General features: G+C 47.2%; 1 long non-coding RNA gene and 1 pseudogene across 1 annotated transcript; one reads left to right on the top strand and one right to left on the bottom strand.

Annotated features, from left to right (window-relative positions):
• The first annotated feature begins 57,396 nt into the window (after window positions 1–57,396).
• On the top strand, window positions 57,397–124,473 carry LOC142845052 (uncharacterized). The gene is made up of 3 exons (XR_012909797.1): window positions 57,397–57,471; window positions 58,812–59,031; window positions 124,316–124,473. It is a non-coding gene; the product is annotated as an uncharacterized LOC142845052 (long non-coding RNA).
• LOC142845051 (non-selective voltage-gated ion channel VDAC2-like) lies at window positions 68,845–69,895 on the bottom strand (annotated as a pseudogene).
• Window positions 124,474–144,179: the final 19,706 nt, after the last annotated feature.

Here is a 144,179-nt window from a genome sequence, read left to right as displayed (position 1 = left end):
GGGGGCGGTGTTAACAGTGAGTATTAAAGATCCACAAGAATAGCGAGGCCACCAAAGCAGAGAGTAATATGGCCCCATGTGTGACCAGGTACCCATTCAGGCTCACCCCAGTTCTGAAGGGTCATGGGTAGTTTCTGCCCACTCTCAGTGCCCACTAGATTATGGAAGCCTTTCTTGAGATGCACTTAGCATTAGGAACAGACCTCTTATAGTACCTAGATGGACTAGCCTCCATTGATAACTAGTCATCCAGCATGGGACCCACAGGAACTGGCTTTGCCCATGCAAAAGCTCCCCAGGCCAGCTAATTCAGGCCCCGTAGTGGGGAGCTGGAATTCAAGAAACTTCACAGCTTTGGCCACTAGCCCAATGGAACTAAGTGGGAAAGACTCAAGTCCCAGTCTAGCTGTGCCCCTTCCAGTGTGACCTTGGGAAGGGTGTCCACTTCCTCCTTCTGTATGCTTGGCCTACTTCATCTGTAAGGCCTGGCCACCCCAAGTAATTTCTGTACCCACTTGACTGGGTACGCCATATTGTAGCTGCCTGGACTGTTAGGTTTAGGTCCTGCATCCCACTGAGAAGAGGCAGGCTGGTGGGGATAGGGTAGTCAGCTGCCTCTGCTTTGTTGGTAGAACTAAAGGAAGCCAGTTTCTCCTTCCACCCATGTCAGCCACTGGTGCGTCACTCAGTTCCTGTTTCTCTTTGCCCACCCAGGAAGGCGCTGCAGATGAAATCCTGGGCCAGATGGCGGATACTGTGAGCCTGGTCAGAAAATGCTGGCTCACAGGACACAAAACGGGAAGCTGGTTTTCCCAAGAGATTCACTGGGGGCCTGGGGGGGTTGGTGCTGTTCCTCCTAACTGTGTAGGTGTCACACAGGCAGGTTCTTTAGCTTCCAGAAACTTCCCCACTGCCACTGCCAGTAGGGGCCTTTGCAGGAAAGTAAAGGCCCTAGGGCATCACAGTTGCCTGTATCAAGAGCCTTGAGCCTCAGAGCTCTGCTGCTAGTGACCTGCAGCCCAGAGAGCATCCTTAGAATTCCAGTCAGACCTCAATGGACGGGCAATCTGTCCTTCGCAGGACTTCCTAACTTCATTCAGCAGCAGCAGACATGTTGGGAAACACACAATACCCCAGTCCGAGCAACTTTCCGCATTTCCTACTTCTCACGTCCTTTGGGCACTATGCATTGTGAAGGAATCTCTTGGGGAAGGATGGAGCCATTCCAAAAATTATACACTCCCTCCACTGATACTGCAGAAAATAAAAATACAAGTCATTAACAAAAGGTCCCAGGGAAGTGCAGGATCTACTGGAGCTCAGGGTGAACTAGGGTGGTGTCTTAAACAGGCTGCCTGCTGGAGGAGACAGGGGGATGTCCCAGGAAGCTCAGTGGTACTGCCTTCTCAGCTATCAGCCTTGTTCAGAATCACAGCTGGAAACAGTGGTCAGCTTAGATTTGACCTTCCTCCCATGGGAGTATTGTTTCCAACCATCTCTTGGAAAAAATCGCTCCATTCTGTTGGTGTGTGTGTGTGTGTGTGTGTGTGTGTGTGTGTGTGTGTGTGTAGCAGATCTGAGTGCAGAGCTGGCTTTGTGGGCCTTCAGCATGTCCTTTGGGGGTGTGGCACCATCTGCATCTCTGTATCTACTCTGCCTTTGGAAATACCCTTTCACTTGTTTGGGAGCGCTGAGAATGTGATCTGCAGGCAGGGTGCATCTTGGGAGGCTGACCACAGGGGCCTCAAGCAACAATGCAGTTATTAATAGAACCATGGTCTTTCTGGAACTTTTGTCAGCTTTGGACTGTCCTTGCAACCTCTGCTTGGTTGCGTGTGTGTGTGTGTGTGTGTGTGTGTGTGGCGGGGGCTTGTCTCATTTTTTCCTTCTCTTCTATGGAGACTACTTGGCACAAGTTCAAGTGAGCCCATAGCTGCGATCTTCAGAGTCTCAGAGAATTGACTGGGGGCTCTGCACCTCCACGAACTGTAATTCCCAGTGACCTTGCTTGGGGTTGCTCTGGGTCCTAGGGGGTGGGAGCTTAAGGCATCATCTAGGGTATCTTCTAAGTCCTTTGTGAGTCTCCAAAACAATCAACAAGAGCACACAGAAGTAGAGCCTCAAAGCTCACTGGGCATCCAATCCCATGGGGAAGTCACAACAGGGTGGCCCCAAACAAGACAGTGAGATTCTGGGAACATTTGTCGCTCTGATCTCCCCCGAATGGCTTTAAAAGGTTGTCACACCTCACCGCTACCCTTAGATTTCAGGTCTCACTACGTGAATAGACGTGTTATTGATTTGACCCCCCTGCTCACAGCGGCGTTTATGATCTGGCTCCCTTTTCGGTTTCCATGTACTAGAGTGACTGTCTCAGTGCGGTTGGCAGTGACCTATGTTTTTCTTACATATTTTTGTTTCAGAATAACTGGGAGCTGAAACAGGAAGCCCCATGACACAGTTGATCGAAAATGACACAGACACAGAAAAATCAGGACGTGCCCCCAGCACCTCTACCTGCTGCCTGCTGATTGCAGCGAGAAGGCAGGTGAAGGGTTTTCCCTGGGAATGGACTCTGGCTACGGAGGACTCTGGTGAGCCTCCCTGCTCTCTGGTGATGAGCCTGCAGTATTTTGGTGATAGTCTTCTTCGGTTGGTTTCTCACTTACCGGGCCCTCTCTCATGTCTTGATTTTTTTTCTTCATTAAAAGCAAAACCAAAGAAAATGGAATAGTCTTTTGATTAGCTATACGGAAACACTAATTAAGGACACTAAGCTTGAACTTAAGGTAACTTTCTTCAAGGCTACATGTCAAGGTTGTCATAACCACATAGATCACCATGGCATTTTGAAAAGTGTGTTAAGCTTGAATCTCAGTACTCGGTCATGATGGCCCTACTTTTTATTCCATTCTAGAAGATCTCTCTTGGAGCCACTGTCGGCAGGCTGACAGTTGAGAGCTTTGGGCTCTGTCCCTGTCTGTCCATGTTCATTTTGGTCACAACTGAGAACTGGCCTAGAGTGTCACAATGGGAAATTCCCACTTTCTCTGCTCCCCCCACTTCCACGTAAAACATTGATTTGCAGAGTCAGCCCATAATAATTTTCTTATGGGGCCTACTGTGTGCCATGTTCTGGAGTCAAGATGGGATAGCCTCCCTGGCATGTATAGCCTACTTACAAGTAGGCTTGGCTCAAGAAGTGAAGCACTGTAAATCATGGATGTTTCATCCGGATGTCCTGATTTTCCAAATCTGTCCCTCAAATCCTGTGACTGGCACTTAAATGTCCTCTGAAATGGTTAAATGGCCAGCCATTCCTGCTCCAGAGTCCTCTTCTCATTTCCAACTGTGAACTGAACATATTCACCACCCTGGGAATGTAGCCAAAGAGGCCATTTGTAGTCACCTCCAAGGGTCTATTAGTTTTCACTTGTAAGCTTAGCAGAAATCCAAGAATAACTCAGTGGCTGTGCTCACTGCTTTATACTCTCAATATCAGCTTGCTAATTGGTCATGGGCTCATCATAGAGGCCCAGGGGTCCCATCCAGTTCTCACCCAAATGCTGAAACTCTGGGAAGTCTTCCTAAACACCAAGTCCTGAGAGACACCTTGACCCCTTCCATTTCATCTCTCTTATTTTCTGCATAGGGTTTACCTACTATTAGAAGTGACCATCGCTGTTTATTGTCTGTGCATCTTACTGTCCTTCCTAGTTTTTTCTTGATAGAGGCAGATGTGCTGTCTTACCCCCAAATCTGTCCACAGCATCTGGCACTCACTACAGCAGACGTGTGTTGCTTCTCAGCAATAGGCAGATCTACATTCTAACGACATGGTGAGGCTTAAGCCTCCGTCTCTGCAGCTGGTTGCTGGAGCAGTAGGATGTGGATCCAGCCCACCCTCCAGCTCCCTGCTTAGCAGGAGAGGTGGGACACAAGCCTTCCCCTATCTTCATACCCAGATGCTCATTAGAACCAATCGTCTTGCTTACCTATCCTCAAGAACAAGTTTGTTTGATTATATTCCTGGAAAGTCAAAAACCATTGAGTTGTGGAAGAGACAAGTCTTCAGTGGGGTGTCTCCAGCAGCAGCTTTCCTCGGCCGAATGTCCTGAGACTCTGTCTCCTGTGCTAGGTTCATTGGTCTGGGCTCTACCAGAGAAGGAAGCAATGTGGAGGGGTCACCCATGGAGTGGAGACAAAGCCCCCAGGAGATGACAAGGGGCTTAGACCCAAACATAGGCGTGTGCATGTGCTCTGCAGAGGTTCACAGTCCTCTCTGGCATACCCCTACCCAGGCACGGGGGCTTCCACTAGCAGGCATGTCTCCCCCAGATAGCCTTTCTTTTCCTATGTTCTCAAACAGAACACAGGCCACCCTCTGTTCACTACCCACCTCTACTCAGTAGGGTATTTATGACCTCAACAACAACAGCAGCAGCAAAGTGGAAGTCACAGGCTTTGGAAAGACCAGAAATAATCCAAACAGTATTCATGGGTTAATTCACTCATAAGGGTAATAAGAAAAAAAAAAGCAAAAGAGAATTAACCATATAATTTTAGATGCTTTTAGGACAAAATTCTGACCCTGACCACAGAGTGAAATTAATCACAAATTATATATAAAAACAATAAAAACAACCCTCAATTTCCAGGACTCACCTGGATTCAAAGCACCAGAATTTGGAAGTAGGATACATGAGGAACAAACACTGATATTCTAAAATTCTCCACAGGCATTTTTAAATTTTTATTTTATTTTCTTTATGTAAGTTTTTTGCCACATGGGTGCCTGACATCCAGTGAAGTCAGAAAAAGATGTTGGATCCCCTGGGACTGGAGTTACAGACCATTGAGACTCACCATGTGGGTGCTGGGAATTGAACCTGGGTCCTCTAGAAGAGCAACAAGTGCTCTTTTTTTCTTGTTTTTTTTGTTTTTGTTTTTGTTTTTTAAGACAGGGTTTCTCTGTGTAACAGTCCTAGAACTCACTCTGTAAACCAGGCTGGCCTTGAACTCACTGAGATCCACCTGCCTCTGTCTCCCACGTGCTGGGATTAAAGGCGTGCACCACCACTGCCCAGCACAACAAGTGCTCTTAACCACTGAGCCAACACAAGCATGTTTAATACTAAGCCAAGACTGAGCAACTTTGCTCTACCTTGTTGGTTACTGTATCCTTCAGCCGATATGGCCATTGACATTTAATATAACTGAAGATATGTATATGTATGTATTTTATGTTATAAATTATAATGTAAACATTATAATATTTCTATTTAAGTTATATACATTTAATGTAATTGCTAACACAAGACTAAGCAACACTGATCTAGGACCACCTTCTCTGTTACTCTATCTTTCAGCCGATATGGCCCTGGACATTTAATTTAACTGAGGATCAGAGCCTTTAACTCCTTTCGACTTTAATTTGTCTAAGCAGAGCGTCTCCCACGGCTGCAGCTGTCATATCGAACAATTCAGAAGAGAATATATACATTCATACACATCATGGGAAGGCAATGTTCTGAGAAGCTTAGGCGCTAGCCTGGCACACAGGAGCAGCGAGCCCTTAACTATAAGGGAAACTCTGGCTGACGCGGAAAGAATTTGGGCTAGCTCTGTCTACTGGTTAATTTTGCAAAGCCCACCCTCCTACCTCAAGCATATTCTGAGGCAGGGCCTGAGCAGCAGCAAAGGAAACATTCCCTGCACTAGATGATTGAAAAGAACTTAAAATACCCTGCAAATGCCCAAGGCCTGTCTTTGTAAGATTTCATTCAAGACAGTGCCTTCACCTGCCTCTTTGGAGACTCAGCCACAGAGAGTGAGCCCTCTGAACCTACCTGTGTAATTAATGAATTCAAGACTTTTCAAAGTTTGGGAGACGAGAGGTACACTTTCGTCTGCCACCTCAGAATTCACAGCCATTGAAGTGGGCTTAGGTGGGGTTGCAGACACCACCCAGGTTCGATCCCTAGGCCCCTCATCGTGACACACAACCGTTATTGACTCAATGGATCCAACGCCCTCTTCTGGCCTCTGCCAGCACTACACCCACCTTATGCATGTGTACACATGCAGACAAAACAGCTATACATAGAAAATTTACTTAATTTTTAAAGAAAGTAATGGGCAGAGGGAGCTGGCTGAGCCAGCCCTGCCAGCGAGGGGTTAGAGACGAAGAGAGAAGCCATGCTGAATCATTTTCCTCTTATCACTCAGCCGCTGTCAGATTTCTTTCTATTTTTTTTTTAAAGTTGGAGGGAAAGCACCTTAGACAGAGAATAATACTATTTAGAATTTCAGAGCTTTCCCTTTTAAGCACTTTATCATCTTGGGTTTAGCTTGCTCTCACACTGAGGCTCTCAGATCTGCCGGGGAGGGATTCAGGCTGTCACCCAAGCGTCCCTAAAAGAAGTTCCTTCTTTAAGGAAAGAATTCAAAGGTGGAGGTTGGTTTTTCACATCCTTGGACACACTCGAATGCTTAGTGTCACAGCTGGGAGAAAATGTTGAGAGAATTTTTCTTTTTAAACCCCTACATAGGTTGTGTTTTTACCCAGCCTGCCCGCAGCGTGTTGAGTTCCACGTGGTCTTTTCTCTCTCAGTCCTTGTATCAGTACGTGTGTCTTCCTCAGAGATTCATGTGACTGGCAGGCTTGGTAAGTATGCCTTCTGTGTCTCCTTACGAGCTATTTTAGAAAGCAATGGGTGTTATAAAACACCGGCAAGAGCCACGCTGGGCTCTGGGAAGGTCACACCTCTCAAGGGCCTCATCCCTAGTGCCCGACCACAGGTCAATGCTGCCACCGCTCAACCTCCTGGTGGGTGGAATGACAGTCATTCCAGGCCACTTGACTGTGGAAGGAAACACCTATGAATCTAGGATCTTCTGAGTGGCCTGGTCAATAGGTCAGCAGGGTTGGTTTTCTCTGGGGAAGTCTAGTCTGGCCAATCATGAATGCTAGTCTCAAGGTCATCTAGCCCATCTTAAACCAGGTACAGATAGAATAGAAGGAGAGGCTTTCAAATGCTTTACTGAAAGTAAGACACACTTTCTGGGGCATTCCCCTAATCGCCTGTTCTGGTGAAGCACGTCAAAACAGGAAATGAGGTTAGCATGGAATGACTTTCTCTCAGAGAACTTCTGTTGCCTCCTCAAGACCACCAGATTCTTCCCAAAAGCTTGTGGTCCAGTTTCACTCCTTCCCCGGGCTTTCCTAGAAGTGGGAGAGGGTCTGGTTTTCTGCAGGCTTTTCGAAAGGTGTCTTTGGGAAACACCTGTTCCCAGTCTTTCGACTCCTGCCTCTCCCTCCCAGATCAGCCCCTCTGAAACATTTGCAGGTTGGCGCGAAGCTAGATCTGCATATATGCCAACCACAGCAAGACTGTGGTTAAGCCGAGGGCCCTGCGCACATCTGAGGAGAAAGGGTTCGCATGTGGCATGGGCTCTAGGCAACTCCTGCCAAAGCGGGGCTCTTTGATCCCATGTTTTCACAAAGATGCCAGGAAGAGAGCAAACCCAGGGCTGGGGGTGGGCTGAAAACTTCCATGGGAACAATTTCTTCTCCTCCCCTGGCCCATAGGGGACTTTCAAGGCAGAAGGAACTCGCTTGGCTGGCTCCTTTCAGAGGAAGCCCACTGAGTTCTTTGATGAAGTTGTTGAGATGTGATGAAGGTCTCACAGTCTTGGCAGGGTCTCTTGGTTATCTTTGCTGAGGCCTCTGACAAAGGGCTCTGGTTGAACTTTCTAGAACCACACATCTTTTCCTAATACTAAAGTACTTTTGAGGTCAGTTTGCCTTTATGCAGTTGAGGGAAAGTATGGCCTTGACTCACAATGACTAAGACAGACTGTAGTCTCCAAATCCTAGACTTGATTTACCTCTTGGCATCCACCCGCCCACCTTCTGGGTTCTCACTTCTGTAATCATGGGCGGGTTTCATTTTATACTTGACTTAGCAGGATCTGAGAAGCTAGCCTGATCTGAAGGCTGGGAAGGATCTCGATGGCCATTCTTCTTGAGGCCCCGTGTGTCAGTGCTGAGTGTCTGTATAAACAGGTTTGTAAATGGTCGCCTCTCTAAGAACCATCCTGGCTACCCAGGCTGGGGCTCTGGTTTGCTCTCTTCTGGGGGCTTCCAACATTAGTCCAGAGTCTCTTTACAGGCCCTGGAGGCAGGGTTATCTTCATTTAGGTTAAGGAAAACGAATTTTCCCAAGAACAGGTCCACCTCCTGTCACACAGCTGACTCATGGTGGTGTGCCCTGGCTTGAAATTCAAAGTGCCTGCCATGCAGCCTTTCCCAAGGCCTCTGCATGGTCAAGGACATCAAGGCAAAACTGCAAGTTCAGTGACCTGTGCAGTTCTGGGTTCGGCTTGCTGTAGCCCTCTGAGTCAAAATGGTAGAGGCCCCAGCTCTGACCACTGGCACCAGAATCAACCACTTCCACCGGCTCCCAGGGGACTTCAAAAGGGCAAAGGCCACATCTGCTCTTGGCTGTCAGTGCTGAGTCAGTCAGTGATTCCACAGGGTTCTAGACTGAATGGTGGCGTGGCCAGACAGACAGAGAGGCTCCTGGGCCCCAGACGAGCCTCTCCCTCGCAGCTGGTTAGGGTGGGAAAAAAACATTGAGAATCGGTGACAACACAGAGACAGGCATGGATGATAAACTATGAAAAGACTCCCACGCAAGTCACTGCTGGCCTTTGAGGAGGGCAAACAAGAGAAAGGAAAAACAAACTGTCCAAAATGGCTACTGGTCGGCAACCATCCCTCTATACCAACCACATTCCTGCCATTTTGGACTTCTAGGCCTTTCTAGATATCCTCAGTCCCCAACTTGCTCAGGATAGTTTGTTCATGCCTATTAAAAATTAAAATTCCTAGCTGGGCGGTGGTGGCACATGCTTTTAATCCCAGCACTTGGGAGGCAGGGGCAGGCAGATCTCTGTGGGTTCAAAGCCAGCCTGGTCTACAAGAGCTAGTTCCAGGACAGGTTCCAAAGCTACAGAGAAACCCTGTCTCAAAAAACCAACCAAGCAAAAAATAATATTCCTCAGTTAGTCACTGTCTAGTCATTCATGCTCAGAGAGGCCCTGTCTGAGCAGGACTGACCTGCGGTGGAAACCTTTCCTTAGGCTCAGGCTCCCTCAACTCCGGTTACTTTGCAAACGGTAGCCACTTAATACCACAGTGTCCTTTTAAAGGGGAGCAGGCTACCGGGAAGCTTGCCTGGGCCTGTAGGGTTGCCTCAGCAGAAGCAGAGCCGACCTTGAGGTGTAAGGATGGGGAATGAGTGTGGGTGCCTAAGTGTGTGTGTGTGTGTGTGTGTGTGTGTGTGTGTGTTAGGGGGGAGATATGGTCATATGAGTATTGTGCTTGTGTACATGTGACACAGGCTGTGATGCATATGATGATGCCGACTGCATGTTTGATGCTGAGTGTCTATGGAATAGATGTCTATGGTGCATATGTGGGTATGTCTGTCTAATAAATGTCTGCAGCATGTGTGTACTTGGGTATGTTTGTACACCCATGCCTGTGTGGGTAGGTCAGAGGGTAGATGTAAGTGATACATGTATAATGCGGGTATAGGTATGTAAGGTTCATGTGTGTGGTATTCTGCACTGGGTGTAAATGGGTATGACTTTTGTGGTACATGGTGTCTGTAGATGTATGCAGTAGCATGTGCATGTGTGATGTGTGTGTGCAGTAGTTGTGTGCGTGTGTGATAGCTGTGTATAGTAGTTGTGTGCATGTGTGTGTGATAGCTGTGTATAGTAGTTGTGTGCATGTGTGTGTGATAGCTGTGTATGGGAACCGTGTGCATGTGTGTGTGATAGCTGTTTATAGTAGTTGTGTGCATGTGTGTGATAGCTGTGTATAGTAGTTGTGTGCACGTGTGTGTGATAGCTGTGTATAGTAGCCGTGTGCACGTGTGTGTGATAGCTGTGTATAGTAGCCGTGTGCACGTGTGTGTGATAGCTGTGTATAGTAGCTGTGTGCATGTGTGTGTGATAGCTGTGTATAGTAGTTGTGTGCATGTGTGTGTGATAGCTGTGTATAGTAGCCGTGTGCATGTGTGTGTGATAGCTGTGTATAGTAGTTGTGTGCATGTGTGTGTGATAGCTGTGTATAGTAGCCGTGTGCATGTGTGTGTGATAGCTGTGTATAGTAGTTGTGTGCATGTGTGTGTGATAGCTGTGTATAGTAGTTGTGTGCATGTGTGTGATAGCTGTGTATAGTAGTTGTGTGCATGTGTGTGATAGCTGTGTATAGTAGTTGTGTGCATGTGTGTGTGATAGCTGTGTATAGTAGCCGTGTGCATGTGTGTGTGATAGCTGTGTATAGTAGCCGTGTGCATGTGTGTGTGATAGCTGTGTATAGTAGTTGTGTGCATGTGTGTGTGATAGCTGTGTATAGTAGCCGTGTGCATGTGTGTGTGATAGCTGTGTATAGTAGTTGTGTGCATGTGTGTGTGATAGCTGTGTATAGTAGTTGTGTGCATGTGTGTGTGATAGCTGTGTATAGTAGCCGTGTGCACGTGTGTGTGATAGCTGTGTATAGTAGCCGTGTGCACGTGTGTGTGATAGCTGTGTATAGTAGCTGTGTGCATGTGTGTGTGATAGCTGTGTATAGTAGTTGTGTGCATGTGTGTGTGATAGCTGTGTATAGTAGCCGTGTGCATGTGTGTGTGATAGCTGTGTATAGTAGTTGTGTGCATGTGTGTGTGATAGCTGTGTATAGTAGCCGTGTGCATGTGTGTGTGATAGCTGTGTATAGTAGTTGTGTGCATGTGTGTGTGATAGCTGTGTATAGTAGTTGTGTGCATGTGTGTGATAGCTGTGTATAGTAGTTGTGTGCATGTGTGTGATAGCTGTGTATAGTAGTTGTGTGCATGTGTGTGTGATAGCTGTGTATAGTAGCCGTGTGCATGTGTGTGTGATAGCTGTGTATAGTAGCCGTGTGCATGTGTGTGTGATAGCTGTGTATAGTAGTTGTGTGCATGTGTGTGTGATAGCTGTGTATAGTAGCCGTGTGCATGTGTGTGTGATAGCTGTGTATAGTAGTTGTGTGCATGTGTGTGTGATAGCTGTGTATAGTAGTTGTGTGCATGTGTGTGTGATAGCTGTGTATGGGAACCGTGTGCATGTGTGTGTGATAGCTGTGTATAGTAGCTGTGTGCATGTGTGTGTGATAGCTGTGTATAGTAGTTGTGTGCATGTGTGTGTGATAGCTGTGTATAGTAGTTGTGTGCATGTGTGTGATAGCTGTGTATAGTAGCTGTGTGCCTGTGTGATGGACATGGTAGTGCAGCTGGATCCTTGCTTTGCAAACCCACAAACTAGAGAAGATATTGCCTAACAACCACATCAGCACAGGAAACTCTCTGTCCTAATGTGTTAGCTCTGAGCAAAATACCTGGCATAAAGGCAAAGGCTCACCATGCTGACCCCCACACACATTATTTACTTTCACTCACCAAATTGTTTGTTTGGAAAAATGAATACAGTAGAAAATATAGACATGTTCATCAGAAAGATATTCTCCTGGAGTCATAAGGACTTTAGCTATGATGTATGGACATTACAAGAAAGAAGAAAAGAGGATCACGTTCTCAGAAGAAAAAGAGAAATAGTGGGGGAACAAGAGGCTGGGCTGACTTGTGACCATCCTGTTTCCCCAGCCTATGTCAGACAAGGCCAGCTCCTGCTCTCATAACCATTTGCCTTAATGTAAATATTTTGAAGTCTTTCTTTTCCTGAACCTTTAACCTTGCTGGTAAATAGAGCACATACAGTAAATGAATTGTTTTCTGAGAACTAACTTTTGAGGAAATAGGAAGGGTGAAAAAGATTTTTTTAAGAATGAGCTAAGTGTCAGTCTCTTGCATGATTGACAACCTTTGCATTATTTTTCAACTCTGCTTCAGAAAGCTCTGGGTCACCAAAACCAAAAAAGCTTAATTTTAACTTATGGAAATCATAATGATTAAAATGTGTAAATATACCCATTCAAAGAGAGCAAAGTCTGTAGGCAAAAGGTGAGGACATATTACCTGGAGACAGTCTCTGATGAAACAGCACAGAACTATACAAACAAAATTTAAAAAGAATCTAAGCTTTTGTTTTGTTCTTTTTTCAAAAAGTGAGTAGGAAGAAATGAGCAATGTTGGGGCTGTTGCACACAACAGTAGCTCAAAGCTTCACTCCCCATTGGTTCTGGTTCCGGTCACTGTCTGGCTTCAATCCTATCACAAATTCTGAGATTACGACAGAAGGAAAGAGCAGACTGTAAGGCCTATTTTCAGTCTCAAAGGCATCAGCCTTCTCTCTCCAGGCAGGAGGCTGAAGGAGATTGCTGTGTCAAGCCATCCTGAAAGACTGTTTTGTGAGAACAGCAGGGTCCACCCCAAAACTAGATTACCCCACTAGCTTCCCCAGGAAGGCTTTCTTTATGTCTTCTACACAATTTAACTGTCCCTTGAGTATACAGTTTCTTGACTTTCAAGATACAGGGAGGTGCTATCAAAACACAAGATCCCTAATGTGCTTTGGAACTGGTGGGGAAAGGGGCGCTTTGTAACTTCCAGTCATGGTGAAGTTGCAGATGAGGGTGAGTCCAAAGCCCCCCCCCCCCCAGACCAACTGGAGGCTCTGGGCCTCACTCTCTCCTCATCCCACAATGCACATGCCCATTCGGCTAATTCTGGCAAGGTCAGTTTCTCAGACTGTTCCTGTTGGAAGGTAAACTGAGGGCATTGTAACTACATCCTTCAAGTCTTTGATGGAGGCAGAAGAGAAAAAGGAAGCAGAAAAGACGAAATGAGTCACTCCACCTTGTTTAAAGATGGATTGAACTAAACCACAATGTGTTAAAAACAGGCAGGTTGCCAGAAGTCTGAGCTACGCTCATCTTCATCCTTCTCCGTTTTTCCTTTCAGAACAGGCGGAAGACTCAGCTCCTTTCCAAGTCTGTGTGTGGCATTTTTATCTGATTGACCTCCTCCTCTAAATCCTATCTTATCTCTGCTTGTAAATTCTCGGCCTCCTAGGTCCTGCTCTCCAGGTCCAGGAGCACAAAAGCGGGCAAGTCTGCCCTGCAGGAAAACTAGCTACTGTGAGGTCTCTGGGCCTCTGCAGGTCACTTAGAGAACAGGTCTGGGAGGACTCTGGCTTTGCCAGCAAACTATCTGTGCCCCCCAACAACCAGCCTCCCCACATAGAGCAGGTGAGAACTTCTGTAAGTGATGGAATCTTCTTTGGTTTTCTTACTCGTGGCCTTTCTTGTTGACATAGAATATCAGTCAGTGCAAAGTTTCTGGACACTGCTAAGCTTGAGAAAGCCTTTGTAAGCCTGTGTTCATAAAATGCTTTTGTAATGGCTTGCAGGGGATGGGTTTGTTTAACAAGAAGGCTCAAAATGTTAGGTTAATTTGAAACAGCTGGATGATTATCTCCACTACCCCAGGCCCAAGGCAACCAAAAGGCAAGGTAGGAGTGGGAGATTCCCCCCTCCTGCCTGCCTGTAGGGACGGATGTCTGTAGGGAGAGAAGATCTGTACGTACTATAGGCTCCCACACTTACAAGCCTCATGTCCAAGCATAGTTGCAGGAAAGCTCCTTGTGGGGTGTCTTAAAGGAATCTTTTCCAGAAAGGACGTCAGTCTGAAACCTGTGTACTCAGGAGATGTTTACGTGGCCTGACAGGTGAGGCTGTTGTGGGAAAAGCTTGAAAAATGGGACCCCTTGTTTTTCTGAAGTCACAGCAATCACTGCTCAGAACTGAAACCACAACGGACCGGAAAGCAAAACAAGGGGAACCGGAGGCTTTTCTGAAGAATTCCCTGTGCCCCTCGTGGCGTGTGGCAAGGTGACCCATGTTCCTGGTTCACCTTTAGGCTGTGTGCAGGTGGCCCATTTTAGAGCTTCCCAGGCCAAGCAAGGGTTGCAGCCAGAGCTGGCTCTGATAAGGAAACCCCTCCCAGGCAACTCCCACCAGTGCTAGCTGCCCACTTTCCCCTCTTCAGCTGGGCTCAGAACAGAGAAGATCAAATCCAGTGTGCGCTCCGCACACTGAAAATCGGGAACTTGATCACTCTGGGCTGACGATGTGTTTTGAAAAAAGAGAGGAGAGGTGTTCTTTCCCTGAAAGTTCCCATCCACTGTTGAGTAAACACCATAAATCTACGGTGGGAGACAGGCTCCCTGCGCTCAGGTTACCTCCGGCTACAAATTTAGCTTCAAGTTTTAATTCCCTGAACATGAGCAACGTTGTATTCCAGCACAGGTCTGATTGATTAATGAGGCAAGTTCGCCAACTTTGGGGTCAAAGAGCAGCTTCCCACCCCTTTCCCTTCTTTTCCTCCTGTGGCCCAGGAACCATTTTGGCAAATCCCCTCCATCTCTGCCCCCCATTAAATATGGGCAACCGGCTGCAGTAAAAGGCAGATAAACCCCTTTGTTTCTGGGCAGAGATGACCGCTGACAGAAAGAGGACTGATCCAGTCTACCCTGGGAAATCCAAAATGTCTCCTTATTAGCTCCAGTGGGAGTCATGTACACCTTGGCATTTGTCTGGGGGTCACAGAGGGTCTGTGGGAGACATCCAGGACCCCACTGACATTGCTTTATGCACAGAGCACTGGCGGGGTCCTGTTTGCAGGTAAAGTGACCAATGTTGCACCTTTGACACTGGCAGAAGGTCACATTCTTGAGATGACCCAAATTGGTACCTGAGAAAAAGGGAGATTATCTTATTCAAATGATATCTGTATTCCAAATATGATGGCAGGTGCCTAGGATAATTCTGGTGTGGGGGTGGGTGAGTTGGCTGAGCATTTAACACATGCTAGGCACCCTCACTAGAACCGTCACGGTGATCCTGGGAATGGTTTTGGGGGCTCTGGAAGGGCCCCAAATGCTGAGTTCCTCATATGTGACGTCATTTGCTGGCAAAAGCGGCCCTGTGAGGTGGGTGGCGTTTTCTCCACGCTCTCCTGTGAGTGAGCTGAGGTGTATGGGATGACGGAAGGAGCTCTATCGGCGAACCTCTGTCATCAACATCAGCTGAAACCCAAGTCCTGGGGCACCCCTGTGAGGATTTTCTTACCAGATTATTTGAGGCAGGAGGACCCACCTCAAATCTGGGCCTCTGGTGGCGGGCCATATAAAAGGACATGGAAAAAGAAAACTTTGATCTTTGCCTCTCTGGCCTCACATCCTCTGGCAAGACCATCTATCCTGTTTCTACGACATTTCTTCACCAACATTAGAACTGATTTCTTTGGGATTCCAGTACAGACTGGAGCCAGTGTCTCTCCAGGACTCCACATTGAGTCCGTGCGCTATCCAGTCTCATGGACTGAACAGATACATGATTCTGAGCCTTTCCAGTGTGAAAAGGCCATTGCTGGACTACCTGGGCGGCATCTTGTAAGCAAGCTAACAAATCCCATACAGACTCTTGGCTTTGGAGAACCCTGACTTCGAGTTCAACATTAGTAATAAATAAGTGCACGTTCACTGCCTGCTACTAGTTCTTGTGCACACACACACACACACACACACACACACACACACACACGCCCCACCCCTTGTCCGCACTTGTATTAACACTGGATGCACCTTCAGTAGAACCTGAATTGGTCCAAACTGTAGAGATTCAGAATATAAATTCCCCATGTTGTCAAGGCATTTCAGAACCAAACTTTCAAGTGAGCTTTGATTTTTCACAGTGGCCAGCTGGTAATGTCCTTAGACGTGTAGGCCCTTTTGTCTGTCACAGCCGCTCTACCGTGCCATGTAGCATAACAGCAGCCAGTGGTGATGCACAGAGGAGAACCACTGTGCTCTGATAAGACGTTATTAAATAATAAACGGGTAACCTAGTCATTTGGGGCAATGGGCAATAGTTTGAGACCCCCATCGTTTTCATCTTAAGACATCATTCAAAGTAATACCACAGCCCTAGCGTTTTAGACATAGGGTCTGTCCAACCTACCAGAAGTGAAACTGGGATGGGGGTAGGGAACGAGTGTCCTTGCAGGCAGGAAGAAGTATGGGGACACTTACCACTTACCTTCCAGGTAGCCCAGGCCCAGCAGTCTAGGACCATGATGTGAGAGCCTGGTTCCAGTGCCTTATGTACCTAGCCTGCTTCCTAAACCTGCCTCTCCGGGGCCCATGTAACAAAGACATCCAGCCACCTCTCACGACAGTGAGCAGACCTGATAACAGGCAGGCAAGGGTCAGAAGGGTCAGTTCACAGTGCCACCCTGACTCACTTTACCATCCAACCTCTCTGATCCTCAGTTTCCCCTTTGGTATATGGGGGGAGAAGATCGTTCCTTGCCCCATGGAGATATAGGGGAAAAGAGAAGAAGGGCCTGGATAAGGCTAGCCCCCAGGGAAGGGGCCTCCATGCTGAGGTGCCAGGAAAGGCTTTTGCCATCTGTCCATGCCTGGGAACCAATGTCAGATCATAGGGGAGCTTGGCAAGCTATGTAAAAAGGACCTTGACTCACTTCGTGGTAAGCAGCCTAGCGCGCTGGTTCAGATTCTGGTGCCTGAGGACCGCGTTCAGATTCAATCACATCCCACATGCCAGGTGCGGCCCTCGGCTCTCCTCTGTTATTCACACACACACAGCTTTCTAGAAAGGTCCAAACTCCTCACTATTTAGGGATGGGGAAACTGAGGCACTGAACTGAAGCCTTGCCACAATAAGTGGAGGAAAGTAAGACCTGGTGGTAGGATTAGAACCTGGCAGGTGAATGCCTGAGTTTTCCCGCCTAACCACTGGTAGCCAGGACACAGCACATGCTAGGTCTTGGCGGGTCTGCTACTTGGCTCGACAGGGAGGCGCTCTGAGTGTGTAGGAAACTGAGGCAAGGCTAAGCCTTCCTCTTTCTCTGGGATATGCCTGTGCCTCCCGTACCAGCTGCTCTGAGAATGACAGAGTCGAGCCATTGGTCCCCCTTAGACTCCTAATTCCTTGGATGTTTAAAGGCGGATGGAAGGAGAACCTGGGGTTGCACTGTGCACAGGTCAGCAGAGGAGGAAGCTCCATCACTGACTAGAGATGGACACTGTGTCCTTGTTATCATCGTCATGCCCTTGAAATGAGAAGGCGAGTTGCTAGAAAAGCAAATGGGCCCCCAGCCCCTGGAACAGTGCTTCTGGGTCCTGATGGAAGCTCCGACTGCCTGCTTCCCAGGCCTGGGAACTGGGACTCTGTAAGTAGAGCTGTGCCCCCCACTGGGAAGTGAGAGCCTATCTCAGTTCCTCATTTGAGGCACACCCAAATTCCCAAGGCAGTTAAAAGCCTCAAGTTGCTCAACTGTGTCAGGGAAAGTCTGGGCCGTCGCTTCTGGCACAGTGGCTGGACCCAGGCTTTGGGGAGCAGAGTCTGGGCTGTCTGGCCTCGAAGGTGTTAGGCACACACTGCCTGTGTCCCACAGTGCACACAGGGGAAGGCGCTGTGATTCTGATGGCCAAGGGACAGCGCTCTCCGTTTGTCATTGGAGCCTTCGGGAACTAAATCTGAAGGCCGGTTTTGACTGTTGTAACCAAGCAAGCTGAAGGAAGCCAAGGACACCCCCCCCTTTATTCCGGGACTTTTTTTTTTCTCGGTTAAGAGAAGCCATTTCAGTAAACAAGGGCTGTATGACCAAATGTACCTCACCTCCCCCTCCCCCACACCACACCCTGTCATTCAGGCTGGGATGAAATGAGCCAGCAAGAAACGTTTCAAGTCCACCTAGGTTTATTTCAGCATCTTTTGAGCGACATCTGCTTGGGACACCTGTGGCCCAAGACCTGTCTACCAGTTCTACCCGCTCCCCCCCCACACACACACATACACATCCTGTGACTTAAGTGCTTCAGTGGCCTGTGGCCCTCCAGCCACTCAAGAGCCTTTAGCAATTCCTACTCAGGATCTGAAAGTTGCTGAGACTCAGTGCTTCTTCACAGGAGCTCACTCTAGATAGGTGCCCGGCAGCCCAGATTGTTCCGATAATTGGCCTGGTTCTGTTCCCAGCATGCACTGCAGCTGGCATGGCAGGTACTCCTTCCCTTTGGCCTTATAGGCTAGTAACCCCGCAGATTCCCAAGTGGTACAGGCTGAGAGTCAGCACATCGGAACAGATGAGGATGAACCCAGGGGTCGGGGTGGGGCTGGGGTCTGGCCCAGGGGATTTTAGGGTTCCAGGCTGGGGGATTTGGAGGCTGTTTCCCAGCAGGAGGCTGTCCGAACTCCTCCTGGGATTTCCCCATGGCCTAACCCACTTGGTTCCTCTAGCGTTAGTTCTTTTTCCTGCTGAGTACCCTTCTTTCCCATGCTGCCCGCACATCTTGGAAGATTCCAGTGGCGCAAGTATTTGCTGTTAGAGTTCAGGAGGCTGAAACAACTTTACTAGCAAAAGTCAAGGTGCCTGAGGGTAATTTTTATTCCCTCCTCTTTGGTTTTTCCAGGCTGCCAGCAGTCCTTGGGGACCCTTCCTCCGTCTTAGAGAACGGCTGTGATATTCACCTCCGCCTTGCCTCCTCTGGCCTCTTGTCTCCATTTTATGAGGACCTGGATGATAACGAAATTGTGTTTCGGGACCAGAGATGGCAAGGTGATCTCTTCAGCTCCAAGGCCTTTGCTACATAGAGTAATAACTCTGGGTTCTGGGAAAACCTCGTATAGTGAATTCCAGGCCAGCCTGGGCTAAGAGTGAAAACCTACCTCAAGTAAAATAATACAACAAAACAAAATTTAGTAAATTCACAGATAACTCAAGTATTTCAAAGACTTTTAAACTGTGGACCCCTTTGGGAAGTGTCCTGACATCGTTGGATAAAGAAAACAAAAAAAGCCAAGATACATGGTGTGGTTAAAATTAATTTTTGTGTTTTGATTTTTGCTTTGTTTGAAAGAGGGTCTCCTGCCCTTCCATCCGTGTGCTGAGATTACAGGTGTGCACATACCATCCAGTCCAGCTGAGAAAGTGTGTTTTAGTTATGTTAATATTGCTGTGTTTACATGTTAATTTGTACAACATATATCATATGTTATATGCTATATTATAATATACAATATATTATGTGTATTAGAATATATAATAATAAGATGTTAATATAACAATATGACCAAGGCAACTTATTAAAATGAAAGGTTCTTTGGGGATCACAGTTCCAGAGGGACAGGAGTCGGTCCCTGCCATGGTGAGGAAGCGTGGCAGCAGGCAGGGCAGGCATGACATTAGCACAGCTTCAAGCTCACATCTTAAACCACAAGCAGGAAGCAGAGAGCAAACTGGGAATGGTGCACCGCTCTGAAATCTCGAAACCTACCCCCCAGTGGCATATGTCTGCCTGCAAGGTCACACCCTCCTGAGCCTCCCATTAACAGGGACCAAGTATTCAAATACCAGATACTATGGAGGAGAGCATTTAGCATTCAAACCACCACAGTATGGTTGACACCTAGTAAGATACAGAGTTTGGGCAGCTGACTGTGTATAATCTATGTGTTTTTCTGTATGCGGTGTGTATGTCTGTGTGTGCCTTTACATGTGTGTCTGTGTATGTTTCTGTGTAGGTGTGCTTGTATGTGTGTATTTCTGTATATGTGTGTATGTCTGGGAGGGGGGCTGATAGCAAAGATAACACAATCCAGGAGAAGTGGTTGGAGCAGAAGGAGTATGAACCATCATATCCAAGGTCCTCCAGAAGCCGCTTGAGAGTTGAGGGTTGACAAAGACACGAGGCCTCCAACCAGCAGCTCTTGATCTTCTACTAGGTGGACAACCATCCTGGTGTACTCCAGGCTTAGGATCTCCTGGGATGAAGGACTTTTGGCACTAAAGTCAGATCAACCCTGGGGAAACCTTGATGTCTGTATCCCAGGCCTTCCCTCTAGAACTCTGTGGCTCTGAAGGGACACCACTCCCTCTTATCTGGAGCCTGGATCACTGGGGTAGGTGCCCCCTTTTGGTTATTTTTGGTGTATCTGTGGTGGTGGCGATGGTGTGTGTGTGTGTGTTTTGCGGGGTGTGTGTGTGTGTGTGTGTGTGTGTGTGTGTGTTTCTCTCTCTCTTAGAATAGAGGCCAGAAGTTTTCCTGGATTTTGGACTGGGAGGTGGAAAGCAAACACTTAAAAACCTTTAGGGTTTAATGAGAACAGGATTTTATTTTAACAGTAAATTATAATATTTGACAAAATGCAGACACATTGCTGCTCAGAGCTGGAACTGAGTCAGTGTGGAAAGTATTCTTTCTCTAGGGGACCCAACACTGGAATAAGTGTGAATTACTGAGAGAATTCCCTTGATCTGGAGATGGCTCAGTGAAGACTGTGGTGGCATTGTCTCATCACCAGGGATACCTAGGTGAAGAGGTGAGCATCTGGAGGGAGAGTTCTTGGAGTCTCAACCTCTGGAGCCTCCATTATGATTGTTCATCTTCTTAGTTGAGCAGGGTTTAGAATCACCGTGGAACCACATCTCTGTGTGTACCCATGAGGGTATTCACAGACAGAATGAACCAAGAAAGGAGGACTCACCCTGGATGTGGGTGACATCATCTCATGGGTCCCAGAGTTATTTAACAGGATGATGAAGAAGATGATAGCCTTTATTAAGAATTTGTAGGAGATCTTTATATATGCTTAGTATAAATCTTTTATTGACTAAACAGATTTTGAATATTTTCACACCATCTATTATTTTGTTGATATGATCAGTTTATCATTTAAATTTTGTGATCAGTAAGCTGGGTGGTGGTGGTGCACACCCTTTAATCCCAACACTCGGGAGGCAGAGGCAGGTGAATCTCTGTGAGTTCGAGTCCAGCCCTAGATCCAGGACAGGCTCCAAAAGCTACAGAGAAACCCTGTCTCAAAAAACCAAACCAACCAAACAAACAAATTGTGATTAGTGTTTTTTCATGTTCTAAGAGGTCTTTGCCTACCCTGAGACTTCCAAGACTTCCCAGGTCTTCTTCTGTTTGTTTTATAGCTTGGGACTTTTACTTCTAAGTTTGTGTTATTTAATTCTCTCTTGAAGATTTAAAAGTTTTACTATTATTTTAGGTTTTATTGTCTCATCAGCTCCAGAACTTCCTTTGATTCTTTAAAAATACATTGCTAAGAAAGTGGGGAATAGAGAGGATAATGGAACACATGTGATAAGGAAGTAGATGGGAGACTGTGGGGGAAGGAGAGGAACCAGCTGGAGGAGGGGAGGCACTGGAGCAAACAGTGGGGGAGGGGGACAAGTGAGAACAAAGTATAATGCATATGATCATATAAATGAAAATGCCACAATGAAACAATGAACACACACACACACTCCTATACAGCCATTGCTGTCTGGCAATTCTCCATCTGTTCACTCATTATGGCTATGTCTTCTCTTATGTCCTCTGAACATATAATTGCTACTTAAAGGTTTTTACAGGGCTGGACAATTAGTTCAGCACTAGAGCAGCCGTCTACCATGTGCAAAGCCCTGGATTTAAACCTAAGCATCAAGGGAAAGCAGGAGCTCTTTTCCATCTAACACATGATATACTTAGGCTTTTGTGGCACTGTTTTCCCTTTCAATACAAATCACTTTAAAATTTTTTCTTGCACCAGGCCGTGGTTGCACACGCCTTTAATCCCAGCACTCCAGAGGCAGAGGCGGGTGGATCTTTGTGAGTTCAAGGCCAGCCTGGTCTACAAGAGCTAGTTCCAGGACAGGCTCCAAAGCTACAGAGAAACCCTGTCTTGAAAAAAAAAATTCTTGCCTGTCTAAAACTTCCTTTGATATTGTTTCTCATAATGGTTTCAGAGATTCTGGATTCTGTCTTTCTTTGACAACATCAGGTGGTTATTGATGGACCATCCCTTCAAAGTTGTAGAAGTTTGGCTTTGTATTCTTTAATGTAGCCTTGTTGAACATTTTCCCTTAGACGGGAAGAAAAAATTTAATCCTTGGGACATGGTCTTTGCTCCTTAGTATAATGTGCCCTAGGATTTTGTGACTTCCCTGGGGCATTTCAAAGGCTCTTTTGGAAAAGTTGGCAAGATTCAAACTCTTAAGTATTCTTAAGTAGGCAGGAGAGAAAATTTCTACTCACCTTTAAAACCTATGGGATGTAGTTACTCACATTGGCGTCAATTTGTTGGCAGAGGCTGCTCATTCGTTCCCTGCCACCCAGACTCAAAATAACCACACAGAAACTGTATTAATTAATCTTGCTTGACCAATCACAGCTGGGCGGTGGTGGCGCACGCCTTTAATCCCAGCACTTGGGAGGCAGAGGCAGGCAGATCTCTGTGAGTTCGAGACCAGCCTGGTCTACAAGAGCTAGTTCCATGACAGGCTCCAAAATCACAGAGAAACCCTGTCTTGAAAAAAACCAAAAAAAAAAAAAAGATAGCTTGACCAATCACTTAGGCATATTGTTAGCTAGTTCTTATATCTTAATTAACCCATCTCTATTAATCTGTGCATTACCATAAGGTTGTAGCCTACCGGCAAGGTTCCTACTACCAGCTTTCTTTCTCCTCTGGCAGCTACAGGGCATCTCCCTGACTCCACCTACTCTCTCTCTCTACATCTCTGTTTGAATTTTCTGCCTGACTTTACTCTGTTAAGCCATTGGCCAAAAGCAGCTTCTTTATTAACCAATGGCAATAAAACATAGTCACAACATACAGAGGAGAATCCCACATCATAGAGTTCTTCAAACCTTCCTTGTTAGTGGTTAGTATTTCTCAGGACAACAATTTCAGGAAGCCAGAAACTTAGAGAACACCAGGCCTGCTACTTTCTACCTGTTTAAAGGTGCCTGTGCACCCAAAGGCTGTATAAAGGTAATTTGGGTAAAGAATGGTCTTCAGACATTTTTACACTTTGCGTGAATATACAATACAGTTCCTCATAATTCAAGCCTTAAGTACCATTACTTTGGCGTTGGACTTGTATCCTTTTTTTCTTTTTCTCATGGAGACACTGGTGTCCTCCTGCCCTTTGGGAACATTTCTTGAAAGTGAAATTCATTTTTGATAGACCCAGACTTGCAAATATCATTCTTACTGATAAGTGGTACTGGTGATAAGATGCTGGAGTCTCCCAGGGAGAGTTGATCTGATGAGTTCTTGGTTGTCCTGGGCACTGTGGACAGTGAATGAGAAAATCTCTAAACAGCACGACTTCTTCCTTGCCTCTGTCCTGTCCATAAACACTGATAGAAGCCCAAAGACATAAAAGAGGTGCCCAGAGTCGCACAGACTGACCCCCACTGTGAGTGCAGAGACCAAAACCAACATCAGACTGTGCTCTGAGTTCAGCTGCTCCTTCTGTCTGGGAAGGAGTGATTCTGAGATCCACCATGTTCCAGAAAGGAAAGAGAAGGAGTGGTGGGGGCCGGAGAGGTGGTTCAGCAATTAGGAGCACATGCTGCCCTTCTAGGGGATTGGAGTTTGGTTCCCAACATCCACATCAGTGGGCCCATGACCACCTGCAATTCCTGCTGCAAGAAGTCAAATGCCTTTTGGCCTCCTTGGGCATTGGCATGCATATGTCATTTACACATACACAAATAAGTAAATAAAGACTTTTTAAGAAGAAAAAGAACTGGTTGGTGTTATCCTATACCTTCAATCCTAGCACTCAGGAGGCAGAGACAGGCAGATCTCTGTATGTTCAAGGTCAGTCTGGTCTATAGAACAAATTCCAGGGCAGCCAGGGCTACACAAAGAAACCCTGTCTTGAAAAACTGAAAGGAAGGAAGGAAGGAAGGAAGAAAGGAAGGAAGGAAGGAAGGAAGGAAGGAAGGAAGGAAGGAAGGAAGGAAGGAAGGAAGGAAGGAAACACATTTGGGGAGAGGATATGAAGCTGAATGGACTGTCAAGGTCTTTCACAATATTCTTTCATTCACTAAGCTGTTCTAGTTTCATGTCTCTTGCTGTGATAAAATATTTTGGCCAAAAGCAGTTTAGGAAAGGAAAGGGTTTCTTTGACTTCCAATTCCATGTCAAGGTGGAAGAAATTAAAACAGCTAGTCACATCTCATCCGAGAACAAAGAGAAATGAAGGCACACATTGCTTCTGTTGGCTTGCTGGTCTGTCCAGTGCCCTTCCTTCACTCTTAGCTGGCTCAGGGCCCAGCAGGTAAAACCGTGCTGCCCACATTCAATCAGGGAGGGTCCTCTCACCTCAAGACAGGTCATGTGCACAAGCCAACCTGATCTAACAATCCATTATGGAGACTCTTCCAAGGTGTGCCCTAGATTGTGTCCCGTTGACGCCTGAAACAAATCATCAAAACATCATCATACTTGTCTGTTCATATTTGAAGTCATGAATTGTATTTTTTTTTCATTTCAGATCTTCAAATAAAATGATGTGAAGATCCGAATGCTTTGGACCTATAGTTTAGAGGTAGAAAATCTGCAGACTCTGAAGCCAGCCCATCTGAATGTCATTTTCAGATCTGTCTGTGAGAATCACTATAGCTTCCACTTCCTCACTGAATGAGTCTGCTTCAGTCCCAGCTCCAACACACATGAGCTCTACAACCTTGTCTAGTCTTCCTGGGGCCCACGTTCCTCATCTGTTAAATACAGCTGTTAGTATTTTAGCTATTGCATATTGTTGACAGAAGTTTCTGTTCCATCTGCGAGCTCCCAAATAACCACACAGAGACTTATTATTAATTATAGATGCTCAGCCGATAGCATAGGCTGGTTACTAACTAGCTCTTATGACTTAAATTAGCTCATATTTCTTGTCTACGCTCTACCACGTGGCAGTTCATTTTTCAGCACAGCAAGTTCATCTTGCCTCTCTCCCTGTCCCCTGGTGACTCTGTCCTTCTTCACCCCCAGGCTTCCTTTTTTCCTGTCCACAAGTCCTGCCTAACCTCTTCCTGCTCTCTATTAAATCAATAAGAGCACACATCTTCACAGTGTACAAAAGGATTATTCCACCACAGTACATAAAATTCTTAAGTAATTCTTTCATGCAGAAAACAGGATATACATGTGCATTGTTGCTTTTATATAATTATAATTTTGCTTGATTCCCTTTGTTCATTGTACAATCCTATTTCCAAAGAAAATAAACTCCAGTTTACTAATAGGAGGAGAGGCCTACCTAGATCCACCTCTGACCCATCCAGCCCTGGCCAGCACATACCTTCACTTCTCTTGCCTGTGCTACACAGGCTGTCTAGGTGGGGATATTGGAGCACACTTCTTTACCAGATTGGTTTGGGCCACTGCATTGTCTTTCATTGACAAGATGTCTATGTAATTCCTTTTCATTGGTATTAACAATGGCTCTTTTTTGTTTGTGTTATTGTTTCTCCAAGATAGGGTCTTATACTATAGCTCAGGTTGGCCTAGAACTTACTATGCAGTCCCTGCAGACCTCAGATCCATGGAAATCTTCCTGTATCACCTTCCCAAGTGCTTGAGTTAAGTCATGAGCCAGCCATCGTCCCCAGCTTCTGTTCTTCTGTTGTAGTTACAATTTTGGAAAATAAATATGTTCACATTCTAAAGTTCAAGTACAGCCCTGAACGCTTATCTTGAAGGCTTGTTTTTTTTTAATATTTATTTATTTATTATGTATACAATATTCTGTCTGTGTGTACGTCTGCAGGCCAGAAGAGGGCACCAGACCTCATTACAGATGGTTGTGAGCCATCATGTGGTTGCCGGGAATTGAACTCAGAACCTTTGGAAGAGCAGGCAATGCTCTTAACCACTGAGCCATCTCTCCAGCCCTTGTTTTTTTTTTCTGTTTTTTTTTCTTTCTTTTTTTCCCTATGAGCTTTACTCTCACGCTCGCTTCCTGCCAGCCTCACACTTTGAATCAGGAGAAATGCTTGGAATCTGGAATGCTCCATGAGGGCCAATCAGAGCAGACCTGATTCCCCTGAAGTTTCCTTTCCTAAATCCAGTGAGTTTTTCCCTCTTTCCTGAAGTTCTAGGATTTCTATGGAAAGAAAAATAAATCTTCTTCATTCTGCATAGGCCCCTTTGGGTTCAAACCATGAGGCAGCTTGAGCCTCTGTAGGTAGTGGCACTAAGGCCGAGAACCTCCCACCTACTTTGACCTTGGCGTTCTCATTTGGGAAGTGCCCAGTCTGTGGCTCCAACAGGGTGCTTTCTATAGCCAGGAGCCTGACTAGCTACACTTGCCACAGATGCTCATGGTGGGAGTGAAAGTGTGTGGTAGAAGTGAGGAACCATGTCAGCCCCATGGAACTGTGTCTTGTCTGTGTCCTACCCAGGGGCGGATCCCTGGTGCCTGTGACAAGTGTCACAGGCTGAGCCTGATCTAGAAGATACTGAAGGCCTCCTGAGGCTCTTTCTCAGCAGTCAGTCAACAACTCTATTTTAAAAGTTATGCCAGATTCCCCATGGTATTTCTTCATCTCCTCCTAAGACCCCCAAGACCCTCCCTGAGGACACAGTGTTGCGAGATATTTGATCACTGAGATTGAGTAATTAAATAAAATCAACAAACCTTAAGTCAAGAGGTCGAACCAGCAACTACTTGATGTGAATTCTAGTTGGTCTTAATAATAAAAACCCAGAGTCAGATATTCGGGGTGAAAGCTAAAAGATCAGAGAAGCAGAGCAGCCAGCTACTATTTCTTACCTCTACAAAATCCTCAGACCCATGGGGGCAAGATCCTGTCTCTATGAATCCTCAGATTGAATGCCTTGAGCTCCTGTCTTCTCCCACCTTGTATTCCTTTCTCCGCCCAGCCATATCCCTTCCTGTCTCCACCTCCCTAGTGCTGAGATTAAAGATGTGTGATTCCCAAGTACTGGGACTGAAGGTGTGAACCACCACTGCCTAACTCGGTTTCTCTTTTAGACGGGATCAGTCCCCTGTAACCCAGAATGGCCTTAAACTCACAGAGATCTATCTCTGCACCCACCTTCTGAGCCTCAGTTTCTCCTCAGAGGGAATGAGGATTCTGGCGGCACAGTCACTTTCAATCTCTTCATTGTGTTCCCAGGCTGTGTGGATGGTGGGTCACCCCTTCCCCTGCCCTGACTTCCCAATATCCAAGCTCTTTCTCGCCTTCTCTTCTTTACAGTCTGTATTTTTCCAAAGGCTGGGAAATAAAAATGTCTGATTGATAAATGAGTCCAGTTAGCTGGAAGGATGACGCTGGTCCATTTTAATTTCTTGTTTGCTTTTCTCTCTTTCCAAAATCCATGCAATAAATGTCCATCAGGTTTGCAATCAGAAGAAGAATGCCCAATAAAAAGCCAACCGGAACCCCAAGGTTGCATATTCCAATTGGCTAAGGACCTAACCTCCAAGCTTCTGTCCTATGGTTGCTGGACACTACACCCCAGATGATGACATTACAGAGGGTCACCTCTACCAGGAGCTACAGGCCTGTAGGGACACACAGAGTAGACTTGGCTCTTGTACTTTGGGAGCCCAGTGCCAGCCTCTAAATCTTTAAGCCGCAGTTATTCTCTAGGTTGGAGCTCCTACCAGCTGGCACCCACGCATACAAGACCCACGCAGCTGCCCAACTGCCTGTTTTTATCTTCACACGGGAGCGCTCGGTCCCTCCCTCCCTCCTCCCTCACAGCAGCAGGGTCATCTCCCTGGGGTATACTTTGTGTGTCATGTTGCCTGCTTCTTGGTAGCTCATCAAGTCTCTCTGATCTGAGTCTCTTGGTCTCTAAGTACAGCCTTTGACGAATGGTTTTATTTCTTTTTAACTACACATTTAAAAAAAACCATAAAAATGGATGTCTCCTATCAGATTACTATGGCAATATAGAGATGCGGATCAATTCCAACAAAAATCAAATCTTTAATGGAATAGTTATTTCTCTCCTGGGCCTATTGACAGAAGCACGTCTGTGGGTGTATGGATGTTGGGGGGAGGGTGGTGCCCCTCCAGTCTTGGCAGAGACTCAGGACTTGAGTGACAGACACTGGAGGGGTAGCATGAATTTGAGCTGGGGGAACAGAGAGTGGTGGTGGGGTGGGAGGAGAGGGCATGTGAGCTAACAAACCCTGCCCCGGTGCGAGCTGATTTAGCATCCACCCCTCATCCTGAGCAATCTAGCAACCGGCTCTGCTTGTGTGGGGGAGACAGGCGGGCCTGGGGCGCCTGCTGGCCAGCCTGGCCCTGGTGTGGCTTACTCTAATCATTGCTGTGAAAAGAAGCAAAAGCAGGGAAGAGGGGTTTATTTTGGTGCCCGATTTAAGAAAGCTTCCGCGTACATCATGGTGGGGCAAGGGTGTGGGCAGCTGGCCACAGGAGGTCAGGCCCTCAGGCAGCAGGAAGATTTGTACTGATACTCAGTTCACGTTCCCTTCTTCAGTCCAGCACCCCAGTCCAGAGCCTGGTGCCACAGTTAGAAGGGTTTTTTTTTTTTCACCTCAACTAACTCAATGTAAATTATTTTTAGAGTTATTACACTTTTATGTGTTTGAATATTTTGCTTGCATGTTTGTCTGTGCACTCTAGACATGCACTGAAGTCAGAAGTGAGCATTAGAACCCTTGAAGCAGGAGTTAAGGATAGCTGTGAACCACCAGGAGGATACTGGGAATTGAACCCAGGTCCTCTGTAAGAACAAGCAGCGCTCTTAACCACTGAGCCTTCTCTCCAACCCACAACTAGCTCAATCTAAAAAATCCCTCCACAGATGTGCCAAGAGGATTGTTTCTATGGTGATTCTTTTTTGTTTGTTTGTTTGTTTTGTTTTTCAAGGCAGGGTTTCTCTGTGTAACAACCTTGGCTGTCCTGGAACTTGCTCTTATAAACTAGGCTGGCCTTGAACTCACAGAGATTCACGTACGTCTGCCTCCTGAGTGCTGGGATTAAAAGCACGCACCACTACTGCCTGGCCTCTATGGTAATTCTTAACCTCATCGAGTTTTCAGTGAAGATTAGCCATTGTATATGGAGAAAGTATTGTCTTAGGTGTACCGCCATCCTGGCTGCATAGGGTTTCGAGACAATGGCATGCTCCCTGCTGCTAGTTGCTTATAATATGGGCCATTTATCATGGCTTGTAGTAAGGGGTCAATGTCAAGTGACCGTCACTGGCCTTACTGACAGAATCCCAAGCTGGCACAGAAGAACACATAGTGAAAGGGAGTGCATGTGTGTGTGTGTGTGGGGGGGTGTGCGCACACGTATGTGTGTGTGTGCATGTGTGTGTGTGTGTTATGACTACTCTGATGACTTCTTCATCCTAATTTTCTCTTAGCCATTCTACCTGCAGACACTGTATTTCCACGAAGCTTCTGCCGTCCTCATACTTCGCGATGATGATCAAACTCCAGCGAGATTTTCAGAGGTGTCCATCACTCATACACATGCAATTTTAAAAATGAAATTTAAAAGAATTGTTTTCCTCACAAGTGTACATTCTGAGGCTGGGAGTTAAGTGTTCTAACAGTGAAGAGTCCGGACAGTGGAGAATGAATCAGGCCTCTAGGGAAGTGTCTGCCAGTGGAGGGCAAGAATCAGGCTTCTCACGGTTAGAGTGGGATTGACAGACAAGGAGGAGGCCGGGATTGTTCACGCAGCGGCGGCTCAGGGTTAGAGAAATCAGTATGGAGTCAACTTTAGCTTCCCACAGATACTGATGGGTACACAAAGTATTCAGATAGTTTGTGTAGACACAGATATTTCCTTATTCTGTCAGCTGGGGGGGGAGGGGAGACTGAAAACAGTCTTACTACAATAACAAAGAACACACATTTCCAGACCGTGTGTTCTCATTTTTACTGTATGTGTGTGGGTGTTTTGCCTGCTTGTACTTCCGTGCACCACACGCATGCAGTGCCCTCAGAGTCCAGAAGGGGGTGTCAGACCCCTGGAGTTACAGATGGCTGTGAGTTGCAGTGTGTGCTAAGAATTGAACCTGAGTCCTCTGCAAAAGTCACCAGGGTTCTTAACAACTGAGCCGTCCCTCCAGCCCCTCATGTCTAGACTTTAGTTTACAATACCAGCCTTAACACCACTTCATATACTATAGCTGACCCGAGGACAAGCATAAACAGTTGGAGTGTGGTACACTTGAAGGCCCCAGGAAGAGAGCAGAAAAACAAGCAGCAACACACGTCAGGGGGCGCAACAGCCACTGGAGTTTTCAGCGGTGGGACAGAGTAATTTGAGCAGTTATGTGGTGCATAGGCGAAGTAACTCAAGTACAAATTAGCATGCACGACTTCACACTGAGCTGGATAGCTAACTACAGATAGATCTGATTCAAGGGATGGAGGAATATAGAAGAATCTCTAGTTTGCAACAGAATTTCAAATAATTTACAAACATTCCACCCTTCTAGGTGAAAAGTAGTTCCCCACTCTGTAAGTGTAGCTGGCATGAGGACTTCCTGCCCGATAGTGGGAGGAGTCTCATAGCGGAGAGGGACCACAAACACCATCACAGTCAGGGGTCAAGAGATGTAGCTGGCATGAGGACTTCCTGCCCGATAGTGGGAGGAGTCTCATAGAAGAGAGGGACCACAAACACCATCACAGTCAGGGGTCAAGAGAGGTGATCTTGATAACAGGTATTCATACAGTGTGCTCTTCACTTCTGTGCTTTTCTCTCCTAATTGTAGAAAAATAAACATACAAAATAACAGCAACAAAACCTCCACCCCTGACAGTGGCTCTCAAAAGGGCCACAGGCTTCAAAAATAAAGGTCTGAGCAAGCAATTGTGATGACGAAGAGGCATCAGTGAGATGTGACGCTAAACATGGGATGCTGTGCCAAGAGCGAGACACCTACAAAACGATAGGAATCTGGGTAAACTACAGACTTCGGTTACTCTACATTGGGATTAATGCTGACAAATACACCAGCCGGGGAAGTTGGGGGTGAGGTCTAGGGAGAGCCTCCAGACTATTTTATCAACTTTTCTGGAAAATTAAAATAAGCAGGTAAATAAAGGTAACCTCTCCACTCTTCCTCCCATTCCTCTGACTCTTCTCCCTCCTCTTCTCCCCCTCCCCCTCTACTCCTTTCTTTCAGAAACACCATCATACAAATGGCTAGCCCTTGCCCTGTCTAGCTGCCTCCCTGTGCCTTATTCGGAAGCCTGCTAATGGCATCTGTGCTACACTCCAATTCACAGACAGGCGGCTATCCCCATCCCCTGTTGACCTTGACACTTGCAAAAGTCCCTAGTAGAAGTTGCCTGCTCCAGCAATCTTGAGCCCATTCGCACCCGCACCCGTCAGCCCTGTCTGACGTTGTGTTGTGGACAGTCAGGACCTCCTGCGCCACGCCTTAGGCTACGCCTTCGGAAACTCCAAAGGGAACCGTCCATCCTGCAGGGAAGGCGTGTGCATGGAGGGTGCCGTCTGTGTCTGCTACCTGCTCTCTGGCCCACAGACTAGTCCCTTGTGTGCATGCACCACAGCACCCAAGTGTGGGCAGAAGCACTCCTGTCGAGTGGGACGAAGCTTTGAAGAGGCTGAGACCTATGAGAACTGAGGAACCTTTGAATCTCCCTTCAGCTCCCCTACCCCGACCACAGCCCTCCTCTTGATGTAAAACATGTGTGCGACTCGAAAACAATGAGGCTGGCTTCTGAGCCAGGAAGACTGTTTTGCTTTAAGCTTCTGCAGGGGTTGAAAACAGATCCATCTCTGACAGTTGCACAGCAGTCTCCATGGAAGTCCCTGTGGCTGAAGTGGATCTGTGAGACCGAGTGGGAAGCAGGGTCCCCACCTTGCGACCTGCTGTGTCGGGGCAGATCACTCATACAGCTCAGTACCTGGGATATCTGTGGGGCAGACTGGATGGCTGGGCTCTCTTGAAGGCATGTGAATGTAAAATTGAAATAGGAGGAATCTTCCGGAATCTAACACAACCCACCGAGAGCTGAGTCCTCCCATATCAATCATCAATCAAGAAAATGCCCCACAGGTTTGGGACAGGTTGGTATTCTGGAGGCATTTTCTCAGCTGAGAGTCCCTCCCCTCAGATGACCCTAGCTTCTGTAAACTTGATGAAAGCGTAGCCAGCACCCCGCCCCCATTCCTTTCTTATCATCTATTACTACCATCTCTTGGCCTCCTAGACTTTTAGATCACCCACGCTCATACCTGTTTACATATATACAAATATACATTATAGACTAGGATCCACATTTTTTTTAGTCTTTTTGATTTTGGGTTGCCTTACTTAGTGTTATACATTCAAGATACATCCATTTTCCTGTAGATTATATTTTTTCCTTACTGCTGAATAATGTTTCACTGATGGATGCCTGTAGACAGAGATTCCTCATTCATTTCTCAGCTGCCCAAACCTGAAATAATCACATAGAAACTATATTAATTAAAACACTGCTCAGCCTATTAACTCGGGCTTCTTATTAACTAACACTTACATCTTAAATGAACCCATTTCTGTTATTCTGTATTTTACCACAAAGCTCCTGATTTGGTAAGGTTCTGAGCATCTGTCTCCTTGGGTAGCTACATGGCATCTTGTCTCCTTGACTCCGCCTTCTTTTCTCCTCTATCTCTGCTTGGAATTCCCGCCTTACTCTATTCTGCACTGCCATAGGCCCAAAGCGGCTTTTTTATTAACGCAATGGTAATAAAATGTTGTAGTAGGAGCAGCGGGGCTGTGTCCCTGGCACCTTGGCCGCCTGGCTAGCTTATGCCCCGAAATAACAACACACAAATTGTATTCATTTAAACACTGCTTGGCCCATTATATCTATCCTCTTCTCAGCTAACTCTTGCACCTGGACTAGCCCATTTCTAATAATTTGTGTAGCATCAGTCTTACCGGGAAAGATTCTAGCCTACGTCCATCCTGGGTCAGAGCTTCATCGCGTGTGCCTCCAAGAGCAGAGCTATCACGTCTGCCCGGGAGAGGGGAGCATGGTGTCTCTGAGCTCACTTCCTCTTCCTCCCAGCATTCTATTCTCCTCCCACCTATGTTTTAACCTGTGAGGCCAAGCAGTTTCTTTATTACTTAACCAATGACCTTCCTCCATCAATAAAATATATTCACAGCATATAGAGAGGAATCCCACATCAGATGTCTAGGCTGGGTCCCTTGCATCTCCCTGCTGTTATGAATATAGCCTCAATAAACATGGACAAGCGAGGGTCTCCATTGAGGGAAAAAATATTTCCCAAATTGATACATTAAGTAATGCTTGGTGAGGGAAAAAAAAACCTCTGGACTTGTGTAATCAATGAAGACTTTGGGGTGAAGGCAAGGAAGAAAGAGAGGGTGTTCAGAAGAGCGCTATAGAGGTGCAGGAAATAGAGAAAGAGTGGCATTCCACATCAGGTGTGCTGAAGTCCCCGGACCTCCTGTGTCTCCTAAGAATGCGGCTTGTTATGTAAGGTTTCCGCAGAACAGAAATGGAATCTTACGCTGCCCTGGGAAAGTTGAGGTCTGACCAGCACGGCACAGGGTGCTGATGTGGGTGGGTGGGTGGGGAGGCACTTCTACCACGTGGGAGAAGTTTCACGTTATGAGTGTGTGTGTTGTCAGGGTCTGGGGCCCCCACACGAGCCTGCCTATGGATGCATTCTGTAGCCTCATTCCCACCTAAGGAAGCTTCTGCTTCAAGCTCCTGACTGTGGTTTGTCCTGCAGTCATGTGAATGCGTTTTTCAGATTTCTCTAGAAAAGCCATTGGGATAAAGGGGAAGTTACCAAGCGGGCAAGGTCTTAAGTTGCTGAGGACAAAGGTATTCCTCTGCCCCACAATTCACCCGGGAGCCCGTCTATGTCCTAAAGAGGAAGTGTGGGCTGCTCTCACTTCTGAGACACTTCAGAAAGATTCTGCTGAGAACAAACAGGGATGAGATGTAAAAGAGAAAGACCAGACTGGCTCTCCTTCACTCCCAAAGGAGCAGAGACCCTTCGTGCGACAGAATAAATGTCTTCGGAGCTTGGCGGGGGACTGGATGCTGACTTGGAATGCACAATCACTGCAGACTGAAACCCCTTCCTGCCTAGTCTCTTAGCATCTTGGTGTACAAGGACTCGACATGAAGAGAGACACAAACCAGGGTTCACAGTATAGAAATATCCAAGGCTTTCCAGAAGGTTCCAGCTACTCTTGCCGGCACCTGTTAGCATTCTTGGCTCACCGCAACACCCTCGATCTCTATCTTTATTCTTATATAGTGTTCACCTTGGTGTCCAAGTTTTCCCTTGAATAAGGTCTGTAGTGATTTTGGATTCCACCCTACTCTGGTGACTTCATCTTAACTAATTATATCCAATTTTCACGTAAGGGTGTATTCTGAAGTGCTGGAGATTGGGTTTGAATAGGTTTGGTAGATGTCCTAGCTCGTGTCAAGTTGACACAAACCTGGACGCATCTGGGAGAAGGGACATCAGTCAAGGACTGCCTGCCTCCTTCAGACTTGCCTGTAGGGCGTGTCTGTGGGGAATTGTCTTGATTGATGGTTGACATGGGAGGGCCTGTGCAAGCGGGAAAGCAGCATTCCTCCCCTGAAGCCTGTTTCAGTTTCTCTCTCCTGGTTCCTGCCTTGACTCCCCTTGATGATGGACTATAATCTCCAAGCCAAACAAAGCCTTTGCTCTCCCAGCTGATTTTCCTCAGCATTTCACCACAGCAACAGAAAGCAAAGGAGTTCCCATGTTGATCTTTGGTCTACGTAGGTTTCAGGATCCACAGCGTCACAGGCAGAAGCAAGGACGAAAGGCTTGGGATCTCTCACTGAATCAGCCTCAGATATGCTCTGAGCCCTGTCCCCACACGGCAGACGCAGGCTGAGCTCACACCACGGCAGAGCCCAGTGAGAACTAAGGACACTAGGTGCCCACTTCACTACTGAGGTCCAGGTTAGGGGAAGATTCTTCATTGTATTTTTTTTATTTTAAATTTTTCTTTTTATGTGTGCAGGTCTTTTGCCTGCATGTATGCCTGCAGAGACCAGAAGATGCCATTGAATACCCTGGAACTGGAGCTACAGTTGGTTGTGAGGAGCCATGGGGGTGCTGGGAATTGAATCTGAGTCCTCTGGAAGAGCAGCCAGTGTTTTTAACTGCTAAGTCATTCCTCCAGCCCCTAAGGCAGCATTCTTTTCTTCTTTTTTTCTCCCCAAGACAGGGATTCTCTGTGTCCTGGAACTCACTCTGTAGACCAGGCTGACCTCAAACTCAGAAACCCAACTGCCTCTGCCTCCTGAGTGCTGGGATTAAAGGCATGTGACACCACCACCAGACTAAGGGTAATGTTCTTTTTTTAAAAAAAATTATTTTATTTTTATTTATTGGTGTTTTGCCTGTATGCATGTCCATGCGAGGGTGTTGAATCCTGGAGTTACAGACAGTTGTGAGCTGCTATGTCAGTCAGTGAGTGCTCTTACCCACTGAGCCATCTCTCCAGCCCCTAAGGGCAACATTCTTAGGGGAGTAGGTGGCACCAGCTGATGAAGGCTGGTGACTGTGATGTACATCCAGGTATGAGGACTTTGTGCCACCCAGCGTGACCTGGCACGTGTCTGTTCAGAGGCTAGGCAATGTCCTTAGGTGTCTTCCTCTTCCGCTCCACAGTGAGAAGAATGCTCTCCCTGTCAGGCCCACCTAGGGTCAGGAGGGACTTAAATAGGAAAAGATAGAATGGCTTTGAAAAGAGTCACACGCCACAGCAATCCGGGGTGCTATTCCTAGACCACCCTGTGTGTCACCTCCCTGGGAAGCACTGGCGGGCCTCTCTCCTCTCCGTGTTGCATCCCCAGTGTCTGCTGGAGGGACAGGGTCTGATCTCTACTGCGTCAAACATACCCGACCATCTCATGGCTGGCTTGACATGCAGGGGTCACTTGGCCAGTTTGATTTTCCCAGCCAGCCTGCCCAGCTGCTCGAAAGAGAAGCCAAAATCTACCTGGAGTTTTTTGGGGTTTTTTTTGTTCCAGTAGCCCTGCTTGGCCCCGGTTAGTGAACTTGTAGAATCCGGCTTCTAGGACTGGGTTCTAGCCAGGTGAAGCAGCCGGAGGCAGCTGGGGAGGATTCCAGGCACGCACCTGTGACTCAGGTTTCCCCCTTGCAGCGGTTCTTTCCTGGCGGCTGCTTTCCCAGTACCTCCATCCTGCGAGATTGACAGCTCCCTTTTGGTTGAAATCAGGGTGTAGGAAGCGGTCTTTTCAAACTTCCTGTGCAACCCAGCCTGCCAAAAGCCCTGCCACCGGTTGCCTTGTTTACCCTGGCCACCGGGCCTTTCTCTGCACCCTAAGAAAACAGATTGCTGTCCGGAGAAAAATCCATGCATGTTTCCTTTCTGGAGGCTGATCAAGTTCTGAAAGAAAGGCTTCCTGCAGTCCGTGACCACCGTTTGGGTTTATTTTATCTGTCTCCACCTGCAGAGCAGGGAATTAGCCTGCAGCCTAGGGCCAGGCCAGCTGATGACCACAGGGAAAGCGGAGCTAGTGGGTGTGCGCTCTCCAGGCACACCGGCACACTGTGGCCTTCTTCTCTTTAGTCAAGCATTGTGCGCTGAGGCCCAAGCCCAAATCTGAATAGGATTCTGTGTAACTTGATCTGTTTTCTTTCTTCCCTGTATTCCTGTGAGCCAAATTTAACTTCGCTCCGATCTGTGGCCTGTACATATAATGCTCTGTGTGAGGGCGGGGGTGGACGGGAGGGGGGGGTGGGGAGAGGGTGTATATCCTTGCGGTTTTCTTTATCCTATCTTCCCCTTTTTTACGGTTTTTTCTTTTGCTTGCCTGCGTTGCTCACCCACTGATCACCCTTTGCCATGTATAACTTAATATGACTGTCTTGTCCACAGCCATTAACCCTTTAGAGAAAGCTAGTGTCTCTCATGAGTAAATCGCTAAGTCCCCCCCCACCACCACCACCACTCCCGGTGCCCTGTTGGCGCTGTTAAGAGTTAGCAGTTGGCTTCTGGGAAACGCGAACTTCCCTAGAAGTGCTTGTACAGCCATTAGTAGGTTCCCACTCAGATGCATAAAAATAGCCCGTTTGCTTGCAAACAACCAGTCAAGGAACTGGGATCCCAAGAGTCACCTGACCAGTTGCGAGTGCCTCCTCCTCAAAAGGATTGTATCCTGAACTTCTGGGAAATACCACCAAAATCGATGTAGGGAGGTTCTCAGGGCAGACAGAAATCCTGTGTCCTGTTCAAACCCCTCCATGTGTGGCTAGTTCAGGCCTAGGCAGAGACCGAACCCCTCTGCTGCTAGCCTGTGTGTATGGGGGGCAGGGGTGGCGGCGGGGTGGCGGCGGGGTCTTTCTAGTTAACCAGCACCCGTGTTTCCTTTGATGGTGGGAGAAGGCAGGCTGACTACAGGGGACTGTCAAAGGGAGCTTCCCTCATCTCACAGGGCAAGTTGTTCTTTCAACGAAGGGTTGAATATCGGTCCTCAGGTGGTTGTGTCTGGGGGGATCGTCCGAGGGGCATTGACAGCATAGTGCCTTCATTGTTCACTGCCTTCAGAAATCACAAAAATTCCGGGAAAACAACAACACAGAGCCATGGGACTCCTCAGGAGGGGAAGATGGCTTGGGTCATCGCGGGCTATTTTTAGAATGGAAAATGTGCTGCCTCAGAGAAAAGTGATCATGTGCCCCAGCCCAAATAGGGCACAGTGAACCCTGCCCCATGAGGCCCGCTGTCCAATTTCACCCAGCCTTGGCATCTCTTCTTCTTAGGACCCCTCCCCCAGCCGGTGGGAAGAGCACACAGGCCAGGCGAGACCCAGCTTCCCTAAACCTCACCGGCATCTCCCCACCTGGAAAATTGTGAGAACTGAGGTGGCCCTGTGTCCAGGAGCCACACTGTCTCAAAGGGGCACACTTGACCTCTTCTGGGGCCCCTGCGACCTGCCGTCGCCATGTCGGGAGAGGGGCCTTGTGTGAGAGCAGTCCAGTGTGGCTCTCCTGCTTCACTCCAGGGCTACGGTGGCTCTCCGTATGCTGGTCCTCTCAGTTTCTTTGCAGAATCACATGGCATTTTCAAGATGCTAGATGCTCCTCAATGAAGCTCCACGTATTTTCCCAGAAAGAGTAACACAAACCTATCCAGCCTGGGTACCTGTTGTGAGCCAGGGGCCTACAGGGTGTAGTCACTGACCTTGACACAGTGAGGAAGAGAGGGGTGGGGTCACAAGGGAGCGGTTGGCCCACTGGTGTCCAGAAGCACATCCCAGGAACAACTGAGCTAGGACCTGACAATGATTTCTTGTCTTTTTTTTTTGGTATGGTGGTGTGTGTGTGTGTGTGTGTGTGTGTGTGTGTGTGTGTGTGTGTAAACTAGAGGATAACCTCAGGCATCATTCCTTAGGTACTAATCATCTTGTGGTTTTTGTTTGTTTGTTTGTTTTGGTTTATGGTTTTTTGTTTACATTGACCTGATCCAGCCTCTGCTGTAGCTCACCGCTTTACACTGACCTGGTCTAGCCTCAGCTGTGGCTCACCGCCTTACACTGACCTGGTCCAGCCTTGGCTGTGGCTCACTGCCTTACACTGACCTGGTCTAGCCTCAGCTGTGGCTCACTGCCTTACACTGACCTGGTCTAGCCTCGGCTGTGGCTCACCGCCTTACACTAACCTGGTCTAGCCTCGGCTGTGGCTCACTACCTTACACTGGCCCAGTCCAGCCTCAGCGACTGTACTGTGGCGGTCTGGAGCCTCAGCTCCAACTACATTCCGCTCTCTTCTTTGGAGGAAAGAGGCATCTTGCTAGTCCATGCCTAACTCGGCAGCCTGCCCCCATGCCATCCCAACCCCGCTCAGGACAGAAGGAGTTGCCTCAGTGCCCATGCTGGGGCTGACACCGCACATCCCCATCCCAAGACCCAAATCCTTTAGAACATGTGGCAGGCCTCACTTAGCACCCTTTATATACTCTCTGGCCCAGGCGTGAAGCTGGTTGTTGTGGGCTCCCAAGACCCAGGCAGCTACTTCCTCCTTGGACACGAGCCAGTGTCTTCCCCCAGAGGTCCTGGCCACAGCTCAGTGCTCTGTGGCTGGGGCAAAGCGTCTCCTCTTTCACAGAATTTTGGGCCTTCTCTGACACAGCGTGACTTAGAGGCTTGTCCAGAGAGGGTGGGGACATTCACCTGCTGTAGAAGGCCTTTCCTGAAGCCAGTGTGTCAACATGCGTATTCCTAGTCTGTTAATGTTTCGGGAGCCAGTGATCTTAGAATTGGTTAGGGTGGCTTGGACATCCTTGCCTGTCATTATATTGTTAATTTACTGCTTTCAGAAGAGCCGTTCCGGTACCACTTATCAGTCCCACTGCAGAGGTTTTCCTATGTTAATGGCCTGGACATAGCACCAAGTTTCTTATTCAGAAAACAAACAAATAAACAAACCCAGAGCTTCCTTTCAAGGGCTTGTCTCAACTTGGGGCAGTAGCCCCCTGGGAGGGGTGGGATTTTAGTGGTGGATCCTCTTCAAGGATCTGCTGTGGCAGTACACGAGGGGACAGAAGCTCCCTCCCTGAATCCCACCACCCTCTCTCCTGTGGAAGTGCAGGGTCCTGCTTTACCCCAGCTAAAGTGGTGCTGAGGGGCTGCGCACCTGTAATCCCAGCCCCAGAAGGTGCACCTTAATCCCAGCCCCCGGAAGGTGGAGGCTGGCTGGTTGCTGACAGTTTGGGGCCATCCAGGGCCTCACAGTAAAGACTTGTCTAAAAAAAAAAAACCAGACAGAACCTAAAGCCTCAGACGAAAGGCCACAGGTGACAAATATTGCACACTGCAGAGTTCATTGAGACAATCTGGCAGCCATATTCTGCCTTCCTGGTTTCTAAAACCTGGGAGCAGTAGCCCCCTTCTGCCATCATCTTAACATATTAATGTCTTTTAACTAAAATTCGGTATCATCTAACAGGCCAGAGTTGCGGGCCATGCGTCCTTTGTTCTAGAATTTCGCGGATAATGAAACTGACATCAATAATTGTTTTCCTGCAGGCTGCTTATTAAAAGAAGTGATTTTTGATGAAGTCTACTAGGTGAGCGCTCAAAGCACGAGGCCCATCAGGAATGCAACCTTTACCAGTCACAGACACACACACACACACACACACACCTGGGGTGCCTGCGTGAGTGCAAGGGAAGGAATGTTTCCAGATATCACACACACACACACACACACCCAGGGTGCATACAAGAGTGCAGGGGGAGGTATGTTTCCAGATCTCTCTCTCTCTCTCTCTCTCTCTCTCATCTGCCAGCCATGAGGTGTCAGTCATATGCTCCCATTACCATGACGTTCTTGCTACAGACTCAGAACCACCAGAACAAGTTGGCTGTGAGCTGTACCCAAAGGAAATTCTTGAGTTGTTCTTAAGGCATTGTGTGTTCTCTCCATGTGAGTAGCTAGCACACTGCCTTTCTCCTGGGTCACAGCTCCTCAAATCCAAGTGACTTCCTAGCTGCAGTCTCCTTTCGGGCTCTCATGGGAGGCTATAGGCTGTGCTGCAGGCTGCGTTGCGAGGCTCTGAGAACATCTTGAGTTCGTCTGTAACTAATCTTGAGCCATTCCGGCTTTTCAAATTCATAGCAAATCCGACCCAGTCAACACATCTTTGGTAAAGTGTGAGGAGCAAATACACAGACTGAGTACGGGTCTGGGTTTTTCCTGCCCCCCTGCCCCACTCCTAACTCCGTTGTTACCCTCCAAGTGGTAATCTTATCGTGTTTAGCTGGTTCCACATACACAGCTCTAGGTCTGTTTCCAGCTGCAACCTGTTAACAGCAGATGTGCGCATGGCTACCCCGTGCTGCCCCATGGAAGTGTGTTTTTCCATCAACAGCTTCAGCTCTCTCCCCTTCCTTGAAGGGGGAAAGAATCTTTTTTAAAAAATGTAACTCCCATTGAAATGGGTGTCATACACTTGCTTCTGGGTTCTGTGCAGCTTGGGGTTGCCAATGGTTTCCAAGCAACAATCTGGCACACGAGGCCATGAGAGCGGAGGGTATGTTTGGTGGACAGTGTTGGCTGGGGGTGGGGTGGAGTGGAGTGGGTGGGGGTGGTGAGTCAAACACTCTAGTGGTCCTGGGCACCTGTCCCAGCCTTCCACCCTAAACTACAGATCCCCCAACCCGAGGCTTGGGAAAGAAAGTTCACCACTGCAGGAGTGCCCGGCAGCTTGGGCTTTAGTTGAGTCCAGATGCAGTTAGTGAAAATCATCCAGATGTGAAAGAACATACCGTCTGATTCTACTTATATGGAGTACTTAGAGCAGTTCAGTTCACACAGAGATGAAGAGTGGCGGCTGTCGGGGGCTGCTCTTTGGCCAGAGCGTCTCCAGTTTGAAAGGGAATAGAGGCCTGGGCAGTGTGGGAAGGAACTTGATGCTACAGAGAAGGAGTTAAAGAAAGGAACTCATCAATGTAGCCACCAGCATCAGTGACCTTTCTTGTTGCTATGACAACAAGAAACACGATGACAAGAAGCAAGTTAAGGGAGAGTGGGCTTTTTTTTTTTTTTGGCTTACAGTTTGAGGGTGCAGTCTGTCTTGGTGGAGAAGGGCTGCCTGAAGGAACTTGAAGTGACTAGTCACATCGCACACTCAGCCAGATGAATGCTGATGCTCAACTTGTCTTCTTGTGGGTCAGTTCAAGCCCCCAGCCCATGGCAGGGTGACCTACAGTTACGGGACGTCTTCCCACCTCAACGAACTTATGTAGAGAATCCCTCACAGGCATCGTGCAGAAGCTTGTCTCTCAGGTGGCTCTGGAGCCCATCCAGCTCTTTATATCAACCATCACATCACTTAGGGATGGGTGAGTAAGATGTGACCTGGTGCTCACACTGGTTGTCGCTCAAGTGGGGGGAGGGAAGGTGGGTTATGCTTGTGCCAAGTTTTTCCAACCCAATAAGCCTCTCTGCCGATGCAGTAATTCAAATCAGAACAAATCAGACCAAATTAGAAAAAGCTCAGGTTTAATGGGTGGCCCTCCAGGAAAACATGGAGAGCAGGGGACGAGAACCAAAAAGACCATGTGTTTGTTCTCTGGGGAGCAGTTTAAATAGCCTGTGGGGGTGGTCTTGACCCTCTCTGGGGAGGAGTCACCTGTTTGGCAGGCTTCCTCGGATGTGGAGTCTGACCTGTGGCAACTCCCAGGGGAGGGGGCTTGAAATGGGTCTTTTCACCCAAATGAAAAATCCAAATTCCAAAATGGATGCCAGGGGCTGGGGTGAATCCCCACCTAAACATTCCAGACTCTTTGGATAAGGATGTTAGGGGCTGAGGTGATGCTTCCAACCAGTTTGCTCAGCTTGAATCCCCAAGAACAGTCCTCAGGTGGCCCTCACTCTCCTCTGACAGTTTAGCAACCACCTAGGCCTTTCACACACATAGGCCAGCTGTGCTGTATCCTTGCTGGTTGCTGTGACTTTGGAGCACAGAGCTGCTGTGGGATAATGCTCTTGTTCCCTGTAAACACTTGTCGCTTGTATTGGCTTAATAAAACACTGATTGGCCAGTAGCCAGGCAGGAAGTATAGACAGGGTGACCAGACTAGGAGAATTCTGGGAAGAGGAATGGCTCAGGCATGTAGTCAATAGCCAGAGTCATAGGAAGCAAGATGAGAATGCCTCATGAATAAAAGGTACCAAGCCATGTGGCCAAACATAGAGAAGAATTATGGGTTAATTTAAGTTGTAAGAGCTAGTTAATAATACACCTGAGCTAACAGGCCAAACAGTTTATAATTAGTATAATCCTGTGTGTGTTTCTTTGGGACTGAACCGCTGTGGGACTGGGCGAGACAGAAACTTCTGTCTACACAGAGCTGTGTCCCAGAGGCCTGCCATTCCCTTACAGCTGCATGAAGGCCCTTTGTTCTACCACCAGTGGTCTCTGGGTAAGTTCACATTGTCCTCCAGTCAGCATGATCTGGTAGCTTTGCATTGGCATTGGGAAGGAGGGAAGGAGGTCTTAGGTGGGGATAGTGTGGACAACAGGCCAGCAGAGTGAAGAGACACTGCTCCCAGCTTTAGGCCACTACCCTGACAATGTAGATCCATACACCACTTTGCTTCATTTTAGACTGTTAAAAGTAGGGCAAAGGGCTAGGGATATAAAGTGCTCGCCCCACAAGCACCCACACAGATAAAGGCTAGGTTCTGGGAGGCAGAGACAGTAAGCTCCACGTAGCTCCTTTAGTGAGTTCAAGGCCAGTGAGAGATTTTTGACTCAAAATTAGGGCGAACAGGGTTTGGCTGTACAGTCTCTAAAGATCCTTTAGGGGTGTTGTCTTCCTAAACTCTGCTGAGCCTGGCAGCCTCTCCAGGACACATTATCATAGAAATGTAGTGTGCCTGTGTTTCTTAGTGTGTGTCAGGACCTCCAGAGTTGAGATAACCTCAAACACATTGCTGGGCCCCAGGGAGGTGAGTGGTGGGCTCCAAGAGCCATGAGCCATCTGAAGAGGCCCTGAGGCTGAGTCTGAAGCAGGCAAGGTAGGTCCCTAGGCTACTTGACAGGACAGGGCCCCTTAGAGAGGTTTGAGCTCTGCTGAGCAGGAAGGAGAGTGGCTGGCGTCTGGGTTAGAGTAGCTTCCTGGGGGCAGAAGAGAACTCATTTGTCTTAATGAGGAGGAAAGAACAAAACCAAAGCATTCATTAGCACTTCCAGGAAGGTGCAAGAATGTACTTGCTCTTTTACTAGGGTCACGATAGCTGCGGAGCTGACTGGCAAAGAGGCTGGTGGAGAATTCTCTGTCCTGGTGGAGGGAGGGGGCTTCACGGGCTTCGATCTGGCTGCTCTAAGGTGCCCAACCCACGTCACCTGCTTAGTAGCTGGTGGCATGCGATTCCGACTTGGTTTTTAAAAACCTTGTGTCCCAGCTTTCCCAGGGTTGTCAGTCTCAAGTTCACTGGAAATTTTGGCTGTGCCCCTTTGCCCCCAAAATAAACTTTGACAGGCCTTGATTTCTACAGCCAGTTCCAGAGTTTCCAGGAGCACGATGCCACTCAGTTCCTTTACACACTTGGCTCAAGCTAGTATAGAATATTTCTTCTTTCCTTCAAAAAGAAAGTTTGTGGCTGGGTGTGGTGGCCTTTAGTCCCAGCCCTCGGGAGACAGAGGCAGACAGATCTCTGAGTTTGATGCCAGCCTGGTCTACAAAACAAGTTCCAGAACAGCTAGGACTATACAGAGAAATCCTGTCTCAGGAAAAAAAAGTTGGTGTGTGCATGCATGCACACATGCATATGTACGCAATGCATGTGTGTGCTTATCTAAGCACTTATAAGGGCCAGTGTCCAGCACTGGACCCTTCCGTGGCCACATCTAGGTCCTAGAGATCTGCAGTCAGGTTATTGTGCTTGAGTAGCAAGGACTTTTATCCGCTGAACCATCTCTCCAGCCCTGAAATAGCACTGCTGAGCACAAATTAGAAACTGTAGGGTATAGCTGGCAGTATAGGAGTTCAACTTGAGACCATTCAGCCTGTGAGCAGCCACAACTGGCTCAGGGAAATGTGGTCCACCATGAGCCCCAAACAGAGGCTGAGATTCCCCCTCCTTCCGTCTTCTCTTGACTGCTTTCAGATTCCCTTCATCATTCGCACCGCTATCCCAATTCACTGGGTTTTCAGAATCCATTTAGGGTCATCCATTACTATTTCCAAATATTGCCCAGATCAGCATAACGGGTGCATTATGGGTGCTTACCCCAAGTGACTGGCAGCTTCGTGACCTTTCGTTCCCAGCCACAAATGAAAGGGGACGTCCAAGACATGGGCACGTCTGACTAATGCACACAGTCCTCGTGAAGAACAGGATAAATTACAGAGAATGGCAACGTAATGATTACAGAAAGGTATATGAGGCAGAACCCATTAGCGAGCCGCGTTTTGTTCAAACCCGAGAGAGTGGCAGGCAGAATAACACGCCTTTGTGCTGGAACCCACTGAGCCATAGCAATGAGTAATAACGCAGCCGGGGATCTGTGCGCATTTCCCCCCTTTTGTGCCTATTTTCATAAGTTAATAACTCAAGCATGGAAACTGGTGCCGGCTGAGCCCTGGTGGTGGAAGCCGGGCAAAGGGTGTGGGAAACAATTTGTTGTTGTTGCTGTTGCTGTTACTTAATTTAGCGCGACTGTTTTTGAGAGAAGAGTGGCGATGTCACCGTGGGTTTTCTCTGGTGATGCCTTCGCATCAGGCCTAAGACCGTTTGTTTGGCTTTTGTTCCAGCAGGTTCACTTTTAATGACAGCACAGAGCGGTTTCTCTCCTCACAGGTGTTCCTTTCTGTTCGCTGCAGGTGGGATGGTTGCGGGGGCAGGAATTGAGTCAAACCTTGGAAATGACGTCATTCTGGACTCACCTGCCTTCACCCAGAAGACTCCCACCCCACCAGCAAACCAGGACTGGGTGAACAGCAGCTGCGCCAGACAAAGAGGGGAGGCCCTCATTGTGGGTTCTGGTTTATCTATAGCAAACAAAGCAAAAGGCAGCAAGAAGCTAGTCACCCTCTCTCTCCTGTCTGTGGGGAGGGACCAAGTTTCATGTGGGTCTTTTCTTTGAGACAGGAGATCTTCAAGATGGAAGAAAACATGGAGAACAGTCAGTAAACACCCTGGTACCCACATCCTCCAAACAAATGACTTTTACATGTTACAACATGCTAACTTTAAAAACTAAAAACCTAGCTGAAACACAGCTCACAAATATTGAACCCTATCTTTAATTTCATAGTCAAGCAAAGGGAGGAGCAGGAGGAAAAGGGACCCCAGATTAGCGCATGCAACACCTTTCTCATCTCCAAAAGGAGACTTCCAGGACGGTACAGCTGAACCCTAATACCCAGGAATGGGAAAGAAGGCCTGTCCCCCTATTCTAGGCCTTGTATGGAGGAGACAGAGCAGAGGATAATGCCCAAAGCAGCCCCTGACCAACCCCAGGAAGGGTGTGCATAACACTGGGAGGTCCGAAAGAAAAGCCAGCCAGGCAGGGAGGCAGGACACAGAAATAAATAGCACATTCTCTACAGGGTGCATTTAAATTTATTTATTTGTATTTTGCCTGCTGTAGCATCTGCGCTACTATGGGTACTACAATCCTGTAGCGCCTGTACTTCATGTACTATGCCTGTAGCTTACCGCCTGCACTACAGGACCTTTTGCTATTCACACACACACACACACACACACACACACAGAGAGAGAGAGAGAGAGAGAGAGAGAGAGAGAGAGAGAGAGAGAGAGAGAGAGAGAGAGAGAGAGAGAGAGAGGTCATCCTTGAAACAAGAATGCCCCTTTTATTGTGTTCCAGGGCAGCTTATATAGGGATCCTTGACTGATATCCATGCCCCAGCCAAACCCACCAGAAACCCTCCCCTAGCATCAGGAACTCCTGATGCTCAGAGCCGCTGCAAACACAGGAAAACAAGGTGTTTTGCTCAGAGCAGCTGCAAGCATGACAAGTTGTTCACAAGAAATTCAGGGTTTGGGGGTCCGCAACCCCCAACAGCCTGCATGTATGTCTGTGTAAGGGTGTCGGATCCCTTGGAACAGACAGTTGTGAGCTGTCATGTGGGAGCTGGGAATTGAACCCAGGTTCCTCTGGAAGAGCAGTCAGTGCTCTTAACTGCTTAGCCATCCTCTCCAGCCTCCACAGGGAGCTTTTAAATGCACATATATCCCCTCCCCCGCCAAGGTTCATTGGAAAGGATAACAAAATTCCCATCAATTTGTCACCTTCCCGTCAATTTGTCACCTTTCAAGGACAATTTAATAACATTTATTTTGTTATTATAATTGTTCAATTTGTGAATCTTTAGTACTATTCCTCCCCAGGGACACCTCTATCTTTGGAGTCTTTCTTTTTTCCTCCTCTTTCTTCTCCTCCTCCCCTCCCCTTCATTTTAAGTAATCTTTGAGGAGGATGGGACCTGGCCTTCTTATAGATAGTTGAACTAGGTGTCTTGAATCCTTTAGTTTATTCTGGAGTTTGATCAGGTTCAGTAGATCCACGTGCTGGCTGAGGCCACCATGAGCCTCCATCCTGGCCCATTGCTAGACTCCCAGCTAACCAAGGCTAAAAATACTCATTGATGCAGTGTGGCTCTGAGCTTACACAGGGCATGCAGGCTGACAGCTCTGTTTATAAACTGATGCTCCACTTAAAATAATAATAACCATAAAAGAAGGCTTGCTCCGGCCTTCAGGGTCTCCCGTGGGAACCTGAGCAGTAACGGTGCAGCGTTGTTCCTAGAGATTCTCACCCACTCCTGTCCCACCCAGACAATATTTACACAGCCATGTTGGTTCCAAGGACACAAAACCTCAGGGTTCCTGGCACAGAGTATTGCCTTCTCACTAATACAGCACCCTATTTGGCCTGGCCAGACCCTCTCCCTGCCTACCAGTCAGAGGTTTGGTCCTCTGAGAATTCTTTGAAGGCTGGTAGGGTGTGCCTTGCATTTCCTAGCTCTCCTTCAGCTAGGTACGTGTTACCTTTCCCAGCCCCGGAAACGGAGGAAAGGAAGGACAGAGCACTGAGCACCTAGTGGCTAGTGGATTATTTCTAAACCAAAGCCAACCCAGGTCCCTGAAGAGCAGGGTTTACTCTGGCTGGAGGCGACAGTAGATAACTGACTTCACAGAAGCCCAGGGGAGAGGAACAGTGGGGGTTTTGTTAGCTCTGAACGCCATTGGTTTGGAGAAAGTTCCTCTGCCCTGGGTCCTGACTGGCTCTTGACTGAGATGCTGGTTTTGTTTGTTTGTTGTTTGTCCCCAGCCCATGGGTACCTTATGGCATCTCTTTGTGGTTGTCAATCCATAGCCAGTCTTCATCATCTGTCACATTTGCCCCAAATATTTCTCCTTTTATAATTTGTAAAATTACATTCTGTGTGTGTGTGTGTGTGTGTGTGTGTGTGTGTGTGTGTGTGTGTGGTTGGTTGGTTGGTTGGTTGGTTGTTTCTCCAGTGTGGGTTGGGCCCAGGAATTGAACTCAGGTTGTCAGACTCAGCTACAAGTGTCTTTACTCACTGGGCCATTTCACTGGGCCATATTTTATATTTATGACACTATTGTAAATGGGTTGCCTAGATTTTCTGATCTAAAGCTCGCAGGCAGACTTTTCAGTCCCACCAACTGCTCCCCAACTACTACACAGAGACTTAATATTAATTATAAATGTTCAGCGGATAGCTTAAGCCTTTTTTTTCTCTTTTGCTTGCTCTTATAACTTAACCCATTTCTATTAATCTATGTGCTGTCCCAGGCTTGTTTACCTCATGTATGTACTTCCCATTCTGCTTGCTCCGCATCTCATGGTATCTCTATGCCTTCAGTCTCCTCCAACTCTGCCTTTCTTCATCCTAGCATTCTCTCTGCCCTAAAACTCCTGCCTAGCTGTTAGCCAATCAACTTTTTATTAATAATGAAAGCAGCACATTTTCATACTGTAAAAAAGAATTATTCCACAGCATTTCCCCCTTTTGTCTAAATAAAAAAGGAAGGTTTTAACTTTAACATAGTAAAATTATATACAACAAAAAAGTTATCAAGTAAGAATTATAGTTATAATATCCTATCCATTTGTATTTGGCAAATTAAGAGAAAATATTCAATTATTTATCTTATCTTTGTGAGTCTAAAGTTTTAGATATAATTTACCTTTTTATCATAACTAAGGAAAATTTTAAGTCTAATTATTTAGTCTTTAACTCCATCAAAGACCCCAGAAGGGTGTAATGTTGCCTAACAACAGGGACATCTGGCCCACCCAAATTTCTCCTGTAGCATTGGGGTATCCAGCTTTGGTCTACAGGCCTAGTATATCTGACAGACATTTCTGAGAAGCAGGAAATTTTGAAGAACTGTCCCACCTTGTCTTGGCAAAGTTCAGCAGTAGCTTTCTTTTGTGTCCTACTTGTCCAGTTTGGAAAGCATACTGTCAGCACTTGAGGCGAGGGCAGTTTCTTGTCCAGTGGCTAGTTTTTGCCACAAAGAAAGCAAGGTCCATATGGAGTTTCTTCAATACCCATTATCTTTTCTGAAATAAATTGGTGCTGCGAGGAGCAGAAGTGTCTCACTGTCATGAAAAGTCTCAGGTCACTAAACATCTTAAGTGCCATATTCTGTAGGTCTTTGAAGTGTTTAAGACCATCTATCTATTTAAATATTTCTGTTTTACCTTGAAAACAGACCTAATATGACTACAAGTTTGTTTATTGTAGATGACTAACTACTAACTCATCTTTCTCCTTTTTTTTTTTTTGAGGTAACTTTGATTTGAAACCTGTCCTGGAACTACCTCTTGTAGACCAGATTGGCCTTGAACTCACAGAGATATGCCTGTCTCTGCCTCCCGAGTGCTGGGTTTAAAGGCATGCACCACCACCACCCAACTAGAATCTGTATTTTTTTTTTTTTTTTGATTTTCGAGACAGAGTTTCTCTGTAGCTTTTGTTTCCTGTACTGGAACTAGCTCTTCTAGACCAGGCTGGCCTCGAACTCACAGAGATCTGCCTGCCTCTGCCTCCCGAGTGCTGGGATTAAAGGCCACCACCGCCCGGCTAGAATCTGTATTTCTTAATTATACATCAACATTTGTAAATGAGCTACATAAACATAATACCCCCAGAGTAGAAACATAAAAACAGTATAACAAAAATAGCTTTAAGTTTGGATCACCCAAAATCCATGCCAATGTAAATTATTTGGAGATTATTAGTCGTTTTTTAGATTAAAGTAGATTCAATAATCTACCCTTTTATCTCATCATTTTTATATTATACCCCTTTTTTCCTTTAGAAATAGGTCTTTGAATTTAACTCCTTTGTTCAGCTTGTTTCCTGACCATGACAAATAATACCTTGTTCCTGGATTTTAGTATGAGCATTTTCCACAGACATCTTGACATTTGGGCATCTTACATTTTATCTACCATTTTAACTGGTTTTCCAAACAGAGCTCATATAGGGAAGGTTCGGGAGTGGGAACCAGCTCATTATGGCCAGGAAGAAGTGGAAACCCAGGTTCCATACCAGCTTCTGCTGGCATCTTAAGAGACAATCTCCTTATTCCTGGTGGCACAAGTCAAGGCTCCTCTGATGTTGTTTACCTGACACCACAGAAATTTGTTGCCCTTGGACATGGATGAAAAGTCTCAGCCCCCCCTTCAGTCTTCTTGAATACCAATCTGGAGAGGGGCAGATGGGTAAAGAAGTTCCCCTGCAGACAGTGGGAAGCTAGGTTCCCCATTTAGCCTTCAGCATGGGGCGGGCTTGTGGGGTGTTTTCTGGAGTGGAGCCTGGAGTGGACCACCATTGCCCAAGAGATTCTGTCTTCTAGGCCACCCCTTTCCAGGGTCTTAGAGTAGGTTTGCATGGGCAGTCTTTTGGTATTTACATTTTATTCAGCTCCAGAGAGAACTCTCTGCCACTTATTCCTTTGGTCCCAAGGTTGCTAGTCGATCTATCTGTCTTCTCTCCTTCTTCCAAAGCTTTTTGTATTTTCTCTACATAATAATACCCAGGCTTCCTAGTGGTGCTCAGCCGGAAGGAGGGACAGAAACGTCTGTTCCAGCTTCCTGGAAGTGGAAGCTCTTATCTTCCTTTTGGGTATATGCAAATACTGTTTTTCTTAAAAAAAAATCCTAAATTCACTTTGCCTGCTAATGCCATGTGATGAGTGGAAATGGGAACTGTGCAGTCACCTCTGTTTGAACCCTTCTCTCTTAGTAAGCTCTGTTTGGAGTTGTTAGCATTTTAGAACCAGTCCCTTTCTTTTGCTGAGTACCTTGTTGTATATGGACGTACAACAACTTGACCATGTTCCTATTGACGAACACTTGAGTAGTTTCTGAGTTTGGGGAATTAAGTATAGAGAGAATAAGTTATTTTAATAAAGTGATCCCAATAAGCTTTCTACTGAACATACAGTTCAGTAATAACAATGCTTCCAAATAAACCCTTTATTTCTGGTACGCTGTCCTGGTTTTGTTCTGTTGCTGTGATAAAACTCTCTGACCAAAAGCAACTGAGGGAGGACAGGGTTAATTGTTTTACTCTTACAGGTCACAGTCCATCATTGGCGAAAGTCAGGGCAGGAACTCAAGCTGGAATTTGAAACAAAAACCTTGGAGAACGCTGTTTGCTGGCTGGTTCAGCTTCTTGCTCAGTCAGCTTTCATACACAGCCCAGGAGCACAGGCAGGCCCAGGGAATGAAGCCACCCACAGTGGGCTAGGCTCTCTGCCAATAATTAACAAGTCAACCCCCCACAGGCATACCCTCAGGCCAATCCGATCTAGCAATGTTCAATTAAGACTCCTTTCACACTCCAGGCTGTGTCAAGTTGACAATTAAAACTTGTGGGGTTGGAGTTGGTTTCTTGCTTAAAACACTTGTTGCTCTTGCAGAGGACTCGATTTAGTTCTCAGCCCACACTGCGGCTCACAACTTCCTTTAACTCTGGTTCCAGGAGATCTGATGCCCTTCTCAGACTTCTGCAGGCACCAGGCAAGCACATGGTGTACAGACATACAGGCAAAACACTCATACACATAAAATAACTAAATCTAAAAAGGAAATCTTTTTTTTAGACCAGGCTGGCCTTGGACCTATAGAGACCCACCTGTCACTGCCTCCCAAGTGCTGGGTTTAAAGGTGTGTGCCACCATGTCTGGCACCGAAAAAGGAAACCTTTATAGCTTACTAGGACACACCTTGAGTTTGTAAGTTTCTTCCTTCAGCCATTCATTTCTTTCACTCAGCCTATGTTTAGTGAGCCTATTCTCCGAATTAGAAATCATTTCGGGAGGATTATCAGCAGTGGGGGCGGGGGGGGGGGGGACACGGGACCTAGATCTCTCCCGCAGCAGTTGACAAGTGGTGAAAGACAATATTGTAAACAAGGGATGACAAGTGACATCAGCAGTACCTGTTGTAAAGGTTGAGCAGTGCTGGCCGAGTGGATGGAGTACACCAGGCAGCTTCGTGGTAGACAGGTGTCCTTCGGTCCCAGAGTGGTGGCTGGAGGGCTGACCTGTCGGGAGAAGGACTGGGAGGCCCCTTGGAGAACGCTGGGTTTGAGGAAGACACAGGATGTATTTATTTATTATTTATTTATTTTTTCTGTAAGCCTGTATCTTTAAATGTCTTCACTCCTAGGGAAACAATGTACCTAAGAGGTGGCTTAGACACTGTCCATGAAAGATGGGGCAGACCCAGGGAACAAGCCTCTGACTGAGGCTGCCCAGTGAAGTGAGTGACTCTCATTGCGGGCTTTCAGGGCTGTGCCTTCTCCATCAGTGTGAGTCCACCCTGCATTTTTCCAGCCCACCTTTCCACCACACCTCTCCTTTGGGGGCAACCCCACCAGGAGTGGCAGTAGTTAGAAACCTACGGCCACATGTGGTCCCTAGAGCTTCCGGTCTGTGTGCTGGAGGCCAAATCTTCTCTCAGAGCCAGGGCCGTGGGAGTTCTCGCTCTGTAACTGAGAGTTTGAAGAGAGCTAATGGGCCTACGTGTTTCTCTGAGCGACACCACTTTTGCTACCATGTCTTCAGTAGAGCTGTGGGCCATGTTTACACCCAGCCCAGCCATTCTTTAGGTTTTATCCCATTTAGCTTTGTGGTGCTGGGGACCAAGGCACTACCTCCTCAGGAGAGTACTAAGTTCCCAGGCTAACCCCGAACTCACTCTGTAACCCAGGCAAGCCCTGAGCTTAATAAGATCCTCCTGCCTCAGCCTCCTGAGTTTCTGGGATTCCAGGCCTGACCCACCAGGCTTGGCCCGTCTTATTTACTTCTCACGGCCGACCCACCATGGTGGTGGGCGCTTTCGCGCTCCCTGCTTCTAGAACATTGGAGATCTAGAAAGGTTGAGCGAGTGGCCCAGATTTGGTGAGAGGTGAACACTGAAGGGTAAGTTAGATTTGTTTGGCTCCCAATCCCTTGCTTTTCCCCTTTCTTTTTGCTACAGGGTTTATTGTTTTCTCAATTTTGAATAGCGGGGAGGAGTGTCCTCTGGGGATCAACCTGGGGAAGACGTCTGAAGGAAGTTCTAGACTCACTCTATTCCATGGTTTCTAAGGAAGAAATGGGGGAGGAGATAGTCCAGTGTCAGTTCTGGGACTGGGATTCTAGGAAGGATTCAGGCTGTGGACCTCCATATGCGAGATGTAGGGGGTCAGAGCAGGAGGGAGTTGGGGGGGGGGCATGAGAGCTGCTTGGATTCTGGAGCTGGGAAAACCTGGGCTCCAATCCAGACTCGACCAACCGACCCTGAGAGTTTGGGCATATTGTTGGAGCCTCCCATTTCCACGTTTACAAAATGGTGACTAACATCTCCCTGGAGACGCGCTGGGTCAGTACACCAAGACAAACACGTGAAGTGCTGAGACGCTATCAGGCCCACTGCAAACGCCTAATAAGTCCTGGCTGCTGTTCTCACTCACCATTGTTCTGGAAAGCAAGATGCTGTGACATGGGGAAGCACAGACACTATAAGAACAATGCCTTCGGGGGCAGAGGTGGCCAGCAGCTGCCCAGGCTGCTGCCTTGTTCAGGCCCGGCCCTGAAGGGGGATACTGGTGTAGGGGACCCAACTTCCTGTATCAGCGAGACTGTGTTACCTGTGGGGTGCCTCCCAACCTGCAGAGGTCAATTTGCCTCTTTGCTTCTGTAGCTGCGCGGCAGCAGCAGCGGCAACGGCTGAGGGAGAAGCAGCTGGGGTTGGCGCTCAGCCACTCCAGCTGTCGTCTTTGGTAACGTGTTTATCTGCTCCAGAGGGAGATAGAAGGCTGAGCGAGGAGGTGTACGGGAGGCTGGACTCCACACACAGTGACCTGCCAGCTTGGGTCCCATCACCATGGGCTGTGGTGCCCTCTGCACCGCTCTGCACCAATGAGAGGCAGTTTGCAAACTTATTCTAAACAGATTACATTTCATATCCTAATGTGGCTGCTGGCTACCTGCCCGTGGATTTTAGCCTCCAGGAAAGAAACAATTCCGTGAGCTGAGTGCTCCGCGCTTTGACTCTGCATACATTGCTTAAGGCTTCTCCCAGGTCCCTTTAACACCCCCCCCCCCCCCCACACACACACACTTCCTTTCAGAAAGTTCTCTCTCCTCTGGGCTTAACCAGAAAACCTGGAAGCTGCTCTCTGCCCAGTCAAAGCCAATGAGCTGCCCCACCCCCACCCCCATGCTGAGCCAGGAATCCAGTACAAACCAAATGCCCAAGAAATCCCCGAACCTCGGGGATGCTGTCTCCATGTCCACTGAGTGATCTGCCATACTCTTCAGGTGACGACTCTTCAGGCAGTGGCCACTCTGGGCACCCAGATGTTTGATCATGCAAAGCTGGCAGCTGTTTTCTCCTGGTCTTTCATTGTCTAAAAGTTGGAGTACCCATGCAGTCTCAGAACAGGATTCTAGGCAGACCGGGAGTGACACAGGCAGCCATGGGATGCTCTCACTTGTGTGAGGTTCAAGTGTGTGCACACTTGTTAACAGGTGAGCACTCGGACATGTTTATACATGCATTAGTAAGTGTGAACACACACACACACAAATGAATAGCAAAGTCCCCAGTGAACACAACATGTTCACAGGCTCTTTGGAAGCATCTTAGGCCTTTCAGAATTTGTTAGGAGCTCATCTTCTTTTCATTCTTTCTTGCATCCTTTCTTTCTTCCTTGCATCTTTTCTTTCTTTCTTTCTTTCTTTCTTCTTTGGGTTGTTGTTTTGTTTTTCGAGACAGGGTTTCTCTATAGCTTTAGAGACTGTCTTGGAACCAGCTCTGTAGACCAGGCTGGCCTCAAATTCACAGAGATCCACCTGCCTCTGCCTCCCAAGTGCTGGGATTAAAGGCGTGCGCCACCACCACCCGGCCTAAAGAGTCTCACTATGTACCCCCAACTCTTCCAGAACTCACTATGTCGAATCCACAGAGATCCTTCTGCCTCTGCCTCTTCAACGGTGGGATTAAAAGTGTGCACTACCGTGTCAGCTGAGTAGTTCATCTTTTAAAAGTTTGAGTGACTGTTTAGGATTAATGTTTGAATATTTAGTCCCCATTTGGTGGACCTGTTTGGGAAGGACTAGGATGTGTGCCCTTGTTGGAGGGTATGTACCATGGAGGGCGAGCTTTGTGGCTTCAAAAGATTCACACTGTTTCCTGAGGGCTCTCTGCTTCCTGTTTGTGAATCAAGATGTGAGCTCTTGGCTCTTTCTGCAGTGCAGTGTCTTTGTTCTGTCATCACAGACTCTGGCCCCCTGGAACTGTAATCCCAGTTAAAAGCTTCCTCCTGTGAGCTGCCTTGGTCGTGTGTTTGGTCACAGCAAGAGACAAGTAACCGAGACACTGCCTCGTGGTGTCTGTCACTGGCTAATGTGGGTCTAGAGGGAGGATGCCAGAGTGTCTGGGCTCTTAGGCCTCTCCGCTTTACAATGAACTGTACAAAGACACACAAATAGTTACAGGGGTGGAGAAAGTTTTCTAAAGTGAAGACACTGGGGCCTGGGAGTGTGCCATGTCTCCCTAGGGCTCAGCTCCAAGACTGAAAAGAGAAGGAGTGAGGTGAGGTCTCTGCTGACCTTTTATGACTCATTAACCCAGTGCCCCCCTCTTCCATATAAGGGAGTGAGCAGGCTTTTCAGCGTTCGCTGTCCTGGCTGAATGACGCTCAGGTGTCTTTCCCCACAGTCCTTTGTGTGTTCGTCTCTGGAATTTCCTCTACTATTTGTCAGCCTCCTGGCTGCTCAGGCCTCTGCAGAACAAGGACAGCTCTCTGCTCGTGCCCCCACCACCTGCCTCCTGGCAGGGCCCCTAGGGAAGGTGGACAAAGAAAAAATAAACAGTGACCGGCTATCACTAGAAGGCCAGGAAAGCCAGTGCTTGAGCCCAGGGGCAAGGGAATTTACTGTTGACACCCACTGGCAGCTGGCCAGGCCCCTGACAGACAGGCTGCCCCCTCCTTCACAAGATGACAGCTGGAGGCTTCATTTAGCCAACCCCTCTATGAAACCCCGAATAGCTCTGTTCTTCGTTCTAGGTTTCTACTGGAGGAACCAAAGAGGGTACGCCAAGCTCATCCTGCTTGGGGCTTGGTGCACAGCAGTCACCCACAGGTGCTCTGGAGTCCGAAGGCAGATTCAGGAGCCAGGAGCTGAGCGTGTCGGTGCTGTACTCTGTAACAATGGCCGACCAAAGCCGTGGGGGCCACAGTATGTTCATCCTCTCCGGGGAGGGGGGCAGGGAAAAAAAGACAAATGGTGGGGCTTTTATTTTTAACCTGAACTGAGAAGTAGAACCCAAGCTGTGAAAAGAGCCATGGTCATAAACGCATTTATCATCAATTAACACCTCCAAGTCCTGAGGCTGGCCGGGCAGCTGGCACGTTTTGGTTAGTTCACATTTTAACACCACACTCTCCTCTGCTTCTCCCTAAGCGGATGCTGGGTAGCTGCAGGACGGCTAATGTGTACTTAGTTAACACAGGCCTGAGGTGTGGCTCCTGGACAGCAGAGTAGGGACTTCTCCACTGTCCCCACCCCTGGGGCACTCACCCAGCAGTGTGACCTGCCGGCAGCCTAAGTGGATAGAATGTGTTTGAAGGTTTAATTACTTGCCTTTAGAGTCTGCCTGCCCCTCAGGAGAAAGGACATGGGCTTTATGTTTTACATGTTGAAATGTATTTTAATAGATAACCTGTACACCCTGTACAAATAAAAGATCTAAACTACCTGTCGTTCTGAAATATGTATGTATGTGTATGACACGGGGAAAGGGGCTCATATGCCACAGCATGCATGTAGCGGTCAGAGGGAATCTGGGGGAGCTGTTTCTCTCCTTCCATCTTTAAGTGGATCTGGGGCCTCGAACTCAGATCCCCAGGCTTTTGTGGCCAGCACCTTTGTCCACTGAGCCATCTCGCTGGCCTCTGCCTCTGTCTCTTGAAAACCACTTTTCTTCCACCTTTGCCCTATTTCACAGGAGCCGACAGAGCTATTTTTGTCACACACGAGGTAGGACACTTTAGTTTGTTACACGGAGGGCAGTGGGCTGTGCCTCTGTTTATTTAACCAGTGGCAGAATGCCAGACACTGGGGCTGTGTGTCGTCTTCCGTGAATACAAGCGATGCCGCCAAAAGGGCGGTAGGGGTGCACATGGCTCCCACCCGCCTGAGCACACCTTTCTGTGAGTTCTCAGAGGCTGAGCTCTTGGGGACGGGAGAAGCCTTTGCAGTTTAGCAGCAGGCAGAAGGATGCAGCCGCACACCTATTTCAGACACAGCACGTGAGAGAAATGCGACAGCCCCGAAGGTGGACTGTGATGCCTTGGTTTAGATTTCAGTTGCCTTTTTCTTCCATTCTGTGTTGTTAAAAGCCTCTCTTCAAATGTATATGATATTGTATTTCAATCTCTACGCCTCAGGTGCCAGGATGGCCAAGTGATCCAGGTTCCATCATCATATCTCGTCAGCTCTTACTTCTTGCCGGTGTTTGCATGGGATGCTTAGGTTGGTGGTGTTTTTTTTTTAATTGATTTATTACAATCTTTAAGCAAGGGAGCTTGCCTGTTGTCTGAAGTATTGACTGTGAATAACTTCTGCAAGTGGATTTGCGTGCATTTATGGGAGGTTTGGTCACGAGGAGTGGGCGGGTTAACCTTCAGTGTCACATGACTGGATTTGGGGTATCCCTGAAGGTGATTCCCGAGAGGTTTAACTGAGAAGGGAGAGCCCAGCCTGTATGTAGGTGGCACCATCCCACGTACTGGAGTTCCAGGATGGGAGATTCGTCAGCATTTTCTGTTGTCTGCCTCCTGGTTTGTTCGGCCGTGGGGAGTCCCGGCTGTCTGTGACCAATGGCATGTCTTCCCCTCCATGTTGGACCCCCATCCTCTCAAATCCTGAGCTAAATCAAACCTTCATCCATTGCTCTTCTGAGGCAAGGGGTTCTCTGAATGCTATCTCTCCATCACAGGTAGTCTAGCTAGCTAGCCAGCTTGTCTCTGGAGCTGAGATTACAGGCGGGCTACCGCACCCACTGACACACGTGGGCACTCTGCTCCTCACACTGGACTTGGGCTATCTTTCCAACCCAGAGTTTCATTTTTTAAATGCAACCGATTGAATCAGTTCCCCTTCTTTAATTTTTTGTGCATTCTTATAAAAACCCTCTTCCCTACAAAATGGAAATCTATATTTTCTTCTAATTCTTTCTGTTTCATTTTTTACATTATATATTTGGCTTTATTTGTCTATGGAATGTGTGGTTTGTACTCCCCCCCCCCCCTGTTGTTTTACTACCATTCACCAAAGAGACCACCTCTTTGACTCCAAATAACATCTTGATCTTAGCCCTTGAACGTGCTTAGCTCTTCTCTGGCTTTCTCGTCTGAGGAACAAGGGTGCGTTTTGATGAATTACATGCAATGCCTTGGCTTAGGACCCCAGATTGAAAATTGATATTTTATAGATAGTTTAATGTATAGGAATTGCTTCTCACTTCAGAAAATTCATGTTCTTTGTGTACTGAGCTTTCTTCCATTGTATCGTATTTTTAAAAAATAAAATATCTATTTTGAGAGGAAGTGTGTGTGTGTGTGTGTGTATGAGCGCACATGTATGTTCATGTACTTAAATGCAGGTGTCTGTTGAGGCCAGAAAAGGGCATCAGAACCCCTGGTGCTGGAGTCACAAGGAGTTGTGAGCCACCCACAAGTTGGAACCAAATCCAGGTCCTCTGGAAGAGCAGTATGGACTATTAACTCCAGAGCCTTCTCTCTAGCCCCTTGATTCTACCGTATTTTAAACCTTGCTTTCCTCATCTGTTCCCTTGTGTCTAATCTCTACAGCTTTGAACAGAAACGTTCCTGCTGCTTGCCCTACATGAAAAAATTCCAACAAAACAACCTAACTCAGGAGGGTGAAAGAAAGAAAGGAGGAAAGAGGAGGGAGCTGAAATTCCACACAGGGGAACTCTGTCCATGGAACTCTGGGAAAGGCTGGATGTTGCCTGTTGATGCCCATGGGAAGCCTTGAATCTCTCCTGAGGGCCCAAGTCATCTGGACAAGGTAATTATTTTCCTAAACAGTCTTGTCAGGGAGAGGAGATATGCTGTTTTAGAAGGCTGAATCAGGACTCTCCGGAACCTGACACTCATCCATGTGTGGACAGGTGCCACATCCCTAAAGAGCCATGTCTGGTCCAGGGTGACACAATCATTTCCTGTTACTATTTCAGGCAACGTGGGGCTTCCAGCAGCATGAGTGTCCAACTGTGACTCTCAGCACACGCTGGAGCCCTCTGCCCTGCTTTTGTCTGAGAACAGCTCTTGTTTTCTTTTAACGATTATTTTACTTACGTGTGTGGTCATGTGCCTGTGCATTATGTACAAGTACACACATGTGAATGTGGGTACCCATGGGTGGCATCAGATGCCCTGTAGCTGGAGGTACAGGTAGTTGTGAGCCAGTGGCTTGTGGGCACTAGGAAATGAACACCAGTCCTCTGCAAGAGCAGCAAGTACTCTTAACAGCTGCACCATCTCCCCAGCCCTAGTGCCATTTTCTCAATGTTGTCTTTACTTCCCCGCAAAGAAGGATTTCAGCTGTATGTAAGCCCACCTCTATAGACAACTACCAGAAAGAAAGAATTTTTTGATTAACTTTTTTTCTTTCTACATAAGGGTAAGAATGGGGGTGGGTGGTTAGTTGATAAAGTACTTGCCTCGCCTGTGTGATGCCCTGAATCCAATCTCTTGGACCACATAAGCCAATCATAGTGATATACACCTAAAAACCTAGCACTTGGGAGAGGAAGGCGGGAGGATCAGAAATTCAAGGTTATCGTTGGCTTCATAGAAAGTTCTGGGGCAGCCTCAAGTATGTGAGACCCTGTCTCAAAAGCCAAAAAAATAAACATTTTAAAAGTCTATATCATTTTATAAATGTGATCAACTACTTGTAACAACACACACACACACAAAAAATTTTTTTTGAAGCATCACCCTGGGTTAAAATCATCTCGGCTAGCCCTCTTGACAGCTCTAGGGCAGGAATTAGGAATTTATTTGGTGAACGGGCAAGGAAACCAATGGTGACTGAAGCATGGAACTTGATGCCACAGCTGGTACAACAAGGAAAGTCAGGCCCAGCGTATGAGACCAATGTTTTCACCTACACTGTGGTCTGTGTCCCTGAACCCTTGTACTTACTGTTGTCTCACACATAGTTTGACTGTGGGTTAGCCCCCAAAGGTTCATGTGCTAGAAGGGTTTGACTGTGGGTTAGCCCCCAAAGGTTCATGTGCTAGAAGGGTTTGGCTGTGGGTTAGCCCCCAAAGGTTCATGTGCTAGAAGGATTTGGCTGTGGGTTAGCTCCCAAAGGTTCATGGGTTGGGTGATTAGCATAGAGGTGCTGAGGTGGTGGGATCTTTAGGGGGCGGAGTCTAGTGTGATGCAGTTAGGATACAAAGTGTGTTGGGGTACTGGGATACGGAGAGCTCCGTCCTTATTCTCAGGGACCATGTCAGGTCTTATGGGACTGGATCAGCTCTTGTAAGGATGGGTTGCTAGACAAGAACCTGATTCTGTCTTTGAATCCCTTTGCTGTGCTCACCTTTGACCCGATGACCTTACCAGAGCCAATGCTGATGCCCTGCTCTTGAACAGTCAGAACTGTGAACTGAATAAAATCCTCTTCTTTAGAAAGCTCTCTACTTCTAATATCCTGTTATGGTAACACAAAAGGAGACTGCGAAAGCCGCTCTGAGAGACACGCGTTTTCTTACTCTTTTTATTTAATGCTTTTGGTTGCATATGAGTTCGGGCATATTTCCATGTTTTACAAATCATTCGTCTTGATTTTCCTACTGTCTTGCCCATTGTTCAGTGTCTTGTCCCGTGTGTTGTGTGTGTGTGTGTCTGTGTGTGCATGCGTGTGTCTATATGTCTGTACCTGTGTGTGTACATGTGTGTATGTGTGTGTGTCACATATATTCTTCAGTTTCTCTTTATCCTTTGGTTTTGTTATGGCTATCCAGGCCTGAGACGTTCTAGTTGAACTTGCAGCGCTCCTCCTGCCTATGTGTCTCAGGCTACGACATTGCAGTCATGAGCTATCATGCCCAGCTTGTTCCCATTATTTTTACGCTTGAGAGCTCTGCATCCCTCCTGTGTAAGGATAAATGCTCATTCCTATCTGTAGGGTGGAAAGTGGATTTGTTTTCTGCATTTAATCCCTTGCTCTGTCTAGAAGTTAGTGATGATTTCCTCCCCCAGAACGTCTCTTCAGAAGGACATTGAGCAGCATGCCTGCACCCTTGATCTGTTCTGACACACTTGCTCCCTGGAAGGCTCTTATCATCCAGTGACGGGTGTGCCATGTCTGATGTCTGGATCAGAGACTCTGAGGATCACACTCAACAGAGACACAAATTCCAACGAAGGCCACATGAACTTTTAGAACTTACCCTCCCCCCTCATTACTGAATGCCCCCAAGTCCATGGCATCTAAATCATAGGATTTTTCTTATTCTCAGGGCCAGACAATTGTTCTAAATTTTCACTGAACACTTCTGTAAAGCTCTGTCTACCATGCAGCTAGAGCTTGGGGTGTGGCTTTTTCTCTTGCAGTGTAACTCCTGTTTACATCCCCAAGTGTCAGAGAATTCCACCTGACCCCTAGCATGCCCTTAGAGCATGGCAGTGTCTTAGCTTCTACAACACTGTTGTTGGACATTTTCACAAAGGAAGCTGCCCAATTGGTTGTATTTGAATTAAATTCTCCGTATTTTTCTTAACAAATATTTATAACTGAATCTTTATTGGTGTTGGTTTGGGCTTCCTGTTTCATCCCGTGAAACCCAGTTTGAGTCAGTCACAATCTGGTGGTTCATTGATGGTCCTTCTCAGCATCCAGGCACCCCCAAGTTTGATACCCACATTTTCTACATCACTATTTATGTCTTTGAACATCACGTTCACAGTGAGAAAACTGAAGCTCAGGCTGGTGGGGTGACTTGACCAGAGTCACAATACTACAATAGGGAGCTGAGCTGAGTGACAGTAAGGGTCTGTGCTTCTAAAACCAGGGTACGTGACCAGAGCAGAGCAGCTGACCGGGAGCAACAGCACCACTGTGAAGTCATGTACCTGACTCACCTGAACCTGGCCATACCACAGCCTGTCTGCTTCCTGACATCTAGCGATGTCCACAGACACCAACAAAATCCATATATGGCCAGGCTGGTCACTTATTGCCATTCTCAGGACCTGAGTATCCCCTTGCTCATTTCCCATCATCTACAATACACTGTGTGTGCACGTGCGCATGGGTGTGTATGCATATCTGTATGCAAATCTGTGTGCCTACGTGCTTACAAAGAGTGGAGGAGGAGAACTTGAGTGTCTTTTTCTGTCAACTCCATCCTTGAGACAGGTCTCAAAGATCCTGGAAGTCCCTTTTTTCCAGCTATGTGAGGCCCCAGAGATCCTCCTGACTCTGTCTCCCACAATGCTAGAGTCACAGGTGTGTGTCTCCCCTGCACCCCTCTATTTTGGTGGGTGCTGAGGATTCACCTTAAGGTCTTCATGTTTGTTCAGCAAATATTCCATCCCCCAGTCCTCTGCTCTTTTTTCTTTAACACAGGGCTAGAATTTACAATCCTGCTGCCTTAGCCTCTCAGGTTGCTGGGGCTTGTCATCCACCATCCATGTATCGCTCTCTTGGACGATTCTTTAACCAGACAAGGAAGCAGCTAAATTGCAATTGTGTATCTATGACTCATCTCATTACGCATTTGCATTTTAGCTTCTCCCATGCAAAGCCATGTCCCTTTTTTAGTCTACTGGCCAACCAACTATGAAAGCTTCTGATACTGAGATCTGGTCTAGAGTAAGTGCTCATCCTGAGCTTTGGTACAGTAGCATGAGCTGGGGCCCCTTCTGGGTGTTTCCCCTGATCCTACATCTTCTTCCTATCGTTTGGACGCTCTTGCCTGAAACTTGGAGTTCACCAGCTGCCGTCCTGTGTGGCATATCCTTCACCATGGGCATCTCCTCCCTGTCCCTCACACAGATGATTTAGGATTAATCACCGCTGCTTAGACAGTGTCTGGGACTTCCCCCTAAGCTCTTATCCCTCTCCTTAGGCCCTCTCTAGCAGATAAATACCAAGAAACACTAGAACCTCATCCTTGGACCCTCATCTACACTGAGTGTGACAATGGGGCCTCACTCTGGGAGCTGTTCTCAGGATGGAGTTGTGGTTAATACTGATATCATAGGTACAGGTTGTTGAGGTTGTTAAGGTAACTCTGTGATGATAACCTACTTAAACAGCTTTAAACATGCTGGGGGTTCAAACCCAGGTCTACCTACCTGCATAGCAAGCACAGTCCTCCCTCAACCCCGGCCCGCTTATTTTGCTTTTGGATGCAGGCTAAAATTCACAATCTTCTTGCCAAAAAGAAGGGGTTAGGCTGGCCCGGCCCTCGGGGTGGCAAAGTTATGATGAAGAGACACCCCAGAATAAGGACCTGGCACCTCGCCCTCAGAATGGGCACCATGGCTGAGACTTGCTTTCTTAAAGAAGAGGCTTCCCCACCATGCCTGTTGCTACTGGAGGGACTCCTCTTCCCCTCTGGCTGGGGAAGTTCTTCACATGTATACGGCTCCTGACAGATCTGACCAGAGCGGATGTGGGAGAGCTCTGAGTCTCCTGCCCAGTCCCTGTTTCCCTTTCACTTCAGCCTGGGCATTCTTGACTCTTGTCTGACATCTCCCACCCACTTCACTTTCTAAGAGCTGTAGTTAATTGGCCTTGACCTTACCCTTGGATGATACCCAGTCATTCAGATAGGTTGTCCATATTTGGCCACTGACCTTGGAGTCACCCCTCCACTCTGCCCAGTTGCCCTAATGGGCTGAATGTTATGTTTGCTCATCTTTCTCAGACAAAGATTCTCCACCACCACCACCCCCCCCAAGACAGGGTTTCTCTGTAGCTTTAGAGCCTGACCTGGAACTAGCTCTTATAGGCCAGGCTGGCCTCGAACTCACAGAGATTTGCCTGCCTCTGTTTCCCGAGTGCTGGGATTAAAGGCATGCACCACCACCGCCCGGCCCAGACACAGATTCTTGTCCAGTCACTCACTATTGTTGTACATGACAGTCTTGGGTCACCTCCATGCCAGAAGTCACTCTTTCCAACAGCCTGGAACCCATAACCCTTTCCTCCCCTAGTCTGACATACTTTATCAGCCCTGTTTCTCCCACTGGGTCCAAGAACAGCACAGCAATCCAGGTGCCTTTGTCCCTGAATGAAAGTGGAAAGAAAGGTGTCCCAAAGTCCCCTGCCTGCCCCAGCTAGCCTGAGCAGATGAGCAGCCTGGTAAGGAGTGATGACGGTGGAAGGGTCTGTCCTGGGCTGACTTTGGTTCTCCAGCTGAGAACCCAGATTTTCCTTGACCCCAGGAATTCCTCCAGGAGCCTCGCCCACTCACCTCTGAGCTGCTCCTTTTGCTCAAAAGGGTGTTAGCTGATTGTGGTCTTGCGCCAGGCCCTATCTTTGTGGCGTTTTGGATTTATTGGGGCTTTGTGCATTTTTTGCTCTGGAGTCGCCATCTGAGCAGCTCTCTGGTCGCCCTGGCTCATCTTCTGCAGCACGCTCATCTCAGATGCTAGCTGGTATACCCTGCTTCCTGCCAGGACCCTGCTGTTCTGGGGTGGATCTGGGCTGTGCTCCAGGAGACAAAATTCCCTACTCTGACTCCATCCACATGCCCAGATGTTGCTCCATTGACTTCCTCTCTCTCCAAAGTCATGGAACGAACGTCTCTAAGTGAGAGAAGGAACAGAAGCATCAATAGCACCCATTCCACCCACTTCCTCCCAACAACTTCAAACATAAGTGTGGGAGTGGAGGGCAGACTCCTCCTAATTTGGAGGGGGCCCCAGAACCTGTGGATGGCCTCCCCTCAGCTATCTTCTCTGACCATTTGGTTGTAACTGACCTGGCTGTCACACCTGGGCTCAACAGGACTGTGCTAGGAGCGATTCCCAATGTCTTTGGAGATCAACATTTTCCTGGTCTATAAACAACCTGCAGCTGACGTTATAAGAAGAAAACCTAGTCACACATCCCCAAGCTTGTTCAAAGCCATAGGTGAAAGCAGGGCAGGTTTGGGGATGGAATCGAGGTGGTCAGGTGACTTTGCTCTTGGCGTCTGAAATCTGGTCTCTTGACCATCTGCCTCCCAGTTCGTTATGTGCATTCAGTATCCAGCTATCAGTACCAACGTGCAGGAACGTGGGGCCTGGAGAGGGCTGCCTGAGGCTGAAGGCAGAGTGCAAACAGAAATTACAGGAGGAGCCAGCACTCTGGGTGTCAGCCTTGGAGACACAGCAGAGCCAGAACTCAGAGCCCCAGGAATGCCAGGGGAGGTGCCTGTAGGAACTGCCGCTTGGGGACTGAGGGTGGAGGAACGGGGCCAGGGAAAAGGAGTCCACTCCCAGGATCGCCTTAGTAAAGGGCCAGCATCTTATTTTATTAAAAGCCTGTTGTTGGCTGGATAAATGGTCTTTCTGCTGAGTGGCAAGGGCCCAGTAACACTGGGGGCAATTAGGAGCCTGTTCTAGGAGCTAACTTCAAACCAACAAGCACATTTTTTTTTTGCTAATTAGTCTCTCTTTCTCTCTCATCTCTCCTTCTCCCCTCCCTCCCTCTTTCTCTCTCTCTCATCTCTTTCTCCCCTCCCTTCCTCTCTCTCATCTCTCCCTCTCCCCTCCCTCCCTCTCCTTCCCCTCTATCTTTCTTGAGCTTGACTCCCTGTGCATGATGCGTGTGACCTTCTGTACACTGGGGTGTGTGTGTGTGTGTGTGTCACCAGATGACTCCCTCCTTCTTTTCCTGTTCTCCACTCTCTTTATCCTCCTACAGGAGTGGACCCAGACAATGGCCTGGGGTTATTTACTGAGATGCCTGGGAGGGAAGGGACACAGCCCTGTTTATAGCGGTTGAGTTTCTAAACCACCAAACTCATCCCTCTCCAAATCTTCATTGTAGGAAAAAAAACAAAAAAACAAAACAGCACAGCACAAGGAGACTCATTTCAAAAGAAAGCAGGAGAAAAGCTGTGTTTCCTTTACCAGCCAGTTTGCAATTATTATTAATTTTAGGCTTGATTAAGGCAGGGAAGGTAAAATGACTTATTTCATGTTTCGATGGTAGTTTTATTTTTTCTTCCTTCACTGCCTTATGAGTCAGGCAGGCAAATAGTGATGTCAGAATGGGGGAGATGGGGTGAGGTTTGTGCAAACTCCTGTAACCACTCCTTCTGCTAAAGTTTCAGGGGACGGTGAGCCTCCCAGGACCTGTTCTGAAAGTCACCCAAATTGCTTCCACTTCTACCAGAATCAAAGAAATGACACTTCAAAGTGCTTATCCAGATTTTTAAAAAACTACATTTAAACTATAAAATAAACGAAAAGACTTACTACACTGACTGGTTGTCTGAGGTTCCTTATTTAATTCCTTGGTTAGGTTAAAGTAAGTTGCTCCTATATAAGATAGAATACAGTAATTTATTGGCTTCTCTTAACCTTGTTTTCAAACAATAAACTTTGTGTGAGGAGCCAGAGAAGGGTATATATGTGTTTAAAAGAAAAAAAAATTAAATGTATAGTTCACAGAGATAAAGGGATTCCAGGACAAAGAAAATGTAAAGTGTACCTTAAACTATCTTACTCCATATTTGAACATTAGTTTATCTTCAGAGGGCCTGGGAGATGATGGCTCGGCAGTTAGAGGTGCCTGCTGCCAAGACCGGCAACCTGAGTTTGGTGAGTGGGTGTGCGGGTGTGCGCATGCACACAGCATTTATGTTACTCATCGCATCATTAAAACCGTCATACCTACATAAACCTGAATCTGGTAAAGGCATAGCTTTATAAACTAACTTCATCAGAGTCCTTTAAATCACAGGGACAGGTAACACGAGACACAGAAAAAGAAGAGAAAAACATCATGGCATGTTAAATCCAGCCAACCTTTCTAAACGTTCAGAAAGTTTGATTTGTCTCCTCCAGTTATCAAAGAGAAAGGCAGAAGACTACCCGTGTGGCAAGGGAACGCATAAGGGGCAGAATTTCCCCCTCGCAGTGGGGGATAGGGGCTCTATCAGCTGGCAGAGTGTGGTTTTCTAGTATGTCTTTGCTGGTTGATTTAAAACACTAACTCCGAGTTTTTAATATAGCACTTTCCGTGAGTCACTGGGCTGAAAGCCCATCCAGAGCCAGGCAAGGGTCCAAGACAGAAACAAGCAGGATCCAGCTACGAGAAGTCTCTGTTAGCACAGCTAAACAATTGTAATTAAGAAAGTTCCAGTCACTCCAATGCCTCCTTCTAGATAAAATAAGGAAAACATTACTGAAGAGCGAGCGAGCGGGGCAAGGCAAGGCAACAACTCAGAGACAATGCTGAGAAGTGGGGCTAGGATGCTAACAATCAACTTGCTGTCCCAGAGAGAAGTGATAATCTGATTAGCTCTTCGAAAGGAATTCAGCATCCTGTTGACTCGGGGCAGAGCAGGTGCACAGGTCCCCCCCCCTGAGAAAGCAGGAGGTGCAGTCTGGACCACCAGAAGCCCCAGTGATCCTATTCCTCCCGCAAAATCACCCAGGGAGCAAAGCAGAGCCAAGCATCAAGAACAGGCTGTGCTGACTTCTGGTCCTCTCCTACTTCTCTAACTACAAATAACCGCGCTAGAAGTCGGTCCGCAGCTGGGAGGAAAAGATGTGCCAGCAGGAGACCCCAGGAGCTGAGAACCAGTGACCTGCTTGGTGCCCTCCTGCTGTCCCTTCTCTCCTGGTTACCCCTGGCTCTGGAGGGATTTGCCGTGGGAATCACTAAAAGGCAGGGACAAAGCCATCCTCAAAGACATCCTGTTCTCTATGGCTGGTCCACGGAGGGAGGGAAAGCATGAATAGACCCAGCCAGAGGCTCCAGCCCCCGTTCTTACAGCCCACGGATCCCTGCAGACAGTCTGGTCAGCCAGCGGCAGTACCACCACCACATCTGGTCTACGGTTGGGACATCAGTGGGTAGCCTGTTACTCACAGCAAGCAGCAGGGAGGTCCTGAGTCTTCCTGACTGTGCTCTGGCTTTAGAAAGCTCGGCCCAGCAGCCACTTTCTACCCCATCATGTTTCCCAGCAGCAGCATTTGGAAACATGAACCTCACCAAGGAAGCAATAGAAAGCGGCACTTTAAGAAAAATTATAATGAAATAAAATAGAACTCCTGGAGGAACCTATAGAAAGGCCAGGGTGAAACAGAACAGTAAGACACAGAACAAACCTTAATCCATAAGGAAATGTTAGACTTGGCCCTAACGGGTCAATAATTATCATAAAGGCAAACAGTCTAAATACACCCATTAAAATGTGGATTGGCAGAGTAGATTTTAAAAGATGACCCAACTATATGCTGCTTCCAAGAAGCTCATTTCAAATTCATGGACTTAAGTAACTGACAGCAAAAGAATGGAAAAGGATACACCATAAAAACGTTTTTTTTTTTAATGTACACTTGTTTTATTCATCATTTGTTATGTTTGGGGATTACCAAAGTAATTCTAATGATGGTTGAATATAACAAAAGAAAATCTTTTACCTCATCTTAAAACATCCACTGGTCCATCTCATTCAGTACAATAGTCAATGTTAAAAGAACATAAAGCAAATATGTACACTATCATGGTTTTCATAAACGTCTATTCCATCACTGGTGGGTAGCACCCTTAACAGTTAAATACATTTAAATACGGTATAGTGACGGCACCACGGCAGCACTGATAACCAGATAACCATCCAGCTAGAAACCAGCCAACAGGAAACTGTCTAAATATTTAAAATACAGCTCTTGTTTAATCACCCTTTGATTGGATCACCTTCTGGGGGGAAGGGGAGGAGCCTGCTGGTCACATGGAACTATATTAAGGCCAAATCCTCTGGTATCCCTTCCCAGAAGTTTCTTTCAACTGGATTAAGCCCCCAGTTCCAAGGCAAGCCCAAGTTTGTGGTGTCCAGCATTAAAGCTCTTCCCATCTACCAGAGTGGACGGTGTAAGCTTCACACCAGGCCTCAGAGTCTGAGTCTAACCCACCCTGACTGAGTCAGAGTTGTTGACCTCTGCAGAAAGGAAGCAGCAGGGATCCAACGGCAGTGCCCAAACGAGTGCAGTTGGTACCTGATGTCCAAGCAAGCTTTACTGAAGTGTCCGAATCCTCACATACTTTCTGATAAATTGATCCTCCAAATTCTGTCCCATTATTGACCTTAGTATGTAGCTGGAAGTCCTCAGTGCTGTAGCCTACTGCAAAGTTGCTCCTTGTCAGGCTTTCATTTGGCATTGTCATCATCTGGTCATCTGGTACCCAGCAAGTCAGCCCTCATAACCAAAGACAGCTGAGCCATGGAAAATCAAAGGTCCAGCAAAACCAAAGTCAACATCACAGCCAAGGTTTAGATGCTCCCTCTTGTAAGCAGACTTGATTTTACCACTTTTCTTCCCTGTGTTTGGTGAAAAGGTAGTATCAAATGTCACTTTCAAACCTTAACAGGTCTGGTCTTCAGTTGCGATCTCTGTCCTCAGAGTGTTATTGGTGTTCCATTTCTCTGTGAAAGTCAGACCATGCTCACACCATTTGTATCTGGTCTCCAAGGTCCCACTAACTTTATCAGTGTCTGGTTAGATGAACCAGATGTTAAAAATTCTACGCCACTGTACGACTTTGTTTTCACATTCACCTTTACCAACTCAAAGCCAAATCTTTTGTTGAAAATATCTTTGGCAGCTTTGCCAAGGTCAGCATAGGATGGAGGGATACACATTGGTCATGGATATGTCTGTACACAACAGTCCATCATAGCGAAGCTGCGGGGCGGGGGGGGGGGGTCATCACAGGTGTCCTGAGGGGTACCGCTGCTCTGCTCACAGTGAAGGCTGCTCCATTATCTGGCGATTGCGCTGTAGCCACCGCGGCTAGAGGGTGAAGTAAAGGAGCCACCATAAAATTGTTTATAAAAGGGGCTGGATGGAGAGATGGCTCAGCAGTTAAGAACACTGGCTACTATTCCAGAGGATCCGAGTTTGATCCCAGCACCCACGTGGCAGCTCACAGCTGTCTGTAACTCCAGTTTCGGGGATCTGACACCCTCACATAGACATACATGTTGGCTAAATATTAATGGTCCTGAAATAAAAATAAATAGTTTAAAAAATTGTTAATAGAAAGGAAGCATGATTGGCTATATTAAATCAAAACATCAAACAAAGAAAGTTACTCTGGGCAGAGAGGGATGTTATTAAATAATAAATAATCCATCAATAAGTGATAACTATCTTGTGACCCAAACATGAAAGGCTCACAGGTATGAAGCAAAAAGTAAACTGAAAGAAAAAAAATTCTATAGCTATCGTGAGAATGTGATCTCCATGGCCCTCACACTCAGTGCTTGCAGGAACCAGAGACAAAATCAGCAAGAACATAGAACTGACATCACCAACTGACAGGTCTCTAATCCTATCCTAGCATATTCTGTCCAACAGCAGCAGAACACAGAATCTCCAAGGGCCCACAAAATACTCAGCAAAGTGGTATACACTGTAGATCACAAAACAGTATTGACAGGGCTGGGGAGACGGCTCAGCAAGGAAAGCACAAGGGCCAGAATTTGGATTTCCCAGCACATGGTGGCCATCTTGTAACCCCAGAGCACAGGAGGAAGAGAAAGGGCAAGCTGGCTACACAGACTAGCTGATCTGAAGAATTTAGTTCATCAAGAGATGCTATCCCAGGAAACAAAGCACAGGATGAGTGAAGAAAACTCCTGACATCAACCAAGCATCCAAGTGTGAGGATCCGACCTCTAGTGCCCATGTAAAAAGCCAGGCTGTGTGAGATGTATAGTGTAGGGTGTGCGCATGTGAGAGAGAGGGGGGGTGTGCGAGAGAGAGATGTATGGTAGAGAGTGTGTGTGTGAGACGTGTGGTGTGTGTATTGTGAGAGAGAGATGCATGGTGTGTGTACAGTCATGTATGTATATGTGTGTAAGATGTGATGTGTGTGTGTGTGTGTGTGTGAGAGAGAGATATGCATGGTGTGTGTACAGTCATGTGTGTATACGTGTGTAAGATGTGATGTGTGTGAGAGAGAGAGAGAGAGAGATAGAGATAGAGATAGAGAGAGAGAGAGAGAGAGAGAGAGATATGCACGGTGTGTGTACAGTCATGTGTGGATATGTGTGTAAGATGTGGTGTGTGTGTGTGTGAGAGAGAGAGATATGCATGGTGTGTGTAGTAGTATGTGTTTATGTGTGAAAGATGTGGTATATGTGTGTGTGTTACTAGAGAATAGAATCAGGCAGATCTGGAACTTGCCAACCAGCCAGCCTAGACAATCAGTGAGCCCAGGTTTGGTGAGAGACTCTAGAAGAAGGAGAAGGAGGAAGAAGAAGACAGAGCAAAAGGAGGAGGAGGAGAAAGAGAAGGAAGGAGATGAAGGAGGAAGAAGAAAAAGTGTAGAACAGTGTCAACCACCTGTCATCTTCTCTTGGCCTCCACACACATGCATGAACGCCCACATAGAGAGTGCACACAAAACATACAGTGAATATGTGCCTGAAAATGCGAAATGAAGCCCGAGTTAAGCATGTACGAATCTCTTAAAAGATCAAATTGAACAATACACATGCAATACTTTGATGACTCTGATAATAATAACAACAAAAATAATGAAAACAGTAATGGCCGTGACTTATTGAATATTCTCCGCTGCTGGCACCGAGGAGGCTTTGTTTTCATTTAACCCACACAAGCACAAGTTGCACTGGTTTTCTGCAGTCCTCCTTAGCTATGGCTTTCTTTTCCATCGTTTCAGTCACTATGGTAAGTTGTGGCCCAAAAATCTTAGCTGTAAAATTCCAGAAATAAAACTTAAATTCTGCACAGTTGTAAGCAGCATTCTGACTTCTCTGCCCTGCCTCTTCCTCCTGGGGTGTGAATTATCTTTTGTTCATGTATCCACACTGTATATGCTGCATGCCGCTGAGTAATTTAGTAGCTTCTACATTGACTCTCATAATATTGCAACACTTGTATTCAAGAGGCATATAGATTATGTAATAATAGCCCCCAATGAACAATAATAGTGAAGATGCCAGTTTATTTACACTGTATTGGTATAAATGTTTTCTTTTGTTATTGATTGTTGTTATGGTCCTACTGTGCCTAATTTATAAGTTAAACTTTATCATACTTGTTGTGTATTGGGGAAAAAAGCATGTGACATAATCAGTACTACCCATGGTTTTCAGCATCCACTGGAGACTTAGAATGTATCTCTTATGGATAAAGAGGGCACTACCGTACGTAGATTGGCTCTAAAGGCCAGAGAAGTAATGTGTCTAAACACACAGCTTACAGAACAACAGAGTGCCAGCCAAGGGCTCCCATGGTCACACTGTGTTCTCATGCCCTCCAGAGACAGTGAACTAGTGAGGGAAGACTCCCTTGGTTTAGGCATCCCTTCCGCAGATGGGTACAGCCTCATATGATTAGGTGCAGCCTTAGCAGGTGGATGGAGGGAGTCGTCTTGGCCTCCTAGTCACGGCCTCCACACCAGCAAGCTCCCTAGGAAAGCAGGTTCCCTTTGGCAGGGCCGCAGTTGGGATGCGCATAGGAACAGGAACAGCTGTTTTCTGGAAGGAGCAATTGGAGAGAATGAAGAAAAATGCCGTGTGTCCAGGTCTAACAATAGCCCCGTTATTGCTGACAGGGCCTCGGTCGGGATGGAAGTCATTCTTTCAGGTGAAGAAAAGGAAAGCGAGGCTGTGCGTCACTGCCTTAAAATAGGTGGGGGCAGGCAGGCAGCTTGCAGGTGACGCGTGAGGAGTTTCTCAGTTGGTATTTCCTATATTTCCTGTTTTGGATGCAGGTTTCTGTCTTTCTTTCCTGAACTGGTATGTGTGTGTGTGTTCATAAAGTTTGTGTACCAGGTTTCCCCTCATCCCCATCTGTGTTCTTTTCATCAATAGTTTACCAGCTGTTCAGCACGGTGGCAGGAACCCATAGGCACTCAGGCAGTTCTGCTGTTTTCTCCTTAGCTCTTCCCCGCAGGCTCATAAAGCTTTGACACACCTGCAGCGCCATACAGCAGAAGGGACGTGCTGTCCTGCATTGGAGTTGTCCACGGGAAGAGACAGCTCAGGTCCTAAGCAGACTGCCGTTTTATTTGCTGTTCAGTACAGCTTTCTTTAAGTCAGTACATTGGATCTGAGATTGACATTTTGCCAAATTCCTTCACTTCAAATGTTCTTGTGATGGGCCAGCCCAGTGTGTTAAAAGGCTCGTCATGAGGGCCTGATGACTTGAGTTTGATCCCTGGATCTCACCGAGTAAGGAGAGAAGGGCTCTTTGGAGAGAAGGGCAGCCATGGTATCCATACACCTGTTTACACACACTCTTTCGCTGAGTAATAAGTACAATAAAATAAATGTGAATTTAAATAAGAAAGACTTTGTAGGGCTGGAGAATGACTCAGCAGGTACTGGCACTTTCTACTCATGCGGAAGCCCAGAAGTTGACTCCCAGCACCCACATCAGGAGGTTCACAACTGCCTGCAACTTCAGCTCCCTGGCACTCCCTTCTAGCCTCCTTGGGTATCTACACATATGGCTAGTGTGTGCATACATGTGTGCACACACACGCACACCCATCCTTAAACATAAATCTTTTAAGAGCTACTTGACCTGCATTTCCCTGATCGCTAAGGAAGTTGAGCATGACCTTAAGTGTCTTTTGGCCATTTGAACATTTGAACTTCTTCTGTTGAAAATTCTCTGTTCAGCTCAGTGCCTCATTTTTTTTTTTTACTAATTATGAAAGTTTGGCTTTAAAAAAATGGAAGTTTGGCATTAGCTTACTTACTCATTTAGCTTACAACTAGTTCTTATATCTTAAATTAACCTGTTTCTATTCGTCTGCATTCTGCCACGTGGTTTGATTACCTCTCCTATGTACCATATGTCGGACTTCTTCAGAGTCTCTCTGGCATCTCCTGAATGCCTAGATTCATCCCATGGTTCTCTTTCTGTCCGGAAGTCCTACCCCTTCTCTCCTGCCTAGCTACTGGCCATTCGGCTCTTTACTAAACCATCACAATGACACATCTTCACACAGTGTAAACAAATATTCTGCACCGCCTGTATTTGTGTGTGTGTGCGTGCACGCGCTCTCGTGTGTGCACATGCCACCATCTACAAGTAGATCACAAGCCACTTCTTTCCGTCTACTATGTGGAATCTAGGGATCAAGCGCATGTCATCAGGCTCTGGTCAGTGCCTCATTTTATAATTGGGTTGATTAGATTTTTACGGTCTAGTTTCTTGAGTTCTTTATATGTTTTGGAGATCAGACCTTTGTCAGTTACGGGGTTGGTGAAGATCTTCTCCCAGTCAGTGGGTTGCCTTTTTGTCTTAGTGACAGTGTCCTTTGCTTTACAGAAGCTTCTCAGTCTCAAGAGGTCCCATTTATTCAATGAGGCCCTTAGTGTCTGTGCTGCTGGGGTTGTATGTAGGAAGTGGTCTCCTGTGCCCATGTGTTGTAGAGTACTTCCCACTTTCTCTTCTATCAGGTTCAGTGTGTTCGGACTGATATTAAGGTCTTTAATCCATTTGGACTTGAGTTTTGTGCACGGTGATAGATATGGACCTATTTTCATTCTTCTACAGGTTGATGTCCAGTTGTGCCAGCACCATTTGTTGAAGATGCTCTCTTTTTTCTATTGTATACTTTTAGCTCCTTTATCGAAAATCAGGTGTTCATAGGTTTTTGGGTTAAAGTCAGGGTCTTCTATTGGATTCCATTGGTCGACTTCTCTGTTTTTATGCCAATACCAAGCTGTCTTCAATACTGTAGCTCTGTAATAGAGTTTGAAGTCAGGGATGGTAATGCCCCCAGATGATCCTTTATTGTATAAGACTGTTTTGGCTATCCTGGGTTTTTTTGTTTTTCTATATAAAGTTGATTATTGTCTTCTCCAGATCTTTGAAGAATTTTGATGGGGATTGCATTGAATCTATAGATTGCTTTTGGTAGAATTGCCATTTTTACTATGTTGATCCTCTCAATCCAAGAGCAAGGGAGATCCTTCCATTTTCTGGTGTCCTCTTCAATTTCTTTCATCAAAGACTTAAAGTTCTTGTCAAATAGATCTTTCACTTCCTTGGTGAGAGTTACCCCAAGATATTTTATGCTATTTGTGGCTATCGTGAAAGATGATGCTTCTCTGGTTTCCCTCTCTGCTTCCTTATCCTTAGTGTATAGGAAGGCCACTGATTTTTTGGAGTTGATCTTGTATCCTGCCACATTACTAAAGGTGTTTATCAGCTGTAGGAGTTCTTTGGTAGAGTTTTTGGGGTCCCTGATGTATACTATCATATCATCTGCAAATAACGAAAGCTTAACCCAATTATAAAATGGGGCACTGAGCTGAACAGAGAATTCTCAACAGAAGAAGTTCAAATGGCCAAAAGACACTTAAGGTCATGCTCAACTTCCTTAGCGATTAGGGAAATGCAAATCAAGACAACTTTAAGATACAATCTTACACCTGTCAGAATGGCTAAAATAAAAAACACCAATGATAGCCTTGCTGGAGAGGTTGTGGAGAAAGGGGTACACTCATCCATTGCTGGTGGGAATGCAAACTTGTGCAACCACTTTGGAAAGCAGTGTGGCGGTTTCTCAGGAAATTGGGATCAACCTACCCCTGGACCCAGCAATACCACTTTTGGGAATATACCCAAGAGAGGCCCTATCATACAACAAAAGTATATGCTCAACTATGTTCATAGCAGCATTGTTTGTAATAGCCAGAACCTGGAAACAACCTAGATGCCCTTCAATGGAAGAATGGATGAAGAAAGTATGGAATATATACATATTAGAGTACTACTCAGCAGTAAAAAACAAGAACTTCTTGAATTTTGCATGCAAATGCATGGAAATAGAAAACACTATTCTGAGTGAGGTAAGCCAGACCCAAAAATCTCAAGGTCCAAATCAGGAGCAGAAGGAGAGAGAGCACAAGCAAGGAACTCAGGACCGCGAGGGTTGCACCCACACATTGAGACAATGGGGGATGTTCTATTGGGAACTCACCAAGGCCAGCTGGCCTGGGCCTGAAAAAGCCTGGGATAAAACCGGACTCTCTGAACATAGTGGACAATGAGGACTACTGAGAACTCAAGAACAATGGCAATGGGTTTTTGATCCTACTGCACGTACTGGCTTTGTGGGAGCCTAGGCAGTTTGGATGCTCACCTTACTAGACCTGGATGGAGGTGGGGGTTCCTTGGACTTCCCACAGGGCAGGGAACCCTGATTGCTCTTTGGACTGATGAGGGAGAGGGACTTGACTGGGGGAGGGGGAGGGAAATGGGAGGCGGTGGCAGGGAAGAGACAGAAATCTTTAATAAATTAATTAATTAATTAATTAAAAAAAAGAGCTACTTGACGACAGGGTTTCTAGTTTAGACAAGCTAATGTAGGTCTGTCCTCTCTCCTCCCAGCCAAGGGCAAGCAAGAATGGACTCTGAGAAATACGCAAGAGACATCAGCAAAAGAAGTCTGAAAAAAAGGGGGGAAGAATTAGTTAGGGATCCTAGGATCAGAGGTACAGCATGGCAGTTGTGTGCCTGAACATCACAACAAAGGTGACCTAGGCCTGGCACTTCCCAAAGCCAACCAACAAGGATTCAGTTCTTCTCTTCAGAAAGGGCCCAGCATCTCCTTCTTTTTCACTGACAGACACACAGGGGACCAAACCTTAACAAGCAGCCTTATTTGAGCATCACTTGTAGTTGCATTTTCTTTGGGTCACCACCCAATTTTCAAATAAAGACATGGAGACTTATTATTTATGAATGCTCGGCCTTAACTTAGGCATGGCCCGCTAGCTCTTAATTTAACCTGTCTATTCATTTACGGTTTGCCTCCGTTTTCTCTCTTTCTTTCTTTCTTTCTTTCTTTCTTTCTTTCTTTCTTTCTTTCTTTCTTTCTTTCTTTCTTTCTTTCTTTCTACCTTCCTTTCATTCTGTATGCCCTACTTTTCTGCTTCCTCGATGTCTGTCTTTCTGTCTGGCCCCTGGCATCTCCCTGGTGTCTTTTTCTCTTTCTTTCCTGAGTCTAAATTTCTCCCCCTACTTACTCTCCCTGACTGGAAGTCCCACATATACTTCCTCCCTCACTATTGGCCATTCAGCTTTTTATTAGACCAGTCGGGTACCTTCACCAGGCAAGGTAAAACAGCAACACATCTTTATATAGTTAGACAAATGCAACATGGTTTCATAGTTAGACAAATATTACGCAACCACTCTTGTCTGCACAGTTCTGATATGCCCTTTCCATCTGGAGACATCAGGAGGGCCAGACTAAGAAGATTTCCCAAACTCCAGGCAGCATCAGGGAGGATATGGGGAAAGCCCAGTTGTTTGTGATTGTGTGAAGAAAGTTAGGAGCTGGGCTCAGAGGCCAAGTCCTTTACATTAGACCTAAATGGAGTGAAGCCCTAATTAAATAAGAGTCTTTTAACATAAATAGCTGTTTCAGGGTCCCGGGGGCGGTGGGGGGAGAGGGGGCCAGTCTCCCTTGGGGGACAGGGAAAAGTAGGCACGAAACCAACAATGCAGGCACCAGGAACAGGTTGAAACAACAAGCCCAGTTTATTTCAGGAATGGGTAAGCCTTATATATTCTGCAGCCTGCCCTGGGAGGGGAGGGGTCTGAGCTGGCATCTGCTGAGGTGATATGGTCCCTGTCCATAGGTTCCCGTCGTCCAGGCTGGCTTTTAGTAAATAGCTCCTGCCCAGGCTCTTACTATCAGTCTGGGATGGCTGGCTCTCAGGCCCATTAAGGCTTAGCCATCCCACAAATGGCAGGGTGTCCTAATACAATGGAAGAGCACACAGTGTACCAGGAACCAGGAAACTTTTTAAAGATTTATTTTTTATTTTTAGTTGTGTATCTGTTGTGTGTATGTGGATGGGTCTGTCTACATGAGTACAGGTGCCTGCAGGGGTCAGAGGTGTTGGATCCCTTGCAGCTAGAGTTACAGAGAGTTGAGAGTAAACCCACTTGAGTGTTGGGAATTGGACTCTGGGAGACTAGTATGGTGCCGAGCCATCTCTCCAGCCCAGAACCTGGGAAATAAAGGAGAGGCGATGACTTGCTGACACCCAGGTGAAGCCGAGTCCAATGGTGAAGCTAGCTGAGAAAGACTTCACAGCAGCTGTCACAGAAACACGTCAGAATGCAAGCACAGGTCCTCCTGCAGTGACGGAACAATTACCAGAGGAAACAGAGGAGTTACAAAAAGAACTAAATGCAGGGCTAGAGAGATGGCTCAGTAGTCAAGAGCATTGCTTGCTCTTCCAAAGGTCTTGAGTTCAATTCCCAGCAACCACATGGTGGCTCACAACCATCTGTAACAAGGTCTGGTGTCCTCTTCTGGCCTTCAGGTATACATGCAGACAGAATACTGTATACATAATAAATAAATATTTAAAAAAAAGAGTGACATAAAAGAATGATTTTTTAAAAAAAGAACCAAATGCAAATTCCACGACTGAAAGACAGAGTGACAGAGGTTCAAAACCCCCTTCCTAGGACTCTGCTTACTAGTAGAATGGATAAGACAAGAGCTAGAATCAGAAACTGGTGAAAGGAAAAACAGATCATCCAATCTGAACAGCAGAGAGAAGGCAGAGGAGACCGCGCGGGATGACTTTGATTCTCAAATTGCTGCATTAACTCCTCTGCAGGGTGTCGATAATCAGCTCAAGGAGAGAACAAACAGATTTACAAGTCGGACAAATAAATGCAACACTTAAAACATCGAATATTCTTAATAGCATCAAAGGCGCAGAGAAATCAACCTAATTTAATTGAAAACTACAGACTACAGAATTATTATTGAGAGAAATTAAAACAGCCAAATAAATATTCATGGGTTAAAAGACTTATTATATTGTTGAGCCTATGTTCAATTCCCTTCAAACTGATCTACAGTAGGCCTGTACTTTACAGCAGGATTTTAGCTTATTTGTAGAATAAATTGGATTTTTATCTGAAAGCTTAAGGTATCATAAAATATAGGATAGATGATAGTCTTCATAAACTATGGTGTTAATTGGATATTTGTATTTCTAAAAGTGAATCCTAAAGTGTTTTTTATTTTTTATTTTATTTTTTAAATTTTATTGATTTTTATTGAGCTCTACATTTTTCTCTGCGCCCCTCCCTGCCTCTCCCCTCCCATTCAACTCTCTCCCAAGGTTCCCATGCTCCCAATTTACTCAGGAGATCTTGTCTTTTTCTATTTCTCATGTAGATTAGATCTATGTAAGTCTCTCTTAGGGTCCTCATTATTGCCTAGGTTCTCTGGGATTGTGATTTGTGGGCTGGTTTTCTTTGCTTTATGTTTAAAAACCACCTATGAGTGAGTATATGTGATAATTGTCTTTCTGGGTCTGGGTTAACTCACTCAAAATGATGTTTTCTAGCTCTACCCATTTTCCTGCAAAATTCAAGATGTCGTTGGTTTTTTTCCTGCTGTGTAGTACTCCATTTGTGCAAATGTACCACATTTTCCTTATCCATTCTTTGGTTGAGGGGCATCTAGGTTGTTACCAGGTTCTGGCTGTGACAAACAATGCTTCCATGAACACATGTCCCTGTGGCACGATTGAGCATCCTTTGGAAATATACCCCAAAGTGGTATTACTGGGTCTTGAGGAAGGTTGTTTCCTAATTTTCTGAGAAATCACCACACTGGCATGCAAAGGGGTTGTACCAGCTTGCATTCACCAGCAATGCAGAATTGTCCCTTTTCCCCACAACCTCTCCAGCATAAGTTGTCATCAGTGTTTTTGATCTTGGCCATTCTTACAGGTCTAAGATGGAATCTCAGAGTTGTTTTGATTCGCATTTCTCTAATGACTAAGGATGTTGAGAATTTCCTTAAGTGTCTTTCAGCCATTTTAGATTCCTCTGTTGAGAGTTCTCTGTTTAGGTCTATACTTCATTTTTTTTTTATTGGATTATTTGTTCTTTTGATGACCAATTTCTTGAGTTCTTTGTATATTTTGGAGATCAAACTTCTGTCTGATGTGGGGTTGGTGATTTTTTTTTTCCCATTCTGTAGACTGTCGTTTTGTCTTGTTGACCATGTCCTTTGCTTTACAGAAGCTTTTCAGTTTCAGAAAGACCCATTTATTAATTGTTTCTCTCAGTGTCTGTGCTACTGGGATTATACTTAGGAAGTGGTTCCCTATGCCAATGTGTTCAAGTGTACTTCCTACTTTCTCTTCTATAAGGTTCAGTGTGGCTGGCTTTATGTTGAGTTCTTTGGTCCATTTGGACTTGAGTTTTGTGCATGGTGATAGATATGGATCTATTTTCATTCTTGTACATGTTGATATCCAGTTATGCCAGCACCATTTGTTAAATATGCTTTCTTTTTTCCATTTGATATTTTTTTCTTCTTTGTCAAAATTCAAGTATTCGAAGGTGTGTGGATTAATATCCGGGTCTTCTATTCAGTTCCATTGGTCCTCCTGTCTGTTCTTATGCCAATACCAGGCTGTTTGCAGTACTGTAGCTCTGTAGTAGAGTTTGAAGTCAGGGATTGTGATGCCTCCAGAAGTTATTATTGTACAGTATTGTTTTGGCTACCCTGGGTTTTTTTGCTTTTCCATATGAAGTTGAGTACTGTTCTTTCGAGGTCTGTAAAGAATTTTGCTGGGATTTTGATGGGAATTGCATTGAATCTGTAGATTGCTTTTGGTAATATTGCCATTTTTATTATGTTAATTATACCTACCCAAGAGCATGGGAGATCTTTCCACTTTCTGGTGTCTTCTTCAATTTCTTTCTTCAAAGATTAAAGTTCTTATCATACAAGTCTTCTACTTGTTTGGTTACTCTGAGTTACTCTGAGATATTTTATGCTATTTATGGTTATTGTGAAGGGTGATGTTTCTCTGATTTCTTTCTCAGTCCATTTATCATGTACAGGAGGGCTACTGATTCTTTTTTTTTTTTTTTTAGTTAATCTTGTATCCTGCTACATTACTGAAGTGTTTATGAGTTGTAGAAGTTCCTTGGTAGAATTTTTGAGGTCACTTATGTAAACTATCATATCATCAGCAAATAGTGAGTGTTTGACTTCTTCTTTTCCAATTTGTATCCCCTTGATCTCCTTTTGGTGTCTCATTGCTCTAGCTAGGACCTCAAGAACTATATTGAATAGATAAGGGGAGAGTGGACAACCTTGTCTTGTTCCTGATTTCAGTGGAATCGCTGGGAGTTTCTCTCCATTTAGTTTGATGCTGGCTGTTGGCTTGCTGTATATTGCCTTTATTATGTTTAGGTATGTTCCACGTATCCCTGCTCTCTCCAAGACCTTTATCATGAAGGGATGTTGTATTTTGTCAAAAAGCTTTTCCAGCATCTAATGAGATGATCATGTGGTTTTATTTTTCAGTTTGTTTATATGGTGGATTATGTTGACAGATTTTCATATGTTGAACCATCTGTGCATCTATGAGATGAAGCTGACTTGATCATGGGTATGATGATTCTGATGTATTCTTGGATTCGATTTGCCAGTATTTTTTTTTTAGTATTTTTGCATCAATGTTCATGAGTGAGACTGGTCTATAATTCTCCTTCTTAGTAATGTCTTTATGTGGTTTGGGTTTCAGGGTAATTGTAGCCTCATAAAAAGAGTTTGGCAATGTTCCTTCTGTTTCTATTGTGTGGAACAATTTGAGAAGTATTGGTATTCGTTCTTCTTTGAAAATCTTGTAGAATTCTGAGCTGAAACCATATTTTTTATTTTTTATTTTATTTTTATTTTTTGAGAGAGAGAGAGAGAGAGAGAATATGAATCTCTGGTTCAAACTTGTAATCTACCTCAGCCTTCTGAGTGCCTGGATTGCAGGCATGCATTACCCATACTTAGTCTTGATCGCACTTCACAGCACACCCACAGCTGACTAAAGGACAATCTCTAAAGGCAAACTAAGCTCATGAAAGATAGCATAAGACAATCATTGCATGACCTTGGAACAAAATTTTCTCAAATGTAATATGAAAATCCTAAAGAGAAGGAGATGGTCAAGACATGATTAAATCTGAGTGTTCATCATCAGAGATTGCTGCTAAGTGGGTGAAAAGGCAAGCCACACATATACAGGGGGGCAGGGTTCCCTGTTATACTTCTAACTAAAGGTTCTTATGCAGCATGCATGCAAAATGTCTGCATCATGAGTCGTTCATCAGAGCAAAAGGCCAGGAAGTTAGCTCAGTGTGTAAAGTGCATGTTGTCCAAGCGTGAGCTACTGAGTTAAATTTGTAGAGAAACTGAGAAAAAGCCTGGTGGTGGCTGCGTGCCATCCCAGAGTTTGAGAAGCAGAGAGAGAAGTTCCAGGCCACTGAGAGAGAGAGAGAGAGGTTTTCTAGAAAAACAAGGCAGCCATCACATGAAAAACAACACTCAAGGCAGACCTGTAGCTTCCACATGTGCATACCTGCACACACACACACACACACACACACACACACACACACACACACACAAGACTTGAAGGAGTTCTTCACAACAGGTTTGCAATTAGCTAAAAGCAAGGGCAGCAAAATGCAAAACAGAATGACAGGTTGCTACTACTACTGCTAAGGCACCAGAGTTGCCCCAAAATGTACAGAAAAGCAAGCCTAACACACACTAGAAATGAGTGTAACTGCAGCTGCCCTGGGCCGGAGGGAACAGATATTGGTACAACCGCTGTGGAAAACCGCTTGACAAAATCTGCAACAGCTGACCACATACTTACTAGGAACCAGAATTCTACTCCAGGGGACATACTCAACAGGAAGGCACATGGGCACTCAAAAACACACATAAAACATACTAAAGACTGGACATAACCGGATATCCATTAACAGTGATATGGGTGTGTTTGTGAAGGTGTACTTAGCATTGAAATTCAACAAATGAGGCTGATGCATGATTCTCATAAACACCATCTTCAAGATAACCAAGAAGGTGTCTTGAATTGTCCCATTGCTACCAAGTTCAATAACAGACAAAGCTACCTAATAATATAGTCAGAAGTCAAGACAGTAGTCATCTGGCGTTCACAGAGCGGCTTTCGGGGCTTTGCTTCATCCTCCCGCTGCTGTGGCCGCAGGTTTGTCATCTCAGCAAGGGGTCTGCTTCTCCTTCCCTTGTTTTTCTGTATGTACAGTGACTTCAGGAACGAGTTTACTGAAAAGAACCCAGCCAGGTCTGCAAAGTTAAAAACAGTTGTCTTGCCTCACAAAGAGGGGCTGTGTTTTGTTTGTATGTGGAGCTGGGGACTAAGCTTGGGGGCCTTGTCTTGCTCAACAAGTGTCCGACCACTGAGCTGCATGGCCAGCCCTATATTTATTCTTTAAATGTGGAGAGGTCTAAGTTGCTCAAGCTGGCCTTGAACTCTCTCTACAGTGCAGACAGGACTTGGTCTGGCGATTCTCCTGCCAAGAGCTGGGATTTCAGTCCTGTGCCCAGTACAAAGAGTATTTTATGCAGGGTTTAAAAACCTTCAAAGGCAAACATTCATTTACTCTGAGCAGATAAGGAAAAAGATTGACAGAAAAGTAAGTGGGTTCACAAATGGCTCATGCAGACAGCCCGGCAAGTGTCCCGCCAGCTTCCTTCAGAAGACACCGCCGCTGTTGACTTTCCTTCTCGCACCCCCTGCTTTCTTGACAGCCAGACCATCTCATGGAACTCGGGAAGCAATGGTGGCAACGCTGGACTTTTCAGAATAGCTGGCTGTAGTTGTCTGTTTTTATTCTTTACTCTTTGGGGGCCTGACACCCAGCTCCCGAATAAATACACACACAGGCTTAGTCTTTTTAATGAATGCCTGGCCTTTGTTAGACTTGTTTCTAGCTAGCTTTTCTTAAATTATCCTGTCTACCTTTTGCCTCTGGGCTTTTATCTTCCTCTAGTCTACATACCTTTCTTTACTTCTTAGTCTGTGTCTGACTTGGTGGCTGGCTCCTTCTTTTCTCGCTCCTTGACCTCTTCCCAGATTTCTCTTTCTATTTATTCTCTCTGCCTGCCTGCCCTGCCTGTCCTTTCCCCTGCCTCACTATTAGTCATTCAGCTCTTTATTAGGCCAATCAGGTGTTTTAGGCAGGCAAAGTAACACAGCTTCACAGAGTTAAACAAATGCAATATAAAAGAATGCAACACATCTTTGCATCATTAAACATATATTCCACAGCATAAACAAATGTAACATCTTAAAATAATAGTCCACAACAGCTGGCTGCTTCCTCCATCCTTAACACCAACCTTTGGAAAGACAGCATGTTGTCTGCCTTCACCATCACCTCCCCCTTCCATCCCTGCCCTGTCTGCTCATTGCTTTCCACTAGTTCAAGGACAAAGGTGCTTCAACCACAAGTCCTAAGAATGGAGAATCATCTGCTTCTTTATTCTTTCACTTAGGCTGCTTAGATAGGCCAAGCAGGGCCGGACTGGAACGGAGGGCTCATTTGGGAGCTGTGGATCAGCCAAAGCGTAGATAGGACTCGGGACAAAGCCCTTGTCTGCTGAACTAAGACCTTTTAAAGGGGAGAATCCTTACCAGGCAGTAACTTTCTCTGCCACTAATTTTGTTTTCTGGTTGAAGACAACGATTTGCCTGCAGAAATACTTTAGTGTCCTGGTGTGGTCTCTGTTGGCCAAGAAGTGGGCCATGGGCTAGCTTTGCATTCCCGGAGATGGTGAACTTTTTTGTTTTTCCTTTCCCATATTTCCTCTTGACTTCTCCATTTTTCCCATTCCTTGTGTCTTCAGCCCCTTGCCTTTCTGCTCATTCCTCTCTTCATTCTTCATCCAGTCATGTTTATTTAATTTTGAATGTTCTCTTCTGGCCAAGCATTGGCTTGGTCCACACCAAATGGAAATAAATGTGATTAACTCCGTTCTAGGCTGGGAGGGACTGAAACAAAGATCGATGCCAGATGTCGCTGCGGTGACAAACTGTTAGGCCGAAGAACCCCAGAGAGACATGGTTCAGGTTCACAGGGAGTGTGCCGTTAACCTCTTGCCACATGCAGCACAGAATAAGGCAGAGGTGTGCTGTTTCAGCAATTCCGAGTGGTTCTTCTTAGGAGGTGATACCTGGACCAGTGGGACTTCTCAGGGGATGGGACCTGGGACAGTAGGGTTTCTTTTTCTTTCTTTTTTTCTTTCTTTCTTTTTTTTTTTATTTTTCAAGACAGGGTTTCTCCGTAGCTTTTTGGTTCCTGTCCTGGAACTAGCTCTTGTAGACCAGGCTGGTCTCGAACTCACAGAGATCTGCCTGCCTCTGCCTCCTGAATGCTGGGATTAAAGGCGTGCGCCACCACTGCCCGGCTGACAGGAGGATTTCCTAAGGGAAATACCTAGAGCAATAGGCCTTCTTAACAGATGCTACCTAGACCAGTGGGGTTCCTCAAGGCATGGTACCTCAACCCAGAATGACAGCTTCACCTGGTAACTTATTATTATTATTATTATTTCTTTTGTTTTTTGAGATTATAATAAAATTACGTCATTCTTCTTACAAACCCAGCTATATACCCTTCCTTGATCTTTCAAATTCATGATTTCTTTTTTCACTAATTGTTGTGATACATCTATTTGTACATACACACACACACATATCTAAATACAACCCGCTCAGTCTATATAGTGTTACTTGTCTGTGTGTTCTCAGGGCTGCCCACTTGGTATCAGATAACTAATGGCATGCTTGTCCCTGGGGAAAGACTGTTTCTCCTGTTCTCAGCGTTTCTTACTTGTTTTTAGTTCTTTGTATGGAGTTGACCTGTGGGCCAAGATCCAAAACTTCACTAGACCTGGGTAGCTGGCTAGGTTTTGAGGACCAGACAAGGTGTCCCTCTTGTTGGGAGAATTCTTGGAGATGGGACCTTTCCAGATTTGCCAAATCACACAGTCTGGGAGTGGGACCCAGGGTTCTATTTTAACAAACTCTGCATGCTTTTGATATGTGTAGAAACGTCTGTCCACAGCTTCTAGTGCCTAGATATTTTTTTTTCTTACTGCTGTTATATGGCATTGGCTGATGGCACGAAGATGAATGCTTGGGCTCTCAGATGCCTGAGAATAGCTGAAAAGATAGGTGATGCCCAAGAGGGAGGAGAAGGATAATAAATCCAGTCAGGACACGTGTCAATGTTCCCTCAAGGTCACACCTTAATTAAAAAGTAGCCAGGTACACAGGACACAGAAGACAGAGGGGACAGAGAAATGGAAAGAAAAGTCCAACTTTGCCAACTAAGCTGTCTCCTCCTTAAGCTAAGAAAATCACTTTTATAAGAAAAGCAACTTTCAAGTATACAAAAAAAAAGCATAATAGCAAATACACACCATAGGGACAAGACTTAGCAACAAATGCTATTTTGCTATGGTGGTATCAGATCTTTGAGGTGTAGCTCAGTTTTCTGCCTTATCCTTTTGTTCCTGTGTCTTTATCTCCTTCAGTCCAGCATGAAGTTGACATGGAATTTCCAGACACGAAGGGCTAGGCCATCCAGAGCAGAGGTAAAGTGAGTGCTGGCTGAGCAAAAGGCTGGAGCAAGAGAGGACTCTACTCTCTCAAAGAGCTAGAAAAAACACAGGGCACACCAAAGGGGCAAAGGTAGAAGGGCAGAGATGCTCCCAGAGATGGAGTAAAAGGGAGTCTCATCCCAAATTCTGCTCTTGGTTTGGGGTGGAAATATCCCTAAAAGAACAAAGACGCTGAGGAGGGACCACGAACCAATTCTTATCCCATCCCCTATGCTTCGAGTTGAGCTGGGGGACAGGTAAGCAAGACTCACTTGGGATGGAACATCTCTTCCTGTTTTTTTGTATGGGGGCAAAGAGATCTCTGACAGCCATGCTCGCTCAGGAAGTTGTTTCTGGTGCCGGCTATGTGGTGACCAGACACTGAGCTTCTCTCTCTACATGGCTCGCAGCTGAGCTGTTGGCAGGGTGAGGCTGGGGCTCAAGGATGTTGACAAAGGCTGTGTTCATCCCATGAGCAGATTTGGTGCCAAGACTGGAAAGAAAGAATTTTCATTCAACTCCCGCTCTTCTCAAACAAGCCAGCAAGAAGGGAGAGGTGTTTGGAGGCCTCCCACGTTCGCTATCTGCCCCCTTTTGTATTTACTTTAGGTGGTGGTGCCACGGGGTCAGGTTAGAAACATTGTGGTTTATGTGATATCCTTTTCGTCTGCGTTAGTGTCTCCGCTACTGTCCTTAAATTCACTCCAAAATGACCTCCACCTCTCTGCATTTCTTGGAATTAACATATGAATAAGAAAAGGTGGGATGATTTTTTTTTTTACTGTCCAGACTAAGCAAACATTTAAGATATGGCTTCAGAGATGGGCTTGTAGGTAAGAGTTGTTACTCTTCAACCATGAGGACCTGAGTCCAAACCCCAGCACGTAGGTGACAAGCCATGCATGGCTGCACATGTGCCTGTAAGCCCAGTGCTATGTGGAGGCTGTGGCTGCACATGTGCCTGTAAGCCCAGTGCTATGTGGAGGCGGTGCAGAACGGAGGACATCCATGGCTTGCTGGCTACCGGCTTAGCTCCAAGTGTGGAGCGGGACCCTAACACAAGGACAGAGAGTGGCAGAGTATGGTGCCTGGTGTCCTCCTGTGCACTCATGCAAATAGCCTGTGCAGTTGTATACCTGAGTGTGTGTGTGTGTGTGTGTGTGTGTGTGTGTGTGTGAGAGAGAGAGAGAGAGAGAGAGAGAGAGAGAGAGAGAGAGAGAGAGACAGACAGACAGACAGACAGACAGAGGGGGCCGAGGGAGAGAGATCAGTCGTTAGCGCTTACAGGAAACAGCCTTTCTCTTTCTAAGGCAGAAAGTGCCCTTTGATCTGTCAAGACATTCCAAAAGGCTGAGATGCCACCTCCAAAGAAGTATTTCCTTCCTGACCTCAGGTGTGTTTGTAGAGGAAATTATAAGAGGAGGAGAAAGCGACAAAGCCACCCCTCTTCCCTCGGCTTCAGGGCCTGGCGAGGCGAGGGTTGCTTTTCCTGGAGAAGCCACTTCTGCCTACTGGGCTGAACATTACTCGGGCATAGGACCTGATGTTGCTGTCCTCCTTCATTACCTCCACTCAGGAAAATAAAATCCTGTCTTCCTCGATTCTCTCTTTGGGCGGCCCTGGAGATGGGAGGTGGAAGACGGGAACTTGATCAGTGAGACCTGTTCTGTCAGACCAAAAAGATCCCGTTTCCTAGGGTGCGGGAGGCCAACAAATTGCTGTGGGTGGCGTGGCGTAGTGCAATGCCTGCTCTATGTGCTACAGTGCAGCTCGTGAGTCAGGCAAGGGCCTGGAGATGTAAACACACACACACACACACAGAGTGAGGGGGAGTAATGCCAAGAATGCCCTCTTTATTGTGTTCCAGGACAGCTTATATAGGGTTTCCTTGACTAATGGCCACGCCCTAACTCTCAGCTGCAAGCCCACCAGAAACCACTCCCCTGCCATCAGGAACTCCTGAGTGTCTCGTGCTCAGAGCAGCTGCAAAACACGTTCTTTGCTCAGAGCAGCTGCAAGCATAGGTAAACAAGTTTTTTACCCCGGCAGACAGGGGCTCACTGGAAATTCAGGGGTCCACAGTCACCAATAGTATGAAAGGTGGAAAGCTGGAAATGCAGCCTCCCACAAACCCCTGGTTTGGAGGGGACTCCTCCATAGGTTTGAATGCTAGGAGAGACGAGAGAAAGACCAGCAGGTCAAGATCTGAGAGCCTAGGGGAACTGGGCAGCCTTCCCAGGCATTGTGTGCACTGGACTCTCAGCGAGCATATGTGGAATGCCACCAAGAATATGCCAAGATGGGAGCAGGAGAGGACAGAAAAGAGTCCAGGGCACTGGTTCTCAATCTTCCTAACACTGTGACTCCCAGCCATAAAACTGTTTTCATTACTACTTCATAACTGTAATTTTGCTGCTGTTATGATTCATAATGTAAATATCTGGTAGGCAGGAGACCTGATATGCGACCCCTCTTAAAGAGTCATTTGGCCCAAGGGGTCACAACCCACAGATTGAGAACCATTGGTCTAGAGGACTCTGCCATCAGCACTTGGGTACCCTGAAGCATTCCAGCAATGAAAGGGGAAGAAAGAATAGTATTTGTCTCTCATTGTCTAATATGAGAAACAACACCATTTCTTTAGGGAAATCTTTTTCCTGGCAATAAATTCCCAGGGAAAAAAAACACCATGTGACAGAAGTAGCCCCAGAGTATCTGGGGGTCAGAAGGGGGCCACCTAGTCTGGAAGGTTCAGGAAATTCTAGCGGGGCATTGGGAGGAGGCCAGGCAGCTGTGCTGGTGCAAGGGGCCTCTAGAGAGGAAGGACCTGGGTTATGAGTCAGAAGGTGTTGCTCAGAATGAGGGAGGGAGTGGGGGAGGCTACCAGGGGAGGCCAGGGACGGGGACAAAGGACTGACAATGTCGCTTTACTCTGTGCAACTTCCTTCTTTAGGGAAATGGCCCGAGCCTGCTTTCAGGGGAGCAATGATGACCTTGTACTGTGGCTGGAGGAAGGGATTTAAATGGTCAGGATAGATGGTTTCCAAGACTGGGGTGACAGACCTGGACAGACTAGGAGGAGAAACAGTGGGTGATTCAGATTTGGGTGCCTCACTTGTCTCTGCAATAGAACCAACACACGTGTAATAAATCTGTACAAGTCTGTGGGAAGTGGAAGAAAGAGACATCAGATCAAAGGGTTTAACAAGTGGCTGATGGGTCAGTTACCCAGGGTCAGACCCTTGAACCCCCCAGGTTCATGAGGCTCCTACCCGGCTGGGAGTGGTGGCTGGTCTGTTTGCCAGCTTCCCCAGCTATTGGTATAACACAGCCTGGCTGCTAAGAGAAATGGACTCTGAGGGTCCTGGCATCCTTGAGTTGGGTCCAGTTTCCTGGATGGGTGTGGGATTGGGGGAGGTGGGCACTAGATATGCATAAGGGGGGAGAGAGAGAGAGCGAGAGAGCTGTCTATGGAGAGGTTCAACTGCTGAGCAGTCTGAAGGAAATTCTGTTCCACCCAAGCCCGGCTCTCCAGAGCAGCCCATCGGGCCCCTCTGCCACTGGAGGCCCCGGGATGATGAAGCCTGCTGTCCTCAGAGCCTCTACCAAGCCTGTGATCTTTCTTTTCCACCTCCACCAACAATCTAGACCCCTGGGTACTCAGGAGGACCCTACATCTCACAGTGGAAATAATCAGAAGCCCATTCCCTGCCCCCCAATCAAAGTGGAAATCAGTAGCCCCCCCCCAATCAAAGATGATTCAGGAAACAGATGCCTGGCTTTACCCATTGGAGCTTTTAAAAAGACATTGACTCTTTGCATAAAGCTGGAAACTTCATTGCTGCTGTGAACACGTCAAATAATAGATGCTGTCCTTCCATTCTGAGGGTATTGTGAGTACCGCTCCCCCAAACTCAGGCCTTCCTGCTCTCTGGGACCCCTCCCTGTCATACAGAATTTATGGCAGATAGGTTAGCATGAATAAGAAATTCATTTCCCTTTGTGGGTTTTTTTTTGAAGTTTTATAGAAAATTTCATCAGAAATCAACCTTGATCATAATAACCAAACATTTCAGCACTTGGAAGGCTGAGGCACGAAGATCTTGAGTTTGAAGGTAGCTGGGTTACATAACTGAGTCTATGTTCCAGACCAGTCTGGGCTACATGGCAAGCCTTGTCTTAAAAATAAATAAGTACATGAAAATGTATTTTTGCTCAAAATAACTGTTTACTTACACTTCCACATTTCTTGCCAGATAACGTGTCCCCAGGTCTGGGGTTTGCTGTGAGTGTCTGCAGCTGGCTCTGATCTTTGATGTCACCATGACTCAACTTATTCAAAATAAACTTCTTGTCAATGATTCAAAATTTATCTCCTTGGCATGGGTCTTGTGACTTGCCTGTCCCTCTGCCCGGAGCACTGTCCCAATCCCTCTGACTCATGGGCAAACCACAATCTGCGAGTAAGGCAGGGTGTTCCCACACCTGGGGTGGGCTGCGCGTCACCACCAGGGCGACAGATGTCATTGTGCCTAATCAGGAAGCCCAGCAGATGGCTGTTCCTCTGTCCACAGGAAAACGCCATGACGTGGTGGCTTTGTGATCTGGTAGGGTGCACAATGAGGTATGAGTTGTCGTTCTCTCTAGTCAGATCGTTCGACACCACAGTGATTATTTCTTAAGGGGAGGCATACCTCAGGGTAGGTCTGGGGATGAGGAAGGTGCACCTGTGCTCTTGAGCCCTTGGCCAACATCTGTGTCCTTCTGCGGCCCCTGCTGACCCATCAAGGCCCTACTCAGCAGGTACTGAGTGGCTGTAGCTTGAGGCTATCTCATTCACCCAGTTCCACCCACAACCATGCAAAGGAAAAAAAAAGGGAAGTCTTGGCCAGAACTCACTGACGGTTTGGTGCCCATTCTTGGGTCTTTACAGAAGCCTCCTCTGTTAACACTGCAGACACAAGCTGGAGAAAAGGGTTGAGTGGCAGGGAGCCATCATCTTTGGTCTATCCCAAACAGAGCAGGAACACAGAGGCTTTGGACTGTGGTGCAGTGGGAATGGGGACCCCTCAGATATCAATGTGTCCTCAGCCCCACACAGAAGGGCAAAGACCAATTAACACTGTGTACACAAGGGGCTGCCAGGGCAAACACAATGTTCATAGAGCTGACACAGTAGCATGGTTGCTTCCAGCCAGGAATCTACTGTCTGAAAATATTGGGGTGCTCCGCTGTGAAGGAACAGGAGAGAGCCAAGGTCCACCCAGAGTGATGACCAGGCATTGCTGTTTCCAAGCCCTGTTCTGGACCCTGACGCTGTGGTGGTTTGAGTGAGAATGACCCCCATGTTTGAATGTTTGAATGTCTGATCCCTAGCTAGTGTAGCCTTGTTGGAGGAACTGTGCCATGGGGGTGGGGGTAGGCACTGAGGTTTCAAAAGCCCATGCCAGCCCAGATCAGATACTCTCTCTCTCTCTCTCTCTCTCTCTCTCTCTCTCTCTCTCTCTCTCTCTCTCCCTCTCCTTCATGCCTACAGATCAGCATATATCTTTCAGCTACCTCTCCAGCACCATGTCTGATTGTATGCCCCATGCTCCGTGCCATGATAATAATGGACTATCCCTTTGAAGCTGTAAGCAAGCCCCCAATTAATTGCTTTCTTCTATAAGTTGCCTTGGTCATGGTGTCTCTTTCACGGCATCGGTACAGTGACTAAGACAGGTGTCCTCCATGCCACCAAGCTGGGCAGGTCAGGGCACATCTGTCAGATGGCTTGTCTCTGGAATTTATTCTCTGGTAACTTTCACAGATTCTGGATTTCTCATCTGTTCGGGATCTCCACCCTCTTTTCTGGTCTCTAAGCCTTGCTCCCTGTCCTTTGTGGGCCTTCCTCACCCACTTGCCCTCCTGACTGCAGTTACTACCCCAGGTATCCTCTTGGGGTATAGGTATTGGGGTGATTGCCCCCGATTATGAAATGGACGCGACCATTGCTCATGTCCTCGAAAAACTGAAGATAAAAACAAAATGTAAATACTCGCTTTTAGGAGCAGGGACATCTTGAAGCCAGGGCAAGAGCCTTGGCTACATTACCTCTGGCAGATGTTTATATCATAATTCCCCACGTGGACATGTAATTTGCCAGCAATAATATAAGATGAGCCGTCTCATGAGTCCTGCATTTGGAAGGAACTTCTGGAACAGAACCTACTTTTTTCGAGTACCTAATAAAATTCATAGATTTCCTCTATAAGATGTACATACCCGATACTTCTAAAATCCACCATTTGTTTTCAGAAGCATCACAGAACCATTCATGAAAAGTTCAACTTTGCTTTGGGATTGTTTTTCTTCTTATCATCAGGGTCATAGGATCCCAGCATCTCTTGTCATGGAAATGTGGTCAACATTCCAGTTTTTAAGAGGGCCTGTGGGATGCTTGTGGCCCTCTCACAGGGGACATCTGGGTCTCTGTTAAGTCGATGAACAGTGCACACCTTTGCTGGTTATGACTTTATTTCCTGGTCTGAGACCCAGCGTTCTCGAGAGAGGAGCAGGTGTTACTGCGATCATGCATAACAACAATAGTGAACGTCTCTTCTGGGAAGCTGGTAGCTGAGCGGACATGCATCAAATGGAACAAAGCCATGAAACCCATCAAAAGTGCACCCTGGCTTTTGTTTACTCAAAGAGAAACTGAGGAAATGCTGTGGAAATGGGAACTCCTTCCATTGGCTTTCACGTTAATTTGTAGATAAGTAGAGAAAACATCTGGGTCTCATTACACCAAGAAGTTATATAGGTAGGAAACACCAACAAGATCAAGAGAGAGTTAAGGGCAAATGGGAAAATCAATAGAAAGGCATTCCTTGGTCACAGACAGTAAGAGTTCATATAGTTAAAATGTCAGTACTATACAAGGTACTCCCCACCCCAGGTAACTTTGGGGACAGTGGGGGAGGCAGTTTAAGGAGGTTCACCATATCTAGGCTCATCGTATATAGGATTCCATCATTTTCAGAAGGAGACTCCAGCTAGAACAGATGAGAGAAGTTATTGGAAGGTGATAAAGGTCGCAGACTTGGAGGTGGGAAACTTGGCTTCTCCACTGAGCTAAAAAAGCAGGAGTCTCGTCATCCTTATCTCATGGCAGAGACTCTGTTCGGAGTGCCAGCTGGAGCCGCTGACCCTCTGATGTCACATCCACAGGTGAACTCCCAGCCAAGGGTTAGGTCTCATACCTCACCCATACCTTATACTCGCCCATAGACTCATACCTCCCACAGCAAGGAGAGAAAACAGTCCCTTTCCTTAGGCTTCTACAGCAGAGAACAAACACCTAAGATTATTCTCTGCCTCAAAAATTGTGAGGGAAAGCAGGGCGGTGGTGGCGCAAGCCTTTAATCCCAGCACTCAGGAGGCAGAGGTAGGCGGATCTCTGCGAGTTCAAGGCCAGCCTGGTCTACAAGAGCTAGTTCCAGGGCAGGAACTGAAAAGCTACTGAGAAACCCTGTCTCGAAAATCCAAAAAAAAAAAAAAAATTGTGAGGGAAGAGTTATTACCTCAAAGGAAAAGTAGTCTGGGCAGGTCCAGGAGCGGATGTGAGGCAAACCAGCGTCCGGTGCATGACGGTAACAGCAACCTTCATGCCAGTCCCTGCAAGTCCCGGGGAAGCACCAGACTTCTATTGAGCATGATCCAAGCCCGTAAAGACTAGATAACGATGGCCTTCCCTGGGCACCTGTGTACACCTGGAGGAACAGGTGCTTTGGAGCCAAGTCAGTCAGGTTGTTGTGTAGCAGCTTCCTCTGAATTGGAACCGTCCCTCCTGGAGAGAGGAAGAAGGCTTGTAAAACTCAGGAGACTCAGGAAACTCAGGAGGCATAGAAACCATCCCTCCACTGTGAACCACTGCTGGGAAAGGGGAGACTCGTTGGTGGAACTGTCTGCCTACAAGTTGTGCAGGCATCTCGGGATGTACCTTTTATGAATGTCCTCCCCCATGCTGGGGTATGCTTTCCAGTGAGGTAGCCTCTTTTGAGCCAACCATGATCTTATAAGTAATCCCAACAAATTTAGTAGCTCTTGGAGCCCTACCTGAGTGAAGGTTTGTCTTTGATCAATCAACAGTGTCCTATCTGGAGTGAATAGGCATGCACCCCTGTTGTGGAATATTCCTTAACACCGTGTGAAGATGTGTCATTGTGGTGGTTTAATGAAAAGCTAAACTGTCAAGGGCTAGCAGGAGGTATAGGTGGACGTCTGGAGAGCGAGCGATCTGGGAAGAAGAAAGGGGGGTCATGCGCTGGATGCAGAGAGAACAAGACATGCAGGGAAAGAGGCAAAGGCCATGGGTCACACAGCCGCAGGTAGATGAATAGAAATGGGTTAATTTAAGTTATAAGAGCCAATGGGACAATCCTAAGCTATAGGCTGAGCTTTCATAATTAATAATAAGTCTCTGTGCCTTTTTTTTTGTGAGCTGGTAACCCAAAGAAAAATCTGTCTACAGATCTCTGTTGCTCCAAGAAAAGTCAGGCAACACTGGTCTTCTATTTGGTAATGTATCCTGGCTTCTTTTTGCCTGTCTCAGGATGTGGCAGCTCTAGCTGTTGTGTGATTTCTATTGTCTTTGGATTTATGATCATAGACTCTTTCCACTGAGGACCAGGAGGAGGCTGCTGCGGCTTGACAGCCACAGGGGCCATGCTGGCCCAGGCATATACATCCAAAGAACCTCTAGGCAGACAGACTGTGAAATATGGTAATATTATTGCCTTTCTGATGCAACTGGGACATAAAATGCCTCTCCTGGAAGAAGGATGACAAGTACAGCCTATTCCTAGTCTCTGAAATCTGCACACTTTGACTGGTTCTGGGTCACAGCTAAGGGAGGGAAGGAGGCCAGCAGGCAGACAAAGGCTGACTAGAACCTGGTGCATGGTGGGGCTACAAGAGGAGTCAGGCCAGACTCCAATCAGGAGAGGGACTTAAAAAGGTCCTTCACCATGGAGAAGCCCCAGCTCTTAGAAGGTCCTGTTCGGAAGATAAGCGGCCGCCTACTTTTGCCCTGAGGTTTCTCTTCCCGCTGGAATCTGAAATCATGCTGGGATGTAGTTCCAAGGCAGAGCACTTGCCGAGCACGTGTGAGGCTCCGGGTTCAATGCCTGGCACCATGCAAGTCAAAGTTAGACAAGATATTTCAAATCGGCAGCCATGGAGATGGTGCCGGGTGATATTATAACAAGAGATAGCCGCCTAACACAGCCAGTATTATGAATGTTCCGCCCCGTTCCCTCTCCTGCCTTTTCAACTCAACACCTAATAAAAGATCTGGATTCCAACCAGATTGCTGTGCAGCTGCTGATAGGAGTACTGACATGCCCTGTGCACGGACCTGTGCTAAACACTTCCCGGGACGGCCCCACTAGCTTTATCGCAACCTTAGGGAAACTGTAGCTACTCGTCCTGGTGTGGCGGATGAGGAGACTGAAGCCCAGTGAGGAGAGGGGAAAGGCAGGATGTGGGGATCCAGAAGAGCCACACTCCACACGTGTATATCAGGAGGTGCTGCCTCCTTCTTCTTCCACATGGCTGTCTCTCTAAGAGGGACTTTCCAAGAGAGAATAATTAATATTATTAGGTCTCAGCCATCATTCTCTCCTCCCCCTCTTCATTGCATCTTAGCCATTTCCCCTCAGCCTCAAAGCTCCCAGCGTGAGCTTTTGGCATTAGATAAATGCGTGAGGCAGAGCGACCCTTGAAAGAGGATTAGGATTAGTTACCTGGGTCTCAATTGTTAGATTTTTTTTTTAAGTGAACACAAAGTGTTTCTATACTCTGTTTTTTATCTGGCAGTCTTTTGGTTGGGAAGGAAAGAAGGAAGAATACTGAGAGAGTTAAAGGGAAAGCCCAGGGCTGCCTTGACAACGCAGTCACAGGACCAAGGTATGCCTGTGAGCAAGGGGGGGTCATTTCCGATCTTGGCAATTATTGCAGACTGATCGCTGTTTATCCTTAGCTTTCTGTGGTGGAAATTATGGTGGTCCTTGGGGACTTAGGGGAGCTCAGAAACCTGGAATTACCCCTTGGCTCATTCTTGCTGCATTCCATAGGCTCAGAATGCACAGAAAGCACCTACTGCCTTCCCAGGTAAGGACACACTCCCCGTTTCCAGTACGAAATGCCTTTTCTGCATCTCCAGACCTTCATTCTGCACTTCATAGCCACCGGACAGCCAGGCTCGCGTTGGTGTGTGCCCAGTTCTGAACAAGCTCCATTTCAAAGTTCATGGAGCCGGAAGGCCAGATTTCGGGATTAAAGTCCCTGGACGATTGCTCTCCGGGCACAGCTAAATAATAAGAAAGGTAAACATCAACTGGACAGCCTCAGAACTGGGCTTGGCTGACCATGGCAGCTTAGCTTTGATGATGGCGTTGAGGGAGGCGTTGCGGACAGGACGTCGCCCATTAGGTTCCTGCGGCAGCCTCTGCTTTTCCTCCTCAGAGATTTCTCTAGTTGAGGATTCAGAGCAGGAACCTCTCATGTGTGTGGCTGAGGAGAACTAGAACCAGGACCCAAGTGCACAAGGAAGGTCCCCAGGCTTCCTGGGTGGTACTGAGATGGCTCAATTTCTGCAGCCGGGAGATGGTTGTGGGGACTGTGATAGCAGGGCCCTCTGTTTGGAAAAGGCAGAAAGGAAAGTTAGCAGGACCCTGGATCACCTCACACTGACTCACCAGAGGAGTCTGGGTGCCCACACTGGTCTGTTAAAACCCTCAACCCCTCGTAGCAGCTCCCAGCTGCTGAAGGACAGGCATGCCAACCAAGGCTGTCCCAAAGGGTTCTGGATGGAGCTCCATCGGCTTTCGCTCTGACTACCATTGCATTGGCAGGTCGCACTGTCCCTGGCTCCCCAGAGCAGGTCCAGAAACCCCTACAGCCCTGTTCTAAGGTGTCCCAGGGGCCCCAAAGTGGAAACTCACCTCTCCCCTGGTCCAGAGCAGTTAGGATCATTCCTCATACATTCCTTTTTGTTCTTCATCTACTTTGAATGTCTCAGGATGTCCCCGGGGTAAAAGCACTGATGTAACTCTCTGATGAGACGAGGCCTGCCGCCTCGCTCATTTTGAAATACTGACATTGGCGGGGAAAATTACTCAAGCTCTCTTGTTCCTTTCCGGGTCTAATTAAGCGGCCCGGCAGGTGACTCAACGCTTTTATTTCTCAGAATGACATCAGACTTATTTTCCATTTTAATAGCTTGGTTACTTCATCGATTTAAAAAAAAATCCAATTTCACTTTCTAGTGCTCCCCCTAGCCCCCGCATCTGATTTTTCTTCCACCCCAGGAAATGCTAACTCTCACTGACACTACACCCCAGCTGTTAACGCTGCTTCTGCATTTTTCTTCAGTTCCAAGCCAGCCCCAAACCAAAATCTGGGAAAGGAGTTGTGTGGTCTTTATTTGCTAAGGACCTAAATCATCCCACCTAGTGTCCGAGTGGTCAATAGTTACTATCTGGTGTGGTTTCAGCTGTGTTACAATGGCCTACCAGAGAAGAACTTGGTCCTGGAGGTGGTGTCTGGGTCCCTGCAAATGTCACGTGTTTGCACTCGTGGATGCTCCTTTCTACATTGCGGCTCCCCCCACCCATTCAAGGAGAGTGATTCAACGTCACAAGCTTGTTTTGAGCTGCTTAACTATTTCTAAAGCAGTGAGCCCTGCTAACCTGGAGGTCAGCCTTTGCTGGCATTTCATAAATCCCGTAGTTTGGAATAAACGTAAAAATTAGGCATCTTAAGGCGACATCGTTTGGACTCTGCTTTATAAAAGGAAAGCAGGCGAGAGTGTTTGTATGATATGTTTTGTATGATATGTTTGTATGGTATGTTTTGCCAGTGTATGGGGGGAGGGTGGGGAGGGGGCGGGTGAGCAAGCATGCTCGGTGGGTTCCACTCAGTGGATTTCATTTTCATTTTAGCTCTGGCTAAAAGGACTTTTTCTCCCAGTCGGATGGCCTGCTTTAATTTCCCCCAAAGAGCCTTCTCAGTGAGGGCAAGGACAGTGTGCCAGCTCTGGACTGAGTTGGCAGTGAAGACTCAGCTAGGCCCCACTCCTTACTGACTGCTGGTCACAGAAGATCCTGGCATAGTCAGCTGACCCAGTCCATAGAGATCAGGGCTTCCTTTGGGACAGACTAGCTGAGAAGAGCAAAGGTTAAATGACCCCTTCTTCTCCGAGGCTCAGTTGAAACCACCATGAGGACTTAGAGTCCCTCTGTCAGACCAGGAGAGGTCAATGACACTGTGTACACTATAGGGACTCATTAAATCTTCCCTTTCTCCCTTCTGAGGAAAAAAATTATTCCGTAATGAGTATTTTCTCTATGAGAAGGGTATTTGCATTCTTGTTGTTTTGTTTGAAAATGCGAGTGTATAACGAATGTATTTAGCTGGAGAATGGAGATTCTAGCAAGGCCAGGGGATACAGGTGAGGAGGCCTGTGTGAGAAGAATCAAACGCGGCTGGAGAAGGAGAGGAAGATGACTGGGGAAGACAAACTGTTTTAGGCAAGACCCGGGCCTCCTCTCTGTGAAGTGCTGTGGTTTACCAGGACCTCTCCAGGATGGGATCAAGCCCCAAGCTCAGTGGGAACACAGGGAGGATCTGGTACGTTGGTGGCTTAGAGCCCAACAGTGGCTGTCAAACATGGTACCCAGGGCTTATTTCTGGAGATGTCACCTTTTATCTCCTGTTCTGGAGATCTAAGTTCAAGGGACCACCTAGTCACAATCTTGCTAGCAAAGTTTACATGCAACACATGAGAAGAGGAAGTGTGTGTGTGTGTGTGTGTACATGAGAAAGAATTTCTGAAGCGTTAGCTCACTCCAGGTTTTATCACAATGCAGATTTGCTTCAAATGAGACAGGAGTTTGGATTGAGAAAGCAGGACGGGATTAGAACAAGGTCAGCCGAGTATGGCAGCATGCTCCTTTAATTCTTTAATTCTGGAGGCAGAGACAGGCAGATTCTCTGTGAGTTCCAGGCCAGCTTGAACTACATAGAAAATTCTGGAGCAGCCAAGAATTACAATGTAATTGAATACCCCATAATGTGTTCAAATGTTATATGCTAGCCAAAATACACTTGGAGAAGTTTTGGAGATGGAAAAGCCAAGCTCCCTGATGTCTTTTTTACATGTTGTATTTGCGTGTTAAATTACCACACAGTGCTCTATTAATCTGATTCATTCAAGTCATAGGGATAGAAAAGAGAGACATCCTAATTCTAAAATATGAAGTAGCTCTTTCTAAGCCATCCATTATGACCAAAAGTTCTATCAGGCACCAGATCGTGCTGGCAGAGATAGAGAAACTCGAGCCGGGTGCTTGTGCTGGTGTGAACAGTAACCATGCGGGAAGATGACTAGCCTGGGAAAGGCTCCCAGCAGAACCAACGGACAATGAATACCAAGTGACGGGGGAAAGTGGGAGCCTGCTACCAATCAGGAACTTAGCCTATGCTGCCTGTGTGTTTTCCACAGCCCGGCACCATGGTTCTTCTGTTGGATTTGCTCCATAGACTTCATTCCCCGGTGTTGCCTGATTTCCCTGATGGGGGCCACATCAGACCTAGAAATAAGCCACGGAGGCATTTGTGTCCACAGACCTTGTGGGAGGAGGTGGAGGACGGAGGTGGAAGACCGAGGTGGAGGAGAGAGGTGGAGGACGGAGGTGGAGGAGAGCGCCTGTCTGTAGGTTTGCGGTGACTATTTGTTGGAGAAATTGATCTCCTTGTTTCCCCATTCTATTCAGAGCAGTTCACCTCTGCTCTTAGAAATCTTCTCCCCGCGTCCTGAGGATCCCACTCTAGTGTGTCTTCCCGCACTGGCGCTGCAGAGTGACCCCTGGGAACTAATCAGATCCCTCTCATCAGAGGACCTGCATGCGTGCAGTTGTGGCTACGTGACCATGTCTTTCAATGCATACCATTCCTCAACACTGTGTTTTGTGGTGGTGGGCCTTGGACTGTCCTGTGTGTGGGATCCCCTTGGTCCCTATATTCCTGGCTTGAGAGGCGAAGGTGGATGACTAGCCAGTCTGGGAGGGAGATGGCGAGCTTCTCAGGAGGCACTAGACTTAGTCTGCCCCCTGGGGCCTCAGAGCCTGAGGCCCTCTGCAGGAGTCTATGTTCTGGCAAGCTGGGCTGCCTCTTGGCGCGGTTCCCAGATGCGGAGTAATGAGGTCATCGCAGGGAGGCTGAGGCCAGCCTCTGACAGGGCTGTGTCATTGTAGCTGTTCCCGGGCCTCTAGCTAAGGGGGCCATATTGCTCTTTCCTCTCACAGCTGGACTTGGGCTTGCTGCTCACGTTCTCAAAACAAATCTATCATGTTCAGAGATCATGCAGACAAAGCGCACTTAGAAAGACAAATGAGAGGAGGGGAGGAAGGGTGCCTGAGAGGGTGGGAGGGTGGAGAGGAGGGAGGGAGGAAGGATAAGAGGGAGAGAGGGAGGGAGGGAGGGAGGGAGGGAAGGAGGGAAGGAGGGAAGGAGGGAGGGGAAAAGGCAGCAGTTAGGGAGTGGCTGATGGACACAGCACCTTTTGTAAGATGTCACTTTTCTCTAGCTACTGGAACCTGCAAGGGTTCATCTTGATGTGGCTTGTTCCTTACATATCTTTCCCACAGCCTTCCATACCGTGTGGTACATTTCAGGAGACAAAGATCCTAGTCAGCATCTCTCCTGGAGCACTTCTGCCCTGAGTAGCACCTCTGTCCTTCCCCTGGGATCTGCCAGCTCTGCTCTGTGTCTGGGAGAGCCCTTGCCTGCACCATGACTGCTTGTCCTGCTGCCCATCACTCCTATCACATCCTATCCTGGATTCCATCACCTGGGGCCACTGTGACAGGGCAGCTTTCTCCAGCCTCCACCCTCCCTACCTGCCCAGTGAAGATGGAAACTATACCCAGACCTTGCTGCAGAGAGGGTGGCGGCTCCTTGGCTGAGAATCCAGCTTCATTGGGCATTCTTGCTGCGCTGCAGCTGGTGGGGATGGGGTGTCTTTAAGAGGATCCCTGTGCTCACTAACACGGGGCGTTTAGTACTCTAGACTCAGGGGTCCAGGTATGGCCCATGTAGAATCTGAGCCTGGACGTCACAGGCCTGAGCTGCTTCTTGGCTCCGTCCTTCTAGATAGCGTAAATGAGTTCTTGCTCTGTTTTTCCAGCTTGGATTAACTTTCTTCCTAATCCCCTACATCATCCTTCTGTGTGTGTACCTGCAGCCTCCTTGGTTTGCCCACTTCAGAGAGGTCTCTTTTGGGTACCACCTTGGCCTTGCTTATCCCCTGTATATACCCTTCTCTTCTGGAGATAAAAAAAAGTGGCTCCGAGGCCCATGCCCCAGCCAGAAGGTAGCAGTGCTGCATGCACCCAAGTCAGTGAACAGAGGAAAGGTCTCAGTGACCAAGATTGTGGTTAAAAACTACATTGCCAATGACAGACTGTGACCTATAGGACAGTTAACTCTGTCTGTCAAAGTACTGCCCACTGGCCCTGGAGGAGGGGCTGATGGGTAGCCTGGCTTTGCTCTTGGACATAGGCCACTGGGCAGACAGATGACTCTGGACACAAATGTGCGTGTAGACACGCGTGTACTCACTCATATGTGCTAAACCCCAGTTTTCAGATTGGCTATTGTAATAAGCACCAGGCAGATAAGAATAAGAATGTATGGGGCCTGCTCTCTGGCTTCAGCCCAGCTTAGCAGAACAATAAAACTTGGCCCACACTCATTAAGGGAAAAGGGTTACATTGAATCAAGATTCAAGGATAAGCACGCTCGTGATGGTCAGAACCTGAGAAAGGGACTGGAGAGCCAACCCAAGCAGACAATAGCTGGCAACTCTGTCTCTGGGGCCCAGTCCTCTGGAGCTGATTCCGACTGATTTGAGGCCTGTGGCGGTTAGGTTTGATTTGTCAACTAGACTGGGCTCCAGGCTGTTAGAGATTTGGTGAACGCTGTTCTGAACAGACTGTTTCTGGATGAAGCATGCTACCCCTTCCCCACGTGGGTGGGTGGGCTGTATCCTGACTACTGGGCAAAAGAAGGCAGGCCAGGAGCCACAGGGGTTCTTCCAGCTTAACTGCCTTCTAGCAGGGACACTGTTGCTCTTTTTCTGTCTTCAGACTCAAACTGAGACATCGCAGGCTCGTCTTGGCTCTGGACCCGCTGGCCTGACCTGGAGCCTTTATCTTCAGCTTTTCTGGGACTCCAGGGACTCTGCCCTGGGACCTTGTCAGCCTCCATTGTCACGGAAGCCAATTTGTCATAATTTCTCCCTCCCTCCCTTCCTGCCTCCCTCCTTCTGTCCCTCCCTCCCTTCCTTTTTCCCTCCCTATTGTAAAGAGGCCCATCCAGTAATCCTCCTGCTTCACCTACTTCTGTGCCAGAGATGAAAAGTTTCTCACTCCCATTCCTGCCCTCTCACCCCGTTTTTGGGATAAAATTTTATTTCTTTGCATTTAATTCGTTGAAAGCATTTTATTCTGGTAAAAGCATCAGATCTGAGCTCTCTCCTCATCTATGGCGGGCAATGTTGTACAGCAGACCTCCAGAGCTCAGCATCTCGTTGGATTTGTCTGGAAACATGGCACCTCTTCATTAGCACCTCTTAGTTGCCTCTCTGGAGTCCCTGGCAACCATCATTCTACTACCTACTTCATATGCTTTGTGTAAGCAACGTCCTGTGGTATCTATGAGTCCTGAGACTGATTTTACCCAGCGCTGTGTCCCTGGGCCTATCCGAGTTCCCACAGGCGGCAGACCCCTCCCCCTTTTCGTTGTGGATAAGACTCTGTTGTATGTATGTATGTACCGTATTGTTCCTTGCCCCTGACTGTGGGCTCTGATGCTGCTTTCACATGGGTTACTGTCAACAGCACTGAGATGAACACTGTGTGATACAGTTTGGGATGTGGGTCCCATGGTAACCAGCCAGGCTGGGTAGAATTACTACATTCCTGGAGGGCAAAGATGGCAGCTTGAACCAGCGTGGGGTAGGAGAAGATGGGTGTGGGACACATTTTCCAGTAGATAGCTCAAGGGCATTTGCCTTAGGGCAGCACTTCTCAACCTGTGGGTGATGACCCAGTACGGGTCGAATATCAGATACCCTGCATATCAGATATTCATTATGATTCCCAACAGTAGCAAAATCACAGTTATGAAGTATCAACAAAACAATTTTATTCTGGTCGAGGGTCATCACAACCCGAGGAACTGTATTAAAGGGTCTCAGAATTAAGAAGGTTTAGAACCATGGCCTTATGATCTTCCTCCTTCGGTTCTCCTCTCATTGGATAAACATGATCTTTCTCCTGTCATGTGAGCGTCACCTCAGGGAATAGTTTAGTGATAACCAGCAGTCCGTGGGTGTGCACTTGCTCTGATGTTTGGGAAGTCCTCAGCCTTAGCCCACTGTCCTCGCAAAGTCACAGAACCTCAGTGTCCGAAGGCAGCTTGGAGCTCAGTGTCTCAGGACCATATCTCAGGGTCCTCTTGACCATACTGGAGAGTGTTCCAACAACTGGCTTTAGATGACTAACTAGCTCTTTGTCTAAACACTTTGCCTCATCCGAAGAACCCATTCCCATCTCCCTAGAGCCGGAATCACTATTCCACTTTATGCTTTTGTGATTGTGGAGTTGTGGAGACTCCAGTTGAGGATGCCTGCTCCAAAGCCACACTGCTACCCTTTCTCTCCCCTGGCGTCTCCTCCCTCTCCTCCTCACCCCATCCCTTTTCCTGATTATGACATCAGTAGAGCTTTAGGCTTGAGTCTCCATCTTTTCCCTAGGAGACCCGAGAGGAGGTACTCTACCCCAACCCCCAAGGCCCACATCCATGTCAGGGTCTTAACACACTCAAGGAGAAATGGTGGGCCTCAGTGACACCAGGGGGCAGGTGTCTTTTCTTTCATAGACGTCTAGACTGAAGGAGTTTTATGTCCCTGGTTGAGTGGGCTCCCTTTAAGTTGCCTTCTAGAACATTCTTTTGCTCATAGCCAGCATTTTGACCACAGTGTTTTACCACGCCCCTCCACTTCCCCGTGTACATTGGAAACAGTCTCTTGATGGATGCTTGCTCTATTGGAATCGGTGTCCTACTGCAAGGAAACTAGATGCTCGGTGGCCTGCTGGGAAGGAGGAAAAAGAAGAGTGTAGGGGAGGAAGGAGCAGACCAACAGACAGCATATTTAAGAGAAATTTGCTGTGTGTACACCATTGTTCTAAGGGAGAATTCTGGATATATGTATTCATAATCTCATCTACATTTACAGTATGCTAAAAATCTCCCTCAGATCTTAGAACTGTAAGTTCATCTATGTCCTTTATATTCTATAATTTCATATATTCACATAAGTGTATATACTTTATATAAATATATACATATATAATTAACCTTACATATCCACAGATTCTTCATCAGTGAAGTCAACCAATCAAGAGTTAAAAAAAATATTTATTCATTTATTTTACTCTTTAGTTACACGTATGCTTGTGTGTCTGTATGTTGATGTATGCATGTGAGCACAGGATACCTGTCTGGCTGGAGATGGCCAAAGGTAGCAGTTTCCCCTGCAGCTGGAGTCACAGGCAGTTGCGAGCTGCCCAACATGGAAGCTAGGAATCAAACCTGGGTCCTCTACAAGAGCAGTATGCTCTCTTCATCACTGAGCCTTCTCTCCAGCCCCTTTGAAAATATTTTTAATTCTGTGTGTATGTTAAACATACACAGGCTTTTTTTTTTTACTATCAGTGTTCTCTTTAAAATGCAGTGCTAAAATGTAATTTAAAAGGTGTTATTAATGGCTTAGAGATGATTTGAAGGACACAGGGAGATGTGTGAAGATTGTGTGCACACAATCTATTATTTTATTCAGGAGATCTGGATGTCTGTGGGTGTTGGAACCTACAGGAGGGTCTGAAACAAATGATCCGCAGATATGGAGGGACAGCCAAACATACACACATGTTCACACACACATATCTCACTCAAATGATCCACGCATATGGAGGGACACCAATACACACATGTTCACACACACACATCTCATTCAAATGATCCACGGATATGGAGGGACACCAATACACACATGTTCACACACACACACACACACATCTCACTCAAATGATCCACGGATATGGAGGGACACCAATATACACATGTTCACACACACACACAATACACATCTCACTCAAATGATCCACGCATATGGAGGGAGAGCCAAGCACACACATGTTCACACACACACTCAATTCTAAGATCACAGCAGTGAGTCGCACACTGTATTGATGCTGTCTCACAGACTGACCACGGAGGAAATGGCCCAGGGAGCCCACGTAAGCTGGGAATGCAGCCTCAGCTGTTTGGCCCAGACCTTGTATTTTATCTCCATCCTTATTTCCCTTCATTGTCGGCTGAGAATCTGTTGGCTGGGATTCCTTGGGGACCCTCAGATGGTCTCTTCCCTTCAACAGGGAGGTGAGGACACTGGCCACAAGGGCCTTCTCATTCTCCTTGAGGAAGCTGGAGCCAGACCTCTCCTGATCTGGACCTGGGCCTGAGAGAGATGTGCCAAGTCCTTGGAGGACCCAGCAGCCCCTCAGGTGGCAGGCATCTGCATTTGTCTGGTACTCAGTGGATCTAAGGGAGCATAATGTCATCGTATGACATAAGGCTTGGTGACGCAGGTCCATGTGGACTGACTGACCCTAATCCACCCACAACCACCCCCTAAATAGGCAGGAACCCTGTGGTCTATGTGTAGTCTGGAGGGGAAGGAGTTGGCCAGTTGTCACCTAAGGCTTTCGGAGGACTCACCATCTTCTATCTGCAGTCTTGGCCAGGTGGGGGCTATGTCTTAGCCCTCGCCCACAGCTGTCCCTGCATCTCTGGAGGACAAGATGCTTGCTGAAGGCTGATTCTGCTGAGGTTGCTACGACTCCCTGTTGTACCAGTGCCCAAGCTCTCCAGTTTCTCTTCCTGTTTCTTGGCCTGGGCTCCTGGTCTATATTTCTGTTCACAGGAGATGTGAGGGGGAGTGCCAGGCTTCTAGAGCCAGATACCGGGCAGAGTGTGAGAAAAGAGAATTGCAGCCTGCTAGTGGGCACTGTGCTTGAAGCCTGCTCCAGCGGTGTGAGCAGTTGACCTAGGGGTGGTCCCACCACCATGTCTCCCTCTGAACATGACGGTGGCATCATCTAGGACTTTGGGCTGTTTTTACACAAACATCCCTTTTCATATTGGATCCTCTAAGAGTCTTGGTTTCAGAAAGTGTTTCTCTTTGTTTCTGGAGCATAAGAGGGGGACCCTGGAGGCTGCGCTTCTACAGTCTCTCCAGCATGGAGTCATCTCCTGGTTTGTGTCCAGCAAAGTTAGTGGCCTTGGAGTTGCTGGGTTGGGCAAGAAGGAGATAGTTGTTAAGTTGGACTTGGGAGGGTTCTTCTGCGTTTTTTCCACCAGCCCCACTCACAAGGCTGACAGGAGAACTCAGGGCATTTTCCCCGTGTGGGCTGGAGCACCGAGGCTCTGGCCGTGCTTTGCAGACTAACGGACTGGGGTCTCCAGTCATTTTAGTCGGCCCCAGGTACCTTTCCCAAGCCTGTCTCTGCATATGTGAGGGGAACCTGATTTGTGGTTTTGGATCCCAGCTCCACCTCTGTAAAATTGTGTCCAGGCAGAATGGTGGGAGGCAGCCCTTCTGTGACAGACTCCTTGTAGGGTGCTTTTCTGTGACAGGCTCCTTGCAGGCAGCCAGGTGCTTTTCTCAGTACAGCCTGGACTGAGGCCATCAGAGGGCACATCCATCCACAGCTGTCCACTTGAGATGGACCTTCCTGAATGTGGGGTCTAAAACACACTTCTTATCCTATGAATTCAGCAGACCCTAACAGCCCAGAAGAGCTTGCATCTTGAGTTCACTGGAGAGAAGCAGGCTAGCTCCAGCTGAGGCCATCATAGTGGGGACAAATCCAAGGTTCCTGACCTGAGCCAGAGAGAGGGGCCCCGCCCCACCCCACCTACCTTTGGGGGCACTTATGATTCATAGTAGCCCCATCTAAGAGGAAAGACATCTACCTGGTAAGAATAGCTGTACCTAAGTACCAAGCCACGGACGGATTCAGTTCTCCTTCCGCTGAAAGGTCACACTTAGCCTTCCTGTCCCTCTCAGGAAGGGTTCCCAACCCCAGCTTCCCGCAACAGTTGGCTTCATAGAGTCCTCGTCATTAAATGCTTTTTTCATTTTCAACCTGATAAGCCCCAGCTATGAGCGTCTACCTGTTAAGGTACAAAGGGCAGCCTTGCAAGCCCCACCCCCACCCCTCAGGATCACGAGTGCAGTCCATGACAAAGAAGGAAATGAAATCGTGTTTAGAAAAAGCACAGAATCTGGGAGTTTATTCTCATCAGAAGAGGTGGAGCGGATGGGCTCCCCATTATCATGTCTGTGGTTGAATCACAGCGTGTGTTATTTTATTTTCAGATTCTGACAGAAGGCCATTGGTGCTGGCGAGCATACTTCTTGCAGATGCCACAGATCCCACAAGGGCATAGGAGCACCTCAGGATGGGCATGGAGAAAGCCTGCCTAACTGAAAAGTGGGAACAGTGATTCTGAGAATCAAGAGAAAAAAAAAACCTAAACCTTTTTTTTACTTTCCCCCAAACTGACAAATTTGACTCGTCAGATGCAAGTTCAACTTGTGGACAATCCACTAGCGACTGATAGTCACCATGGTAACTGCTGGTCACGTGTCGGCGCAGAAGCCATCAAGACAAGAGAGCCGATTTCCAGACTGCTTTTCTTCTAGTAAATTCTGCGATGTCAGCCTAATTAACAGGAGCAGAATCGGGACCTTGGTTCAAGTAATTGGCAGGCATTCTTAAAGCAGAACAAAGATAATTTAACACCTTCTCTTCCTAGTCTCTGGGCCTGTGCCAAGCTAGGGAGGGAGGCTCGGCATGTCTCCCTCACCTTCCGCCTGCGTTTGCCAAGCTCTAAGGAGACCGTCTTTGTGGAGTCGTGTCTGGAGAGAGACCCGAATTCTTCTCTTCAAGTTTTTAAAATATCAGAAACTAGTGGGAGAGGGAGCCAGGAACAGATTGAGAACTACCCCAGTTGTTCTTTTTAAGAAGTATCTGAGTTCCACTCCCTTGACTTCTAATAGCTATCTCCAGGCAAAAATACAGGTATAATGGGTTTTCTGCTTCCGTGTGTGACACCACTGTTTCCACAGTAGAAAGGAAGGACCGTGCCCCTCTCAAAGCACAGCTCTTAGCTGAGTTTAAGGTTGGCCTGGTGTCTAAACAAGCTGAATCTGAATTATCAGCACAGATCCCAGATTTGACCCCTGGTGTGACTCTAGCCTCATACAAACATCTGTGACTCCCTGGCAAGACAGTGGTTTGGCAACCTGGTACTCAGCCAGCGGCTGCCACCATTGATGGCGTTTGGCTCTGACCTCTCCACTGCTGGGCATCAGCCTGTCGAAATCTGTGCCCAGGCGTTCAGGTGGCTCAGTTGCATCTTGTCCAAGTTTCCAGAACTTTCTTTTGTCTATCAGCAGACAATAGTCCCACTGTCCTAGGGCTAATGAGATTTTTTTTTAAGTCAAAACATAATGATTTCAGACATGCCTTGGGCCTCTTTACCTTTCTTCTGGGACACAGTAGGGCTCAGCCAACAGTTAGGAGTCATGTTCTTCTCCAACACTGTACCGGAGTGTTCATGCGGGGAGAAAGGGCAACTTCCAATCAACCACATTGGCTATTGCTGTCTACTTAGGGCATCCAATCAAATTGTCTGTGAGCATGTGAGAGCTGGAAATAAACTAACAACAACAAAACAAACAAACAAACAAAAATGAAACAAAACAGAAGCGAGGGGTTTTCACTTGAAGTTCACTGTGGAAAGGGAGCTGGCAACTGTCCCTCAAGTTTGGCTGAACTCAAAGGCAGGAAGAAGTGTATCGGGAAAGCCACAGGGGGGAAAACACACAGTTCAAGGCTGCCTTGATTGGAAGCTGTTGGCAAGGGTAGCTGGAGGAGCTCATGGGAAGCAAGGATCCTGCCCGATGGGAAGGGGCTTATTTCTCCTACTATTTCCAAGTTGGAAGTAGACACAAAAACTGGGTATACTTCTGCTATTTATCAAGTCCTGGCAGTTTGAAGACAATTGCAGAGAGGTTTTTAGGCTTCCTGAACCCAAGGCTGTAGTCTGTGTGGGTAACGGTTCCCTCAGAGGGTGAGCAAGGCTGACTTCTCCCAGAACCTCCCCCAAATTAATCAGGAGTTGAATAGTTGGCTGTGGAAGGGCGCTATGGTTTGAATAGGAAATGCTATCCCCTCCCCCACCCCCACCCCCACAAACTCCAGCCTTCATTATCCAAGGTTGAGTGACAGATGGTGGGCTTCCTGGGGAATCTGATGTAATCAGAGGGTTTATCTATTTACATCATGATGGGATGACACTGTGGCTTCCTGTCTGCGTGAACTGAGCAGCCTCTGCTGCACACTTCCTCCAGCTGGATGCTCTGCCTCACTCTGGACCTAGAGTCACCAGGACAGAAGACGGGGCTGAAACCATAAGCCAGAATCAATCGTCACTTCCTTAAATTGCAACAATACTAGCTGTTCCCTTGGCTCAACTGAAGTCACTCCCTTGGGGCTCAGTCACCTTTCTTAGGTATTGTTGGGAATTTGGGGTGGCTGATATGATGGAAACCAGCATTAGATACAATGAAGACGAATGGAAAGCTCGGACCAGGTCATTCACCTCCATCTTCTCTTTCCTTCCCCCACTGCACCAACCTAAAAAGCTGCTCCTTCACTGTCTCCGGCAGCCTTCCTGAGTGTTTCATCTTCATTCCACTTCTTACAAAATGGATGATTTGTTGGGAAGAAACTCAGTACTCATTTAGTCTTCCTTAGGAAACAACGCCGAAAGGCAAGAATTGAGTCCCTTGCTCTAAGTGTTGGCTAACAAAGCTGGAGGGGGTTCTGAAATGCTGGGTCCTATGGTAGCCAACTCCATCCACAGACTGGGCAGCGTGGCATGCGAACATGCAGCATTTCCAGACTTGCTGACATCAGCAACCTTCCTTTTGGCAGCAGAATTATTCTAGACCTTTCCAGAAATCACAAACTAGGGGCTTAGGGAAGCCACACTCAGGCTGGAGATGTTTTGGTTTGCTACACACAGGCCCGTGTGCACGTGCAAGCATATGTATGTGTGTGTAGTTGTAGTTGGACATGTTTGTCTGTGTTTATTGAGGTCAGAGGGCAACCTCAGATGTTATCATCAGAAGCTGTCCACCTTCTTTAAGATAGCTCTTATTGACCTGGAGCCCACCAATTAGTCTAAACAAGGCTGGACAGCCTGCCCCAGGGGTCCTCTGGGCTCTTCTTTCCTGGTTCAAAGTTTGCAGGCGTGTGCCACCGTGTTGGTTCCTTCCCAGTGCAGGGTTTGTAGGCGTGTGCCACCATGCTGGGTCTTTCCTGGTGCAGGGTTTGCAGGCATGTGCCACCATGCTGGGTCTTTCCCGGTGCAGGGTTTGCAGGCGTGTGCCACCATGCTGGTTCCTTCCCAGTGCAGGGTTTGCAGGCGTGTGCCACCATGCTGGGTCTTTTCCGGTGCAGGGTTTGCAGGCATGTGCCACCATGCTGGTTCTTTTCCCGGTGCAGGGTTTGCAGGCATGTGCCACCATGCTGGGTCTTTTCCGGTGCAGGGTTTGCAGGCGTGTGCCACCATGCTGGGTCTTTCCCGGTGCAGGGTTTGCAGGCATGTGCCACCATGCTGGTTCTTTTTCCGGTGCAGGGTTTGCAGGCGTGTGCCACCATGCTGGTTCCTTCCCAGTGCAGGGTTTGCAGGCGTGTGCCACCATGCTGGGTCTTTTCCGGTGCAGGGTTTGCAGGCGTGTGCCACCATGCTGGTTCTTTCCCGGTGCAGGGTTTGCAGGCGTGTGCCACCATGCTGGGTCTTTCCCGGTGCAGGGTTTGCAGGCGTGTGCCACCATGCTGGTTCTTTCCCGGTGCAGGGTTTGCAGGCGTGTGCCACCATGCTGGGTCTTTCCCGGTGCAGGGTTTGCAGGCGTGTGCCACCATGCTGGTTCCTTCCCAGTGCAGGGTTTGCAGGCGTGTGCCACCATGCTGGGTCTTTTCCGGTGCAGGGTTTGCAGGCGTGTGCCACCATGCTGGTTCTTTCCCGGTGCAGGGTTTGCAGGCGTGTGCCACCATGCTGGGTCTTTCCCGGTGCAGGGTTTGCAGGCGTGTGCCACCATGCTGGTTCTTTCCCGGTGCAGGGTTTGCAGGCGTGTGCCACCATGCTGGGTCTTTCCCGGTGCAGGGTTTGCAGGCGTGTGCCACCATGCTGGTTCCTTCCCAGTGCAGGGTTTGTAGGCATGTGCCACCATGCTGGTTCTTTCCCGGTGCAGGGTTTGCAGGCGTGTGCCACCATGCTGGGTCTTTCCCGGTGCAGGGTTTGCAGGCGTGTGCCACCATGCTGGTTCTTTCCCGGTGCAGGGTTTGCAGGCGTGTGCCACCATGCTGGGTCTTTCCCGGTGCAGGGTTTACAGGCGTGTGCCACCATGCTGGTTCCTTCCCGGTGCAGGGTTTGTAGGCATGTGCCACCATGCTGGTTCTTTCCCGGTGCAGGGTTTGTAGGCATGTGCCACCATGCTGGTTCCTTCCCAGTGCAGGGTTTACAGGCGTGTGCCACCATGCTGGTTCCTTCCCAGTGCAGGGTTTGTAGGCATGTGCCACCATGCTGGTTCTTTCCCGGTGCAGGGTTTGCAGGCATGTGCCACCATGCTGGGTCTTTCCCGGTGCAGGGTTTGCAGGCGTGTGCCACCATGCTGGTTCCTTCCCGGTGCAGGGTTTGTAGGCATGTGCCACCATGCTGGTTCTTTCCCGGTGCAGGGTTTGTAGGCATGTGCCACCATGCTGGTTCTTTCCCGGTGCAGGGTTTGTAGGCGTGTGCCACCATGCTGGGTCTTTCCCGGTGCAGGGTTTACAGGCGTTGCCACCACACTGGTCCTGTGTATGTGGGCTCTGGAGACTGAACTCAGGTCCTCGGGCTCTCAAAGTGAACACTTTACTCACTGAGCCGTTCTCCCAGCGCCATAAACACAGGTTTAGAATTTGAAATTCTTACTAAACGACAAAGGGCATGATAGCTCTCTGGGGTCTCCTTCATGAAAGCGTTCATCTTAACCACGATGCAACCCTCAAGACCTAGTCTTCTTCCAGTGGCCCTGTCTCCTGATGCCATTACAATGGAGGTTAGTGTCTAGGTGGGAAATCTTGGGGGATGGACACAACATTCAAACTGCAGCAGCCCCACTGTTTTTTCTTTAAAAACATTTAAATTCCATTTATTTCTTTGAGTTGGGTCGAGTGAAGATGTGTTTCAGGAGTCGGTTTTCTTTTTCCATCTTGTGGGTTCCCAGGATTGAACACGGGTTGTCAGGCTTTTTAGCAAGCACCTCCACTCACTGAGCCATAGCACTGGCCTCCAGAGTTCCTTCACAGCACTTAGCCCCACAACTATAGCACAAACGTATCTCACTTTGGACAAGGACTTCCAGAGAGGTGTGTTCTGGGAGATGCTAGATCAACACATCCTCTCTCCCCTGTGCCATGACTGATGGTGACCCAACACATCCTCTCCCAATGTGCCATGCCTGATAGACCAACACATCTTCTCCCCTGTGCCATGATTGATAGAGCATGCTTTTCACCTTGTACCATGTTTTGCATTTACTGCCAGTGGAGTCCTAATGACATCTGAGCCCATCCTTCACACCCTATGGGCACCAACTTTTCCTCTGCAGCCCAAAGAGCTCTCTGGAGTCTGCAGCCTGGGCTTCAGAACTTGATGGGAACCATGGGGAAGTTTAAGCCCCATCAACAGCCTTCGGACTGCTCTCCCAAAGGCTGTAGAACCCAGGAAGTATCATCTATTCACCCACTTGGACACACCACTGCCCCCTTTCAGCCTCTAAGGAGCCCCTGCTGAGAGGCTCTGTTCAGACATGAGTCTCACCCCACCATACCAGTTTCGCTTCAGTTTGACATTAATGATTTTTTTAAGCTCGGAGGGGCTCTGACCTTACACAATATTTTCCAAGATTCATCCTGGTCTGTGCAGATGGTCACCAATACATGATGATTCACCTGAAGTCCTTGGATTTTCTTTCTTTGTTATATATTTTGGTTATTTCTTTAATTTTTTGAAATTATAAGTATGTAATCTTCCCCTTCTCTTACCTTCTCCTGTATACTCTCATGACCCTTTTTACTTTTTATTAATTTTTTTTATAAAATATGTTTTGATCATGTTTCTCCCTCCCCCAGCTCCTCCAAACCCATTACTGTTAGTCTGCTAAAGGAACACAGTAATCAAAAGACCCCTAATGACATATGTTATACCTATAGAGTGGTCCTCACCCAGCCCCCATCAGAGAAGTTTCTTCTTGCAGTAGATGGGAATTAACATGAAGCACACAACTGAACAATATGTAGAGAGTGAGAGACTTTAGAATACTCAGTCCTATCAGATGTCTTCATCAAAGCCCCTCCCCTCAAGGCTCAGGGATCTATGTGGAAGAAAAATCTAACATATTTCAAGAGCTAGAGGTGGTGATTTGGTGTGGGACCACGGTCTATATTCTGTCAGTTATATTTTAAATAAATGCTGATTGGCCAGTAGCCAGGCAGGAAGTATAGGCGGGACAACCAGATAGGAAGTAGAGGCGGGTCAAGGAGAACAGGAGAATTCTGGGAAGAGGACATAGTCCTGGCCCAGACACAGAAGAAGCAAAATGTGACTGCCTCACTGAAAAAGGTAGCAAGCCATGTGGCTAACATATACTAGAATAATAGGCTAATATAAGTTATAAGATTTAATAAGAAGCCTGAGCTAATGATCCAATCAGTTTATAGTTAATGTAGACCTCTGTGTGATTTCTATGGGTCTTAATGATTGTAGGAACTGGGCAGGACAGAAAACCTCAACAGTGATTGACTCCAAGGAAACTGTGTGCCTCAGACACAATAGAACTGATACCCTCATGAGCTCACAGGCCCCATGCACAAGGCTTGCACACGTAAAGCCAGATGGGGTCTCAGCTCTGAGAGTGGAGTAAACATGGCTTTTTGTTTTGTTTCGTTTCTTTGTTTCTTTGGTTTGTTTTTTTTCAGACTGGGTTTCTCCATGTAGACTTGGCTGTCCTGGAACAAGTACCTGGCTGGCCTCAAACTCACAGAGATTCACTAGTATCTGTGTGTTTCAAATATCTGTGAATGCCAGGCTAGACCAGTATTTTTCCCTCATTTAGTGATATGCCCCATGGTAATCTTTGCAGGTTTGAGCAGTGGGATGGAGTTTGCACTGCCAGGCAACCACCAGGTTGCCAGGGGAAACCACTGATGCTATACCATATTTGTGTTGTTAAGCAAGGACATTTCCCTAGGTGAGAGGAATTAAGTTGCATTTTTTTTGCTAATGATATTTGCACCTTAAAATGGTTTTTATCTAATCCCATACTGGGTTGAGGATCACTTACATTTGGGTGGGACAGACACCATCAGATCAGGCCCCTGTGTCCTGGCCATCCCTTCACAGGCTCTGAGCTAAGCCTGGTAAGGATTCAGCTGCAGGCCCCTGGTCCCCACATCTTCACGGGCAGTCATTTAAAGAGAACAGAGGCTGCAGAACCGTGAATGAGAACACCAAAGTTCAAAACAAGCAGCCTAGCCTTTGTGCCACGCAGAAGCGCTGCCTCTGCTTCTATGATTTTTAACATAGTCCACATATGACTTTCATCATGGGATCCTTCCAATACAGTGGGCCTGATGGCGGCACAGTTCCCTAAGGAGACAGACAATGACATCCACAAAGTGGAAAACATTCTAGGTCTCGTGAGGAGACACACAGCCACAGCAGACAGCTAGGGATAGTAGAAAAAGGGCCAGTCGTGCGTGTGCTGCACACCCATGTCACCTCCCTACTTTAGTGGAGTCGTGGAGCTATGAGGTAGGGTGGGAAGGCCAGAGGCAGGGAGAGCTAATGACAGAAGAGAGAGAGAAAGAGGCAGAACTGAGATAGAGACAGGAAAGAGAGACAAGGAGGGAGAAGAAGGAGGAGGGAGGAAGGAAGGAGGAAGGGAAAGAGGAGAACGGAAACAAGGGAAAGGGAGAGGAAGGGAACAATGGAAGGAAAAAATGGAGGGAGAGAGGGAGGGAGGAAGGGAAGAAGGGAGGGAGGGAGGGAGGGAGGAAGGGAAGAAGGGAGGGAGGGAGGGAGGGAGGGAGGGAGGGAGGGAGGAGAAAAGTTGTAAAAAGCATATCCAGGAAAACTGGTGCGAAAAGAATTTCTATGCTGGGTAGGACTCCTTGTCCAAGACCAGGTGGTGGTGCTCATTTGCATAAAGATGAACATCAGGTAAAAGGGTGTTACCTGCCTTGGAAGTGACCCTGGCTCCCAAAGGAAACACTTCCCTGTGTTCCCTGTGCACCCTAAGGACAGGGAATGTGCACAGAGTCAGAAATGTCATCACAGGAAACGCTTACGCGGCACGATTCATTTAAGAACTTTAAGGTGTCCCTTGACGCTTGCTTCCCTGGGAGTTGGCCTTGGGGAAGCACCATGTTTGCTTGCTTTCCTAGATAGATGAACCTGAATTCATGCAGAAGGGAGACAGTTGTTTTAATATTGCATTTATAACTCCTAGGGCTCTCCCCCTACCATATATTGAAAGATAATATCTCACTACGTAGGCCAGACTAGCCTCAAACTTACCATGCTCCTGTCTCAGCTTTCTCAAATGTTATGTTTACAGATGCTGTACTATACAAGGCTTCTTAGTAAATGCTTTTTTTAAAAAAAAAAAAAAAGATTTATTTATTTTGTACATGTGTGTCTTACCTGCGTGTGTGGAAGTACACTATGTGCACCCCTGATGTGCCAGAAGGGAGAAAGATAGATGACTGTTGCCACGTGGATGCTGGGACCTGAACCCCGGTCCTCAGCAAGAGCAAGTGCTTTTAGCCACTGAGACAGCTCTCCAGCCCTAGGCAATATGTTAATCCCGAGTAATCTCACTCCCTGCAATCAGCATAGCCTCCGGGTTGGACACTGTTAACCAAGGGTCTACTTCAAGAAGGGCTGACTTTTTCTGCCTGGTGGGGTTCATCCCAGTGTTTATGCCCTGTGTGCAGCAGACACAGCGTCAGGTTTACCCTAGAGTCTGGGTGCAACATCTTCCATCGGGTCACCGGGTGGCACATGCAGGAAGAGCAAACGAAGAGGCTGAGCTGGGATGAAGGAGCTAGGAATGTCTCCGTCCCAGCACTGAGGCAGAGAGCTGGGTTGAGGCAGCAGAGGGAAGACCATGGGTAAAGTTCAATGTCAGAAGTAGCACTTCCTCTTAATGTGGGTTCAGGTAAAGACATTGGTGCTCCAATCCCAGTGGGATTCACAGACGCCTCCTCCTACATAGTATTCACCCTCGGTCTGCCTCGGTCTTGCCGACCTGGCAAGCTCCTCTTTTTACCTCAGGGCCCTGTTGACACTAAAATCCTCAAAAGAACCTAGCAGTCACTCAGGATTCGAGAAATGTCTGCTTTCCAGTTTCCTGACCTGATTTTCAAAATCTCTCAGAAAGGAAACATGACGTCAGGGCAGTCAGGGCAGCCCTCTACAGGCTGTGGCAAGAGTGGTTCCAGGATCAGGCCGCTCTGGGTGTGGGGGAGAACATAGGACGCTGAGGTGGGGTGAAGGGAGAGAGGCTCTGTTGTGCTTTCCTTTCGCTTTAAGGGACAAGCCTCTCTCCCTTCACCCCACCTCAGCGTCCCCACATTCCCTATGGAGGTGTACAAAGCTTTTTGGTTTCTGCTTTGTGTGTTTAAAGCAGAGCCAGAGCTCCAGAACCAGAGTGGATTTTACATTTTATTTATCTCTCTGAAGCAACTGCGAAACTGCTTTTTGTGATCAGATTAGCTTTTTTTTTTTTTAAATCTGAGGGGGAGTTGGGAGTTCACAGTGCCCTCTGTGTAGCTTCTGTAACACCTCAGTATCCCATGTCCATGAAGCTTATGGTAGTGGCATAGCTGTGACACACTCTGAATGCTGTGTGACCCACGTGAGGCAGCCAAGGAGGGAAGAATCTAAAGCTGAGGTCGGAGAGCTGGCTCGGGAGCACATACTGCTCTTGTAGAGGACCTGAGATTTGCAGCACACACAATCCTTGAAACCCTGCCTCTAAGGATCTGCTGCCCTCTTCTGGACTCCTTGGCACCTGCACTCACGTGTGTATATACACACAGACACATGAGTGTATACACAACAGAAAATAAAGTGAAAATATTCTAATGCTGAACTCGTATGAGACCATGCTTGTTTTCTGCAGTGGATTTGCATGGCAGAATGGGAGCTTTCCCATCTCTTCTCTTTTTTCCAGTGTATGCTTCTATTTGGTTAGCTTGAACACTAAAAGGTCACACAGATACCAGTTACTCTAGGAGGTTTCAAAAGAGCAGGGCAGACCAAGGCCCTGGCTTCCCAGGGAGCAGAGTAAACCACAGAAGGGCCCTTCTGATGTTTGTCTGTGCAGAATTCTTGCATGAGTTAGCAAATAGTGAGAAGAGATAAAGTCAGTTGTGGCTCAAAGAGTGACCAATGGTTTGACCCCTGAGGCCCTCTACACCGCACCTGGGAAATCAGGGAGACCAGACAGACATCAGCAAACAAAAATGTTTCCAAGAACTGATGAAAAAGAAAAAGAACAACCTCAAAACTCCCCTAACGAGGGGCCCATTGGAGCCAGGTCATGAAGGAAGGAGGATCATGAACATGTAAGATAGGCACATGGGACACTGAGCTATAGCTCAGTTGGTAGAGCTCTTATCCAGCATGAACAAAGCTCTGGGTTTGAGCTCCAGTACTGTGTAATGGATGACTCATACCTGTGGACCTAGTGTAAGTTTGAAGCCAGGCTAGACTGCATGAAACCTTGTCTCAAGTATATATATACACACATACATACATATATGAGGAAATCTGGGAAAAATCTGTTTGCAACCTTGAAGTAGAATCACAGAGGGCCTTGAGTAGGGTAGATCACAAGGATGAATGGGCAAAGAGTGATAAGTCTGTCTACATCAAAATGTGAAACTTCTGATTTCAAACTAGAAATAGCTACAAGAGAAACAAAGCAGCAATAGAGAAGCAGCGATTTGTAGCATATTGTCTATGACTGTATCTGTATAGATGCCAGTATGTAGTATACATACAGATGCATGTTTACTCGTATTTATGCACAAGTATGCTGTCGGCATCCATGCATAGATTCTTATTAGAATCTGTAATCCAGCCTTCAGGAGAGTGAGGCAAGAGGCTCGCTAGTTAGAGAGAAGCCTGCACTGGAGAGCAAGAGATTGTCTCCAAACAAAACAAAAATTCTAGGTTGTTTTCCAGGCTTGGCCAGGAGCACCTAGTAATCAGCAAGGGGGAAAAATTAAGAGTAACAACTGAAGAGAAAAATGGATGAAGGAGCTGGCCAGACAATCCACAGGGAAGAAAAGGCAGTGGAGAGTGAAGGCACAGAGGGACTCTTGCTTCACCCAGCTTGTATGAATGCTTTCCAGTGGGCGCTTCTGCTTGGAAGAACTGTATAAAGAAAAATAAAAAACTACCTTCAGATTAAACTTGAGCAATGCGATGAAGCTGGGAAGTCACAGAACTGTCCACAGATAGAAGAGGGAGAGGACAGGGGACGACAATGGGTCAGTTCCATGGGATTTAGTAGGGTTTGGATGGGGATGGCACACACACAGTGGAGGGGGCTCTCCATTTGAGTTGAGGTGGCACTCAGGGGCCCACAGGATCCCCCAGGGCCCAGAGGCACTTGGATATCTTCAGAACCATGGATTCCAAAGTATCTGACCCTGTGCTACATAGGGGTCAGTCTCAGGGAATGATGGTCACTTTATTCCTCACGCCAGTGTACATTTGAATGATTGGTACTGAAATCCTGTTTAGAGGGGTCTTGAATCCGATGAGGGACTCTAGTTTGTAGAGCAAGAAATCATCATCAACATCTTTGTTTTTATCTTTTCTCTCTGTTTCTGTCTTCCTTCCAACTTTCTCTCTCTTCCCTCCCTTTCTTCTTTCCTTCCTCCTTTGCCCGTCTATTTACTCTTTTGTAGATGGAAGTTTCTGTCCCACCTGGTCCTGCAGCTGTTTCCCAAAGAAACGCACAGAGGCTTATATTAATCATAGACTGTTCTTTTAGCTCAGGCTTATTATTAAATAGCTCTTCAAATTTAAATTAACCCACAAAAATTTTGGTCTATGTTTAGCCATGTGGCTTGGTACCTTTACTCAATGCAACATTCTCATCTTGCTTCCTCTGTGTCTGCCTGATGTCTGACTCTCTGCTTTTCCTCTTCCCAGAATTCTTCTAGTCTGGTTGCCCTGCCTACCCTTCCTGCCTGGCTACTGGCCAATCAGCATTTTATTAAACCAATATGAGTGACAAATCTTTCAGTGTACAAGAGCATTATCTCACAGCACTCCTTTATACAATATACATTTTATACAGCATCCCTTCTAAGCACCAAGACCTGTGTTGGCTTTCCAAGACAAAGACTACCCAGCTCTAACCTCAAGGTGCCTCGGAGTATAGCCGAGAGGAAGCCCATGCCAATCACACAGGCAAACCATGGTGTCCCTGGAAAAGAGATGCTCTCATGGGGCCATACAGTGCAGATCAGAGGTCCAGGTTCATCCCAGATGAAAAGAAACTCCCACTCTCCCCATCATGGTTCCTTTAGAAGTTCGGGGCTTTGAATAAAGGGAAGCTCTGGCTGAGCCCTTGTTGTGCACTGGAACCATACCAGGAAGCTTGGGTGGCTTCTCTTATCTTCCAGGCAACCTTCCTGCTGCAGCCCACATGAGCTTCCACTTTCATTCAGTATCATTTCGTTTGTACTGGCCATGCTTCTGGGAGAGTATGCTGCTTCATCAATGAAAATCAGAACAGTGGGTGATACTTCCATGAGGGACACATGGAGCCTAGCCCTAGCTCCTCCCATCTGGCTCCAGTCTGCCTTACCTTTTCTCCCCCAGATGCTTTCCAAAAGACACGTCTGTGTTTTAGGACAGAGCATGTGCTGTCAATGGATTTTTTTAAATTAATTTTTTAATGTGCATTGGTGTTTGTAAGCCTGTGCGCAGGTGTCAGATCCTCTGGAATTGGAGTTATAGTCAGCTGTGAGCTGCCATGTGGGTGCTGGGAATTGAACCCCGGTTCTTTGGAAGAGCAGCCAGTGCTTTTAACTGCTGAGCCATCTATCCAGTCCCCAGGAGATCTTTTACAGCAGAGCTCAACTGAAGCATAGACAACCTGCTGTGGACTAGGAAGGAGGCTCCGTTTTGATGGAACCTCCTACCCAAACCCGGTCCCTTGCCTTTCCTCTGTAGAGGGCATCTTTCTCCCTGGCTCTCCTAAGGTCACTTCTGAATCCTAATACATCCCTTCCCCTGCCTTCTCTGGACTGTCTGGACCCCTGGAGTGTCTTTTTTTCTGGTTCTAATAGTCCCGAGATCCATCTGATAGCAATGCTGACACAATCAAAATCCACCAGCAAAGCTTCTCATCCGCCAAAGCCTCTAAACCTGTGCACCCTCTCCAGCTGTCTCTGCTCCTAGAGCATCCTCAGAGACACACCATGGAAGTGTGTGACACCATTGTGCCAGATGGGGATGATTGAAAGGATGGATGTCAGGAAGTCGGAGTAGGTTAGGAGAGGAAGTCCAAGGATGAAAGTCCCAGAAAAACGAAAGTACACGAGGTTCTGGAAGGCACTGGGGCACACTGGCATCTAACTAGCAAAAGGCTCGACACAGTGCATTTTGGGGGGTGGAGAGACAAACAATGACTTAGACCTTCTCAATGGAGCTACCAAGCGAGAATGTCCTCCATTTGTAATTTATGTTTATTTTTCTTACATTTTTAAAAATAAAAATGACATACTTAGTCTTTTTGTTTTCTCTTTCTATGAGACAGGACCTCATGTAGCCCAGACAGACCTTGAAATCCTAAGTAGTCAGAACAACTGGGAACTGGTCCCTCCGCCTCTAAGAAGTCTTGAGTGTTGGGGCCATAGGTGTGCATCATTGCATACGTTTTATAACGGGAATCGAGTCCAGGGCTTCCTGAGTGCCAGGCCAGTGCTCTGTCAGCTGAGAGTGTCTTTTACGCTGCCCTTCTTTTCCTCCCCTTAGCCACCTTTGCCTTTGTGTACAGCTGTTCCTCAACCTCTCCCGTATCTTAGGTGACTTCTCTTAGCTTCCAGCCCCATGAGTTCACAGCTTCAGTGTGTGATGGGAGGGTAAGCTTGGTGTCCCTGCCTGGGAGGCCCTGTGACTCTACACTCTGGCTTAGCATTCTGCTTCAGCTACCTTGGTCCCCAAGTGCCACAAGGCAATTGCCTAACACTTTTGGTACCAAACATAAAAGCCCATTGCACTTTTAGCTCAGACTCAACTTGAAATCCCAGCTCAAGTTCACATTCCCTCAAGGACTGAGATCCCTAGTGTTCAACCCCAGTGGCCAGAATTGAGAAATCGCGGGGCCATGAACACAGGCACCAGTGTTTGGTAACTGGTGTGTGCTGCCGGTCCGGCTTTCTGTTTGGGAGTCTCTGGGGCGATGTGCGACCAGATAAGGGTTGTAATGAGAGGGAGGGCCTTGGGGGTTGTCCAGTGAAAAGACAGCTGGCGGAGTAAACAGAAAAGGGCTGCCGGGCACTGTCTAGACAAACGGGGGTGCGCAGTAGGTCCGCAGGGTGACGCAGCACCGCCAATGAATGCCCCCTATTCATGGGTCCAGTCCTTTGTCTAAGTCCAGGCCTGTATTTTAAAAACAAGAACTGGATGAACTGGTCTGACCACTGCAAAGTGCTGAACACTTCCCCCAGGCGGGTACTCAGGTGAATGAAGTCATGGATATTTTCTCTTTTTCCTGCAGTTCCAATCTGTGATTAACTTTTATCTCTGCGGGGAAACAACAGCCTCCCTCAGACTGATAACAATGAGGAGGACTGGGGGCGAGGGTGGTGGGAAACTTGAAGCCTCTGGGGAGGGAAGGGTTGGTGCTCCCAGCCCTGACCCCTGCAACCGCACTATACCTAGATGTCCCTGCTTCAAGTTCATTTTACTCAAAGTCATTTTACTGCCCTGGCCTTGCCTTGCTTTTAAGGCTTCACCACACACCTAGAAGTCTTGTTTGAACCATCTACTAGTTTTTGAGTCCTGCCCCAGCCAATCATAGAAACTTCCCAGAGGACCTCATTTCGGAAGCAACTTCCGCCTGCCTCCCTCATCCTCACCTCTGCAGGGACCAAACTTCTACTTGTCTGAGCACAGCTCCTCCTGGGAGAAGGTTTGCCATTGGCACTCGGGTCATTGGCTGTGTGGTCAAACAACTGGGGTCTCAAACCCAAGCTGAGGAATGCAATGTGTGAATTACACAAGGGAAACCCAGGATTGTCCCCCCCCCCCCTCCACTTCCTGCCCCATCTCTACCGCGCTTACTACCTTTGGATGGACACAAATAAACCGGGAAGTCTCTTTTGAGTCCTGACTGTAGCAGTAGAGTGAGCAACAGAGGTGCCTCTTGGCACCTGGCTTCTCAGCTAGGTAGGCAGCAGGGAGTGGTGAAGACCAGAGCAAGGACAGTGGACAAAAGACAGCCTGCTGCCTAGGATGCATTGGCTCCCCAGGTCCCCCTGCAAGGGCAGAGCTGGCACCTGAAAGTGAATGTATTTGGGCTTGGCTTGTCTGACCCACACTGGCACTAGTGAAGACAGGTTATAGACCCAGTCTAGGGACAGTCACTAATTGGTGTCACCAACTGTTGGCCAAAGGGGGGACCATGGCCCCTCCAATGCAAGAGGCTTTCCCATATTCTGTGGGTACTCTGACCATACCTCATACCATGTAGCAAGGGTGTTGAGTCATCCAAGACACTCCCCCCTATCCCCCCGCTCCATCTGCAGGAAGAGTGTCTTTCACCATGGCCTAATCTTGGCCTTTGTGTGATTCCAGCAGCAGGACAGAATATGTGCTTAGCGATGTCAAGGCACCAATGGACTAGGGCAGGCCTTGAGCTAGGATCTTTCTTTAGTCAACAGTCATCAAGTGCAGGCTCTGTAGCTGCTCTCAGTGCTGGCTGCTTTGGGACAGTGGCCTCCCTGTGTGTCAGGCATGGTCCCCTGCGAATTGCAGACCTGTGCACACTCTGTTTCCCACTACTGCTCAAGCAACATGGTGAGGAAAAGCAAAGCTAATAACAGGGTTTCTCTGTGTAGCCCTGGCTGTCCTGGGACTCACTCACTGGGACCAGCGCAACCTCAAACTCAGAGATCTGCCTGCCTCTGCCTTCCAAGTGCTGGAATTAAAGGCGTATTCCACCAGATCTAGCTAAGAATAGTAACCTAACAGCAAGGCACAGATTCATAAAACAACGAACGACTCTGAAATCTGTCAACAGGTGCGACAGATGCGGGTGGCTTCGACTTTGCTGCTGTGAGGCAGAAATGAGTTGCAGCTGAAGAAATGATGTCACTCAAGGCAAGTGTCCACAGCAAGGCTGGGACCTGCACCGCACAAAGGCCAGCAGCGGCAGCCAAGGCCTCAGTGCTCAGCAGCTCCCTGACAAATGTCTACAGACAGAAAACCGATGGACAGAATCGCAGGTATGAATCTTGTCTCCTCTAACATCATCAAAAATTAAGAAATTGGGGCTGGAGAGATGGCTCAGTGATTAAGAGCACTGATTGCTCTTTCAGAGGACCCGGGGTTCAATTACCAGCTCCCACATGGCAGCTCATAACTATCTGTAATTCCAATTCCAGGGGACCCCACACCATGGCAAAATACCGATGTCCGCTAAATAAAAATAAATTTAAAAATTAAGAAATCACATACGTTTGCCAACTCCAACAATCACATCCCAATGGCTCAGAGGATAAACAGAGGGTTGAAGGTGAAATTTATGTGGAACAGGCACCGTAAATAAAGTATTACATATCAACCTATGGATGAAGTAAATGAGTGTCCAAATGTAAATGTGTGTCCACCAATGATCTAAGATAACGAAAGGCTGAAAATAGTGAGGTGAATGCTCAGAGTAGAAACTGCAAGAAATTTCTTATTGTAGCAAAAGAGATTTGCCAAAAAAAAAAAAAAGGATAGTAAACACTGTACTTGGTCGTGAGGCTTTGGAATCACTCCCATCAACACCAGCGGGAGACAAGGAGGCTGTCATCAATCATTTTATTCTTCAGTTCCCATGCTGTACCCTAAACAATGAGAGAGAAGACGTGGGTGGGGGGAGAACCTCACGAAGAAGCAGAGATGCAGGCCTTTTGCAGGGACTGTGTTCGTCTGCGTGTAAAACTCAAGCGAGTCCTCAAGTAAACTGTTCAAACGCCAAGTTGGCAAAATTCGTCTAATAGAAGACTGAGGACAAAAAAAAAATGAGTTATATATTAGTTAAAATTGTCCCGTATTGGTTTGAAATTTTGTCAGTAATTAAAATCTCATCTCTATCAGCTATAAGGAGTTTCTGCTTCTGTTTCACAAAATATGTACAAGTTGTTTGGGTTTTCATTGTTAATTTCATCTTCTTTTGAGATAGCTCTAAAAGTGAGGAGAAAGTCTGGCAGTGGTGGCGCACGCCTTTAATCCCAGCACTCGAGAGGCAGAGGTGGTGAATCTCTGTGAGTTCAAGGCCAGCCTAGCCTGGTCTATAAGTGCTAGTTCCAAGACAGCCAGGAGCCACACAGAGAAATTCTACCTTGGGTTGGGGGGGGGAGGAAGGGAGGAAGGGAGGGAGGGAGGGAGGGAGGGAGGGAGGGAGGGAGGGAGGGAGGGCGGGCGAGCTGACCCTGGTCTTGAGTGGAAACTAAACTCTGCTGGAGGGAGACATCACTCAGCCTCTAATGCTGCTCTGAATTCAACACAATCACATCCAAATCTCAACAGGAGTTTTTTTTGTGTGTGTGTGTAAAATTTGACAAGAGATAACCATCAACACTAATGAGAAAGCTTTGACTAAGGAGAGGAGAGCCTTGCTACAGTGACGCCGAACAACTGAAAATAAAATCCAAGAAATTCAGAAACTGACCCTTGTACACAGGGAGTTCAACATGACAGAGGGGGGAGGTACAGACCAGTGAAAAAGTTTCATTCAAGGAGTAATTTAAATTATTGCAGGTTATGTTAATATAATTTGGAGTAAATAGATTATCCACATAAAGACAATTAGGCCATTATACCTTTAGATGAACAAGAATAACCCAGAAGTTGATGAAATACTTAAGTACAAAAACCAACAACTCTAAACAGCACAGAAGAAATATAGAAGATATCTTTCTGAATTCAGAGTAAAAAATGATTTTTCCTAAAACCCCACAAACCTTACTGCAAAATTAATTGATCACTTAATACAACAAATAAGTCTATAGAAAACATTTTAAAAACTTATTCATGAACATGCTAAACAACAAGACGTAAGAGGGTATTTACAATGCAATCAGAAAGTAGACAAAGGTTCAGAATCCAGAATGCTAGAACATCTGAAAGTCAGTGAGGAAATAATAAATGATTTAGTGAAAAAAAAAATGAGCAAATGGCATGGGAAAGCCACAGAAAGAAGAGAAACAGCAAAGGAACCCTTGGCCAATGGTTAGAAAGTGAATCTCCCATTTCATATGTAAGCAGCAGTGGAGAGGAAGTCTTCCAGAGATAACAGATTAGATGACATCATGAGGGCTGGTACCCAGGATGACAGTGGTTTATAAGAAGAGGAAGAGAGGCCTAGGCTGGCTTGTTTGTTCTATCTTGCCATATGGTACCTTCCACCATGTTGTGATGCGGTACAAGGTCCTCCTCAGATCCCAGCACCATGCTCTAGCTGTTCCAGCCCCTAGAATCTTAACCCAAATAAACCTCTCATCTTCATAAACGATTCAGCCTCTGGCACTTTGTTATAGCAACAGGAAACAGAGTAAAATAACATCTGTATTGGTTGAGATACTCCAGAGAAACCAGGGTGGTAGATATGCACATCTACAGAGATTTACTTTAAGGAACTTGTGCATGCAATTATGGAAACTGTTGATTCAAAATTCTGCAAGGGAGGTCAACAGGCTGCAGGCAAGAAGGCAATGCTGGGGTCCAAGCTGAAAGAACAGCAGAATGGAGACCCAAAGAAGACCTGAAAATCTAATAAGGCAGATAAAGTCCTCAAAGCAGCTTGCTGGAGAATATCTTTTTGCCTAGGGAGCCTAGCCTTTCATTCTATTGAGCCTTCTCGAATTTAAATATAACTCTCACCTAGACACACCCCATAGGACTATCTCATAGGTCTATAACATTAACCACACAAACTTCTGCATTAGATTGGTCAAACTATTGGTCTGTCAATATCAAGTGTTGGCATGAATAGCAAACACTGGGGACTCACACCTGCTCATGGGGACATACAGTTCAGTCTTCCCTTTGGAGAACAGAGTTTTAGACCTGAGAAACTGTCATATAGATGCACAAATATTTAATGCATCATTGTCCAAAGTAGCAAAAAGAGTGCTTAAAAAATCAGCATTTGCCAGGCAATGGTGGCGCACGTCTTTAATCCCAGCACTCAGGAAGCAGAGGCAGGCGATCTCTGTGAGTTTGAGGCCAGTCTGGTCTACATAGCAAGTTTCAGGACAGGCAACAAAACTATACAGAAGCCTGTCTCAAAAAACAAACAAACAAACAAAAAACTAAAAACAAAAACCAAAAATCAATATGAGAGATTGGGACAGACACCAGCACTCAAGGGACAGAGGGCCACTCCGAGGAGCCTGAGGGACCCACAGAGGTTGCAGGGAGATGTGGTGGCAGAGAATGAGCCTGCAGAGCCTGCAGTACCTCCAGGAAAACTAAAAAATGTCTTATGGGAAGATGCTCCCCCACCCCAGGGTTTCTCTCTGTAGCCCTGGCTATCCTGGAACTCATTCTGTAGACCAGGTTGGCCTCTAACTCAGAGATCCTCCTGCCTCTGCCTCCTCATAAGTGCTAAGATTAAAAGCATGGGCCACCCACCTGGTTGGAAAGATGCTTTTAAAAAGTGGTTTCATGGGGTGGGGGGAGATGGCAGACAGGAGTATCGCGAGCCATGGAGAGTAGCGACAACAAGGGTGGAGCACAGCTACAGCAGATCACTGGTCTCTGAGCAGCAGCAGGGGGTGGAGTCTCCTTGAGGGTCCTCTGTGGTCTGTACTGCCACTGCCAGAAGTCATGTAGATGTTCATGGTCTGTGCTGCAGACAGAGCCCATGCTAATGTCTGTGATCCATGCTGCCGCTGGCTGCTATGAGCAAGGAAGCTTCTTTTGCAATGGTACCAATGACTGGAGACTTATAACTGAGCATGAGAGACATTGAAGGTTTCTGTGACACTCCTCCCCACAAAAAGAAAAAAAAACAGTCCAGGCAGGAAGCTATTGAAGAGAGTACTTAAAAATTATGATAATGATGCTGACACATAGCTTTTCACAGGTGATGGCTTCTGGGTGGGGTGGGAGTAGGGAAGGACTCACTTATCTTTAAGGGGCTGGCCACTGGGAGTTTGACCATGCTCCAGTGAGTATATGAGCAACACAAATTGGACTTGTTTTTTGTTTTGTTTTGTGGGAGGGTGGACCTGGGAGAATTAAGAAGTGAGTGTGATCGGGGTACATTGTATAAAATTTCCAAATAATTGATAAAACTATCATGTTGGGAAAAAAGGAAATCAACATGAAATGGCCAACTTAACCATGACAACTTTTGGTGACAGAACAGTATATAGTAGTAGAAATACAGGCACTTAGAGCAAGGTGCGTTCACTGGGGTAAACGGTAACACAACTGTGCACAGCAAAGCCTAGCTTCGGAAGTACCTGTGTAGCAGAATAAACAGCTCCGAAAATTCAAATTGTAAAGCAATATTATGTATTCCTCATCGGCCAATGCCTTAGGGCAATGCACAAAATCATGTCTGCTATTCACACATACTAAATTCAAGCTCATGCTTTCCCTGATAAATAGAGATAGAAAATGAAGTCAAGAAAAAAAATATTTTTTTTAAGTCCTGGAACAAGCATGAGCAAATCCTAAGATCTGATGAGGCCCCAGGGGTGGGATATTGTGTATTCCTCTCTGCCCTTGTTCTTGTATGTTCATATTCCTCCAGATGCATGTTACTGAGCGATGGTGCCTCAAACGAGGCATCTGAGGGAAGATGCACACAGGATGGGGATTCTGTGGGAGTACAAGGACCACAGCTGGGTGGGGCTGTAAGGCAGGCAGTGGACCAGGCATTCATTGGCACACTGCTTGGGGTGACTGAAGGAATGAACTCTATGTAATATATTGGATGGTTGAAACAGGCTACCAAGTTCTGTGGACAGCCAAAGGGGATGACCTCTTGTAGAGAAAGAGGGCAAAGACCTTCCTGCTATGTGCAGCTCACGAGTAGCAGTGTAGGAGGGGTACCATGTACGGAAGATGTGGGGCACCATGGAATCACCACATAAGGTGTGAGTGTGGTCGCAAAAGGGCATTATAGCAGAGGCCAGATGAGGATTGTCCTGTAATCTTAAACCACTTTCTGACTTCTTGGCCTTCTTGGTGGATGTAAGTACACTCTGTACGCACAATGTGCACAATGTATACAAAGTTGTAAGCATTTGGGGACACATTTCTCAGAATTTGGTTTTAAAGAGCTTTTGACTGTGCTTTTCTCTAAAGAAGATTGGACTAGGGCTGGAGAGATGGCTCAGTGGTTAGGAGCACTGGCTGCTTTTGACAAGGATATTTCTCAGCACTACCTCGGGAGGCTCACAAGTGCTTGTAACTTCAGACCTAGGCTTTTTAAAACCCTCATCTGGCCTCTGCAGGTACTATACGCATACACACACACACACACACACACACACACATTATTTAAAATCTTAAAATAAGTTGGTCTACACTCACTCAAATGAAACCACGTTACCCTCTCAAAAGACATGTCTAGAAGAAAAGATTTAGGGCAGACACATGAGTCCACCTTCATGACTCCAACCCCGAAAACACAGAGGGTTATCTTAGGGCTCTCTGCCAAGAGTCCAGCAGTCTTTGCATTCCCCGGAAACCTTGTCTTGGACCTCATTTGGTCCGTGTGACTGCCACTGCAGAGGTGGTGGTGACCACATGGCTGAGAGGTGGGAAAAGCTGGGAAGGCAGAGGTGGAGGGAAACAGTAGCTCTGAGCTCTTCCTCACAGCTTCAGCTGTGCTCTGCTCCCAAGAAAACATGTTTGGCAGTGTTAATCCCAATGTGCTTCCCAATCAGGATGCGGAAGTGAACAGGACAAGCGGCTGTAGGAGGAAACAGACTGAGAAATTCCACATGGACTCCAAGTCCCTGGGGTAATGCTTAGGCCCCAAGGGAGCCATCAGACTTCATTGCAAGTGTCTCCAAGCAAGCTTCACAGGGAAGAGATGAACATTGACTTCTGTCCTTAGCGCCAACTTTTTCAATGGAAAAGTTTTGAAGTATTCAGATGTATCCTTAAATGATGTTAGCTTTGTTCTTCAGATGGGAGAGCAGACACGGCCAGCTGTGTTTCCCTCTCCAGTGACAAGCCCATTGGTCCCTCAGTATGACCCTCTTCATCTGCTGGGATGGCCTCCACTGGCAAGGGAGCAAACACTCACCCAAAGCTAGTTCAAGAGCTCCCGGGAGCAACATGTGTGTGTGTGTGTGCGTGCGTGTGTGTGCGTGTGTGTTTTAGGGGGGCAAATGTGTGGGAGGAATCCACAGAGAACAGGGTTCTGCCTGGGTTATAAACAGCAAGTCCACATGAAGCAGGCCTTCAGCTGCACTCAGAGAAGGAAGCCAGGAAGGACAAGGTGATAACTAACCCCAGCCTGACCTTCAGAAGTCAGCCATTTTCAATGACAAAATGTAGACTTCAGAGGAAGCTGAAGAGGACAGCCCAGCAGCTATTCAGACCTGGAGGCCCGCATCTGACTCTCACTTCTGTCTGCGTCGATGCTGAGAAATTTCTCAATCACCGTGAATGCACATTGACTGCACAAAAATCACAGGAAATGCCAAAGGATAAAGTAGGGGTATTGTCATGGCGTAAAGGCGTGGTCTGCTCATCACAGGGTAAAAGCCAACTATCTGTGAGGCAAGGTTGTCACAGACAAAAAAAACCTCACTGAGCCTAGAGCTCACCGGTCTGGCTAGACTGGCCAGCAGATAAGCCGAGGCCCTAAGGATCCTGCTGTGTCTACCTCCCCAGCCCTGGGCTTGCAGGTGTAAGTCCTGCTCCGCTTTTTACATGAATGCTGTGTCTGAATTCAGGTCCTCCCACTCCTGTGGTAAGTACTTTACCAATCAAGCCATCTCCCCGGCTCTGATGAGTTTTAAAAGGACAGGCTCCAAGGAGGTGGCCCTTCTCTTCTGCTGATGTCACTGAATCCAGTCTTTGTTTGCCAAAGGTCTGAGAGCTTTGTGAAAAGCTTGTACTTAGCCAGGAGCCATAGATCACATTTTGGTTTTGTTTGGCCGACATTTTCGCGGCTGATCCAAGCCTTATTCGACTGTGGTCAGAGAATCCACAATCTGCTTTTCTGAGAACTGTTTGCAGTTTTCTCTGTGTTCCAGGGTAGCTAGTTACTCCCTGTTTGCTTTCTCTCCCCCGCCCCTTTTTACATGTGTGCACATTGGCATACCTTCTTGTGATCATTTAAACATCCCTTCATCCATTCATTTGTAACACCTCCAGAGCCTCTGTGTTTGCACAAAACCTGATCACACTGGTCTTTGTGTGATACTTCTCTGCCTTGCTTTGTAACATCTGGAGACCCACAAAACCACTCTCCCAGTCCCGTCCGCCAGATAGGCTGTTGAGCTGGCAGACGGTCAGCCCTTCTCTTTGCCGATTCCACTTTGAGCATTTCTTAAACCCAGCACTTTGAAAGCTGAGACAGGAGGATTACCATAGGTTATAGGTTAGCCTAGGGTACGTAGTAAGTTCCTGGCCAGCTTGAGCTACAGTGTAAGTTCTGTCTCAAAACAAAACAAAGCACTGAGTCTGTATTGAAAAGAAGTTTGCTCTTTGTCATTAGACGCCAAACAGTCGTCATCACAGAAAGGCTCCGAGTAGCCAAACCTCACGCATCTGTGCGTGATCTAGAGATCATTTAAGGTGACCTTCCTATCTGAGGAGTGTTTTATATGATCTGGAATTTCCCTATAAAGTGGGTACATAAGTCACCCAGATAGAAATACTGAAGAGGCAAGAGGATCATGAACTCAAGGCCAATCTGGGCTACACACACACACACACACACACACACACACACACACAGAAAAGCCCACAAATCAAACATTTGCTGACAGCAAACACAAACCCCCTTATTCTAAAACATATGATATGCATGTAATTTTACTATTTACTAAAGATTAAAACAAGTTTGCATATTAATGAGATGACGTGCTTGTTTAATTTTACATAAAGAATCAAATCTTGACTGAACATTTCATTCTGTGGGGCGTGGAGCACGTGCCATGCTTTGTCCGGGTCGATAGTGGCAGTTTTGTAGCTGTGAGTGCTGAGAACATGACTGTACATAAACACATATGATGAACTAGCCGAAGGGCGTCTAGTACTACCTCAAAATGATTGGAGATCTCGTCCTAATCCCAAACTGAAATCAACCTAGTAACCTTCACAAAATGCAAGTCAGCAACTCAAACAGAAAATGTTTGACTCAAATGTGCTAAGACAACAAATGAGGTATGCTAATTGACTCATTCCGGGGAATGGCAGTGGGAAAAATATTAAATGTCTTTACTTTCCATCATTGTAGCACTTTATTCCCACGAGATCAAAAAGGGTGGTATGCATGCAGAGTTAAACACACTGCAGGCCACACCAGTCTCACGTCTGAGCCACGGTGTTTAGGGATCACTCATCGCCGACCTGTGGTGTGATGACCAATGCAGGGCACAGCACCCAAGTCCGTGTCCCAACAGGTGGGGACTCAAGATGGGAACCTAATGCGAAAGCTGTGGAAGAACACTGCTTACTGGCTCCTCGAAGGCTCCCGGTGAGCTAACGTTCGGCTACAGTTCCTACCCAGACTTCTATCAGTGGCGGAATGTGACCTGGAAGTGTAAGCCAAATCAACCCTTTCCTCTCTCAAGTTGCTTTTGGCCGGAGAAACTAGGACACATTCAGTTACACATCCCCGTGGAGGGTGGCAGCCCACACTTCAGGAAGTTGTCATCTGAAGACTGGGGATAGCGGACTGTGCACAAGTCATATGGAAATATGAGGCCATTCTATAGGAGGGGCTGAGCATCTGTGGGTTTGGTGGTTTCGGGTGTCCTGGAGCCCACCTTCCTAGAGACACCAAAGGACAGCTGTACTCACTGTCTGTCACTGGAATGGGACTGTACCAAGTCGAGGACATGGACAACACCATGTCTGATCATTCTGTGACACTTGCTCTTCCTCTGGTTTTGGTCACTGGAACCAAAAGCCTGTGGGCAGATTGGTGCCGTGCACACAGGAGTCGCATAAGGTTCGGGAACACCCATGAGTATTCAAGCACGAAAGGGCCAGTTTACAGGGTAGCGCCCTCCCTTGGTCCCTAAGCATTTATGGCCTTTTCTTACCTTCCCGGATTTTTGTTTCCCTGTCTGTAAAACAGCAGCCATCACATCTGTGTGCTGGGTTCCTAGGACTCTGCACCAGCAGGGGCTACAACCGCGTGCTATCCACAGAGACCATGCTGGTTCCTGGCTAGTTCTGTCTGACTCATCGCTCCTTCTCTGATGGTCTTCCTGAAGGACACACTCACCGAGAAAGGAAGAATTGGTGGGGGAGGGGTGGTAAAAGGAAGAAAGGAGAGAGGGAGGAAGTGGGGGAGCAGGGAGAGGCTGGACCAGGTGAAGAAGTCCGTCTCTGTAGTCTCAGTGTTTGGGGGGTGAGGTAGGGGGTGTCTAAATTCTTTTTCTATTGCTGTGATAAAACATAATGACCACACTCACCCGTGGGTAGAGGACAAATGTTTATAGATTGTTGATAGGGATTGTGCTGGTTTAGGAAATGAGAGTTCTCGAGTCTCCTCCAATAACCATGACTTCACTAGAGCGGAGGAGTTAGAAGTGCGGTCCTCACCCTCACTGAGGAAACTTTTCTGTACAATAGACAGAGACCACTACAGAAAACCGTGACCAATCAAAACAAAATGCAGAGTTTGTGGATTCCAGTCTCCACGGACACATCTAGAGAACACTCCCGCACCCAAGGCTCAGGGAACATTGCTGAAGAGGGGCAGAAAGATTGGAAGAGGCAGAGGATCAGGGAGTTTGCTGTGAGATGGTGACCACTAGAATTATCAGAACCTGCACGTATGAAGTCTGCCTAAAACCACTACCCAAGTGTGAGCTGAACAAGATTGCCTCCAGTAAGCATGCCAAATCGGACGTCTCACCTGAAGGCTGAATCGAAGGGCATCTTTTTTTCAAGCCCATCATAGGAGAGCTCAGTCATTTGAGAGTGTGGTACGTGGTACACCCATGAGTATTTGTGTCATGACTTAACATTTGTAGGCAGTGCATGGCACCACTTAGAGTCTTTGGTAAAAATAAGGTCCAAAAATCACACAGCAAGAAGATGACACAGACCAGCAGAACAGTTTGGATTCTCTACCTCCTCCTCTCCCTCAGCAGCCCGCTCTCCTCCCATGCAGTCTGAGCAGGTGTATTCTCACTGCTGCTCGGCTGTCTCCAGCCCCACCGCTGTACCTGTTTTCTATATCATCATTCCTATAGAGAGTCCCACCTCCCAGAATGCACTGAAACCACCGAGTCCTTCCTGGGCCCTTTGGATTTTCCCCCATTAGAGTTTTTTTTTCTGTACTGGGACAAGATGTACTCAATTGTGTTGCATGAAACTGTTCCTGGGGAGATGAGAACAAATGTCTACTTGTCCCAGATAGGAAACTAATGATGTAGTAAAGTGTGGGCACCACCAAAGTCCAACGTGGTGAGTCGATGAGCGTCATTGAGGTTACTTACAGGAGCAGAAGTGACCCAGAGATAGCAGCATTACCAAATCTCTCCCGGCATGGGTGACAGCTCACAGTGACTGAAAACAGCCTATAGCAGCTCATTGGGTTGGAGACTGTCCTTTCCGGGTGGCTCAGCCTCTTCTAGGCAGTTTGTCCTGTCTGAGGGTGTCTCTCGGCAGTCCTTACAGTTTATATAAGCTTGGGGACGAAGGAAGTCTAATATATTCAGTCAGTTTCAGGGACTTCCTGCAGACTCTGAGTTGTTTCCTTCCTGCGCTTCAGGAGCTTCTCTGTGGGATGGAAATATTCAACCTCCCCTTTAGACCGGTGTTTCTCAACTTCCCTAACTCTGCAACTGTTTAACACAGTTCCTCGTGTTGTGGGGACCCCCAACCATAAAATTATTTTTGTTGCTGCATCATAGCTGTAATTTTGCTATGCTTCTGACTTGTAATGTAAATACCTGTGTTTCCCAGTGGTCTTAGGTGACCCCTGTGTAGGGGTCGTGACCCACAGGTTGAGAACCACTGCCTTAGACTATCCCATTGTCTCATTTGCCTTCTAATATCCTATGTCTTAACCAGCTTCCCTCTGGGATGGAAGATTTTAATCTAGGGAAAACCTGCCACTTGACATCAAGGCCCTACCTATCATCTTGGTACTGTGACAAAATTTGAGGTATGGGTGCAAGGGTCAGGAGTCCTTGGGTAAAGAAGAGCTGAGACCCTGAAGTTGCGGAGCCATAGCGGGGATGTCTCCACTCATAGTTTTAAAACACACACCCTACATTTCTGCTCTTATTTCATTTTTATGAATAAGTAGTGGATTTCTGGGGATGGGGCAAGAATGAGGCTCTGCGCTAGTTTGAGAGCTAGTTCCACACACCCAGACATTCCTTCTATGTGCTAGGGGATGGAGGTCTGGGAGGTTCACCACAGTCCTTCCCAACTGTACAAAGCTGGACATGTGATAGGTCAATAACTATTTTTCCAGATCAAACACCTGCTGGGCACCCCGGTCTCCCACCTTCTTTCCTGGAGCCTGTTTCTCAGCTTCCTTCATAAAGAGCAGCAGGCTAGCCTCAACCTGTAGAAATAGTCTATTTTCACAACCAAGGCACATGATTGTTCCCATTTTAATTATTCTGAAATCAGAATATATCCTACACTCCCGCTTGGTTTCTTTCTTTCTTTTTCTCGCTACACTACAAGTTTCTCCTAGAACATTGTTGTGCCTTACAGTTGTTGGCATCCTGGAGCCAAAGAAAAGAGAAGTTTAAATCATGGGCTGCAGCTCTAACATCCACTACGTAGACTCTTGGGAGCCATTGTGAAATTGTGTCTTGTTTTGCTCTGGGAGTCCTTTGCTGTAAACCCAGGGCAAGCAGATTCTTAGATTCCCCCTAGGTCGGTCCCCTGGCCGTGCCAGGAGCACGGGCAACAAAAGAGCACCAGTGTGGTCAGCCACGGCAGCCTCACCAGCAACCGCCGTGCCTCTCAGTTCTGAACCTCTGCCAGCCATGGAGGTGATCTCAGGACACTACCCTCTTCTAGGCCTTAGAATATTCTGGAGGTCTGTGACCAGGGTTGAATCAAAGCCAGACAGAACACATATGGGAACACAATTACAGGGAAGGCAGCCAAGCTGAAGGGGAAGGGGGAGAAGGCCCAGTACCAAGGGGCAGCAGCACACTGGGCAGCACCCATCAGGGTGATGGGCTGTGTGGAGAAGACCTTCTACCAGGGTGCCGTCCTCTGCTCCTCTTCCTAAAGCCTCCTCTTGGATACAGCATGGCTCTTCTCCTAGGAGCTCACAAGTGTTATGTGGTCTGGCCCTCTCTTAAAAAGTCACAGCACGGCCAAGGCTCTGAGAAGTCCTGCAGCAGAGAGACCCAATGAACTTTTGTTTGATGCTTTTAAAACTTAGTACATCAAAGAACCTTTTTAAAAAAATCTAGTAACACCCTTTAACATCCCAGAACATGGGCTAGGGTGACAGACAGTCCTGCCTTGTACCATCAGGAGCTGAGTGACAACGCCTTAGTTCCCCACCTGATCACAGGACAAAGGAAGCAGAGTGGAGAAGTGAGGGGCGAAATCAGAGAAGACAGGTGTCAGAGCATGCGTGGAAATCCCCCAGGGGAGCGCTTAGCTGGCTTCCTCTAGGAGGTCGGCTTCGGCTGTTGTCCTCTGTATCAGTGCTGGCCACTGAGGTTGAGTCTTGTAGGATGTGGTCTTGTCAAGGGCCAAGTTGCTCTTGGAAAAAGCCTTCTCTTGTGTAGAACTGCTGTGCTCAAAGGAAATGAAGTGTGCAAAGCCTCCCTCTCTCTCTCTCTCTCTCTCCCTCTCTCCCTTCCTCTCCCCTCCCCCCATCCAAGTACTTCAGAAGCAGGAAAAACAAATGGAAAGCCCAAGCTGATAATTAAGCTTTTGATACACAGGCTAAACAATGCTACAAAGGACTGGGAAGGTGTGTTGGGACACCAGGGACCTCCAGTCTGTGTGAGCATTTTCACTTCTGTTGCTGGGATAGAATACCCTGACAGAAGCAACTTAGAGGAGGAAGGGGCTTATTTCATTTCACAACTCCAGGTGAAGTTCACTGTTATGGGAGGTCCAGGCAGGAACTTCAAGTGGCTAGTCACACTGCCTCCACAGCCAAGAGCAGACAGGATGTATACAGGTCAAGCTTCTTGCTTGCTTCTATTCCAGTCAGTTGCTTTGCTCTTTCACAGTCCAGGACCCCATGCCTAAGGAATGGTGCTGCCCACAGTGGGCCGGGTCTCCCCGGGTCAATTACCTTAAGACAATTCTCCACAGACAGGTCCAACAGGTCAACCTGATGTAGATAATACCCTATTGAGGTTTTCTCCCCTGTGTGATTGTAGGTTGTGTCAAGTGACATTTAAAACTAGCCAGATGGAAGAGGAAGTGTCCCTGAAGTGGTAACAACCATCCAGTGCCAGAAATTCCTGGGGTTAAATTTTCCTCATAACAGCCGGGATTCTGGGAAACAGCAGCCAGGACATTCGTGGAAATCCAAAAGAGGAAGCGATACTATTACTAAGAGTTTGTTTCCTCTTTTTTTCCCCTTTCCTCTCTCTCTCTCTCTCTCTCTCTCTCTCTCTCTCTCTCTCTCTCTCTGTCTCCCTCCCTCCCTCCCTCCCTCCCTCCCTCCCTCCCTCCCTCCCTCCCTCCCTCCCTCCTTCCTTCCTTCCTTCCTTCCTTCCTTCCTTCCTTCCTTTCTTATTTGCTTTTGCAGTGCTGGGGATGGGATCCAGGCCTCACACATACTAGGCAAGCTCTACCATTTGAGCTATCCCTCACCTTTCAGTCTAAGTTCTGAAGGCTTAGTTGTTGGATAAGGTTGGCAGCATCTGAGAAAAGAAAAAGGGCACAGCCAGGGGCTGGGAGGGGGCTGTTGGATAGAGGTTAGGAAAGGTAATGAGAGGGGAGCCCAGGGTCAGGTATCTGAGAAACCCACACAAGTCAAGCTGAGGGCTTGGCTGGAAAAAGAAGCCAGCGAGAATGGGTAGAAGAAGAGTGTCTCTACTTCCAGGTGAGGGAACTCTGTTTGCGACTGAATTCTCCATAGGTCACAGAGTCCACCGTGGTCCACCTACCCAAAGATATTTTTCCTGATCTACATAGTGACTTTTTTTTTTAAAGCCAGGAAAGCATCATAGCGTTGTGCAGATTTCTCTGGTTAGCTGTGATGTCAGCGGCAGCTTGCAGTGCTTCCAAGCTGGTCACATTTCCCTTGAGACTTCCAGCCTGGCTGTTGCTCCACCAGCGGTGGTCCCCACCCTTCCTTCGTCCTCAGACTTGAGCAACTTGCCTCACCCCACTGACATCCCAGGATGTCCAATAGGCTTGTGAGTTTGCAGCCCTACATGAAGGCCTTGTGAACCAGGCTGTGGTGTGCAGGAACAGGTGAGCAAGAATTCAGATCCAGTTTCTAGCAGTGTTAGTTACTTTTCTATAGAAATCAGTTTAAGACAGGAGGGGCTTACTTTGGCTCATGGTTGGGGGGGGGGTACAATCCATAACAGTAGGCAAAGCTCGGTGGCAGGAGTGTGAAGAAACTGGTCACATTGTATCTGCAGCTGGGAAACGGAGAGGTGGAGGTTGGCTCTGCCAGTTTCTGGTTTCGTCCCTTTCTACTTTGTATTCATTTTAGGACCCCAGCTCATGGGAGAGTGTTGCCCACTTTAAAGATGATCTTCTTTCCCAGATAAACTTCTCTGATCACAGGCTCTCTTCCCAGACACATCCAGAGGTGTGTCTCCTAGGCGATTCTAAACCTTATCAAATCAACATTAATACAATCTCATGTTCCAAGCTCTGTCCCAGGGAAAGAGCTCCAATCCCTATTCACACAAAGGTACCTTGCTGGCCATGCCCATAATTTGTCTCCAGAATGTCTTATTCTGTATTCTCTACTGGCTACAATGGACTGCATAGTTCACAAGTAGGAGACCAATCCAGGAGAACTGGCAGAGAGTGAATCCTCAAACACTATGATCCAGATGTTTCCTTTCATAAGTGTGTGTGTGTGTGTGTGTGTGTGTGTGTGTGTGTGTGTGTATTTGTTTACATCGTTGGATGCTGATAGCTAATAATGCTGTTTTGAAAGATGGTAACTACCTAACAAGAGTTGCTTCAGAAGGGAGACTACATTGGTCACAACTCTTTAGATACAACCATTTACAGCGTGGAATTTTCCTCTCCACCCACCTAACAATACTGTGGAGAGGCTATTTTTATTTTCTTCTCTTGCAGATGAGGAAATTGAGACTTCCAGAGGTGAAGGGATTGGCCCCAGGCCACCATGGTTAGCACTGCTCCTATTAACAGCTGTTGTCCTGTTCTGGCTGAGAACTTCACACATTTGCGCATTAATCTTGTCCCATGAGACCGCTGCTGTTACTCTCCCCTTCCCCAAGGAGGAGGTTGAGAAAGAGTTAGCACAGATGTGGGACTCCAGGAAGGTCTTCCACTGTCCTTGGTCCTAATTCACAGACAGCTCTGTCTCCTGCACAGAATACCTCATTAGGAAAACCGAAAGCCCCAGCATCTGCCAGTGTGACTCCGAGCAGAGGATTCTGCAAGGCAGAGCAGCTCTGTGTTCTGCTCTGCTAGGGGCTTGGGCAGGACTCGACTAGAGGAATGAACCATTGCTTATCCTCCAGTCCTTCCTGTGCTTCCTATGGAACAAGAGCACAGCCCCAGCCACTGTGTCTTGGCTGAGGGATCCAGGAAAAGGTTCCATGGTTAGGGCTCCTAGCTGGTGCCTGGCATTCAGCAGAGGCTGAGACAAAGGTTCTCCTCTGACCCCAGGCAGAGAAGACAGCAGCTCAGGAGCACCCTGGGCCTGCATATCAAGCCACTTCAGAGCCAGGGTGGGATGGACTTGTGAACACAGCTGGGCTCTGGGGACATTCATATACCCAGCAGTGCTTTCTGCTTGGAGTACTGTCTTTGATAAAGAGACCAGCACTGCCCAGGAAGGCCCCAGGCTAGCAGAGATAGTAAGAGGAAAAGGAGAAGGGGATTGAAGAGGGCAAAGAGGAAGAGGAGACGGGAAGGGAGGAAGGGAAGAGGGGGCAGAGGGAAATATCTCCTGGGCTTGATAGAGGCCACTGGAGAGGAGAGATGTACAGACCCGGATGGGGTAGACGGACGGTAGAGTCTCCGGTATTTTGCATAGATTCTCAGGTGCAGAGAAACCTCCTAGGTTCTAGTCTGTGTATAAACACATGATGAAGGGAGTCAGCTCGGTCAGTACAGGACTAAGTCCCAGATCCCACAGCCTGGTGCAGTGGCTTTTGTTGTACTCCCAGCACAAGAAGGCAGAGACAGGAGGAACTCTGGGATATTCATTCTCTGGCCAGCCAGCCTAGCTCAGTCATCCAGTTCCAGGCCAACAGTTCCAGGCTCTGTCTGAAGATAAACAAAAACACCTGAGATGTGGCAGCCCAAGGCCGAACTGTCTTCCACAAGCATCTGTATATATACGCACATACCCAAATATACACAAAAATAATAATAAATCTGCAAAAGCGGATGGTAGGCTCTGCCTGGTCTTTTCATAATGGCACCTTCCTGTTTCCCTCTCCAAGTTCTGGGATTGCAGGCATACATCGAAAAATCCAGTTTCTGCCGTGCTAGGGAACACCCGCAAGGCTTTGTGCGTCTTAGGCAGGCACTCTACTCACTGAGCTATAGCCTCGGCCCTTTCCTCTTTATTTTTATTGCATGATGTGTGCTTTTTTCAGAAAATTAGAAAATAGAGCTAAATAAAAGGAGAAAATGAAAGCCACCCCAAACCTAACTATTGCTAATTACAGTCATATGCCGCTTACTAACTTCCCGGTCTGTTTCTAGCTGCGCCACCACTTTTGTCTCTGAGCTGTGTATATTTCAGTCACCCACCCGTTTATACATGTATGTGTGTCCATGCATAAGATCATGCCTAGGCGGTATGCAGTCCTATACAGTATCACATATGTGCCTACATGTATATGAAGCTGCCCTTGGCACCTGTCAGGACTGGTTCCTGGAGCACATCACAGTTGCCCAAGTTGTCAGGTGCTCAAGTCCCTTCTCTAAAGTCATTTAGTATTGGCAATGGACCTGCACACATTGTCCTATAAAATTTAAACCAGTCCCCGGATGACTTAGATGTTGTGTTAACATCACTTAGGGAAATATCTGTGCTTGTTAGATGCAGATGTAATTAAAACAAATGTTTTGTTTGTTGGCTCGTGATGAGCTGAGTCTGGGAGTGTAGGATCCATGACGACAGGGGACTTGCTGTTGACAGATACTGTACATACGAATCACAAATTTATAGATTATGAAGCTATTGGCACACTGGCTCATAAACTTTGTTTTCTGCTTACTAATGGATTCGGAATACTCAAGGCTTCCCACCGAGTGAGTACTATTTGTCAGTGCCAACAGAGCCTCCAACAGCCCCTCATGCCCCACACAAAGAGTGTTATGGGTATTGAATCCCTCTGCTCTGGCATGCTTCCCAAGCCATGAAGGGCCAGGCCTGCAAACACAGTCCCATGGGATGACACAGGGTAGAGACAGGCTGAGCCAAAGGACCTGACGGTTCCAGATAACAGAGTGCAGAGCAACTCTGTGGCCCGTGTCCAGCGCGCAGAAGAAACAGAGCTGGCGAGCAGACAACAGGCCAAGGCCGGCTCTGCCAGCAGAGAGTGAGGGCAGCTAGACGGCCTGCTGTCTGGCCTTGCTGTTCTGTCCTCACCCAAGATCCAGCCTGCTGAGCCAGGCTTGGAAGGGCAGATTCGCCATCCCTCCACCAGGGCCACCAAAAGAGCACAGGTCTGAGGAGAGGCCAGCCTGGAGCAGGCAATCCAGAGTGGAGAACATTCTCACTACATCTTACTATTTCAGAACTGGGGTGGGTGAGTGTAGCAAGAGATCCCACTGTGTATTAAGAAGAAAAACATCTCACATTGGGAGTCAATACTTCAGGACCACTATACATAGTCTTCTCTGTTACCATGGCAACCGGGATACAGACCTAGGCATTTATGTCTATTTGCAGCCAGAAGAGGTGCAAAGTCCTCTCACACACATTCTCGCCAAGCCTGATATTTGAAAGACCTGCCGGACAGGCCAGACTCCTCTTTGGCCGCTCAGTCTCCATGTTCTGTTACAGAGGGCCCTGCATATTCTCTGCAACATCCCGATGTGCCTCATTCACCACACCCACAGGCTTAGAATGGATAGTGACTCATTTTCCAGTCAGCCCCTGGAGAATAGAAAACCGGTCTTATTCACATTTCGCCCACCTTATCCATGCAGTATGCTCAGAAAATGCCCTCTCTCTCCCTGAAGTCTTCTGGATAATTTTCCAAGGAATTTCCAGAAGCCTCCATGACTGCCATTTACCGAGTCCATCCTATTTGCTGTTCTGTGCCAAACCTTGATCTTCATGGGTCACTTAAACTTCAAGTAGGTTTCCAGGCATAGCACAAATTAAGACAAAATAAAGCCTAATAAAATCAAAATAAAATGACAATAATGTAAGGCACAATATGTATGAATTTCAGATAAGAAATAAAAAAAAACGACTTTCTTGGAAAGTCATTCATGATTTCCACGCTACACATCCTGTGTTTTGAGTGGCAGTCTCAGCCCCAGTGCTGCCCTACGAAAGTAACTTTGGGGTTCATTTTTCACATGTGAAGGAAGTGAGGAGTCAAGGGATCAGCAGCCTCTCCAGGTGCCTGCTGCTGACTCCAAAGTCTCCCACCACGGCCTCTGGCTGCCTCTTGGTGACGCTGGGGAGTGTGAGGATCGCAGTGGAGCAGCTGGCACAGAGTGGCCAGCCTTCAGTGGTCACTCCCCCTGCTTCCTCTCAGTGTTTTCACTGTTGTGTCTGGATGAGTGGGGAGCAAGAAGGAAGGGGACAACCCGATCCCATCACCTAATAAATGCCCGATTGTTATGGAATATAGTTTTAGATGTGTTACCTTTGTTTATGCTGTGGAACGTTGGTTTAAGGATGTAAAGACGTGTTGCATTCTTTTATGTTGCATTTGTTTAACTCTATAAAGCTGTGTTACTTTGCCTGTCTGAAATATCTGATTGGTCTAATAAAGAGCTGAATGGCCAATAGGTAGGCAGGAGAGAGGGATAGGAGGGGCTGCCAGGCAGAGAGAAGAAGTAAGAGAAGGAGAAGCGGGTGGAGGGAAAAAAGGAGGAGAGAGGATGCCAGGGTCCAGCCAGTCAGCCATGGAGTAAGAAAGAAAGAAAAGTATATAGCATAGAGAAAGAAAAAAGCCCAGAGCAACAGATAAATGGGATAATTTAAGCTAAGAAAAGCCGACTAGAAATAAGCCAAGCTAAGGTCAGGCATTCATAGTAAAAAATAAGTCTCCGTGTATTTATTTGGGAGCTGGGCAGTGGGCCCCCCACAGAGGTAAACAAACCAACAGCCACGTGTGAGAAATGGCACTTCAGTCTGCATTCTGTGGCTGTAACAGACTCCCGAGACTGGGTAATCTCTAAAGAAATGCATGGTTATTTGGGTTCATGGTTCTGAAGGTTGGGAAGTCCAGATGCATGGCACCAATATCTGTGTGGCTTCCCTTGAAGGTTTTGTGTGGCTTCAATTCATGGGAGGAATCAAAAGGGCACAAAGGGGCAACATTACCTAATAACGGCCTCCTCTTGCGCTAACCACCCCAGCCCTGCGACAACAAGAATTC

Source organism: Microtus pennsylvanicus, chromosome 2, assembly GCF_037038515.1.
Source record: "Microtus pennsylvanicus isolate mMicPen1 chromosome 2, mMicPen1.hap1, whole genome shotgun sequence".
Classification (NCBI taxonomy): domain Eukaryota; kingdom Metazoa; phylum Chordata; class Mammalia; order Rodentia; family Cricetidae; genus Microtus; species Microtus pennsylvanicus.
This window is presented reverse-complemented; position numbering and strand designations above follow the sequence as displayed.